Below are 119,311 nucleotides of genomic sequence, written 5' to 3' on the forward strand. Positions count from 1 at the left end.
AAATCCTAAACCCTAATCCTTAAACCTGAAGCCCTAACCTTTAAACTCGAAACTTGAAACCTAAACCAGCTAAACCTATCTTGGCCTACTCTCTTTGTGCTACATGGATTGACATGCTTAGAAAGTGGCAACGTGTTCAGGTTTCAAATATTTGAGATGCAGTGTCATCTTTTTTTATTCTTCTAATTAAGTAATATAAGTTTTCTCATTGTCTAAAAATACATTAAAAAGATGTAACGCTTTTGCTAATATTACCTGTTATTTAGCATTTTTCTTCATTATTTCTTTTCTTTTCTTTTCTTTTTAAGAGCCCTTGTATTTTTGTCCAAATATTCATATGTGAATTTTTTCGACCTCTCTAATTATATATATGATAATAATTTAATAGGTTGATGACCGGTGAAAAATGTTGAGCTTTTTATATAAAAGTAAAAGAATGTCCTGTTCAAGTACTTCAAAAAAACAAAATACATGAGACCCTCAATATTTTACATTGTTAATTGTAAATAATTTATTTATTTTTTAAAATATTTTTTATTTATAAATATATTAAAATAATATTTTATTTAAAAAAATTACATTAACATATTAAAACAATCTAAAAATATCAAAAATAATTAATTTAAAATAAAAATAAGAATTTTTTTAAAACACCTAATCCCAACCCATAATTACATCTATTTTCCCTCATTTCCCTTTTCCCGCTCGCCAAAATATATACTATATACCCATTTGTATTCCATTTGACCTTCCCTCCAGCTTTCCCTCCATCAAGCTCCACTACTTGGCATCCGCTTCTCAGACCATTTCTCCAAGCAGGCACCCTTTCCCTTTTTGAACTACTAGCCAAAAAAAAAAATCGCAATTTTCTGCATTCTAATTACTTCAGAAAAAGAAATAACAAGTTCAAAAAATATCTTTTTCACCATTTTTGAACTTCAATTCCAAGTTTCCACAATATCCAATACAAAATGCCTCGGTAAAAAAAATTAAAAAAAAAAACATAATTAGAGACAAAACCTTTTAGGTTGTCATTGGTTGTCCGAGTTTGTACTCATCATATATGCCTAACTCGATAAAACCATACACAAACTTGGAATAGTTTGTGGAATGGTGCTTTTTACTTGGGATTACATTTGATTAGAAGGCTTGTTCACATTTTCCTGTTCAACTCTCACACCTAGCCCCTACTTGGAGTACAACGGATCAGAATGCTTGTTCACATTTTCCTGTTCAACTCTCACACCTGGCTCATCAATTTGCAAAGGACCAGCATCCAAAGCCTGCAAGAGTTGATGCCAATCAGAAAACCTCGTATTGTCGAGGAATCCATAGAAGTCCAGTTAGAATCCATAAACAGCAACCCTTTGTGTGTCCCCATTGCATATTCCATTTTTCAATTTTTCTTGCAGGAGATGAATGTGAATGCATGAATATTAAGCTTACCTTTCCACTTGCATTTTCATCTATTGCTGTATCAAAGCCTCTAGCATGCTCAGAACTTCCTTTCTGACCCTCCTACGAAAGGCAAAATGAATAATACTGTCACAAATAAATTACAAAACCAGAAAAATTCTGTGATGAATATTTTGTAATTTTGCACTTGGTAGTATTATCTCCTCTACTTTTGGGTTGAAGCAAATTCTCCATCTTGTATTATAAAGGAAGTTAATAATAATTCAAGTTCCACACCCCCCCCCCCAAAAAAAAAAAAAAAAAAAGAGGTTCATTTCTACAGTTGGTTTCAGCAGTAGCATATCATTGACTATAGAAAGCAGATGACCCAACTTCTAGCTGCCAAATTCAACTAGGTTCATTTCTCAAGAGTTAACAGTTAAAATTCTTTTCCCCTTCTCAGAACATAGGGGAAAAAAACAGTTATCTTATTAAGGTTATAGATTAAGATGGTACATGATTAATCAGGAAAAGACCATTCATAGGCCAACACCATAAATTTAAAACACTGAAAAGACAAAGGTGAGTTGTAGTTCAACATACCAACTCCTTTGGCTCAGCTTCAACTATTTCTCTCTTCACTCTGCTTGGTAATGGCTTTCTGTATATAAAGATAAATTAGTAAACAGCAGAATACAATAATTAGGAAAAAATTCTTTCACCTCCTTTTTTGTTGTGGAAAAAAAATACCGTTCATCATCAACATCCATATCAGAATCTGGATCCCATCTCTCATCTGCATCATCCTGATCTTCTTCTGCCTGATAAATCTCAATAAATACAAGACATGTCATTTAGTATCAATTAGCAGACACAATTCTACTTGTCAACAGTAAAACAAGTTAATACTCGATGATTGTGAATTAGCAAGCAATACTACTTGTCAACTATAAAACAAGTTAATCCTCGACTATAGTTAATTAGCAAGAAAAAAAGTTAAAACGGTAAGCCCAGGTGGTTAAACTACAAGATCTTAGTTGTGACTTGGGAGAACAATTAGAGTCAACGTCACCCATTTCATCTTCATAAAAAATAAGCAAAGGATACCTCCAGAAGCTCAGTGTCAGGTGGTCTTTCCTGAAATTGGACACTCGGTGCATGCTGAAGCTTTGAAAGATTATCAAGGAGCTTAGACCGTATTTCCTCAAGTAACTGGTGGGAATTCTTATTTTCCATGTTGCTAGGGGCAACATGAAGAGTATAATCTGGACCAAAGTACTCATAATACTCATGCTGCGGCATCTTATCATCAACTTCAATTCCAAGTGCAACTCCAGTCTACCATATATTAGACACAACAACATCAGAGTACCTCAAATCAAATTCACAAGTAAATGATAAAGAGACATTTCAAATGCAAAAACTAAAGAATCATTTAGCAAAAGAAAATCATACCTCGTAGCACCAGCAGCGAGCAACATTTCGAATGGTGTAGCCACCACCACCCAATAGCAATAATGGCACATTGAAAGATCTCATAAATTTAACACACTCTGCATGGCCCTTGATAGAAAGATTGAAGCATCCTAATCTATCCCCAGATAACGAGTCAGCACCACATTGGAGAACCACAGCACCCGGTTTAAAAACTTCCATTACTTTTGCAATTAGTGGTTTAAACAAGAAATGATAGCTCTCATCGTCAATTCCATCATCCAATGGAACATTGAGAGAGTAGTATTTTCCTTTTGAAAATCCAATGTCACGTATATCTCCTGTGCCGGGAAAGTAATCCCCAAATTTATGGAATGAAACAGTCATGACTCTATCAGTGGTGTAAAATGCTTCTTCCACACCATCCCCATGGTGAATGTCAATATCCACATACAGAACACGCTGCAAAGGCATGGGAAAGAAAAAATCACAAGATGAGACTTAAAAGAAAAGGTAATAATATAATAGTTGATGTACAATTTTGGAGTAGTGATTAGAAGGCATCGAGTTAGACCAGGGTTTCCCAAAAAAGGTGCGCATATTTCAAGGTGACATTGAGAAACTATGTTAGCATCCATAGCCAGAGAGGGATAGTTAAAAACCTCATGCACTTTAAGAAGCTCCAATATTGCAAGCACGATGTCATTAACATAGCAAAAACCAGAAGCTTCACACTTCTTAGCATGATGGAGGCCACCAGCCCAATTGACAGCAATGTCACAGAGGTTGTGATTTAACTTGACGGCACCCCCAACAGAGCCACCAGCGTAAGTCTGGCAGAAGGAGTAGAGGCCATCAAAGACAGGACAATCTTCACCAACATTAAAGCGCTTCAGCTGCCTGAGCTGGTCCTGCTGGGTCTCAGGGGTGATGCTGCGGAGGAAAGAGACATAATCATCAGCATGGAAGCGGCAAAGATCGCGGTCACGAGCAGGAAAGGGCTTGAGGACCTGCATGTGCTGAAGCAAACCATAGTGGGCAAGCAAAGCATGGGTCATTCGAATGCGGTGGGGCTTCATGGGGTGACCTTGGCCATAATAGTAATTGCCGACTTCTGGATCGTAGAAATAGCAAACCTTTCTCTTAACCCCGTCAGGAGCAGCGGATTGGAGAGAGTTGCCACCAGTGTCCATTGTTAGTTATTAATTATTATGGATAGATGGATCTGTATACTTGTTGCTGCTGCATCTTAATCAAAAGAAACAACCTAAGAGATTTAGATAATACATAAAGTACGGTGCTTGAAATTGAAAAGCGAAGCCAAAAATCAAACCCTTAAAAAGAAAGGAATAATGATGTTCATGTTCGAGTATCAGTAACCAGCATAAGCATGGTAGCGAAACTAACTAGCGGAGCACATTGAAGACGAGATACCAAAGCAAATATAATAATAATAATAATAAATTTATGCATCGAACTTAAAGAAAATCAAAAAAATCAAAAAATAAAACTAAAAAAAAAAGAAAAAGAAGAAGAAGCGGTAGCCGTAGCATGGATTAATTAACAACCTAAATTGAAGAAGACATAATAATAATAATAATAATAATAAAAGTATGCAGCGAATTTAAAGAAAACCACAAAAAAAACCTAAAAAAAGGAAAAGCAGAAGCGGTAGCATAGATTAATTAACAAACTAAACTGAAGAAGACATAATAATAATAATATCAGAATGAAGGAAGAATCCCTTTCCGTACCTTGAATTGAATTTAATACCAGCTTAAAATAGGAAAGGGAAAACTTGAGGGTCTTTCTGCTGCAACGGAGAAGAACCACCTGCCCTTTAATTTTCAGAAGAACAAAAAAGCATGTAATGTAACGCTGCTTCTCATCTGCTCTTTGTGCTTCTAACTTTCAATCGAGCTGCCTTTAATTATGATTTCTTTCAAGTTTTCAAGAATCGATAACGTCCCTGCCGAGACGGGCCTTACAGCTTCACCTATGCTTCAATGGGCCTAACAGCTTTATTCTGCCATCAATATTGGGCCTGCCCACTTTTCCCAAGAGTTCAATTTGAGTCCTCTTTGAGCCTTGATGACTCATTTTGGTGATTTTTTCATGAGAACCTTTTTCTTTTTCTTTTGGCCGTGAGAACTTTATTAATTATAGTAATATAATAATCGAGTGCGCAATTGTATTGTTTACATTGATATGGCTGAATTAATTGGTCCTATTGTTGTAACATCAATAAGAAAAAAATTAAATATGTTCATTTTTTAATTGGATAATATAGGTATTTTTGGGTTAATTTATTAAGTGAAAAAATAAATAAACTTAGGGATATGTATTTTTAGTTCGATCCAATTTTAAGTTAAAATAAATAACCAAACCAAAATTATTTTTTTTCAAGTTTGTAAATCAAATCAAACTAAAAATCGGTTTGAATCGACTATGTTTGGTTCGATTCGATTCAATTTTTCTTCTTCCAAACCATTTAAACCAATTTATCTTATTTCTATTTTTATAATTTTGTGTCTTTTTTATGAGAAATCTTAGCTTTCTCAGTAAGTTAAACAAGATAATATCTAGAACTCAAACCTCAACGTTTTTTTTGTTAGATTCTTGTTCAAAAATTAATCCCTGTGCAAAAGATACACAAAACAAAAAAAAAATGATTTGATTAGGAAAAAAAATAAAAATAAAAAAATAAAAATTATTTAAATGTAAAACAAAAATAAGAGGAAATTAATTATAAATTTTTATATAGATCCACACCATCTATTAAATGTGTGGTGTTTTTATACTCGGTTTCTTCAATAAATAACTAAATTCAATATCTAATATTCTACTGGTTTAACATAACAATTTTCTTATAAGACTAATATTAAAAAAAATCAAAGAAAAACCTTTTACTAGTTTGATATAACAATCTTCATCAGTTATATGGATATAATAGATGACAAAACAATTACAATGTTAAATGCAAACGTAAAAGTAAAAGATATACTTGAACTAAAAGAATGAAATTCAAAAGTGAAGAAATACGTGATAGGAGGACAGATGAGTACGGAGCAACAATCGCCTAATAATTCCTAACAATTGCGGGATCTGGATTGTGGAGTACAGAAGACAAATAGAGAGAAGAGAAAGTGAGAGACGTAGAGAGCAAAGAGAGGAGCATTTAGATTTAGGGTTATAAAAAAATATCTTATTTATATTTTTTTAAAATTTGGTTGAACTAATTTGATTCAATTCAGTTCAATTAATTTCAGATTTTGAAAATTAAAATCAAATCAAACTAAATTTTTTTATAATGTTTTAATCTATTAATTTGATTTTTTTGTTTGGTTTTTTTGTTTAGGTTTTTTTTTGTCTTATCAATTATTTAATTTTTTTCTCACTCCTAATAAACTTTTAGAATTTGATATGTTTAATTGTGTCCTGAAATTGCTTTCATGTATACCGAACATGTAAAGGGCAATTGATTCACCATCCAGGTTTACATTTTGAAAAAATGATATCATTTTAAAAAATATATTTTAATTATTTTTTTAATACTATTATATTAAAATCATTTTAAAATATTTTAATGTTTTTAATATGAAAAATAATTTAAAAAATGGAAGCTACCAAATCGCCTTTACATCTCTCTCCTTTTTTTTTTTCTTTTTTTTTTGCATGCTATATTCTCCTTAAAACCTCAATTATAAAATTCCTTCTCTTCTACTTCACACCTCAGAATGCGAAGTTCTTATAGAAAAAAAGATGTTTTCACATCTTCTTACCAAGACACGAAATGGATGGTGAGAAAAAAAGTTTTGATGTGTCATAAAAAATCCAACTAGCTTGGGAATAGAATTTCAAGGTTAGACGATCGGTTAATCAATTAGTCTAAACAATCTTTCTAATAGCCTAACTCAACCTGCTAGATATTATCCATTTTGGACTTGATTGCCCTTACGATTTTGTTCTTAGTGACTACGTATGGCTCTAAAACACGTATGACAAGTTAACAATTAATGCTATTAATAAGACTAGCTACCAAATCCTCACTTGCTGATATGAAATATTACAATCCACCCTTTTTATGGAAACTGACGATCCCGTTGGCAGAATCGAACAACCAGTGAGACCGGTTCTAATACCATATGTGACAACTAGTGAGAAGAAAGGCAAGGTTGTCAAAAATGTTTTTTTGACATGACATGGAATATACAATATAAACTTGAATCGTAAAATTACAAGTAAAATATTTTAAATAAAATCATAAAATCATAACTAATTTTTTAACTAAATTACAAGATCCAGTCAAGTAGTAAATAATAATATAACACAATTAAAATAAAAATAAAATAAATAATACAAATATCCAAACATTTTAAAATACATAATTCAAATAAAAATTCATACATGTCCATAGAATTTTATTATAGGTATATAACTATAAAATAAAATATAAATATTATCATCAACATTAAATTAAATAATATAAAAATAAAATAAATATTACATATCAATTAATAGTAGTAAATAAATAATTAGCAACATATATAATCTGAAATTAAAGCAGACATTGTCAATAATAAATAGTCTTAAAGTGAAACAAGCTGGAAGCAACTAATTTGCGCTCTTTCTTCCCATACATCAAGGATTTTTGAGGTATAATCTGAGAATAACAATTTAGTATATGATTATCCCCATTCGCTATAGTTGTGGTCTTCGTAAATGGAGACCTTTTTTTAAAAAAAAAGAATTATGTTGTGTAATGCGGTGTGCAAGCCTAGTGTCTATAAATAGTAAATATTATGTATCAGGTGGGGAAGTGGCTAGTGGGGATTGTAAAGTGGGAAGTCACGGGAAAGGAAAGTATTGAGTTAGCACAGCAACTGAGCAACTTTCTTAAATTTCTTGTGGAATCATTATTTTGGTACATGTTTATTATATTTTACAAGTTTGCTCGATTTTATACAATTTTGATTGGGTTTGATTGATTTTACTGGTTTTCGAATTTTAACCCCAATTTTATATTTTTTTTTAATATTATTTATAATTTATTGTATTTTACAAGTTTGCCCAATTTTATACGAGTTTGATCGGGTTTGATTGATTTTACTGGTTTTCGAGTTTTAACCCTGATTTTATATTTTTTTTTAATATTATTTATACCACAAAAATAAACATGCACTTAGTTACCACAAAAAAAGGAGGGGAAACATTGCAGAATGAAGAGTCCTCCTAATAGAGTTATATTTATACATTGAAGAAGAAAAAAACAGACGAATACAAATTCAACGACGGTGAAATTTATCTTCAAACAATTAACTAATACTTTAAATGGCGTGGGGAAAGTACTGTAGCTTTCCCTATGCCAAATGTTTTTTTTTTTCGGGGATTTACATGTTTTTTTTTCAAGATTGTTTTTTATTTTTGTATTTTCTTCAAAATTATCTTTATTAATTTTTTTTAATATTGAACTGGTTGAAAATTTAGTTCTGTAGTTTTTTCTTTAAAACATTATGAATTATTACAATATTTCCCTATATGATTTTCTTCTTTTTTTTATGATTTTTTTTTTAAAATAGTCTTTATAGATTTTATTTTTTTCATATTGAGCTGATTGAGAATTTTGCTTCATAGTTTTTTTATTTAAAACATTATGGATTGTTATAATATTTTCCTACATGATTTTGTTTTGCTACATGTTTTTTTAAAATTATTTTTGTCAAATGTTTTTTAATATTAAGCTGATTGAGAATTTAACTTTAACTTTCCCCACATGTTTTTTTCTATTTTTTTCATTTTTTTGCTTTATTTTTCAAAATTGTCTTCTTCTTCTTCTTATTTTTTATTTTTTATTTTTTTTAGAATTGTTTTAGTTGATTTCAATTTTTTAATATGGAGGTGGTTGAAAATTTAGTTTTGCAGTTTTTTTTTCTTGAAAAAACTATGGATTGCTACAATATTTTTTCACATGGTTTTTTTTTTATGATTTTTTTCAGAATTGCCTTTATCAATTTTATTTTTTTCATATTAAGCTGATTAAAAATTTAGCTTCGTAGTTTTTTCTTTAAAATATTTTGGATTGCTACAATGTTCTCTTACATGATTTTTTAAAAATTATCTTTATCAATTTTATTATTTTTAATATTGAGATGGTTGAGAATTACAACAATAGATTTTCTCATGAAACACTATAGATTTCTACAGTGTTTCCTTACATGATTTTTTTCCTTTTGTTTTTGTTGATTTTATTTTTTTCATATTGAGCTGGTGGAGAATTTAACTTTGTTTTTTTTTTCTTTAAAACATTATGAATTGCTACAATGTTTCTCCACATGATTTTTTCTACAATGTTTCGTCACATGATTTTTTTGTTATGATTTTTTCTAAAATTTTCTTTATTCATTTTATTTTTTAAATATTAAGCTAATTGAAAATTTAACTTTGTAGTTTTTTCCTTGAAAATATTATGGATTATAATAGTTTTTCTCCATATAATTTTTTTAACAAACCCACAATAACGCACAAGTATACTACAAGTCTGTGGCATTGCACGGGCATAGAATCTAGTGACATCATAATTTGTGGCCTCATATAAAAGCATAATTGTATAATATGTTTGGAATTGCAATAGAAATTATTATTTAAAATATATATTAAAATAAAAATTTTTATTTTTATTTTTATTTTTAATAATTGTAATAAAAAAGTAAAAAAAAAACTGATTGTTGTATTTAGTACTTAATTAATAATTGAATTGTCTATACTAGATACTAATTTATTGACCCGTACTTCATTGCTAGTTGGATCATTTTTTAAGAAAATGTAAAAATGAACATTAAAAGTGTGAGGATTTTTTTGTAATGCTATTAAACCCAAACAAGAAGATAAATCTTGAAATTTCTTTACCTGTATCTTTGCCTAACACGAGTTTATAATAAAATTATAAGAGCTAGCTTGATATAAATTACTTTATTTAATAAATTCAAAGAAAATATGGATGACTGTTTTTTATTTAAAAAATTGATATTGAATGATGAAATTAAAAAAAATAATAAATTAAAAAATAAAAGAGAATGTCAGGCTACATAAACATTTTAAATCGGAAGCCTTGGTTATTAGAATGGAATTACCATATATAAAAAAATTGTGAAACTCAATCTCTAACAAATCTAACATCAAATGATAAATTATTATTATTATTACTATTATTATTTTTATTATTATTATCATTGTTGCTATTATTATTGTCATTACAACTATCATTATCAATAGTATTCTTAATAAGTGAAATCATTATCATTATCATAATCACTATCACTATTATTATCATCGTTATTGTTATTATTGTTAATACAATTGTTATTGTTCTTATCACAACTAACATTACCATTATTTTTATTTTTATGACTATTATAATTATTATTTTTTACCATTATAACAACTATTGTTATTATAACAAACTATTCTTACTATTATTATTATTATTATTATTATTATTATTAATACTATTAGTATCACCATTATTGTTGTTGTTGTTGTTAGTACTTTTACTATCACTATTACTACAATTATTATTATTATTATTATTAGTCTTTTACCATAATAACTATTATCGTTACTATTATGATTATTATCATTATTATTGCTATCACTATTACTATTAACAACATTAATATTGTTGTTGTTGTTGTTATCATTATTACTACTATTATTATTAATATTAATATCACAATTATTACTGTTATTGCTATCATCATTATAATTATTGATATCACAACCATCACAACAATCATAATAAACTATTATTATTGCTATTATTATTATTATTATTATTATTATTAATATCATCACTATTTTTTTTATTATTATCATTACTATTATCACTATTATTATTATTGTCTTGCTAATATTATCACTTGTTACTATTATTATTATCACTATTATTATACTATCACTATATTATTATTATTATTATTGCCATTAGCTATTATTATCATAAAAAACTACTAATATTAATACAATTATTATCACTAATTGTTAGTATTATTACTAGTTTCATTATTGATATTACTATTATTGCTATAAATACCATTATTATTTTAATTATTGTTAATGTTATTAAAACTACAATCATTACTACCACGACCACCACCACCACCATCATTATTGCTATCACAATATTTATTATTATATAAAAAAATTGTGAAACTCAATCTCTAACAAATCTAACATCAAATGATAAATTATTATTATTATTACTATTATTATTTTTATTATTATTATCATTGTTGCTATTATTATTGTTATTACAACTATCATTATCAATAGTATTCTTAATAAGTGAAATCATTATCATTATCATAATCACTATCACTATTATTATCATCGTTATTGTTATTATTGTTAATACAATTGTTATTGTTCTTATCACAACTAACATTACCATTATTTTTATTTTTATGACTATTATAATTATTATTTTTTACCATTATAACAACTATTGTTATTATAACAAACTATTCTTACTAATATTATTATTATTATTATTAACACTATTAGTATCACCATTATTATTATTGTTGTTGTTAGTACTTTTACTATCACTATTACTACAATTATTATTATTATTATTATTAGTCTTTTACCATAATAACTATTATCGTTACTATTATGATTATTATCATTATTATTGCTATCACTATTACTATTAACAACATTAATATTGTTGTTGTTGTTGTTATCATTATTACTACTATTATTATTAATATTAATATCACAATTATTACTGTTATTGCTATCATCATTATAATTATTGATATCACAACCATCACAACAATCATAATAAACTATTATTATTGCTATTATTATTATTATTATTATTATTATTAATATCATCACTATTTTTTTTATTATTATCATTACTATTATCACTATTATTATTATTGTCTTGCTAATATTATCACTTGTTACTATTATTACTATCACTATTATCATGTTATCACTATATTATTATTATTATTATTATTATTGCCATTAGCTATTATTATCATAAAAAACTACTAATATTAATACAATTATTATCAATAATTGTTAGTATTATTACTAGTTTCATTATTGATATTACTATTATTGCTATAAATACCATTATTATTTTAATTATTGTTAATGTTATTAAAACTACAATCATTACTACCACCACCACCACCATCATCATTATTGCTATCACAATATTTATTATTATTATTAATATAATTATCATAATTATCATCATAATTACCATTATTATTATCATAACAAACTATTATTATTACAACTATTATTAACATTTTTATGACTATTAGTAGTATTATTAGTAATATTTTTAGTATCATTGTTATTATTATTATTACTACAATTATTAATTGTTTTTGTTGTTGTTATTGAAATAAAAAAAATCATAAATTTGATTTGAAGGATAAAATTAAAAATCATAAAAACTTTAAAGGAAAAGGAAACAAATAAGAAATCAAAAGAAGAAGGACCACGTTGAAATTATTATTATTATTATTATTATTATTATTATTACTGAAAAAATCATAAACTTGATTTGAATGATAAAATTAAAAACTATAAAAACTTTGACAAAAGAGTCAAGGAAAAAGAATCAAAAGTAGAAGGATTGAATCGAAAATTAGAATTGAAGAATCAAATTGAAAACAAATAAACTTTAAAAAAAGAGAAAGGGCTAAACTAAATCAAAACTAAAAGGATGGATTCTAAAACACCAAAAACAAATTGATTAACAAAATAAAAAAATAAATTAAAATAACAAGGACCAAATCTGATAAAAAAATAATTAAAAAAAGATACAATTAAAACAAAAAAAAAAATTTAATAAATGAATTAAAACAAAACAAATAGATATATATAAAAAACTTAAGGACAAAATCAAAAGAAAATAACAAAAACAAATTGATTAACAAAATAAAAAAATAAATTAAAATAATGAGGACCGAATCTAATAAAAGAAATATAGAAAGATAAAAAAAAAAGATGTCAACGACTCATTAGAGGCCCAATGAGCATACTCATGTGTAATAACCATTTAGGTGGTGGCCAAGTGGTAAGAGCTTGGGATCAAGGGGTTTGCTCCTTCTGTGCCAAACATAATTTTCTAGGAGGAAATATAGAAAGATAAAAAAAAAATATGTCAACGACTTATTAGAGGCCTAACGAGCACACTCATTACACATGAAAGAAAAGGAGGTTAAAACGAATCAAGTGATGTAACATAATTAATTTGATGTTAATAAAAAAAAAAAAAGAAGGTTAAGACGAATCAAGTGATGTAACATAATTAATTTTTTGACTACCACATTTAGATATACACATATAAACCCAAGCATTGGGAACTTTTAACTGATTTTTTTATTCAAAATTACCGTCCTATCCTCAAAACTCAAATATAATTATAAAAAAAATCATTTTGCAATTACAAATGAATAAAGGACAATAAAATAATTACACTCTAACTACAAATATGAAATGCTAGAAAAAAAAAACCTAAACTATAGTTAATTAATCATTTACTTTTAAGAGCAACATAATTATTGAATTATATAAAAGATTAATGTAATATCAAGACCTCTTAACCATTCATAAATAATAAATAAACCAAGAAAAAAAAATCATTTTATCTCTAAAAAAACATTTAAATGAGAGATTTTTATAAAGCAAAATCGTCGATTCTTCATTACAAGTCACAAAAAACAAAGAGATATTTATCTTTGAATTTTAATAAGGGGTCAAGATCGTTGGGTACATTAAAATTCTTGGCGCAAAATGAAACGTTATCTGATTCCCACCCCCACCTCCTGATTTTTCTTCCAATTGAATTCAAAACAAGGAAGAAACTATTCCTTCATTTACTGCACGCACGCCGTATTATATACTACTTCAACGGTGACTGCAGGGATCGGCAAGGTCGGCAATAATAGCTAGCTGGCTAGCAGCTTAATTACCAAAATCAAAAACCTTGTAGATCGTTGTTTCCGTGAACTAATTTATGAGCGAGCTGCTATGGCTGATTCATTTCCAGCTAGAAGAGCTAGCTAGCTACTCTTGAAGTCTAATTCCTTACTACTGTTGCTGATCTGAACCGTACGTACGCGAGAAAGGTCTCAATTAATTCTTCCGCTCTAAGCTGCTGCTACTGCTACTGCATGCCTTTCTCTGTTTCTTTTCTCTGTTGTTTTAGGTCCAATATTTGATACTGTGCTCTCATCTCTGCCTCCTTAATCTCCTGCTCAACTGTTTCGGCATTAAATGTACCGATGGAGTTATGTACAATAATGTCATAAGAATATACATGCTTGAATCTCAAGGGACATAATACAACCGTTTCTTAGTCAAGTAGTTGATCAAATCTTTGCAGGCTCACAACTCAGCTTATTGTTTCGTTATTACGCACTGTGTCACACCTGTTCCGAATTCTCCAGCACTGTTTGCTTCATGTTTTCTCAGAATTGATTGCTTTTATATTAAGAATTTTCAGTCCCCGAATCAGAGACCGTTTCCTCTCGGTGAATTCTTAGTTTAAAGCACTAGCTAGTTAGTTTTCAATTTATTTTGATGGAGTATGCGCTCAGTTATTAACATAATCAAACATTTTTACCCGACTTGTCTTTATTTCTCCATAATGTTGGGATGTTGCCATATAGGTGATTTATCGAGATCAGAAGTCTAAATATGGAAAAACCAAAGACAAACTCTTCTATGGATGATCAACCGCGGAGATCAATGGAGGTTTACGATCCTCATAATATTAATAATGTTACAAGTGATGGCAGTGGATCAATAGAGGTCCATTCAGTGGAAGAGGGATCGGGATCATCTCAAACTCCAACTATCAAATCTACTTCCCGTAGCAGCAGAGAGCCTGTGAACAAGTGGATGGCATTTGAAAGAAAGTCCAAGATCACCTCTGATCATGATGACGATGCCATTTCAGATGAATTGAATGTGTGTGGGAGCTGTACTAGGGTTAAAGCCGGAAAAGATGATGATCACGGAACCTCATCTAATCATAATAATTCATCCTCTAACCGACAACCCTCCTCCTCCTCCTCTTCCAATAAGATAATTCTAACCGACAACCCTCCTCCTCCTCCTCCTCCTCTTCCAATAAGATACTAACCGAAGCTAGCATTGCAGCAAGGAGTGCAGAATGGGGATTGGTTGTGAGGTCAGATGTAGGAGAAGGTAGTTTTAAAGCTACAGGAATCAGATCAGAACAACTGGAAGATGATGGAGGAGATACAAGCAAAAAGAACTCGTTTTTGGTGGATTCAACGAGAACATCAGAGGAAGACGGAGCAGGAGGAGCCTTTCCAAGGGTATCCCAAGAGCTGAAGGATGCTCTGGCAACATTGCAGCAAACGTTTGTGGTCTCCGATGCCACCAAACCAGACTGCCCTATCATGTATGCAAGCGGTGGTTTTTTTACCATGACCGGCTATTCGTCAAAGGAAGTTATTGGAAGGAACTGGTGAGCTACCAAGTAGCAACCACTAATTAATTAATATATTACTATATAAAAAGATGTTAACCATTCCACTTTTTTGTTAAAATTCTGAATCTCGTTTTTTTTCCCTCGTAAGAAAATCAAGAAATTAGAGGAAAAATAGTAGTATGTAAAGTAAAATAAATATAAAACATAGCATGTCACAAATTGGAAGGAAAAAAAAAAAAACGAAACAATTGTCAGTGGAGTCGTAGCGGTAGCGGAGTATTGGGGAAAGCGGGAAAAGCGAAACACAAGGGAAGGACTCGGGCTGTAGCTAAGCTCGGTATTGTCGATTCAATAGAAGAAATGGTTACTTCAATTTGATTTCCCAAGAAATTAGTAATTAATTCAATATTTGTGTGGTGGTATTTGTTTGTTGGAAATGCAGCCGGTTTCTGCAGGGAGCAGATACGGACCGGAATGAAGTGGCGAAGATACGAGATGCCGTCAAGAATGGGACAAGTTACTGTGGGAGGCTTCTCAACTACAAGAAGAATGGCACTCCTTTCTGGAATCTTCTCACCGTCACCCCTATCAAGGATGGTCGTGGGAACGCTATCAAATTCATCGGGTACGCTCCATTTTAACTTCTTTACTAATTGGAATGGATTGGATTGATTGAATTTTCGTATAAATTAAATTAAATTAAATTAGCACGGGGTTTCGGTGATTGCAGAATGCAGGTGGAGGTCAGCAAATATACGGAAGGTGTTAACGACGAGGCTTTTCGCCCAAATGGATTGCCCAGGTCATTAATCCACTATGATGGTATCTACCATTGATTGATTTCCCCATATTTTCTGCCCTTTTCATTTCCTTTATTAATATTAATTTCTAGTCCCCTCAAATATTCGATTTCTTCTATTAATTATTATAGTTATAATTATAATGATTTGACTTGTCAGCTCGTCAGAAGGCTAACGCTTTGGATTGCATTACTGAAGTTGTCCAAACTCTCAAGCATCCCAAATCTCCCTCTCGCACTGCGAGTCATGACACTTGTGATCACCCCGATTATCTTCTCCCTATATCCATCGATTTTGACAGCTTCACCCTCCCTAGTAGACTCACTCCAAGCAATGTCTCTCAAACCCCCACTGCCAAAAACTTCAAAAAATCACCTCGCATTCCCTTGATGGGGTTAGTATGGCTGCTCCACTTCCGGCTATGTTCGACTCTCAAACCTTACATTTAAATCATACTCTAAAACATTAAATCGATGCATCACTTGTGCGATATTGTCCTTCTCATCAGGCTCAAATCAAAGTCTATAATTTCCGCGGTAAAGCATGAAGGACCACCAGCTATTGAGCCTGAGATTTTGGTGACTAAAGACATTGAACTCTCTGACAGCTGGGACCGTGCTGAATGGGAAAGGGACATCCGCCAAGGATTTGATTTAGCTACTAAATTGGAACGCATTGAAAATAATTTTGTGATCACAGATCCTAGGCTTCCTGATAACCCTATTGTAAGGCATCTACTCACTTTTACGACTTTCTTCTAACTGTTTGTCTCGTCATTGTCCAGTACCTCTTGAATGTAAGAGTTCGTTTTGAGCACATGAGTAAAGGAATAGGCTACCTAGTTAGCTATCTGAAGCCTCCTTGCTTCCATGCTAGAGGCCGGGGATCAAAAGCTTTTCTCACATCAACTCATTAACATATAAATGAGGGGAAGAGGAGGAGCTTGTAATGTGGAAATGGATTACTCTGGCTTTTATATGCTTTCCTTCATATTTGATTTCTACACTAAATGTCATGTGTCGAGGATAGAGCACAAAAGGTTTTATAGAACAGTTCTATTTCAAGAACTCAGATTCACATTAGTTATTTGACCCACGGTCAATGAAGGCATGGAAATTTGACTATAGAAACAGAAAGCACAATGTAGTATTTTCTTTACACCCCGTACCAAATGTACAAGTTACACTCTGAAACAGCTAGTGGGATTTAAGAAGTGTTTGTTTTCATGGTTAAACGTATTTGTAAAATTATTTTTTATTTGAAAAGATATTAAATTAATATTTTTTAAGTGTTTTTTTTAATTTTGATGCATTTATATCTAAAAAAAAATATATAAAAATATTATTTTAATTTAAATTTTGATGCATTTATATCTAAAAAAATATATATAAAAATATTATTTTAATATATTTTCAATTAAAAAGCACCACAAACCACATTATCAACTCATGCTTGTCCCGCTTTGGAAAATTGACCAGCTAACTAGTGGGATTGTGAAATCAATACAAGTTTATCAAATATTTATTTGCATTTGAATTATTATCAACTCTGGAGTCTATTCTTTTCTTCCACAAAGCAAAATATATTCTCTGTCCTTTCTCTATGTTAGCATTATACTTCTTGCAAGCAACTATTGAGTGTTGTGTGTATGCAGCCCGCTGGCATATTGTATTAATTCAGCTTTACTGTGCAGATATATGCTTCTGATGGCTTTCTTGAACTAACAGAATACACTCGAGAAGAAATTTTGGGAAGAAACTGTCGGTATGAAATTCAGTACATTTAATGTCTTCATTCAGTAGTGACTATTATCTTCACTTTTTTTGCGTGTACCTCCCATTTTATCAGCCTTCAAGTTGTACTCCATTTTTTACATATAGTACTTATGCCCTATCATTCTTAATTAATGTCAGTTCTTATCATGTCTTTCCCAAATAAACATAATGTCACTTTGTGTTCCACAATAGCCATATATCTACCTATTCTTCAGTTTATCTCATGTGTAAATATTTTTGAAATTCCAGGGGATATATGATACCATTATGAAACTATAAATTTTTAACTTCTGCTTACATTGTGGATATTGATGGTTCAAAGTATTAAATAGGCAGGGAGAAAGTTAAGATGAACCTGTAAAATTTTAATTACTTGCAATGTTTTCAAAACACCAGTATTGGTGGGACTTTATTTAGGGTGGCTAGTTTACTAGTTAAGTGGAATGTTAAGATCAGATCTATGCTGGTGCTCATGATTCTATTATCTCTGTACTTCATATATTTTTTTTTTGTGGAAACACTTTGTTGCTACAAATTGAACACTGATATGCTTAATTTCCTTTTCAATACGAATCACACAAACATAACAGCATCAGTTTAACCATCTTCTGCTCTTTGACTATGTACTTTATCAACAATTGAAACACCATTATACTTTGTTAATTATACAGATTTCTTGAAGGACCTGAAACAGATCAATCAACTGTCTCAAAGATAAGAGATGCCATCAGAGAACAAAGAGAAATCACTGTTCAATTGATCAACTACACCAAGAGTGGTAAGTATGTGATTTCAATTTGATGATATTGCAAGTGTACACCTTTTTTAGCTGAATGTTGTAACTGTCTCATTAATTCTTGAATGTTAGAAAGAGAATTCATAATTTGTTTGAAGAATCCTTGAATGCTTCAAAGAGAATTCACAATTTTTTTGAAAGTTTTCTATGATACAATGTTTTGGAGGAAATTTTATTGCTTCTTAATGCAGACATAATATTTAGTCAATTTTGTGCACCATCATGAATTTTTATGTTTCATTACATGCAGGAAAGAAATTCTGGAACTTACTTCACTTGCAGCCTGTGCGTGACCAAAAGGTAGCAATATGATTGTTATTGGAGACAATTCTTCGACTTTCTTGGTTGATCTTGGGCTGTAATTCTTGCTGGTCTAGTGATTGTGTGGCAGGATCTAAACTAAACTGGTTGATCATTTTGGTATCTTGGGCCTCGGCCCATTGTTGTCACCTTTTCCTTCTTCCTTCGGGTTGTAAGACTTACACCAACACTCGCATGCAATCATTTATCTTTTTCTGTGGTTGTCATGTCAATTCACAATCCTCACACTGCACACTGTGCTTGTGTTCTCACTATCTCCAGCCCTTTTTTGTATTATTCACGTGTGATCCCTGTACCATACCATGTACCTCAATCATTTTTTTCAAGTAATGCTAATTTTACCAATGAGAATCCATCTGAATGGATGCCCTTAATCTAGAACATTTGATAAGTAGGCGCCCACACTGTTACCACATAGTTTTCCCTTGGTGAATCAATATCTCTGTGTTTCCGTTTTCTCTCAGGCTCTCTAAACTGTTTGTTTTTCTTGACCGATAATCTTATGCTATGAATTTGTGGGGCTTTATTTAGATGTTCCGCATTTCTTTCTCATTCTTATTGTTGGGTTGGTTCCTCACCAAAATGTTTAACCACTTTTGGTATTGTACAGTATCTTTTATCTTGTTCTTTTTTCCTGCCTCCTTCATTTGAGACTCGATCCAACAATAATCACCTCCATTTTCAAGTCAGTTATATCGAATCTTCTGGTCTGACTCGTTGTCATGAGTCTCGTATTTTTATGTAGGGTGAACTTCAATACTTCATTGGTGTTCAACTGGATGGAAGTGATCATGTGGAACCCCTGCGAAACCGCCTCTCAGAGGCAACAGAACAGCAAAGTGCTAAGTTGGTATGCGGTTCTTTCCATTGTTTTTCCTTGGTCAGTAGACATCATAGTCCAGTGTCCACCATGTTAGGTAAGCTAAATAATTGAACCAGCTAACCGAAATCAGGATTCACAATTATTAATTCGGTTAAACTGACTGGACACTGATAAGAGTCCCCATATTTGTATTATTTACTGAAATGTAATTAGGACACTCAGAATAGGGTTAAACTATGCCTCTGCATTACTTCTAGAAATTCACTAGCTTCTCCCTTCTCTTCATAGTTAAGCCTATGCTGTTTCACTCGTCTCCTCCTGTATGCTCTAATGAAAGTTGAAACCACCCTCCTGACATCCTTTATCATGGTATAAACTAATATTTTGGTCTGCCAATGAATGCTCTATCTAGCGACAGTGGTAAGAAAGTCAGAAGGAGTTGCAGAACTAACTTGTATATTTGTGTGAGAATGAGAAATTGGGTTAGCTCTAGTAAATGTCAGAGAACATTTCTTAGTTAGAAATCTGCCATGTGCATTCACACCCACAAACTCTTAATTCTTTTACAAATGTTTCTTTATCAGGTTAAAGCTACTGCAGAAAATGTGGATGAAGCTGTTCGAGAACTTCCTGATGCCAACTTGGTAAGGTATTCTCTCCACTTCAGGTTAGGAATGATAACTAGCTGATGCCATTTACCTTCATCCAAATGATGATCTGCCTCTTCTTTTGGCCTTTATGTCTTTTAAATTCTCAATATCACATTGATGAATTGTGAGGAGGATGCTGGATATTGTAATAAATTGCTTGGTTACTGAAATTGAAGACTGACAGTATCTAGATCTTCCAAAACAAATAAAATGTACTGAATATCTAGATCTTCCAAAACAAATAAAATTGCTTCAGAATTTTACGTGTCAGGAATCACTTGACCCAAAAGATTACAGAAACCTTAATTTACGTCCAAATAACAGAAAATGCTTAAGTTAATGGGTTTACAAGAGCATATCTCAGTATGTATAATTTTAGAGTCTTAGTACACAAAATGGGTTGATTTTAGTACTGACTTCTGCAGTGCTATTAGAAAGTTGAGCTTACGTATAGGGTTTATATATAATGTAGACTGATGGAGTCCTTCAATAGTCAACTTATTCTCTTACTTCCATTTTCATGCTTCCCCGCAACTTTTTATGTCTTTTCAGAAAGTTGTTAACTGTTTGAGAAATTGTAGTCATGTCATTGTTCATGCATCTTATGAGTAATAATATTTTCCAGGGACCCGAAGATTTGTGGGCAATTCATTCCCAGACTGTCTTTCCACGACCTCACAAAAAGGATAGTCCTTCTTGGACTGCAATACAAAAGGTGCTTATTAATAAAGTTAACCTACCACTCTCACACTGCAATGATATTCAATTGTACATATTGCACAGTGTGCATCAATTTGTTGGGATAAATCTCCATGTAGAGTGGAACTCTGCAAGTCATTCACGGACAGACATGATCACAGTTGTGTTAATGCCCGGCATGACAAATACTGCATCTTTCCATGTATTTAGGACCCGTTTGGTACAGGGGACAAAAAATGGTTTTTGTCATGTCCCATGTCTAAATTTCTGCACCATGCACCACCTCATGGGGACAAGCTTGTGCTGTCTCATGGAACAAAACTTACTCAAGCATGTTTTTTATGCTATCCACACCTATTTCCCTTAAATTTGAAAGTATTCTTCGTTCTTTTGAACTTTGGATTTTTTAATATATTATTATGAAAATAAATTAAATTAAGAAAAAATATTTATTTTTTAAATAAAAGAAATTAATTATTTGGAACATGATTTAAAATAAAAAATTAATAATAAAAATGAATTTTTTATTTATGTAAAAGTAAGAACTAAATAAAATAATATAAAATGATCTATCTTTAATATAAATTAATTATATGACTTGAACATATTCAAAAAAGAATTAGATTATTATTTTTATATTTATATACATGAGAAATTATATTATCAGGGTATTATCATCCTTATATTATGCTATGACAGGTTTACTCGTCATACACAAAACGAAGTGGTTGTCCAATTCAATGTACACCAAACAAAAGATAGGACAGCTACTTGTTCTGTCCAGTTCAGTCTAGTCCCACCCCTCCTGTTTCGTCTAACTTACCAAACGCACCCAATTAGCGAGCCAGCTTTCTCTAAGGCAGAATAAAATGAGGAAGTGATAAGTTGCAAGATTTAGGCGCAATAAATGCTAAAAAAGTATTGCGTGCTGGTAGCTTGATACCATCTAATGTCTATTTAATTATGAGCTCACTTTCATTTGCATAAGTGTAAGAATGGATTAATAAATTACTCTCAGTAGACTTTATTAACAAAGCAATTGTGGTGGTAATAACGAGAAGGGATTCGGCTATACATGTAAAATAATCTATGCTATCCTTTTCATGCAACTTGCCTAGGCTCCATTTTCTTTTAGGAGACAGACAACTAGAAAAGAAGTCATTCTCATAAATCATGAGAGAAACCTATGTCTTCCTTTTCAAGCAAATTTGCCAGAAAAACAAATACTACCCCATCTTTCTGAAATCAGAAGCTTGATGTTTGTTTTGTTTTACAGCTCTCTTCTTATTAACTCTACTTGTTTTGCATGTTAAAATCAATCCATTTGGTATTCAGATCACTTCTCGTGGTGAAGAAATTGGGCTACATCATTTCAAGCCCATAAAACCCTTGGGCTGTGGTGATACTGGCAGGTATTATCATGTCTCTACTAGTTCTTTAATTGAAATGGGTGCGTTGTGCATGGATCTGTGTCATGATTTATGATGGTCATTAATCTATTTCCAACTTGATTTGTTTTTCTCTTTCCCCTTTTCCTCTATTGTCTGCACATGTAATGTTGGTTTTGCTTGGAATCATGATAAAGCTGTATTTGGTGAGATTAATTTTCTCTTCTCTTCTGTACAACTTCAAGGGAAGAAGGATGGTCAAAACTAATGAGCGAGGCAGCTTGCAGTTTGTACACTTGAAAATTGTTTTCATTTAGTTCGATAGGAGGCTTCCATGAGTGTTCTTATTTTTTATTTTTAGTTGCTGTTGATTTCCATCACATTTTACTGTGTTTTTGTAGATTGAAAATAAATAGTGGAAGAAAGCATCATGACAGCTTTTCTTTATTGTTGACCACTCTAATGGCTGCTCAGTTCCTTTTCTTGTGCGGCCTTTCTGTTGATCATATCAGGCTTGAACTGTGACTGGCTTATTTCTGCTCACATGTCAATAGAGTTTTCCAATGTTTATGTTAAACCATTTTTATGTCTTTCAGTGTGCATTTAGTGGAACTTCAAGGTGCAGGGGAGCTGTATGCCATGAAGGCAATAGAAAAATCTATGATGCTAAACCCTGACAAGGTGTGAAGAACCAAAATTTATTTCCGAGATACCTAGCAACTTCTATCATATTTATCACTGAATTCATATTCATTTGATATTTTTTGTGATCGTACATAACTTGTGCTGTTGTAGTATACGCTACCTGAAATTGACCTAAGCTTTTCTTTATATCTTCTTGGTTTTGTTTCTGAAATGTTCTTTATTTAAACATTTTCACCACATGAGATGTACTTTGAGAACATACAATTTCCTTTTCCGATCACTTTTATGTCCTTTAAAGTGTGAGGATACTCTGTATTATTCGAATTCCTGCACGCATCAAACATATAAATTTATCCATTGAAAATATATGAAAACACTTGGAGAGTGGTCAAAGCTGAATGATTACACATACATACTTCGGCTAAGAAATGAAACCTACATAATGTAGACTCTTGACACTTATTTTCTTATCCTGTGAGAATTGAAGATTTAGAACTACCAAGATGACACTATCTAATAAAAACTTCAAACTATTAACTTGGATTCACAGAAAGGAAGGCTATATGGACTCTTCGAAACCTATCTTGATTTAAGTTACACAATATCCCAGACTGTTATGGAAACTGCAACATCATAGATCTCCTGCTGAAAATAACTCATGTCTGATAACATAAATAATCAATACGATGACTTTATAGGTTCATCGAGCATGTATTGAGAGGGAAATCATTTCACACTTGGATCATCCTTTTCTTCCAACACTGTATACTTCTTTTCAGGTATTCTCTCTTTTTTTCCCTACGTTCATAAAATTTATCGTGCAAGTTCCCGAGTTCCTGTTTTCTTATTTATGAGTAACTGATGACTAGATGCTTATTTTCTTTACTACTGCAAACTAAGCAACTAGTCAACTATTGTTTGGCTGAAATTCTAGAATTTTTAAGGGTGCTTTATTTTTGGTTGCTTCCCCCCCATCATTTCATAATTTTTCCTTCTTTAAATGGTAAATTGTGATCGTCCTCCTAAGTTATTGTGAAATTACACAAACCACCCAAAAGTTTAATGATTTGACTGAAATCCTCCATATTTAAGAAAATATCACGAAATGCCCCTACCATTTTCGAAATCACCCATCAGTATGGCTACTTTGGGTACAAAAGTGGTTTCTGCTGTATCTTCAAACTTTTGGGCAGTCTCTGTAATTTGGGTACAGAAGGAGTTATTGTAATTTACCCTTCTTTTAATTAATTTTAAATACACAGGTCCGCTATTTTTCAGCCTTACATTGTTGTTTTTGTGCGTATTCATTTTTTTTTTTTAAAGATGATGAACCAGCTTAAAAGCATAAGATCTTAAAGTCAAGCTAAAAATTGAATTTGAATGGCCTCTTACCTATCTGGTTCATCATCTCATCAGCACCTTCACTGCTAGAAAACCCAATAATGAATCTGTGTACCCGCCCCGACTCAGACCAAGGCAGGCGGTATAGACTGTGAGGTGGAGGAGTAAAGAAGTAAGTAGGCAGCGACCTTTGAATCCGAACAAGATCCCATCATTTGTTGACAATAACATCACTAGGAAGAAATTGCATAAACTCATTTTCGAAAATGGCACCATATCCAACGCTACGCTCTATACTATCTAAAAGAATTCTCTCTTTCTGGCCGGTATAATGTGCTGATGATCGGGTAAATGTGCCCTCATCGTCTAGTGGTTCAGGACATCTCTCTTTCAAGGAGGCAGCGGGGATTCAAATTCCCCTGAGGGTAGGGTATTACATACGAAAGGAAGTTGATGGGGGATTCTTAAGAAGTCTGGGATTTTTTCTTCTTGGGTTGATGCCCGAGCAGTTAATTTCAATGGACTGTAAATTCGGTGGCAATATGCCTACGCTGGTTCAAATCCAGTTGATCCTAGTCAAATCACTACTGGAATGCTCTTGCTGAAAATTTCAATACTTGTTGTTTAGATTTACTGATCTATTGCATACTGTGAAATATGCTGATCTTTATTTATCTGGTCAGACTTCTACACATGTATTCCTGATAACAGACTTTTTTCCTGGTGGGGAGTTATTTGCATTGCTTGACAAGCAACCCATGAATTTATTCAAGGAGGAATCTGCAAGGTACTCCCAGTTCTTCGTTTAATGTCTTAAAATGCCAAAGCCATTTCTTCTCTTACCATTTCCAAATACAATTGTTTTATTCCCATTTTAGAAACTCATTACTGTTTCTCGTAGAGTTTCGTTACAGTGAAGGTTAATTATGATAAGAATTTGGATTTGGTTCATGCACCTAAAGGTGTGGGATTGTCTTTCGCTTTACCCAGAAGCTAATGTTTAGGCCTAGATTTTCCTTATCATTGAGCTCTCTTACCAAACAAATACTTTTATCACAGAATTTTGAAAGGACCTAACCACAAACCATATCGACTTTAACTGTCTATATCAATTGCTGCCTTCTGAATCACTACCTCTTATATGAACAAGCTTTCTATTACTATTACTATTACTATTCTCCAGGTTCTATGCTGCGGAGGTTGTGATCGGCTTGGAATATCTTCATTGTTTAGGTACTTCATGAACAGAAAGTGCATGCCTTGCTTTCTGTGCTTTGGTTTAAGGTTTTTAGTTTTCTTTTCAAGTCATAAATCGGAAGAACACCAAGAAGAATGCATGCAAGGGCTGAGCTGAAGTCCAAGAATATTGCTAGAAGTCTTAGGAACTTGCTATCATCCTAAATCCTGTTTGAATGGAGCTCAGCATTGTGTGTTACCATCAATGCTAGCAAAAAATGATAAGAACTCATGTCTAATTCTTTGTTTCTTCAAGTTGTCATGATTTAAAGTATGCCAAACTACAGAGGAATGAATGCAAGTGTATTCATTCCCCATGCTTCTGCACATTTTTTATAGATGCTATGATGTGCGATGCACATCCATTTGTGCACTCTTTTCCTTTCGCATTATTCCAAAAATTAATTCTCCTTTATGTTGATGTCATTTCTTGTGATAATGGATGCAAGTGCATTGGAGGGGATAGATTTCACAATAAAATATGCCATTGAGTTCATAGGGATATTTATTAAACTGAGAAAAACATTGTTTTCAGTTTCCAGACAACATATACTAATTGGTTTCTATCTGGCTTTCTTTAAATAATTGATTTGAGTGTCATGCTTATATGTCAATATAGTCTTTGTTTTGGGGAAAAGATCTTGGTTGAAACCCTAAATTTCAACGTTGGTCTATCAACCAGAAAAGCTTAATCACCTTGTAGATGTGCACATCAGAGTAGGTTCTCTAATAATAATATATATATTGCATCAATTGTAAGGAATTCGTCTTCTTTCTGGTTCTTATTTTAACTTCATTTTATGACATTGTACAGGAATGGTTTACCGTGACTTGAAGCCTGAAAATATTCTACTTCAGAAGGATGGACATATTGTTTTGAGTGACTTTGATTTGTCATTTTTGACATCCTGTAAACCACAAGTATGGCACTATCTTCCTGTTAAAAGACCATATTTTTCATTTCTTACATATTTGCTTTCACTTTGACTTCCTACCCATGGATCACTGTTATTCATTATACCAACTACATCCTATCTTCTTGATAAATGATTGAATAGTGGGCTGGCCATCTTCCCCTTCTTTTTACTTCTACAAAATTTTAATCAATGTTTCTTGAAGTTATTAAAGTCTTCAATTTTTATCACTTTGATTTCAAAATACAATTCTGTAACTCAACAATGCCTTGCATTGGGTGGAATAAAGGAAAACTGCAAACCATGGACTGTGCGGTATTGCTTGATTCTGTCCTTGCACTAACGAACCATGAACATGTTACTCTTTCACTCACCCTAAAAGCTGTTTGGATTTTTTTTTTTTTGGTGTGCTCCCTTTAACCATGCATGCCGTGATAACGCTGGAATCACAAGTTTACATATTTTCTAAAACTACTGTATTGTGGGAATCAGGGCTCATTTTACATGTTAATTTCAACTGTGCTCTGCAGATTATAGAGCATGCACCACCTAATAAGAGAAGAAGATCAAGGAGCCAACCACCACCAACGTTTGTTGCAGAACCAGTAACACAAACAAATTCTTTTGTTGGGACTGAAGAATATATTGCTCCTGTATGGTGAATTTAACTTGTGCTGAACTAATATACACTTGTTTACTTGAAATAATTTAATCCATGTAATACCTAGGAAGTTTATGTTCTACAAGAATTTAGAATGGTTTTGGAAGTTCTTGAGAGCAATTTTCTTGGATTGAGTCTGCTGTTGAGTTTTTAATTTATGGTGGGAATTAAAACAACTATTTGAAGGAGTCAAAGTGTTTCTTCATTTCATGACCTCATATTTTTAACAGATTAACTCCAATATGTTGGCCACTAAGATTTTAGATTACGTTGAACCTAAAGAATTTTTGTTCATAGAAAAGGGAACATGTCTCTTTCCCCTTCAAGAATGCAGTCGTTTTTGAAGACAGTTCTTATTAATATTATAAAGGCTATTCTTTTTCCTTGGAAAATTCGGATCTGCACTTGAATTTGTATCATATTCCAAGACCGGGTTTTTTTCTTGTGGTAAGAAATATGCACGCATGTATTCAAATCCTTCTCAGCGAACTTATTGAAACAAGCTTGTGAGTGCTTATTCAACCAATGTCAATCAATCAATCAAACAGCATGTTTATTACATAATTTGGAATTAATTATGTCTGCAATTTTGTATAGTATTTTATTCATACACGAGTTCTAATGAGTTTCTTGATTTAAGGAAATAATCACAGGCATGGGCCACGGCAGTGCAATTGACTGGTGGGCTCTTGGTAAGCATATTGTGCATACGTGATACATAAATGTTAATTGCATCCCATTTTTGTGGCTTCTGTTTTCTTTCCTCATTTTATTCTTTTCCATTTTATTGCAAATATAAGCCTCAAAAGCTGCCATTTTTGTGTAACATAAAATGTCCTTGATTGATGAAATCATAATGTTTTTTCTACAGAGATTTCATTTGTGCATGTTATTCAAGCTTCTTTAAGTATACCTGACAGTTTGATGACGCTGTCCTTTACTGTGATCGAAACTGTTTGCAGTTATGCACACCTGATAGGCAAATATGACATGCTACGGATTGCATGCCCATTTTAGATTTACTACTTGTTATGCAGAAGCAAAGTTGTTGGTGCTATCATCATCTTGATAGGATAGCTCAATGACTGCTCAGTAGCATTGGGCCCTACAGTCATTACCATGTGCTGTTACATATTTGGTGGTTGAAACAAATAGCTAGCAAGCTGCATGTTCAGTCATTGGATGGTTTACGCAGCTTGAGAAATTTTGCCTTAGTTTTTAGGCCTGAGAAGTAAAAGATATATTATTTGCATTTGAAGATAGTTGCCGCTCCTGCATAATTTGCTCCTTGATATCATGCATTATTTGATTTGTCTCCTTTTTTAATCATTTTTTTGTTTATTACTTTGGAACTCAGGTGTTTTGTTGTATGAAATGCTATATGGTCGTACACCTTTCAGGGGAAAGAACAAGAACAGGCAAAAGACATTTGCCAACATTTTGCACAAAGATCTCACCTTCCCAAGCAGCATCCCAGTAAGATCTTTAACTTGCAACAGGTTATCTTAATTGCGTAAAATACTTTTTTCCTTTTAGTTCTCGAGTTTGTCAATATTTTATCACCTCTTGTGATTAAAATGATGAATGGTGCTCTCCTTACATATTGCTAACATTGTTTGCCATCAGGAACTTCTGTTTCCTAGGAAGCAGGAATCATCAGAAACTTTGAAGCTTAAATCTGAAATGTTTTCATAGAAAATGTAAAGAATTAGTTTTTGGTTCTTGGGTTTTTTACTTTTTCTTTGTACTATTTCTCCTTTTTTCCTCCCTTTCTGTCTTAACCAAATTATTTTTTCCCTCTTAATTACTGCTTCTCCTGTCCAATAAAAGCAGTCCGCATTGGAGATTTGGTTTGTCCCTCAACCTGGAAAAGGAACAAATAACTTCTGTTCAAACTCCCTATGGCAATGATTTCTTTCTTTGGGTTACATCAATTAACTTAATTGGTTACTCTACGTATTTGTTTGTTAAAACACAATAAGGGGAGGTCTCGGAACATTTAATCATATAAATCTAAAAAAGAATACTAGGTTAGGGATGATTGGAGTAAATTTGAACTTAGATCTCTCTCCTTTATGACTAATATTGAAACATAAATGCGGGCAGATTTGTCTGTCATCATTAATGTTGAAACTTCTGGACAAATTATTTGCTTACTGACCTATCTTGATGTTCCAGGTTAGTCTTCCTGCCAGACAATTGATTAATGCATTGCTGAACAGAGACCCTGCCATCCGATTAGGATCAAAAACTGGTGCTAATGAAATCAAACAACATCCTTTTTTCCGTGGAATTAATTGGCCTCTCATACGCTGCATGGTAGTACTCCCATCAATGTCGGAGGAATAATTCTTTCCTAGTTTTCTCATGCCCAAACAATGTTTCCTTTTGGTTCTTGGAAATACCAATTTTGATTAAGCAAGGGCTACATCTCTGGAATGTTGTATGTGTGCAGAACCCACCACTGTTGGACGCGCCTCTGCAATTAATCAGTAAAGATCCAAAGGCCAAGGATGTTACATGGGAAGGTGATGGTGTGCCTGTACACTCTATGGGCCTAGAGATTTTTTAAAGGTTGAAACAAACTATTGTTATCAATTCAGAGCAGAAGTAATTCTCTCCACTGCCAATTCATTGAACCTTTTTTGTGCCATCAAATGGAGATATTTATCCTCACATTGAAATGCCTTTGTCCAGTTTATGCAGCTGTTGAAAATTGCTTTCTTATGCAGGTCTTGCATTGCAGATCTCTCAGAGTGGTGCTTTAATACATATACTGGGATTTTCTCTCATATTTGTTCATTTTGGTGAGACAATTGTGCAGGAGCACAACTTTGTAAATGAGATTTTGTGGAGGTGATCCTCTCTGTCCTTTGAAGATGGTAATGCCTCGGCTTAACAGCAAACGATTATGAAGCGAACATGACTAGATTATGGATAATATTATTGATTAGGTTGTATTGTGTAAAATTAGCCAGATGAAGTAGGATTTGGGTGGTCGACGTTGTGTAACGGTGGAGGACTGTTGTAGGCAACCAATTTCAATGAAATTAGATGTATCTGTGGTATTGATATTTTGTTTAGTAAAAGCTAGCAAGTACATAATGCTCTTTTTAGGTTTTATCTTTTCTCGTTTTGATTAGGTGATATGTCGTAACCCTCCATTAGTGCAGGGTTTCTTTTCTTATAAACCTTGTCAAAGTAGTTATAAAACTGTCTCAATGACATGAATGTCCTCCTGAGTCTTGTTCTTGCTTTGTTTAATGGCTTGTCTAATTGGTTTTGAGTTCTACAATGAGGTGGTCCTCCACGACTTTGCATGCACCCTCTGAAGAGGGCTCCCAGGGGGCATTCCAAATTGTCGAGTAAGCTGACGGACATGAGTCCAGGATAATGGTTTGCCGGAAGAAGCCCAAAAGAGAGGGGCCTTACCAACCCGGTTGGTACTAACTAGACAGGTGGCCTGCAGTTAGAAGCTGGTCTAAATTTTTTCAACGCAAAAGATAATATTCAAACTATTCAAACTATCATAATTGGTGACAAATTTAGTTAAATTTATTAAAATGTAAATTAGGATATAAAACTAAAATAACCTGAGAAAAAAAACAAAAAAAAATTGTAAAGTTTATGACTGTAACCTAATATCAAAGATGAAAAACATAAAAAAATATAATATTAAAGAATAAAATCCAAGTTCACTCAGCTTAATTTAACAAATCCACAACTCAAAAGAAAAACTTGAAAAAAAAAGTTCAATAAAAAAAAAATTTAGTAAGAAAATGCACGCTAACTCGGGTTAACTTGATCACCTTGCACTTGAGCTAATTCATCACGCGTTGATGTGTGCATAATTGGAGACAAATTTAGTTAAATTTATTAAAATGTAAATTAGGATATAAAACTAAAATAACCTGAGAAAAAAAACAAAAAAAAATTGTAAAGTTTATGACTGTAACCTAATATCAAAGATGAAAAACATAAAAAAATATAATATTAAAGAATAAAATCCAAGTTCACTCAGCTTAATTTAACAAATCCACAACTCAAAAGAAAAGAAGTACTTGAAAAAAAAAAGTTCAATAAAAAACAAACTTAGTAAGAAAATGCATGCTAATTCGAGTTAACTTGATCACCTCGCATTTGAGCTAATTCATCACGCGTTGATGTGTGCAATTGCTTTTAAATAATATTTAATAAAACACGTTTAAGGGTTAGTAATTCAACAACAAATGATAAAACTAAAAAAATTAATTAAAAAAACCGAGTTAACCCAAGTTAACTTAACGAACTTGTGATCCAAGATATGAGGTAAGAATAACTTAACAAAAAAGAAAGTAAAACAAATCATCAAGTTCAAGGTGCAATAATTCAATTTCAAATGAAAAAAAATTAAAAAAACTTTAAAACGACTAAACTTGAACTGGGTTCATCATTGAAATTGATGGACTAGGTCATGAGACTAAAATTATCTTATAAAAGAGAAACACAAAAAAATCACAAAGAAGAATTTCAAATAATCAAAAAATTAAAATAATTAAAATTAAAACAATGATAACTAAAACATGCACAAAAAATAATTGAAAAAAACTGATAAGGGATTAAATTGAAAAGCAAAATAAATGAAGAAAATGATTAAAAAAAAGGAGCAATAAAAATATAAGAACCAAAATTGGAAACCAAATAAAATAAAATAAAATTTTCAAGGACAAAATAAAAAATAATAATAATGCAAAAGATAAAAAAAAATAGTAATAAAAAAAATAAGGACTAGATTGGATAAAAAAATCAAATGAGATTATATGATAAGAGAAGTAATTAAAAAAAAATAACTTAAAGAAGCATCAATTTTTTTTTAAAAAAAGACCAAACCCAAAATAAATACAAACTTGAGGATATAATTTGAATTTTTAAAAGCTAAATACTAAGACTTAGAAGAAAGAGAAGCAAGGGAGAAGAAAAAAGACTAATTATCAATGAATTGCCGCTTGAATGACAAACATGCTATCCTAATAGAAATACTGCTACTTTCGGTGCCGGGTGAGTAGGCGATCAATATTTTTTTATCATTGTAATTGTGCTCATACTCTACTAGAATGATATAGGGCGATGATGTGCCTACATGTGTTTGGCACGTATAAACCTATTTTGTTTATTAATATTATAATAATACAAATTATTAAAAAGATTTCGATGACATATGAACATTCTATATATATATATATATATATATATATATGCAAATATGAAAGTACCTTGAGGCAGCCTTAAACTTTTCAAAGTTAAAAGATAAAAACGAAATTTATAATGACAAAAAAATTTCTATTTTAAATGTCAATATTTTTTAGATTTGAAAGATACAAATGTTATCTAATTATACAAATCAATTAGTGCCTCTACCCTCTGTGGCCTCTGCAAGATAAAGGAGTAAAAAAAAAAAAAAAAACAGAGAGGGCTAGAGGGAGAGAGATAATGGCTGGTAACATTTGTGCATGCCAGCAGGGCTCCATTGTGCACTCCATGCTCTACAAGATGTGAGTTCAGTTGCCCTTTGCCTAGCTTCTGCTCATGAGCTGAAACATTAATCTAAATTTCGTTTCTTAAGATTGCCTGTATATTAGGCTTGATTTCTAGTTTTTGTTTGTTTCGTTATGTTATCATACAAAAAAAGAAAAAAAATGTCAACATGCTACGTTTGATCCCCAGAGACAAATTTAAAAGATGACTATATCTGTCTGATTTTTTATGTCCTTGCCATTGACTTGACTTGGCCTTTTCTTTTATTTGTTTGTTTGTTATTTAGTCTGGTGTTGCGACCGCGCAGTTAATTAGAGCTGAGTGTTCTTGCTGGTATCTATATATTTTTCCGTTTCCATAAATGTACAACAGGCTGTGCAAGTGCAGGATCATGCTAATCAGACTGTACGTATATCTGAAAGTAAGACTTTACGCTTTGAAATCAAATCAAAATGATCAAATTAGACGTACAAGTCGAAGGACAATTACTGCATGGACCAAAAATTTGGGCAAGAAACTAATTAAACAGACAAATGAAATAAGTACTGATAGCTAAAAGTTAATGATCCATGGAGGTCCTGCAGAGTGGGCAGGTGAAGTGATCACGCTGTATCCATTTCTCAATGCAATCCATATGGAAGACGTGCATACACCTTGAGAGTTGGCTCACCTCATCTTCTTTCTCCAACTCCATCAGGCAAATGGAGCAGCATACATCCTTCTCCTGCAACTTTTCAAACCTGGAGGGCACTGGCAGAAGCTGCTGCGGAGGCCTACTACAGTCGCAACAGTACTCAATCTCTGCTGGCTCAAGCCTCCTGCTGCTGCTGCTGCTCATGAGGAGTACTATGATACTGAAAAGAGTCTGTTTGATTTGACGGAGTGGAATGAGAACGCATGTGTAAAATATAATAGTAGCCATACAAATGCCTGAAGACTGGCGAGAATACATCATTACCGGAATCATATTGCTGCCTGCACCTTCCTCAACTGCTACTCTCTTTTTTTCCCCTCTTATTGAATGGTTGTTTTGTGCATGTGTTGCTGCTTATTGATCAGAGTTTACATCTGCAGGGAAGGGAACCATTCTGTACATATATATAGGCAAGTGGTAAGAACAATACAAAAAAAAAAGAAAGGTGTTTGAATTGAAGATTTCTAAGAAGTCCACGCGTTATCATATACATAATTAATACATGTACATTAGATCGATTCATCAATTCATTCATAGATTAAGAAATTAATTACTAAGTTAGTGTGTTCCTTCCAGTTAATATCGCAATACGGCGGGGTTGGCGCCGACCCCACATTCTCTCTTAGCCACCCAGTCTTGTGTTATTCTAACACTACTGTGCGTGCTCCTTGTAATTTTTTAATATTATGTTAATGTGTTTGTATAGTAGGCATCGTGAATTTTTCTGATCTTCTATGTTTATCAATGGTAAATACGAGCATGGAGGGTTTGATTTCATTCATTTGAAACCATACAAAGCAACTTTATTGAACAGAGAGATGATGGAAAACAACTTGACTTTAATTATAAGTTGATCTTTAATTTTCATACATAAACAATATCTCCAATGAAGGTGTTTTTTGGGGGTCAACTACAACTTGGTCCAACCCAGCAAGGCTCCTACCCTCTCGTCAACCTTGTAATGATTAAATCCTGACATAGGAATGATATTTGAAGTGCTGTGCCAAGCTCAAATTGCTCCGTGCTACTTAATTTGTGTGCATCCATTATTCAGACTCACAAGATTAAGTCGATGTGATTCTTAAAAAAGAAAAACATGGCAAATGATATCCTTGGTTCTTAGACACATATTGTTCGAGAGCAAGTTCATTTTTTGCTTATACTTTCAGATAATGGTCATGTGTACTTGTGCCCCTAGACAGGGGCACCCCGGAGCACTGCATAAGGTGGGCTAGCAGGGGTGGATCGATAATGGAAAAGGCGGTGCCCAAAGCCAAGGGGTCCGGTTTGACTTGGAGGCAGATGGAGGGGAAAATTTAAAAAAAAAAAAAAACAATGCCGACCATATCTGAAAAGATCTTTCACAACATTAGAGTATAAGAACAAGAATTTTGTTTTGGGAAATGCATTCAGACTGCTCATTACAATAACATCCACCCTTTCCTTTCTCTTCCCTTCGATTAAACACTAACCGACCATGTGCCATGCAATGCTTGTGCAGCCCCAATCCCTTCTATTATTATTATTATTATCGTTGTTCATCACCCTCCATGCTCTCTCTCTCTCTCTCTCTGTCGATTAAACCTTTCTGGCTGGGCTGGGCTGGGCTGGCATTGCCAAAACGTACAGCAACTGCCACACGTAGCAGTGATTCCAGGATATCCATCACCTACCTGTTCACATGATCTTTACTGCCCGCCTAGCAACTCATTTTAACAAACCACAAGTCATGCTGGGGCGCCGCGGTTAAGCAAAGGATGCGTGGTCTAACCAGTCAAAACGGCAACACAAGGAGCAGTTTTAGCATCCATCTAGACAGCGACCCACACTACGCTGCTGGCGTATTCAAAATTTTTTAAGGTGAAAAAATAATTTTTAAACAACAATAACCTGAAATAAATCAGTTTAAATTTATCAAATCATGATATAACACCGAAACAACCAGCAAAAAAAATAAATTTTTTTTGTAAAGTTGAAAACTTAGTAACTTATTGTCAAAGATAAAAAAAAAATCTAAAAATATAATAATAAAAAAACAAATTTAAATCAATTCAATATAACTTGATAAACTTACCGTTCATAAAAATAAGGATAAACAAGAAATCAAAAGAATCACTTAACAAACATAACAAAATTCAACAAAAAAAAAAACTTTAAGCTAATCTAAGTTAATTTTACTAACATGTCATTGTAATAACCAAACAAAAAAAAAAACAAGGCTAAAGGACAAATTCTTCCATGCAAAATGACGAAATAAAAAAAAAAAAACCTATAAAAAATCAAGGAAAAACATCAAACCTCCAAAAAAAGCATTTGGTAAAAAATACCAAAGTTAAATTAAAAAAATTAGTAAGAAAATGGAAGATAACTCGGGTTAATTTTACCGTCCTGCACTTGGAATAACCCATTATGCATGGGTTTGTTTTTAAATAATACTTAATAAAATATGTTCAAGTGTTAATAATTCAATGACAAAGGATAAAATCAATTTTTTTTTAAAAAAAAAATCAAGTCAACTCAACCAACTTTCAAATTGAGATATGAGATAATAATAACCCAATGAAAAAAAAAAAAAAGCAAAACAAATTAAGATGCTCAAAGCTCAACAATTCAATATTTAATAATAAAAATAAAAAAATAATTAAAAAAAGACCTTTACAAAGATTGAACTTAAACCAGGTTCATCGTCAAAACTGTGAACCAAGTTATGAGATTAAAATTATCTTACAAAAAACAGATATAAAAAAACTATAAGGAAAATTTCAAACCATAAAAAAATAAAATTAAAAAATAAGGACTAAATAGCATACAAAAATAATTGAATGAAACTAATTAGGGAATACAATGAAAAACAAAATAAATGAAGAAAAGGATAAAAAAGTAATAAAAAATTAGAAATCAAATAAAATTAAATCAAGCTCCCAAGGACATAATAAAAATAATAGTTAAAAAGATAAAAAAAAATAACAATAAAAAGAATGAGTATCATATTGGATAAAAAAATTTAATTAAATTAAATGATTAGGGGTAAAATTAAAAACAAAACAAACTTAAAGAAGCATCAAATCTAACAAAAATAAAAATTAAAAAAATAAGAATCAAAATCTAAACAAATACAAACTAGAGAACACAATTAAATTTGTCAAAGCTCTACATATATATCGAGGTATGAAAGAAAGAAGAAGGGAAGGAGAAAAGAGACCAATTGTTATTAAATTGTTGTTTAGATGGCAACATATGTCACCCTAAAACATATTCCATATCAAGTGAGTAGGCAATCAACCTTTTTTTTTAATCACCGTACATGCCACCACGAGCCACCCGAATAGAGCTGGGGGAGATGATGTGCCTACGTGTGCGTGGCATGCATAGACCAACTTTATCGATTTATTAATATTATAATAATACAAATTACTAAAACGACCATGAGGGCATACAAATATTATTAAAAAAAGCCATGACGCAAATACATAAATATCTTTCCAAGCAACCTTTAATTAATCAAAGTCAAAAAGCAAAACCAAAAATTTACTGTAAATAAAATGTGCAAAGACATAACAACCCCTCACTCAAATGTTAATATTTCTAAGATCTAAAAGGCACAAATATTATTTCACTGTACAAATAAACATGTCAAGAAGCAAAAACTCTTGGATCAAAGGTTAATTTTTTTAGCCTTTGAGGGCAATATAATATTTTTACTATACATAAAAATATATAAAACAACAATCTTGCCCCTAATCAATTATCAAATAGTATTTGGATCCTATAGAAAATACAGTTTTACCCTCAATAACAAGGTAATTATTAAAGAAATAAAATGTAAAATAATAATTACACTAATTAAATCCACAATAAAACACATGCTATAACAACCTTTTAGTATTTTTTGTTAATTTGAGTTCAAAATCCATTGTCTTCCAAGATCATTATTTAACCAGAGTCTTGACCAAAGTTGTTAAAATTGCAAGTTAACTTGTAAAATCTTCTCTAACATACTAAATCGGATTAAAAACTCGAAATCAGTAAAATCAGACTTAAATCGTGTAAAATTAGTAAAATCAATAAACTCGATCTGATTTTTTAAGTTTACTAAATTTATTATATGAACCAAGTTAGGTTCAAATTTAACCTTAAAAAATCCCTTGACTAGTTTTGCGAGATCAAACATGTCTTTAAAATCATATATTAGATAAAGTTAAAATTTTACAAGGAAATATTAGATATATAAACATATATTGTAGTATATTTTTAGGTCAAATAGAGTTAAAAGAATATAATATTTCAGAGGGTCAAAGTTAGTAAACTAATATTGTTAAATATATCAAATAAGATTTTCGTATACTGTTTAGGACATATTTAGAGATACCGATGGAATTTTATTTTAATTAAAGTTGGGATAGAAACTAGACATCTAAAATTTTTCAATTGTATATTGTAGGTCAATAATTCATTTAAATGAGAGAGAACAACATGTTTGAAATCAAAATTCAAATCTGCCAAGAATATACAAAAATTGAAGATTCATGCTATATGAAGAAATTTTAACATTAAAATTTTTTTATTATTCTATTTAATTTTAAATAATTATTTTTAATTTGAATTTTTCCCAACATATTACTAATTTAAACTCATTAGGTTGCAACTTAAAGGGGGTTTATCAAGATTTATTATAATGGAAACAACTAGATTATCACTAGGTTTATGTGTGCTTCCTACCTTTCAATAATTCGTTTATATTGAGAAATTTTATTCTAAAATTTTTTATTTTTCAATGTCATTAATTTATTGATTCATACTATTTACCCTCTCATTTTATTTAGATTACTCATTAATTATAATATTGTTGACTTATTTTTATCAAATTTTAATAGAATTTAATTTCTTAACTAGAATTATTGATATATAACTAATTAAAAAAATTATTTATAATTTTACTATCCGAATTGGTTTGGGGGAAGGGATATGGGAAATTTCATGACTGGACTTTAGTCCATGGGAGGCATGGAGCACCTCAAATTGATTCACCAAATTATTTGTCTTTTTATTTAGTCCTTTTGTCTCGTGAGTTCAGCATTTTGAAATTCAATAAATTTGTTCTATTTCACCCATTTCAATTTAGTTCAGAATTGTTACAAAAAGGCAATATATGCCAAGGGCACAAAGAGCAGTTGGCAAAATGCACGAAATACATGTATATTGTTTGAAGATGGCAATTTACATGTGGCATTTCGCAAAGCAGAGATTTTTTTTTTTAAAAAAAATGTTGATGTTCTCACTGTAATGAAGAGCCAAAGCAAAGTCAGAAATCTCCTAACAATTCTTCAAGATGATCTATAGGTACAACTTCTGAAATCCTACCCAATGCCTCCTGAAGTGACTATATCATAATATTGTAAAGGAATCTTAGCCAAGCCAATGGAACCACAATAGCCTTTAACAAGACAACCGCTGATCAAATACATTCATTAACACATGAGTAGCAAATATCCAGTAACTGAAAAAAGCATAAAACATTTACAAGCATAAGAGATGAGATTCCATCTATGAAGATGAGAGTTGAGACAAAGTTTGCTGTTAAGCTTAAGAGGGAGCCAAAGAAACAGAGTGGAGGAAGAAGAAAAAAATTTTTAAAAAAAAACTTACGAAGCATCATCCCATCACTAGTTTAGGAAGACAAGTCAAAATGGTTTGTGTGAAGGTTTGTTGCCAAAAATTACTTCCCAAACAGAGGAAGAAAGCGGTTTGTTTTCGTCCAGAAAGTCTCTTACAGCTTTGTCATGAACATAGAATCCCTTTTGGCGCAATGTCCCAATAACAGTCCTGGCTTCTTCAACTCCCTTTTCGGTACACAAGCCATCAACCAATGCAACAAATGTGCTAACACTGGGGGAGTGGCCAGCATCCAACATCTCGAAACAGAAATCGATAGCACCATCAAAGAGATCACATTTAGAGAGTCCTTGAATCAAGACACTATAGCTGAAAGCATTAGGAGTGATGCCATTGGACTGCATTTTCCTGAAAACCCTCTTGGCATCATCGAACTTGAGTGCTTTGCAAAAGCCATGGACGACAGCAGTGTAAATGACAACTTCAGGAATGGTGCCTTTCTCACGCATGGTGCCAAAGAGTTTCATGGCTTCCTGGACAAGGCCATCCTTGCAGAGGCCATCAAGCATGGCGACAGCATTAAGGACGAGTCCAGTTTCCTTCATTTTGTTGAAGATATCTTGAGCATCATGTGGGGACTGGGAAGAGGAAGTGCTCCTTTCTTGTTCATTTGTAGTAACAGCAGCAGTATCAGTAGAGGGAGGAGGATTGATATCCTTCTTCTTGTTGTTGTTGTGGTGGTGGCCAGGACGGAGCTTGAATTTATCGAGAAAAGCATCATCAGAGATGCTATTAAAATCATCTGTTTGGAGCTGTGAGGTTGATGGAGGCGGATGAGATGGTTGGGGACGGCGGGGATTGTTAGTTAGGTTCTCCTCCTCCTCCTCCTCCACCACCACATTCCTCTATTGCTATAGTTATTATTGAAGTTAGGTCTCTCGCCTCTTAAAGGCCTGTTTGGTATGGGATCCGGTGGTTTCTGATTCTGATTCTGGATCTGCGTCTTCCTTTCTTCTTCATCATTGAAATTTAAACCAGCGGCAGCAGCAGCAACACCAGTAGAAGTAGTAGCTCGTCCTTTAACAGAGCTGCTGAAACGGCGCAGTATTTGAAAAAGCGAGGTAAGCGAGAGAGAATGGAGCTTCAAGATCCGAAATTGAGATGACGATGCCATTGCCACTGCCCGGAGTGACTGACTGATTAAATCAGCATTTGATTTTGAAGAAAGAAAGGGAAAAGGGGATTTTAGTTTTGGGGTTTTTGAAAAATGAAAACAGATGACACAAGCAAACGGATACTTTCAAAATGAATAGGATAGAGAAAGAAACGCCAAGGAGATGAGGCCAACATGGTCTTTTCGGTTAGAAACAGTAAGGGCAATTGTGGTAAATAACGTGAAAAAACCTGGAACAAAAACTCTAGCTTTTCAGCAGTGGACTACATGTCGGCTAGAATGGAATAGAATACAAATACAACAGAACAGTCGCAGAAGAAGAAGAAGAAGAAAAGGCAAGCGCGAAGGAGCAAACTGGGAGAGACGAGATGAATTGAATATAAATTACTCAAATAAAAATCAGTAGTGCTAAGCTTCTCTTCTCAAGGTCAGACCTTTCTCTCACTATCTTCTTCATCTTATATATATTGTTCATATGTAGTGCTGCGACGAGATTCGTTATTATTTATTTATTTCATCACCCTTGCTTGTAATTATTCATATACAAGTTGAAGTTATTTACGGTGATGATTTCTTCTCTATTACTTGATAGAAAGAGCTGTATGGCATTTATTTATTTATTCTTATGTGTTGCTCGCTATTCAAATATGAAGTTATTACGCTTACATTTACAACACCATCGCTTTCTTTTGTTTCAATTCATTTTCAATTGTAATGTAATGGAAAGTAGTTTGTAAAAAGCAAAAGATAGTCTTGCTATACAATCAATTCACCATTCTCATATGATTAAAGTCACCAACTAATTACTTAACTTGTTTGTTGCAATGCTTAAAACTTCTTATCCAAAATCTTTAGTCAATCTTCAACCTTCTTCATTTATATCCTTTGCTCATTTCACCAAATGTTATCTTCATTCCTTCATTTTCTATTTCATCTCCCCTTCCCTCTCTTTTTCGCCCTACTCGTACAACCATTACATTTGCTTCTTTTCTTCGCGGCCCATATGGAAATGGCAAGCACTCAAAATGGTAATAGCAGCATCCTGTGGTTCTTCAGGGATAGAGGTTTTGATGACAACGCCGTCCATGAAATGTTCCGAAAGTGCAAATGCCTACAAGGCACCTAGGGGGATAGGGCATCTGAAAACTGGGCTTACCTCAAAACCATTGGCATTCAAGAGAGAAAGCTCCCTTCAATTATTTCAAAGTGTCCCAAGTCCTCACTCTCGGTCTCAATAAGAAGCTCATCCCCATGGTTGAGTGCCTTGCTACCCTTGGTTCTAAACCCCGTGAAGTTGCTTCCGCCATAACCGAGTTCCCTCACATACTGTCTCATAGCGTTGAAGAGAAGCTCTGCCCCCTTTTGGCTTTTTTTCAGGCACTTGGGGTCCCGGAAAAGCAACTCGGCAAGATTTTATTGCTCAACCCAAGGCTCATCAGCTACAGCATTGATTCCAAGCTCACACAAATTGTTGACTTTCTTGCTGCTCTTGGCCTTACCAAAGATGGGATAATTGGTAAAGTTTTGGTGAAACACCCCTTTATAATGGGGTATAGCGTTGACAAGAGACTACGCCCCACTTCAGAGTTTCTCAAGTCAGTTGGACTGACAGAGCTGGATCTTCAAACGGTGGTCATGAACTTCCCCGAAGTTCTTTGTAGAGATGTCAACAAGATTCTGAAACCCAATTTTGCTTATCTAAGGAGATGTGGATTTAATGATAGACAAATTGCAGCTTTGGTGACTGGTTATCCCCCTATTTTGATCAAGATTATCAGGAATTCTCTGGAACCTCGGATCAAGTTCTTGGTGGAAGTAATGGGAAGACAAATTGATGAATTTGTTGATTACCCACACTTCTTACAGCATGGTTTGAAGAAAACTTTGGAGTCGAGGTGTAAAATTTTGAAACAGAGGAAACTAGATTGTAGCTTGAGTGAGATGCTTGGTTGTAACCAAAAGAAGTTCCTAATGAAGTATGCCTTGCTTGAAGGATCCGCCTGAGATATTTGTTCGTTCTTTCACTCTAGGCGATCTTTATCTTTATACTGAACTCAACTCGTGTGAGGAAGCTTTCAATGGGAACTCGAGTTTTGTGATTCCATTTGTCTTGAAATTTACTGAACTGGGGCATAAATTTATTAATGATCTGATCCAGCATTATCGATATTGATCAGTTCTGGCACACTGGCTAAAAGATGCTTGCAAAAAGATATGGATGTGATGTACCACAATTTTATTGTTTTCCTTACAATAGTGTTTGAATGGAGACAATTGAACTAACAAACAAGAAATCCTGGAAATCGTGCACTTAATTACAGTGTTTTGATCTCTAATTAGCTTCCGTACAAGTATACCTCTAGATCTAAAAGACTGCAGGGGTGGTTGTTAGAAAATGAAGATACAACAAGATGTATGATGTCTACAAATGCAGAGTAAGTTTGACAACATGAAAAAACAACGCCATAGAGGAAACTAGAAGGATGACATGCAGAAACTTTGTAGCTTTTCTAGTAACATGGCTCCAAAACTACAGAAGCTCAAGGATCTAAACCGGGAGTCTTGATGGAGTCCTCTGCAATTTTTTTACAATGTGTGTACTTGCATAATTTTGAGAAGATGATGTTACGCTGGAGAGTGAACCAGTTGTACTGTCAATGGAGCTTATGGAAGGCCACGTGAAGACAGACATAAATGGAGGTACGCGAGGCAGTGGCAAAGTCCGAAAAAAGAAACCCTAAATTCTTTAGGTTCAAGCAATAAAAATTATGATTGAACAAAATTCAATACATAAATAAGATCAAATCAAAATAATATCTAATAAGATTTTATTGATGAAAAAGAAGAAGAATAGAGAGGAAAAAAATCCTTTGCAACCGTTATTTTACTGGAATAAATAAGAAGAGCAGAAGGAATTATATGAAAAGAAAAGAAAAGAGGTCAATTAGAATGGTACTTACCCTTGGAGAAAACTAGGGTTTGGCCACGATTTGTTCCAGGCTTCAATCACCTTGGGGCACAAAATTGTAACTATGAGACGCTATTTTAACCTTAACTAGGGTTTTGTTTGGTTTAACTGGAGTAATATTTATATTTCATCAACTTTCCACCATTTCACATCATTGTACTGCCGGGTTGATTATTTATGTAAGCTTCATTTCAGCACACAATTTAATTCAATATGTAGATCACCCGTGGAAGCAAAAAAACCGAAGTTTGAGTCTTGTTTCAGGTACTCCAGGCCTCTATAGCCTCATTTAATAGAGACTCGTTCGGCGTAGGATTTCTTTCTTTCAACATGTACACCTCCATAATCCTGGAGTTGTTACTGATATTTAGGATGAAAATAATTATAAAGTTGATTTAGAGGTATAAAAATATTATTTTTTAAGTATTTATTTATTTTATTGAGTTTGTTTTTTTCAACTATATTTACTTTGAAAAAATTATTTTTTTTATAAAAATTCTTGAATCTATATTTTTTTACATAGTGCCTTTTATTTCCACAGTGGAAACAAACTCTATGCTTTTTATTAGTATTTTTTTTAATTTGATTATTTTTTTTTAATTTTAGATTATTTTGAGTTATTGTCAAACCAGTTTTAGTAACCAAATTCACTTTAGAATTTGTTGCTTGCAATTCATGTATACCAAATTGAACCTCAATTTACAAGAGTATTTGAAACTGTTTAAATGTATAATTGTTTGTAGATTGCAATATTTTCTTTCTATATTCATTCCAAGATGGTAGAAGTTTTGATAAAATAACCCCATTTGAAATGAATCAGGAACTTTGATATCCAAATCATTAAGTTTTGATATTAGCATTTAAATTTTATGGACTTGATTCATGATTGGCTTATTGTCAATAATCTCATACTTGAAAAATTTTAAAGTAAGAAAACGATCAATTTTATGGACTGGATTCATGATTGGCTTATTGTCAATAATCTCATACTTGAAAAATTTTAAAGTAAGAAAACGATCAGAACCTGATTTTTCCTGCTTGTAGTGTGTTTTCAAAGCAACTGAAATTTCTTTTGGAGACTTTAATTTGAAAAAGATGTCATAAAGTTAACTGGTTAGAGTATTCAGTTTATGCCCTCGACCAAGCACTTCATCTTCTTCACGTTTTACTTTTGCAGTCTTAATGGTGATAGATTCATCTTCTTGTGGTTCCGGTAATGCATATAGATTCGGATAAAAAATATAATAAATTTTTAATGAAATAAGTTGGAATATCATCTTGTCTAATCTTATGTAATTCATACTATTAAACCGATCTAGTTGAATTTTAACATCTTTATTAACTTTGACGTTATAATTCATATTTGTCACCATCAAAATAATCACCTTAAAATTGTTAGAAATGTTTAGAATAGAAACAAATATGGAGTTGGCTTAGAAGCGAGAAAACATTATTTTTAAGGTGCTTATTTATCTCACACAAAGACAACATCTCTAAGATATAATTAAGCTCTTTAAACCTCCAAAAGAATGAGAAGATAAAATAAAAAAAAAACTTATGTTTTTTATTGTATTTATTTTTTATATAGTAACATACTTTTAAAGACTTGAAACATAATAATTAAATAATATAATTATTCATCAAACAATATAATTGTTAATGAAATATTATAATTATTCATATCAAATAATATGACTATTTATGAAATAGTATAAATATTCATAAATTATTTATACTATTTATGAAATAGTATAAATATTCATATTAAGTTTCAAGTTTTAAATGTGATCTTTTGATATTATAAATATTCATATAATAATATTAGTTAGTAAAATAAAAGAATTTCTCCACTGTAGTTTAATTTAATTTACTATAAAATAAAATCTCACCTTTAGAAATATTTCTTTCCACGGAGAATAAATATCTTTTTTATTTATTTATTTACAAACTATTTCCCTTGTAATTAACTCCGGGTGAATCAAGAGAGAGTGTGATATTTTATTTGTTAAAAAGAGATATTTTTTTATCAAATTAATGCTGTTGATATTGAACCCGATATGATTGCCATTTGGATCATCGATGCCATCTTGCTTTTCCGCGTCAACTCTATAGCCACAAAGTGGTTTGCACTAGTGTTACCATCAATAGAGGCATTGGTCAGGCCAATCCATTGCTCATAACTTGCTTTGGGTGTGCTAACATTTGGAGCTATAAGAAAATCCAAGCCATGACCAGCCTCCCAATCTTTCTCTTTGTTAATGACAAAAGCGGGGGTTGAAGGAGGTTAATTAATCTGTCATCTCCATTATCACCTTTGCCATCATCCATCCAGGTACGTGACAGGTTTATGATACATGATGCGGCCAGATGCTTCTTTTTGTTTCTAAGTATGTATGAGCATCATGGGAGTTTCAGGAGCAAGTTAAAGTGCTTATGGATGAATTGCCACTGAGAGTCAGTAACTTCTCGTGATCTTCATCAACAAATCTCTCTAATGTCAATGATACGTCAGTGAAAGCTAGAGATGTGCAAGGTTGAACAGCACAATAACGAGGACGACAGTCATGATCTAATTTGGATTCTGGACATGCACCTATATGTTTCAGCTATACGTACGATTGAGTAGAAAGAAAGACGAGGAGATCATGCAAAATATGGGAGCAGGGGGTTCAAATGAGAGTTTTACGATCTTCTCTTTCTCTCTCACACACACACACAAAAGTTTTTTTTGATTATTCGGGCGCACCGCCAACTAGTTATAGTTACGAAATCACATTGATAGCCTCTACTCGTGCTCTAGCTCATTTGAGAGCTAGATTTGCCTCAATTATTTGTCTCTTGCTTCCGCTTTCCTCAAGTTAGTTTCTGCTATTTCAAGAGTTTGCTGACAAGCCAGATTTAGAAATGAATATAGAGAAAACACTAGGAAATTATGATGGAGAATTTTTTTGCTGTAACTTGTCGTTAAAACCTAGCCCATTACGTGTTTTTCATTTATCTATCTACCATTTAGGTATAGAGAACCACAATAATAACCTTTTAAAGGTATTCGGTACTTAGAAGAAAAGAAATTTTGTTTTTATTATTTGGACCAAGAGCACTGCACTTTTCAAGAGATTCACACACAAAATGAATGGATTTTCCATACCATAAATATCGTTCAAGTAATGATACACATAATAATACATGAAATTAAGGGTAACAAATCAAACACGGTTAAGTATTAATTATAATGCTGTTATAATAAGGAACAATGATTAATATCAAGTATAAACCACTTGCTAGTCATTAGCAATACTACTTTCGTGTGTGTGTGTGTAATTGGTTTACTTTTTTGGCTCAGTCATGGATATTAATTATTACTTGGTTATGAAACCCCCAACGACTGCAGCAATTATAGATGTAGGATCTCCCAGGATAGCTGAGACTATAAGGCGAATGGCACCACCAGCCATCTGACAGCACCTCCTAACCTTTCCACTTCTAATTCCCCCGTGATGGTTTGCCAACGTCCCCTTGAGGCTAGGAATCCTGCTCTGCATCTCCCTCACCTTGTTTTCATCCACTTTGAGATACATGGCTTCCCAGATTTCCACTAATAACTCCTTGACACATGATAAATGAAGATTATATGTTTTGCAGCGAGACCTGTAAGACCAACCTGGTCCTTTTCCCCCACATCGATGACATGCCCCAGAGAGCTTGCGACACAGGTAAAAATTGTGCTCACCATCGTCTAGAACTTGAGGGAGGTTTGCCCAACAAGGATGAAGATCAAATCCACATCGCTTGCAGTGGTAGACAAAGCCTAGAACCCCATTTCTACATGCATCGCATATCCTCTTCTCTTCACCTGGAGGGTGATGATGAAATTCGAAATTGCAGTTTCTGTAAAAGGGAATATTGAGAATAGGAGGTGGCACAGCACGTGCCTGGTGCAGGTCAACTGACCAGCGCAACATTTCTGGTGGCAACTGTACTTGAGACCTATGCCAGCTTCCTTACAACCATCACAAGCGAATGGGATCTCAGTGTATTCTAGTTTTATCTTGTGATGTGAGTGGATGGGATGAGTGATTTCTTTGTAACTGATCTTCATGGATTTCTTTATTTAATCTCATGCCCTCTTCTTCATGTTTTCCGTTAGGGAGTAACTTATGACAGTTTGTTTATATATAAAGCTAATTGATTAATTACAAGGGTACAGGCTTCCTTCCTGTTTTCAACTTTAAAAAAGATGATAAAATTGATATCTAGAAGGATTACAGGCTGATACTTTGCTTAAGTTTCCCAAGTAGAGAATAACTTGGGGTGTAGTTGATACAACAAATTAAGCTGTTGATGAGGAGAGTTCAAATTAAAGAAAGAAAGAGAGAGTTAGCCTTTGGCCGGAGGCTAATGCCAAATATTGGCAAGGAAGGATCTTAAAAAGGGTATGGTTATTTAATGCCCTTTCATATATTGTGGAAAGAAATGAACTTAACATTCTTGGCTGTGAAGTTGTTCAGGATCATTATGCACATTTGCCAATATTAATAAATTCATAATATTTAATTAACCACGTTTGAATCGATGAAGAATTAGTTCTTGGTGATAAATATGGATTTAAAAGATCTTAACAAATAAATCAATTTGATGAGAAATTCAGAAACGTGATGATCTAATTTAGAACCACTTTCAAATTAGTTGTTCCTATGCAAGAAATATTATTTTTAAAAATATGATATTTCTAATTTTATATATACGTGTGTGTGTGTTTTTTTTTAAAAAAGAATAAATAAAAACATAGAATAAAGTGTGTGTGTGTGTTTTTAAAAAAAGAATAAATAAAAACATAGAATAAAACTTAAAAAAAACTTCGAACCTTTTCTTATATATTTTTCTCAATACTTAAAATACAAGCCACATAATATATTTATAGGAGAAGAAAATAAAAACATTAAAGGATACTAAAAAACTCTAGTGTTATGGAAAACCAAGAGACTAAATATTGTGAAGTTTAAGAGATTTTAATGACCATTCAATATATATAATTATAGATTTTATAACACTTCTTTTTGAATGATTATGCACTAAAAATGTGCCTTATTAAAACATTGCAAGGAAAATCTAATGGAAAAAAAAAATCTAAGTAAAAAAAAGAGAGTATAATATTCTTGTGTGATTTCTAAATACTTCAGGCTTCAGGATTCAATAAAAGGTTTATATATATCTTTTTATTGAATCCTGAAGCCTGAAGTATTTAGAAATACATATCTTTTTCATTGTTTGCCGTACAGTACTTGAATGGAAAGAAAAAGAAAAGAAGGTTGTCGAAGGTTTGAGGAGACACCGTGGATTATATTCCAAGGAAAAAGTGTACATGCAAGGGGGTACCGAGGGCCCCAACCCCGGGCCTCAGCACTTTTAATGTCAATTCATGGGAGAAATTAAAAGCAGGAGGAGGAGGAGAGGACCACGTGGATCTTGAATGCCTCCTCAAGACAAAGATATCAAAAGGAGATTAAACAATCGTAAGTAGCAAGACAGACGAGATCCCTCGAGCATCTTCGCTTTCTAAGTCTACTTTCAGGGAGAGGAAGATTTACAAGAAGTGCGGATTAATTCATTTAGGATAAGTGGGACAAGTGCCATGCCAGCCCATGCCCAGCAGAGCCTGTACCCTCTTGAAGGCCCAAAGTGATATTTCGCTTTGCTCGGCTTCCTTCCACTTATATCTGGAGTGGACTCAACCTCTCAAACTACAACTTGGGCCGGCTCTAATATTTCTACAGCCCATACTCTCTCATGGATCACCGTTCTGAAGAAGCGAGGGCGACTCTGACGCGCTCTGCTTCTTGTACGCTTGTGTTTGAAAATTGCAATCCAAGTGAAAACCTATCACTTGCAGGCCGCATCACTCTTTGCAAATCCGTGCTCATGACTGTTCCACTTTATCCGATGCAATCCATTTTACTGCCAAAATCCATCTTCCATGAGATTGAGAAGATATGTCGTCGATTCATTTGGGCAGATTATGAAGGCAGTAAAAAGGTTCACTTGATTAAGTGGAAGAAAACATGTCAGCCGAGATTGGAGGGGGATTAGGAATGCGAGATATGCATTGCATGAATAAGGCTTCTGTCATGAAACTGGGGTGGAGCATTATGAATGACATGAATGGTCTTTGGATTTGTGTTCTTCGATGCATGTATGGCTGGTCACAGGATGTACATCTGATCCCAAGGCTAAGGGCAAAGACTCCCCTTCGTGGAAAGCAATCTACAAGGTCTGGTCGCAGGTGAGGGCAGGAACAATGTGGTCTGTAGGGCATAGAAGGAAAGTCCTGTTTTGGAATTGAGAGACGTGTGGCTTGATGGTTATGGGGCTCCAAGTCATCATACAACTCACGAACTGTCAGAAGCAGAGGGGAATGCGACCGTAGCGGACATGGTAAATGAGAGAAAACAATGGAAGTGGGAACTTTTTGCTCATCTTCTGCCGGTGCAAGTAGTTTTGGTTTTAGCAAGCCATTCACCTCCTAGTAATGAACTGGAGGGAGATGCATCGTATTGGAGACACTCTTCTCGTGGACAATTCACAACCAAATCTGTTTATTTGTTTCAGGTGAGGGATGCTAACTCCCTATGGAACCGATATGGAGGCTGATTCGGCGTTGGAAAGGGCCTGAGAGAATCAGAAACTTCTTGTGGCTGGTGGCTCATAACAAATTGCTGACTAATGATCAAAGAGTAGCTAGGCATCTGACTGATAATGCTTCCTGCCATCTTTGCCCTTCAGTCAGGGAGGACACCATGCATGTGTTGAGAGATTGCTTTGTAGCACGCAGCACATGGACTCCACTCCTAAAGCCACAGTACAGGAGGGGGGGGGGGGTTTAATTCAGAGATGGGAACATGGTTGCTGAAGTATCTGTGGAAAACTACAAATCAGAGAATTTTTGGTGAGAGCACTGAGTTTAATACTAGCCCGCTGCATGGTGTCTGGTATTGTATCTGCAACAAAAGATGAAGAGAAGGTGTTTTTGCAGAACAATAACGTGAGGTTAATTGGATGGAGGTACCCTCCCCTAGACTAGGTGAAAATAAATGTGCATGGATGGGTGCAGCAAAGGAAATCATGGTAATGCAGCAGCTGGTGGTCTGATCAGAGATAGCATGGGAACATGGATTAACCTTGGGATTTTCTCTTCAGTTCGAGCTAAGCTGGGGGCAGCAGTAACTGGATTACAACTTGCCTGGTCCTTGGGTCTGCGCAAGATAATTTTGGAGTCGGACTCATCTTTAGTACTCAACATGATTATGAAGCAGGACTCCACAGTAAAAGGATGCATTGACATGGGGCTGGGAAGTTACAGTTCCACATACTCTTGGAGAAGGGAATTTCGCAGCGGAATGGGTGGTGAATTTTGGTCCCGGAAGGAATCCGTTATATTGGGATGACTGGATAATTAATGACCCGCCTACGGTTTTCTTTCCAACCCTATACCATCATCTTATAAGAAGCTAGACGCTTCAGCTTATCTGAAAGACAGTTTATGAATCCACAGACAATTTACACGCCTGAAAATGAAGGAACGAGGAAAATCGAGGAATAAAGTGTCCTTGATGCTTCTTTTCTTTATCCATGCTTGCCTTACCGAAATATGGTCATTTTGTTGGTAAATGATCCACATGATAACTGCTGAACTTACCATTATCCAAGTTTCAAACTCGTCGTAAGGAGCATTGCCTTTAAGGCAGCATCACTTGTGTATCTAACTACATTATGGCTGTAATCAATGCTTAAGATTGATCTGTTAATTTTTCTGTGATTGTGCATGCATAAAGCAGTATTCCTAAAGAAGCCGGACAGACTGAACAGGCATGCAGTGTTGTAAATAAAGACACTAAAAACCAATGAACGATGCACTTCAGAGAGAGCAAAGATCGATCCTGCATGTATTTCTTGGTGCAGCAGAGAGATACTGGGAAAACAAATTCTCTAAATATATTACACAACTTTTGGCCATGCATCTGCCTAAAATTGAAGAAATTATTGCTTCCTCGTATAGATCTAAAGACAATAAGTGCACTGTACAAGAGAAGATAAATTGAAAGCTTTCACAATCTCTAAAGCACTGAAAAGGTCAAAATCAACCTCATCCACACAGCACCATTGAAGTACTTGGACTTTCAATTGATTGGGAGGAGAAAGGAAAAAAAGGATGAGATTACAAACGAAACTACATGGTAAAGTTCTATTGCACCTTCAGATGCTGTCTTTCATACTAATCTTTATGCTTTCTACTTGAATTGACAACTGTAGCTTATGATCCTCAGTATCTTTTAAAACTGAAAGGAGGTTAGCTCGGTATACCTCACACTTTCGATTTGCCTGCTCCAGATCATCTCTAAGTTCTTGGATTTTCTTGTCCATATCCTTCTGCAAAATAGCAACAATAAGAAGACAGTTGAAAACAGGCCTAAGATCATCATAACACAGATATCTTGTTGCACTGCCATATAAGAAATGCGAGCACTAACTGACATGCAGAGGATCTCAAAAAGAAAACCTACAATGCATCTGAAAAACAGTATAAGATTTCACTCTTACAAAAGAAACAAAGAAAACATTCCACACCCAAATTTGCATAGGATTTGTGCTGGTTAAGAAGCGTTCTTAGTGAAAAGCCAAACTTTCAGGTTGAGTTACAAATTATATGTGCCTTTCTCCTTGTATTTTCCAAAACGTCTACTGATAATTCCATAAAGGGAAGTACTTTTTTTTAGGATTCCATAATGAAGTCACCGCAATCAAGAGACTTAGATTTCCGTGATGTATGGATTTGACCTTTGTTTTTCTTTCAGAACATCTACTTAGGGCAATAACTCAATACGGGTCTTCAGGAGGTCATGAGATCTAAAATTCCAAAATTTAGGATGCAATCAGTTAATGATTCTAGTGAGATTTCCATGAATTAAATGACCACGACCATATCTATGTTTTAACATTACTACTAACATAGCAAAATAAAGAATATCAAGGGCTCTTAAGCAACTAACCCTACCAAGAACCACAGATAGGGAAAGAATGCCAGTAGGCCAACATATTTGCAAGGGTTTCCAAAGCTTGAGCGTACATGCATGGACAAAGGCCTGCGATTATCACTTTTTTAGTGATTGTCATGAGGAGGATGAGGTTCTGAAAGTGGTCATAAACTCAGATGCCATTGGATCGCTAAATAGAAGCTAGTCATGATAATTTTTACATCAAAATTTTGGGTCATCAAGATGGAGAGAAAAGTTCAACATTTATCAGAAAACCAATTTGACAGGGAGCTAAAAAAACAGAAAATGACAGTAGATTGTAGAAAAATCGTATATACATGTAGGTCTGTGAAGAAATAAAGCAGTAGACGGTAATAAATGAAATCAATTGACATCATGTGATTGCAAGAAAATGGATGAAACATGAAGTGTGGTAAATGGAAAATAATTCTAACCTCCATCAAAATTTGACCAGAGCTCCCCAGATGATTCCCACTGATATAATTAGCCCTAATCCCATTGCTTGCCATGTCCCCTCTATTCCGGCTATTCACAACACTAGTTCTCCCCTCGTTCTTTGTAGCCAGTGCAACTCTTGTTGTGGCCTCTTGCAGAGCAACCATTGCCACATTGTAAGTGTCTAGAGACTTGGATCCTTCATCTACAAATTTGAAAGCCTCATGGCGTAGGGTGTTATATCGAACAGTATGAGATTCGAGATAGCCATTATATACATCAGTGGGGTGTTCTTCCAATATGACATTGCTCTTGGCATTTCTTGTCCATCGTTTCAAAATGTAATGTGATGGGAGGGTAAGCACATTGGTGACTCTCAAGACTGCCAACACATGTCTGCATAGAAGGCCAGAGAACTCAAACATTTGGCAGCTACATCTCGCCTTCATCTCCAAAACATTGAATTTAACATAGTAAGCTTTATGATCTTCCCCAAACTTGGCAACTTGGTACATAATGCTCTCCCCATCATCTTCTGCTTTGGATGCCATGAAAGTAAGCGTCCCAACTAGCTCCTCTTGAAATCTTGCAAACAATTTTCTAGTGTAATGCCCGGATGCTTGTTTCTCCATTGGAGATGGGGTCTTCAAAACTGGGTTTGTGTTCATCGTATCATAATCTGCTTTTACTTCCTTTTCATTTCGACTCTCTATAGCTTTCTCATACAGCTTAAAGAAATGGCTCAGATTGGTTGAAGCATTCACGTAACCATCAAAGTATGAGTTTATGCTATCACTTCGCTGAGTTATAGACATCTCTGCAAAAAAAGCATCCCGCAGGTACACAGGGACCCACTGCCTGCGATCAGAGAATATCATTTGAAGCCACTCATGATACCGGAGTTCATATCTATCAACAAGCGACAACCAGCAGGATTCAAATTCCTCAATGGACTCGGTGAGGTTAACACATTTATGAAAATCTGCCTCAAAACTTGGATGTTTGAGTAACACATGCGACAACTTCTCCTGGGATTTCTTGAAGATATGCCATTTGCAAAAGCGATGTCGAGTCTCAGGGAAGACCTGCATGATGGCTGAACTTATTACTGCATCATGATCGGTGGTGATCGACACTGGATGATGGCCTGACATTGCCGTGAGCCACGTCTGAAACAGCCAAATAAATGACGCTTCGGTCTCATTCAATAAGAAAGCACAACCAAACAAAACAGGCTGTCCATGATGGTTAACACCAGTTAAGGGCGCAAAGGGCAAGCGATACCTGTTGGACCTGTAGGTGGTGTCAAACGTAACAGTGTCTCCAAAATAACTGTAGTTTGCCCTAGCTCTTGGATCAGACCAGAACACATTGCCCGTGAACTGGTCATCACCCCCCTGGAGAGCATAAAAGAAATTGGGGTTCTCATTGTGCATTTGCCTCAAATAATCCAAAAGGAGCTGGATGTCTCCTTCCATGCTCTTCTGACGATTGTTCCTAATGTAGTTCCTGCAATCAACCTCTGTAAATCCAACTTTGCTAATTCCCCCATACTCCTTAATCAAGGCAGACATAATCCTACGAGGGCCCATTCCCGCAGCCTGCAATGTATCGATCAAAGTCTTCGCAGGGCCAGATATTTGCCTGTGTGAACGGAGGCAATGCACCTGATCAAGAGGGACCAACTCATGATTATGTCCCCTAACAAAACCGGAGACAACCCATTTGCCAGAATCCTGCATTTTGACAGACAAAGAAGCTTTGCAACCAACTCGAGTAATAACACGGGGACGCTTGATCTCTCTATCCTTAGTACGCTTCTCATTCAAATTCCTAAAACCCTCTTTGGCACACACAAATTGTCTCTGAATAATAGCTCCATCACGCCTAGAACGGCGGGAAGAGCTGACACGCGTACTAAAGCCAACACGCCTAGCATAAGAATTGTAAAAGGCCTTGGCAGCCTCTTCAGACTCGAATTCCATGCTCTCATAAGGCTCAAGATCCAAAAGATCACCCTCAGGAAGATAAATTTGAGTAGGAGGAGTGGAGGTGGAGCTGGGAAGAGGAAGGGGAAGGGGAAGGGGAGGAGTGGAAGGCAAGTCGTCATCAATATCAATGTCCACAGCATCATCATCAGCACCACTTCCTAAACCTATATCGAATTCAAGCACCTCGTTTTCCATCTCCAATTCAATTCAATTATTTTTTTAATGTAATAAAAATTAAACTGACATGTACATATATCAGTCTGCTCCACTTAATAAAAAAATAAATGAAGTAGTGGCAGTAGAATATAAGGAAATCAGAAACAAGTGGTAAAAAAGGAAACAACTGACCCTCACATAGAAACTGCTATTGATACTGATACTGATACCGATACAGAAACAGAAACAGCTCCAACTTTATTTCTTTTCTTCTGTTTTAAATGGGAAATACAGGGAGGGACGGAGGGAGGGGGAGTTTTCTACGGTGTCGGAAACCCTAGAAGAAGGAAAGAGTTGTGAACCTTTTTTATTAAATTGTTATTGATAATTGGTAATTAGGAAATTGTCATTGTTGTCGTTTAGGGTAAGTATGATGATTAAAAAAAACCAGAGTAGCAGAAGAAGAAAAAGAAGAGAGAAATGGTGGTTTCTTGAGGGATTAATTAATTAATTAGGAGGGAGGGAGGGAGGGAGGGAGACGGAGGGGTATGCTATTCTACTGCGCTATCCATTTTTATAGCTTGAACCTTGAACAAGGGCTGTTCGATGATGATTGATGAGTTGAGATTTATTATTTATTTTTTATCAAATGCAAGGGTGATGATGGGCTTTTAATTACTCAGGACGGATGGAATGGGTCTAGGCCTAAACCCTGAACCCAAAAAACAATTATCAAATTAACGGAATGAAATACTCCATAAAATAGCATCACGGGGGCCAGTTTGCCAGACAGTGCCATCAGCCAACGATCTGCGCTGCCTTTTTTTTACCTTAACAAAACAAATTACATGTCAGTTGAGCTGTCACTCTCCTCCTCTTCTCTTCCATCCTCCCCTACCGCCACCACCTCTTTCACTCTCTAGAAACAAATGAAGAAACAACAAAGCCTGGATAGGAGGTGACTTGAGCTATCAGATCAGTAGAATTCGGATTTGGCTGTCACTTGAGCACACAGGGAAGAGATTTCCATGTCATCTTGCTCCCAAGATATGAAAGAAAGTTCTTAGGATCATGTCAAAACTCTGATTTTGTAGTGTAATTTGTTAAGTCACATTCACAGTTGAGCTTAGAGATCTAAATGGACAAGTTTATTTACGCTTGTTTTTTTCTGCAATTAAGTAGCATAAATCATCACAATTGCATCATGCAAACGACGCTTGGGGACAGAGTTATGGAGGATTAGAAAACTACACTTTTTTTTTCTACTGAATTCTTTCGAAAATATCTCTGGGATTATCATCAATATTTGACCTTAATTTTACGGATTTTTCAGCATCCATCCATTCCTTCGTTACAGGTTACCTATTGTTGACCTTCCTACTTTACATGTCTTTTAGGAAATTACATGAAGAAAATACAAAAGGTGCAAAATCTCGTTCTATCTCAGACCTTTTAGTTTCTTGAACCGACTTGGATCTTGCAGGTGGTACAGTTCAGTAATCTAAGATTCTTGCATCTGGTGTTCACTCAACCTGAGGCGCTCAAGGGAACTCAAACCCTCCCCCAACTCCGTCAGCTGTTGCATTTGGCTTTTGTGGGCTGATGGCAATCCATAGCAAAGAGATTGTTATGGCAATGAGACCAGACCAAACGAACACAATGGTTGGGGTCTTCCCTCTCCTCCCCATCAAGCCCTTGGCAAAAGGATACAAATGAGCCAACACCCAGAAACTAAAGAAAGCTCCACCAACAAACTTACTCCACTGCGGAACTGTGCTATAAATCGTCCTTATAAAAGCAAAGGCCATGGCAATTATGTTTGTCATGGCAATAACAATGGGCATAATCATCAAAGAGGTCCACTTTACAAGATACAAGTCTGCATAGATATCGTCAACTTCATCTCCTGCAGACTTGGAAGTCAATGTGAAAGATATCTCAATTCCTGCAATCACCTTGAGAAGGCCTTGCATGACTGCAGCAAAGTGGGCACTGGTTCCAGAAATAAGCCAGAACTGTTCGTTCCTCCACCACTCTTCCAACTCTATACCTGACCATTTCACCTCTAGAATAGCCAGAACGATGAGGGAAATAGTTATGAGTAGCAAGTAGATTAAAAATGCAACGTCCAGAGTTTGGACAATGAAGTATCCGGAAAAAAGTGAGAGTGCAGGGAGAAAGCAATAGACGATCAAGAAAATCGAGGTGAATGGGTAGATGCCAACATTAAGATACGCAAAGCGCTGGAGGAGTTTGAGACGCCCACTGGCCAAAAAGGCATTGTTTCTGGAGAAGAAAATCTCAACAGAGCCAGTTGCCCAACGAAGCACCTGGTGAAGACGGTCAGTAAGGTTAATTGGAGCTGAGCCACGAAATGCATCGCGCTTGCTTATGCAATAGACAGAGCGCCAGCCACGGTTGTGCATTCTATAGCCTGTCACAACATCTTCCGTGACTGAACCATAAATCCAACCCACTCTGTCCCGCCATTCAGTCTTGTCCTCATACCTAATATACACCAGCAAATAACAATAAGATAGAAAGTGAATATCTTGTAATCTATATACATCTCTTGTTGTTGAGAACCAAACAAACAGTCACAGGCATAGATAAAGTTGTAATCGATAGCTAGAGTTGATTGATCATTGATGAAATGAAAATTTTGTGATACCAGCAAGAAATGACAGACACAGCTTCAGCAACTGTAGTGGCATCAAGTGGTTCACGAGGGACCCTCAAAGCACCAGGAGGACGGCCATACTTAACAGCAGGATGATCAGCTAGCGGCCGGCCTTGGAACTCGGCAACAGGAATAGATTCAGCCAGCAATGTAGAATTCCCAAACCGCTTGGGCAGCAGATTGAAATCAAGATCAGGATCAAATTCGGAAGTTGCTAAGGGAAGCGTCTCCGAATCTTTCTTTTGCTCCGTCTTGTTTGTATTGGGTGGATCAAATCCGTATAAAGCAAATCTTCTAAACATGCAACCCGTTCCAACATAAACCGGGCCCTGTAATGCATAGACTCATGTAAGATCAATCCATCGCTGTTAATGTGTGTTTTCTTGTGATTAAAAATGGAAATAATTATATATATTAGTCTTAATTATTTCTTTAATTCTCAAGTACCTGAACACCATCAAGGGCACGCATGTTTCCATCAAAAAACACAGTATTGCGATTAGCATATCTATCATTAGGATCAATGCCTTCAAATCTCTGAGGGAACTGTATATAGCAGATATTTTCACCTCCTCTGTCCATCATGAAGCACATTCCTTCCCTGATAGCTTTGCAGTTGTAGATGTAGTGATCGCAATCTAAGTTGAGAATGAATGGACCATTGGATAGAACGGCAGATGCTCTTACTAGAGCATTCATGGCACCAGCTTTTTTGTTATGGTCATAACCTGGCCTCTTTTCTCGTGAGACGTACACAAACATAGGTAGACGTATATCCACATCTGTGAAGTCTATCATCTTATCATCCGTTCCTCCCATCTGTGGGTCAGGGCTAGAAGGCTTCAACATCACCTGCATCCACATGGTAACAAATTAACATTATATACATATATAATATTGTCAAATTATTTAGAAGAAAGTTTATGATCGAGGAAATACAAAATGATCACGAAGCAGTTTAGTACCTGAAGAATTCCAGCATGGTCACCTTTGGAATGTTCGGCAGCTGGGGACGCCCAAGTTCCAGGCCAATAGGTGCCATCAGCCATCCATGTAGCTTTCGGGACCTTTATTGGCTCCAAAGGATCACCTCCACCCTCCCTTTTGTGCTTCAACATCTTCATTTCCTCCCTTGCATTGAAAGCATCCGATCTCCTCCTTATAGAATCTGGAAGCCCATTGATCCTCACCTTGAATTCATCGTACTCCCTTTTCATCTTCCTTCTATCTTTGACAAAATCAGGCCTGCTCTTGTTCTTAGTTGGATCAACTTTTAGGTTGAAGTAGGTTTCAGGATTCCTTGGCTCAATATTATGTTTTCGACAGAATGGAACCCACAAATCAGCAAAGCTTGCTGCCTCGGCCATAGCCTCAAAAGTGAGGAGCGCACCTCCATCATCTGAGATATAGCATGCCACCTTCTCTACAGGATAATCCACAGAGAGAATGGAAAGGATAGTGTTGGCTGTGACAAGTGGTGGCTCTTTATCAGGATCAGCAGTGGACACAAAGAGGTCAACACCAGGGAGATCAGATCGGCCACTGGGATTGGAAGGCGATGGCATGTCAAACTTGTCTCGGAGGACCTCAAGATCAGTGGACCGGTTCATAGGATGAAGTTTGGGAATTATATCCAGGATCCACGAGAAAGCAAACCACACTTCACAGACCACTGACATACCCCACAACCATCTTGCATCATCATTTGGATTCACTATTCGCCAATGCAAGAAGAAAGCCAGCACCACCATTCGAATTAAAATCAGCAACCTGCAAATGTATATATATACACACACACACACACAGATAAGGAGATGTTGTACTAGCCTACCATTTTATCATTTTCATTTGTATTTTTATAATTCAGAAATGTTATGGAAAATGCCAAGATTTATGGATTATTTCCCGTGTGTTTAGTCTAAATACTCCATATCCTAATATATAGTTCTCCAGCTGCCACCACGGATGACGGCTTTATTTGGGCCTCGGAAAGCTGGATGGTACCCTTTGGAAGCAATTTAGTAAGAAATCACAGAACAGCACTTGCCCCGTTCCTATAATAACTCCTTTTTATAGCAGTTCATATTAGTTTCCTCCAAATTAACTGGGACATTATAGTCTTCAATTAACGTTGCAATTATTAATTATAAGAGCAGTTTATAGTGAATTTATCCAAAATCAAGACACAGATAGATGTAAGTTACCTGTAAGGGCTGATAACGGCTTGGGAGATTGGCTGTTCGCGACTGAGGGGTTTCCAAGGCTTATCCATATTTTCTAGGACGCCGCCCGGAAACTCTTCATCGCCATCATCACCATACATGTCGTCTTGGGGCCAAAAGGCATTCCCATAGCCGTAAGTACCTTGTGTCTCAAACAACCACCTGTTGTGATCGAAATCTCCATTTTGGTTTCTCTTCATCATTGTCATGTTATTGTGATCACCACCTTTACTTGGAGGTGGCAATGGCAGCGCTCCACTGGAAAAATTTGGTATTTCATCATCGTAATCACCCTCCTTGTACTGTTCCTTGCAACCTGGACACAAACCGGTTTCTTTTTGGGCGTCCATGTAGCAATCCCCGCAAATTTTGAGCCTGCAAATCAAAATTAATTAATTAAATATGTTTCTGTAATTATGTCAAAACATGCATGCATGCTTGATGATTAATTATACCTGCATTCACAAGGTATGACATCATTTCCTCTCTCATCCTTCATGATCTTGCCATCACAAGCAGGCATTGCACACGAAGAGCCCTTGGATCCAGCCATCTGAGGATGAGACACCTCCGATTCTATCACCTTGTCCATGAGATGGGCACGCGTAACGCTATTGAACCCCCCTGTAAAAAGAGAATTGGAAACGTTTTGCTCTTCGGTCTTGACTGCCACGGACGTGTCCATTGGCTGATTGTCGGGTGTGAGAGGAATCTGCACAGTATAGTTCATGTAATCCCCACCGGATAATTCTCCAGAAATATCAATGTCATCTCTTGATAGACTAACATAGCGACCGCTTGAAGTTCGTCTAGCGAATTTGACAGTTTGGCTGCTGGAACCACGATTTCCCTGCTGGGAGCTGCTGTTGTTAGTGCTTACTGGGCTACGTATGGCCTTCTTAGATGGTTGGGAAGATAGAGATGCCATTAAAACCAATTAAACAATATTAGGCTGCTGCTGCTGCTTGCTTGTTTAATGTTTCTTGACTAATAACCTAATCGATGACACAATAAAAACGCACCATAAACATTTGCGCCTCATCACCATCATGAATTTCTTGTATGAATGCATGTAATCATAGAAAAACTCACCAGAGAAATGAAAAGCCAAAGAGAAGAAGAAATTAAACTCTTGGATTGGAGAGAATATATTGGTTTGAAAGAGGATATATACATATTTATATACCTTTATAATTGCGTGCTAACAACTTATACGTACCTACTTAATTAGTGTGCGATGAGTTGAAGGGAATTAAGACAGAAAAGAAAGATATGAGATGAGAGTAGAGGAATAGAAGGTGGAATTATTAGGTTAAACAAGGATTAATGCATGGTTAAAGGTGGGTGGGAGGCACGTCGGAGTGATGAACATGCATGATAAAAAAATAATCGGAAGCTAGAGGAGGTGGAGGTGGGATTTATTGTCAGCGACAAAGTCTAAATATTATACTAAAATTCTATGGATGAAGGAATAGGACGGGATAGCAAGCAAGTAGTAGTGCAGGCACGCTTCAGCACGCCCCCCTCCCCTCTCTCTTCCACGTTCATTTATATAATTACTACTACATATGTATTTATTTTATCGTAAATTAGGGTTTTGTTTACAAGGTCATATGTATATCATTAATTATGACAAGCCATTTGGTTTGTTGAAGGATTTATTAATTATATGTCTTAGTGATTTATTTTTAATCCAACATCTGCAAAACAAATTATCTTTTATAAACACATTTTATATTTAATTTATTATTAAATGTCTTATCAGACGACCTAAATATTAAATTCATGATCAATATATAAACAATATATCCTTTTAGGTTTTCATATTTATAAGAATATAAATTTACATACAAATTTTTTCACCTATATATACAGTACAAAGTTCTACATAATATGATAACATATCTAGACATAAAGAAAAAATATTAGCCACAACAAAAAGAATGAGAAATAATGAGAAGCTATAAGCCTTAAAAAAAAATAATGAGAGGATGAATTCATCAACTCAGTAACTTGATAATGTTCAATATATACACACGAGATAAGACAATAATGAGAAACTCACACATACACACACACACATATAAATATGACTTAAGGTTCTTACATTAAAGTTTCTCAAATATATCATAACAAAAATATCATAAGATAAAGCTCGTTAAACAATCAAAATGCAATTAACATAACACTCTCGTACAGTAAAATGATAAATCATTAGAGATTGGTGACTCCTCCAACCAACTAAGATTCAGATATAATATGCACAAAAACTAACATTACATTATTAGTATGGGTATTCTGACTAGCATACCATGAATTTATATCATAATCAAACTGAAAAATTCATATATTAAGATTTAATTCATGACATCAATTAAATAAGAAGGTGTCAATTCAGAAGTATATAAGGGTTTATATTAAAGATTTAGTTTCAATAAATGACCATGCTTAATCATAAATAATAAATAAATAAGAATATAAAAATTACCAAGAAATATTATTAATTCTATGTTAATAATTCAAGTATTTATATTAATTCTTTAGCAAATAAAAAAGTATTCACTCATCTGACTCAAAAGTACAAATAATACGGAAGTAAATATCGAAGACAATCCTACTAATGTCTCACAGGTAGAATATCAAAATTATCTAAATACAAAATAAGATATACTAAAAATCAATAAAAAATAATGTATAATCTATTTAATACACTTAACTTAAAGTCTAACTCATAAATTTATATGTTTATGAACCAAACCAATCATTTTTCTTTAAAAACTCAAAAATCAAATGATTTTCTCGAAATCTAATTTAGAATAAAAAAAATCATAATAATGATAATAATTCACCAAATAAACCTTAATTATTCATCAAACCAATCTGGTAAAAAAAATCCAGGTAGGGACCATTCTATAATTTTCTTATATTTTTGGGAGGTAAATTTTAATTTTATCAAATTCAAAGATCAAATTACAAGTGTTATAAATTTATAACTATACCAAAATTTTGCCAATTGTTCACCCTCAAATATGTCTATGATCTTGAATTATGCTCCAATGATTAATTTGCTACTTATTCAAAGCTCAAAGACTAAACTGTAAATTTTTAAAATTGAAGGACCAAACTAAAATTCATCATTTTCAACCTCAAAACCATACTATCTAGATTTCCAACAAGAATGTTTCATGGTTTCTCAATACTCTTACACCCAACACATCAATTAAACCAGTTAATCTTAAAATTATTATTCATAACAAAATCATTTAAAATTCAACCAATTAAACCATTACCCATAACAATTAATCCATAACATTTTAATCAACTCATCAATTAAACCCAAAACATAATCTTTGAAACCCTAATCTTCATCAAATTCAAAATCTTAACTAATAACAACTCTTATGCATATTAAAGCATAAAAAATACCTTAACAACTTATTTCTTTTAATTTTATTATTTTTTCTATTCCTTCTTTTCCTTTATTTTCTCTCCTCCCGGCTCTCTCTCTCTCTCTCTCTCTCTCTAATTTCATATCTCTCTTTTAATTTTTTTTCTATTTATATTTATCAACTCATATGCAATTACCTCAATTCCCATTATTTTTTTTATACTTAATAACTATCCCTTTAAAGGTATTATTACCTATTCCTATCAATTCTTTCTCTTTTATATTAAAATATTATAATTTCCTTGTCTTATAAAAGTTCTAAACCCTAAACCTGACAGAAAGCTAAACATTTATTAAGACTATAAAAAAGATGAGAATACTCATCGCGCATCTTATCCTCGATCGAGCTCCCATGTCACTTCCTCACGTGAATGACATTTTCACTTCATCTTCACTGAAGCTACATCCTTCGATTTAAGCTTCCTCACTTGTTGGTCCATCATAGTTTCTAGTCGTACCTCATAAGGTTATATCATCTTTAAACTCAATTAGTTAAACATTTAACATATGAGATGGATCTAACATGTATTTCTGTAGCATGAAAATATAGAATATCGGATATGTAGCAGACAAGTTCAGTGGTAGTGCTAACCTATAGGCAACTGTTACAACCCTCTCTAAAATATCATACGCTCCAATAAATTAAGGACTTAACTTATCTTTCTTCCCAAACCTGAACACTTTCTTAGTCAGTGATACCTTTAAAAATACGTACCCACAGAAAACTTTAAGTCATGCCTCTTCTTCTTTGCGTAGTTTTTTGTACTATAAGCTATTTGAAGTTTCTTCTTGATCACTTTTATATTCTCTGAAGTAATAAGAATTAACATTGGTCTCAAAAGCCTTTTCTCACCAACATTAAACCAACAGATCAGCAATATAGACTTTCAACCATACAAAGCCTTACAAGGCATCATTTATATCCTAACCTAAGAGCTATTGTTGTAAGCAAATCTCACTAATGGTAGGAACTTACTTCAAGATTTGAATAGTCCTCTCGAACTGACCATCTGTCTAACAGTGAAAAGTTGTACTCAACTGTACTTTAGTGCAGATAGTTTCTTTATACTTCATCCAAAATCGTAATGTAAACTACAAGCCTCTATCCGAAACTATTGATATTAACACTTCATGCAATCAGATAATCTCGCTAATAAACATTTTCGCTAATTTTGCATATTCATAAGTAATCTTAACCGGTAAAAAATAGATTAATTTTATCAACCTGTCAACAATCACTCATACCAAATTAACCTTCTGACTTCTAAACAATCCTATTACGAAACCATAATGATTCTTTCTTACTTTCATTTTGAAATCAACAATAGTTATAGCCACAAAACCATAATGATTCTTTCTTACTTTCATTCTGAAATCAGCAATAGTTATAGCCGAGTAAATTATGGTAGTACTAGAACAATTGGGTTATTTAGGACCCACAAAAATTGAATATACCAGTACTGCATCCTATTTTCACTGAGTATTTATTATTTTCCCACTTTCTTCAATCTTAATTTTACCATCAAGACATCAAGCAAAGTAATGGATCGATTACATATCAAGAACAGAATAATTATGTAGCTGTGTTTGAGTGGATGCAAGTACTTAGGGTTTGTTTTATTTGACCATTAACGTTAAGAGAAGATCAGAATCCGACGTGACACATGAGATCAAAGACTAGAAATCCATGAAGAAGGAGCAGAAGACGACCGATAGAATATATCATCACTCCACTCAGTCCACGCACAGGCACAATAATAATAATAATAATAATAGCAGTAGAGATGATGCCTTGCACCATGAAATGAAATCAAAGATGATGGGTTACCACTATCTATACGCAGATATCCCAGGATGTAAAGTAATTGCCTTTTAGAGCTCCTCCATTCATTGATTACTTAGCGCGTCGTTCGTTTGCGTTCTTCTTCGGGTGGACAGATACAAGCTGAGGCCCACAAAACGGAGCATGAATTGAGACATTAAAGCCCGTCAACAAAGGCCTTGCAAATGCAGACAAGGCCCAATTTATTCGGCTCAAACATAGATTCAAACAAGCTACGTGGAGGCCCTCCACAAGCCCAGCAAGATATTTTAGATTCAGGGTTTAGAGTGTGTGTATATATATATATATATATAGCGGGGAGATCATGATAATCAGGGATCCACTGATGGATTATTCCACACGGAGTGCCTTTAACTGTCTCTCCTTCTTTCTGTTTTTAACCGGGAAGAATGGCGAGCGGTCCAGGTCAAATGATCCCTCGCTTTTGTTCAAGTCAACTTCGCAGCCCGCTGCCAAGATTGAAAAATTCCAGCCTTTTTTTTAAATGTTTTTTTATTTAAAGATATACTAAAATAATATATTTTTTATTTTTAAAAAATTATTTTTAATATTTGATTTAAAAATCTAAAAGAATATTAATTGTTTCTTTTCCTAATTCAATGGTTGTAATTAATTATACTCTGTCAAGTTTCAAGTTTTTTTAAAGAATATTTTTGAGAAGAAAAACGAACAGCAGTATTTATGTGCTCTGCATTGTTTCTGTACCCATTTTTGCAACCCCTTTTCTTTCCTTTATATTATTTCAACTGGGATGGATGGACGCACTTATTTGTTTCTTTTCCTAATTCAATGGTTGTAATTAATTATACTCTGTCTTTCACCAAACTATTTTGTAGCGTTGTAGTAAATTGACTCCACTCATGGTGACTCTGACCTCAGCCCATATGAAGAACAGGGGGGTGCACCTCCACTTGCCAAACTTCACGTCATAGGAAACCAACTGTATCCTACTATCCTGTTATTATATATATATGTAAATGTCAAAAAGTTATCAAAGCCATCCACAATTTTCCATAGTGTTAGTTAATTTTGAACCGTGTGTGAGGGCTCCATTCATTTAAATTAATTCATTTCATAGGATTAAATGCAAATTTAATAATTGATAAAGGTATTACTTAACTTTTAAAAAATTTTAAAATGATAATTTTTAAAAAAATATTGAGACAATAAATTGATGTCGAGCCCCTCACAACTCGGCTCAGGATTATAATAGGTTTAATAATTTTTTTTATTTAATTATTGGATTCTAATAGGTTTCATAATTTTTTTTATTTAATTATATGATAGAAACAAATAATTATAAAATTAAATACCAACTTAAAATATAGACACTTATTTCAGACAATTATCCCTAGAAAACAAACAAAAATCAATAATACAGTCTATTTCCCAACCAATTTAATATTAAATAATAAAATTAAAAAAAAAACATATCATATCCATGGATAAACTCGTCAAACCTATGAATTGAATAAGTTAGGCTAGCATGCCTAAGATGTGAATTGAGTTATAGAATTCATTGGGATTATAATTTTTTTTTCAAAACTATATTTTATTTAATTATATGATAACAAAAATAAATAATCATAAAATCAAACATCAACCTAAAATCAAGATTTTTTTAAGATCACAGTAACCTTATAAAAAATAAAACAAAACCAATTATAAAAGAGAATTCTTAATTCATCCAGTATCTTAGAACGAAAAAAAAAATTTAAAAAAGTTAAACTTGCTAGACCAACAAACCAAGTCAATCACTTAAAAAGGTGAATAGGTTCAAGGACTTTATAAAATCTAATAACTTTTTTCTGAAACTATTTTTTTTTAGCTATAAGAGAGAAAAATAAATGATAAAAAAGTTAAATCCAATTAAAATAAATAAACACCTCCACCAAGCTTGTAAATCATGACAATCCTGATTACCCTAGCAAACTATATTAACCTTATAGAAAGATTAAAAAAAAAAACAAATTATGAAGTCAAATTATGTACGATTCCAATATTAAAAGATGAAATCAACAAAAAAAAATTTAAAAACAATTGTATCAAAAATTCAAAAACACTGATTACCCTAGCAAACTATATTAACTTTATAGAAAGATAAGATAAAAAAAAAAAAACAAATTATAAAGTCAAATTATGTACGATTCTAATATTAAAAGATGAAATCAACAAAAAAAAATTGTATCAAAAATTCAAAAACAAAAAAGCAAAAAAGAAAGAAAACAAAACATTGTTGATTACTATTGTCATTCATAATACAATGTATATGGGTGAACAGTGGTTTACTCACAACTTTTAATTTTTGTTATTTTATAAAATTTAATAACATGATTTTTTTCTAACACTATTTTTTTAATTATATGAAAAAAATAAATAATAAAAATTCAAGTTCAATTAAAAAATAACTCATCAAACTCGTAAATTAGAATGACTTGGATTATCTTGACAAACCCGTAATCCATGTTAACTTTATATAAAGATAAAATTAAAAAATAAAAAAAGCAAATTAAAAAAACTAAATTTTCAAAAATCTCAATTTTAAAAGATGAAATTGATAAAAATATATTTAAAAAAATCATAACAAAAATTCAAAAAGAAAAACATTGTGGATTACAAATTTTTGTTGGGTGAATAGTGGTTTTCCCCACTTCCTTTAATTTTTGTTACTTCATAAAATCTAATAACATGATTTTTCTTTAAAACTATTTTTTTAACAACATGAGAACAAAAATAGACTATAAAAAAGCTAACTTCAATTTTTTTTTAAAAAAACCCACCAAATCCATAAATTGAAACCATCTAGGTTACTTCGACAAACTTGTAAACCACCCTAAACTTTATTGAAAGATGAAATTTAAAAAAAATACAAAGCTCAACCATCTTAATATAAAAAAATAAAAATAATAAAAATAATTTAAAAACATCATAACTAAAGGAAAGGAAAGGAAAAGGAAAAAAATGGTTTAAGAAAAATAACAATATGAAAAAATACTATAGCAATCCATAATATTAAGAAAAAAAAACAATATGAAAAAAATACTATAGTAATCTATAATATTTTATGAGAAAAAATAGAGTATTTTTCTTATATGTTTTAGCTTTTCTTATTATATATATATAGAAGTCATCATTGAAATTGAATAAAAAAAATTTAGACAGAGTAAAGTAAATAAACACTAAAGAACATAATAGAAGAAAAAATTAATTAGACAAAAGGATATAAAATAAAAAATAAATATGAAAATTAAAATAAAAAAAAAACTAAAAGGAACTAAATTTTTTAGATTAGAAGGTTAAATTAAAATGAAAAATAAATCAAATAAAAAAATTAAAGATAAAATTAAAAAAAATAACACTCTATGAACTTATATTATTAAAAATTAATAAAACTTTTATAAAAAAAGTTAAAGAAAAATCACTTGGTTGTGGGTGGCGGATGCAAACCTAAAAGAAGGTTGTTGTTATGTGTTCTGTGATGTGGATATCAAATCACAGAGAATATGTAGTGCATGGACAAAAGAAACAGGAGGTGAGATTCAAGTGTTTAACGGGCTGTAGAATCTTTCATGAACAAGAAGACAATCGCTTTAAATGTTTGGATAATTTTACACAATTTTCAGAATATACTCCTTAAAAAGAAAAAAAGAAAACAACAGAAAGAAAGAACGAAAGAGAATACACATAACATTTTCTATGCTGCTATCCATTTATTCTGTTTCCTTTCCTGTCCTCTCTCTCTCTCTCTGTCTTCTGAGGTGCCTAGTCGACAGTTCATCATATGACTCGTCTTATGGATCTCTGCACCGTCCCAGGGCATTCTTGCCTCAATCGAGCCCTCAAATGTACATTTTACGAAGAAACCTTGGAAACATCTTTCTTTGACCGGTTAAACTTCATGTGGCTACTGACAAGTTGTCCAGCTGCAATAGCGGACATGAGGGAGAGCTCTGCAGCGAGAACAGAACCAGCTACAATGGAGGCCAGAAGCCTTGCGTTTGCTCCCGGTGTCTCTTTGCTAGCACCCTTCACCCCGAGCAGGTTCAAGCATGCTGACTGGGATGCGAGCTGGGTACCTCCTCCAACTGTACCAACCTGAAATGATACGTTATGTAAGCAAATTAGATACCAACCACAACAACCGACAACCATCTAACAATGTCAATTGCCATGTCTGATTTAAAGAGCACAAGCGAGTAAGATAGGAATTATCAATGTGAATTACCTCAATGGAAGGCATTGTCACTGAGACATGAAGATCCTCTCCGCCATTAAGAGGTTCCATCATGGTAATGCAGTGAGAACTCTCTACGTTCTGCGCAGGATCTTGGCCAGTGGCAATATAAATAGCAGAGACAATGTTACTAGCTTGAGCGTTGAAGCCGCCGAGAGCTCCAGCCATGGCAGAACCAGTAAGGTTCTTGAGCATGTTAAGCTCTACCAAGGCCCCCACGTTAGTCTTCAACACCTTCCTCACTACATCACCCTTGATGATTGCCTCGCACACTACTGACTTGCCTCTTCCTTCAATCCAGTTGACAGCGGAAGGCTTCTTATCAGAACAGTAGTTTCCTGATAAAGAGCATATATATATATATATAGACATCAGTTTCAATACAAATAACAACTGAACAAAACATGAACATAGAATCAAGCAAAGAAGCTAGCTTACCAGAGATGCCAAGAACGTCCATATCAGGGAAATCTTTCTGGAGAAAGTCCAAAACATTCTGAACACCTTTAGAAACCATGTTCATGCCCATAGCATCACCAGTGCTGCAGGAGAATCTAATGTAGAGATTCTTGCCAGCAAGAGCACACTTAATGTTCTGAAGTCTACCAAATCTGCTAGATTTGTTAAAAGCCGTGGACACATCCTCAAAATTGGCAGGATCCTCCAAGTAGAACTTCAATTGAGCAGCTCTTTTAGCAGTTCCAAACCTCACAACAGGTGCTCTAGTCATGGCATCTCTCAACAACACGCTTGTAGCACCACCAGATAAATGAATCGCTTTACAACCCCTATTCGTACTAGCCACCAAGCAGCCTTCAGTTGTGGCCATTGGAACGGAGTACTCCTTGTCATCAAGCAACAAAGGCCCAGCAATTCCTACAGGAATCTGCACATACCCTACTGGCATCTCACAGCACTGCCCCAAAATAGACTCGTAATCAAAACCCTCCAAGGGCAATCCAGATAAAGACTTGCAAGTAATCCTCTGCAAAGCCTCACGCCTTATTGCAGCAGCACGCTTGCAATCACCCAATTTAGACTCGAGTGAATATGACGGGGTTTTTCCAGCCACCACAGAGTTGATAATCTCCTCATCTTCTTCTTTTAAAGTGGTTGGAAATGGGATTTCATCGACAACTTTAGGCTTGAGGGGAGGGGAAGGAACCACGGCGAGTTTTTGTGGTGGTGCAGTGCAATCAAGAGCCTGTCCGCAGGGAACTTTGCGGGCATCTTCTTTGAGAAGATCTTCTTCATCTTCGTCGTCGTCTTCGGCAGCCCAGACATCAGGAGAAGGACGGAGGATAAGGGACTGAACGAAGTCGATGCCGAAGAAACCAAGCATATAAATGAGCCTTCAGTTGTGGCCATTGGAACGGAGTACTCCTTGTCATCAAGCAACAAAGGCCCAGCAATTCCTACAGGAATCTGCACATACCCTACTGGCATCTCACAGCACTGCCCCAAAATAGACTCGTAATCAAAACCCTCCAAGGGCAATCCAGATAAAGACTTGCAAGTAATCCTCTGCAAAGCCTCACGCCTTATTGCAGCAGCACGCTTGCAATCACCCAATTTAGACTCGAGTGAATATGACGGGGTTTTTCCAGCCACCACAGAGTTGATAATCTCCTCATCTTCTTCTTTTAAAGTGGTTGGAAATGGGATTTCATCGACAACTTTAGGCTTGAGGGGAGGGGAAGGAACCACGGCGAGTTTTTGTGGTGGTGCAGTGCAATCAAGAGCCTGTCCGCAGGGAACTTTGCGGGCATCTTCTTTGAGAAGATCTTCTTCATCTTCGTCGTCGTCTTCGGCAGCCCAGACATCAGGAGAAGGACGGAGGATAAGGGACTGAACGAAGTCGATGCCGAAGAAACCAAGCATATAAATGAAAGAAGCAACAAAGGCAAAAATAGCAACGATGTCGGAGAGAGTAAGAAGATGAAGAGGAGTAGAATTGCGAATCTTCTCACGCCAACGAGTAAGCAAGAAATAAACAACGGAGAAGAAAACGGTGAAGAAGAGAGCGTTGGTTATATATAAAGGAAGGGGTAATGCATCGGATGCTTTTGGGCCAGTCAATGCACTACTTTCGTCGTGATCAGTTAATTTACGAAAGGGTTTGGTGGTGGTGGTCGATCGCCGACGAGTCCCCTCCATTTCGGCAGCGGGGGTGAATAGAGGGGAAGAACCGAGCGGCTGATCGAGAAATGAGAAAGGCAGAGAATAGAGGGGGTTTGTTAGTGTTGGGTCTGGATGGATGGTGAAGCGATGGAAAGCGGGCATATATATACAACTACTGGTGGTGACTTTTGGATTAATATCTATCCTAACGCATCACGCTGATATAAAAAAAAAAGAGAGAGAGAGAGAGAACATGCAGTAAAGTAATTAAGAAGGGAATTTGCATGCGGCAAAGGAGGGCATGACAAGGTCTCAATATTCCATTGCACGAGTCAAAGCTAGCTAGGTAGTAATATCCTAGCTAGCGAAGTGGGTGCTCGTTTCTTGTATGTTTCGCAGCTGCTTCTTGATTTTATGGGACAGTACCGTTTGTGGGCTGCCGTTGCCTTGCCACTCTCTTGGACCAAACCACTCCCTTCTTGTCTTTATTCATCCATCTTCTCTCTATTCATAAATATCGGAGGGGCACTCCACGATATTCTTCAACGCTCGTGTTTGTTTGTTTAACCATGGATGGATAGAGGGAGGTTGGCTGGCGGTACAAATATTAAAGATGCCAAGTTTTGTTTGCTTCCTGGAATCTATATATAATATATTCATTCAACACACGAAACAGATAAAAGCCGGGTCTAAGTACGTGCGTCCATGCAACGGAATTTCAGAGATCAAATTAGCCCTAGCTAGTTTAATTTGCTGCTGGCTGTTACTTGTGACGTCCTGATATATTACAGCTTGCATTTTATCCAACAAAACAGGACCGATGGGGAGAGATATTTGAGCATTCTCGCAAAGGATTGGTAATTTTCCATGGAAAAAACATTGAGTAATCATTAAAACGTGTTCCCCTCCGAATGAATGCCTGTTAGTGACCCATATCTTTTCTCTGTAGACTATTCTTCAAGGCCACACCATGCATGCTAGGAAAGGGTGAGCATGTTATGGTGCTCGTGATGGAGTGGTACTGATCCCAAACGGATTCAGACTCTAGTAATTACTGCCTTCTTATTCGTGAGGTAAGTAGTAGGAGAAAGTTCAACGGGGGAAAAACAATTATTTAGTGCCTTTAGACTTGGTAATAATTAGCTAAATCTAGATTAATTTAATATCTTTTTAAAATTAAATAATGTTTTTACTGTTATTTAGATTGTATTTCAATTAATTAAATCAACTAGTTCATGTTGAGATATGATTTAATTTAAAATTCATTTTGAACTACAAATCTATTTAGAAAATTCATTATTCACGAAATGGGTAAAAATAGAAAGATTAGGAGATGATAATAGATTATATATATATAGACGCACATACCAATTCAGATCATCTAATTCAAGTATTCAATGGTCCATCCCAAAGTACAGGGTGTGTGTGTGTGTGTGTGTAGACACAGAGACATACCAATTCATATAACCTGATTCAATTATTCAATGGTGCATCTCCAAGTACAGGGTAAAGGTGGCTTTTAAGATGGTGAAAAAAAGACGTCGTCAAATCTCTTCTCATCACATTATGCATGTAACTTTTGCTGCTATGATCGTGAGCTCTATCCAGGTTATGATCAGTACTTGCGAGGGTCAATTCGTCTGAGCTCTTACTGGATGCCATAATATTGAGCACTCAATTCTTCATCGATCGGGTACGTGGATCTATATGCTCTGGGGTGTAATTAACAGAGTCTGTTCATCAAGCACAGAGGGAAAACAGGATTGGTTGTTCCTAAAAAGTAACAATCAAATGATATTAACCCCAAGACGGCAAATGAGAACAACTCGCAGATTGCAGATTCGATGAGGAATAAAACCCTAAAGATTTTGACATGACGTCTGCCACCACCCTACAAATTGCACAACCCCATGTCATGTATTTCGCAAATTAATTAGAGAGGTTGGATCCATGCATGTATCCAAGTTGATTATATTATTACAAAATGCGACCATGACCACTACATTCTATTGATTAAGCTCTTTCCATTTGACGGTAAGCAGTGGTGCTTGATGGAAAATGATCTCTCCTACGTACTGTGATTTCACTCTTGCTCCTTCTTTCCATCACTGGCTGGCTCCTCATGATCGACGACCTTAATCCTCCCACAAATTAAGTCCATGATATAGATCATGCATGCATGCCCTTCTCTCTTGTAAAGTCGAAGGAATTAAAACATAAAATGCATGCAATCCGCGCGGCATCCCCAATATCTTAATCCCTATGTTATGCATACATCTCTTTCGATTTAATTAGGCATTTTCAAATCCATTGATTGATTAAGATTTATTCTGTAGTATTTCCTCGGATGCCACATCCTAGCTAGGTGCTTGATATTCTGCTCTTACAATAATTAAGCATATGGGAGGCGCCATGTTAATTGATTGTTCTGTACTAATTCTTCTCATCATCCGTTTTCTTGCCGTGAGACTTGGACATGGAAGGCGGTTGGTGCATGCGTTGCGCGCAGCGCTATCCCATGGACTCGGTACGTATTTGTATTTTTCATGGTCTTGGATACCGGAAGGATGCGATCCTTTTCAGAATAAATAAATAAATCCAAAGGAAAAGATGGAGGAATTGTTCCGTTGTTTATAAAAAAAAACACAAGGGTGGACAAATGCGTATGGTGCAGTGGAGGATGAAGACCGGCATTTCAGTGGCGATGAGATAACTACGAATAATCGTGTTAAATAATGGCGGCCATTGATTTGTTCGATAGTATAGTTACATCCATGCATCCTGCACCGATAAAATAATATCAATTTGACATGCCAGGAACAAAACATGTCAAAACCATGAATGAATAGATTAATAAGAGTAAAAACAGGACCTAAACTATTTGGTACTGTTGATCAGAAAAGAGCAGTTGGTTCTTTAATTTGCAGCTCTAGTCCGGTGTGTGAGATTGCGAATGAAGATGGTAGAACTCCTCCGTGTTTGAACCTGACCTAGCTAGCTAGCTAGCTGCATACATGATCCACGGTTAAAATGTCCAAGTATATTTTTTTTTATTTTAGATAATTTTAAAAATTTTAAAATTAATAATTTTCAATAATCTTAAAATTTATAACATAAGTAACAAGCTTAGAAGTAATCAATTAAATCATACTCCATGTATATATTACCACGTCTACACGCGTTGTTCTCTTACTGTAGTATACAATAAGAAAGTAAGGAGGTCAACAATGACTTAAATATATATTATATGCATGGAGACCAATGACCATCGATTAAAGTTCCAGCTAGCTTTTCTAGTCAATTTGTTTGAATACCAAAAGCCATTCCCACTACCTCAACGCAAGCAGGCGGGCAGTCACTCGTTAACTGACTTGACCTTCCCCGCTTCCTTCGTCGACCACTTCCATCGTCCCCACACCACGTGTTTCGGAATAGTGTGTTAATTTCTAAGGTTCTTCATTTATTTATCTTGCTTCAAGATACATTAAAACATTATTTATTTATTTATTTATTAATCACTCCTCACATCATCATTACATGAAAAACAAAAACATTGCCCCCAAATAAAACAAAAGAATCTTGATCGATCAAGATTGCAATCCCACTAGATTAGAGGGCCCTCAGCGATCACATCTTTCATTCCCTAATTCTATTTATTTATTTATTTATTTTGGAACTCGGACGTCGATTCTGGACAGTAATAACAATAATTTAATCCGCTCGCCGAATTTGTCAAACCACCCTTGCACTTGTTGTGTCCAGGGACACTAAGGATGGTGGGGCTGGGAGGATAGAGGAACAAGATCTCATGAGCAACTTGTTAAGCCGATCGTGTTGACAATGCCCGTTCTCTGTCCTTCAGTTATTTTTAAAATAATTCTTTCAGAAAAATACGACAGCTCATCAAATCCTCCATCCAACACTGAAAAAAAATATAATTTAATGTTTATCCGCTAAAACCAGAACAAAAAAATCATATATAAAAAAAAAAAAAGAATATCATTATTGATGTGCTATATATAAAAAAAAAAGAATATCATTATTGATGTGCTAGAGAGATCAAAACTGTGATTGGATGACGACGGCGTACATTAGCGTGCAAGCACCATAATGATTCGTCATCACATTATAATGGGGCCTATACATGATAGGAAAATATTGCTTAGAATACGCTGAACTTCTCCCGAGTTATGCTCACACCGTACAAGATCCACCAACAAAGGAAAGAATTGTCGGGCATGGCCCCTAAAGGAATCCCTTTCTAAACCATTCAGTACCCGCAAAGCTGACAAAAGCAAACTCGTCCTTGCTGCCACCTCTTCCTTCTTGGCCGAACCTAAATGAAGATTCCAGTGCATCACCGTCTTGTTTTGCTGCACAGCCTCCGACCCAGTACAGTTCAGATAAATCTGCAATATCTCTTCACACACCGCTGCGAGTTGCTCTTCGATGCTCAACGCCTCGGACATGGATGGATTATCCTTGAGCAAATCTTGGAGGAAATCAAGGTAATTCTCGTAGGACTCATTCTCAAAATGCACCATTGGAGGATCAGAGATCCCTGCTATAGAGCATCCTTTCTGCAGTTTCTTCAACAGGTTTGTCTCGGAATTCAGTTGGTGGGCATGTGATGCTATTGATGTAAATATATCAACAAGGATTCTGACATTGGCTGCTGACAAGAATTGCCGGTTTGCTTTGTATAAATCACTTGCAACCTGATATGATAAAAAATAAAAATAAAATTAAAATTAATATAGCCGATGGTCTATTGTGATCTTTGTGCATGAAAAACAGTCCACGGTTCAGGCTACCAGTCGACCACAGCAGTGACTGCGAAGGGCTGTTTGCAAAATAATGGCAAGTAAAATGCCACCAAAGCAAAAAAAAAAATATATATTAAATGTCAGGCAATACTGAGTTTTAGAAAGAAGACAGGATACAGTAGGGAATCTTGTGAAGAAATTGTAAAATTCACAAGATATATTAACAGTTATAGCTAGGGGTGTTCAAAAAAACTAACCAAGAAAACTAGGAAAAATAACCAAAGAAACCAAATCAAAATAAAAAACCAAAGAAACCGATTTAAAACAGAAAAAATCACTCAATCCAATTCGGTTTTGGTTTCACAAAGCTGAAACCAATTGAACGGGTTCAACTGAATTTGACCCAAGTAAAAATAAAAGGGGTATAACTTAACTAAACCCTAAGACACGTTTTTTTCCTTCGAATTTTTGTTTCAGCTGCCACCCCCTCCCCCCCCCCCCCCCCCCCCCCCCTCTCTCCCGTGATTTACCTAATTATTTCATGTATGCTTGACACTTTGCAAGATGAACCCTGGCTTCAAATCTCCCATCCAAAGGCCTTTCATTCTGCTCCCTGCTGGGCAGACAGGCCAGGTTGAAGCAACAAGCTTCTGATAGAAGCTAGGCTAAAGCCCTTCTCACTTTGTTCTACCAAATGAGAAAAGAGCCTGTCACTTATGATCGATGGAACGAGATACAGATCGCTGAGAGGTCAGGGGTTAATTAAAGGCTCGACCAATGGGGGAAGAGAAGATGACCGGAAGTCCACGAGGGGTGAGTCAACTTGGTTTGGTTTGAACCGGTTTTCAGTTCAGTATGGGGTGTAATTTTTCAAAAATAACAAGTACCGGTTCAGTTGGTTTTTTGGGCTAAAACCGGACCGTGAACATCCCTAGTTATAGCCCTGGAAGAACAAAGCACGCAGTTTATACCAAAACAACTAAAATAATAACATTAACAGAAAAAAGAGAAACAAAAAAGTAAACAAAAGGGAAATTTCCACCGGAGCCAGTAAAATTCATGAAGATTAAAGTTGCATGCTGATCATTGGCATCTTTCAGAAAATTGGGTAACTACATCTCTCTTTCCACACGCGCGCACACACACATAAATATGCATCGTGCATTTTTAACCTTTTGACGTGAGATATATATTTTTTGTAATGCATACATGGATGCATGGACATCAAATGTAGAGTGCAAAAGCATAATTTGTACACAAGCAAGTTTTTTGTCTGTGTGTGTAAGAAAGCGAGAGTGAGAGAGAGAGAGAACCTGCACAATAAGTAGCTGCACAGCAATATGACTCTTCACTCTTGAGATCACATATGCTGCAGTTTGCAGATTGTCATCCGGAAGATCATCATTTGTGAAGCCATGATCAGAAGACACATCCACATCCGCATAAAGGTTAGGGCTTTCAGGCATCTCAATGTCATCCATGATTCTTAAGACTTTCATGAAACCTGGTAACAATGATGCAGCAGCCTCTTTCAGCGCCAGAAAAATCTCTCTCCATTCATCTTCTGAAATCCTGCTGCCCAGTTCACCCGCTAAACGCAACAGTGCAGCAACCCCAGTGCTAGCAGGACCCTTAACAGGACTCCTAACAAATCCCGTCAATATAGATACTATGCTTTGTAGTTGACACCTAATCACATTGAAAAAGCTGACAAATAGGTCTACCAGACACTGGACAGCAACAGCAGAAGTTTCAGAATCCCATGTACTTCTTTCTGTATGAGGCGATGCTGAAGTTGATGAATCCTGATCTTTAACATCTTTCTTGTCACTGACACCACTGAATATGGGGAAAATAACAGAATTGAAAACAGTGATCCAAAATGAGCGTGAAAAAAGATGGCCGTGGTCATTGAGAATGTTAAATAAGACTTCTAGAGCACTCTTTCGAATAGCTGATCTGGGATCAGATGCTAATTTTGATAACCCTGCAACCGTAATGATGAGACGTTTAGAACTTACAACAGAAGACAAACAGCAGAATCGTGTATCTATTCATGCACAAACAAGATAGCTGCCCTCCCATCTTCTGCTTGATGGTTATAAATAAGATCAGCTTATTCCCATTTCCCTACATATAATGAGGAGCAATTGAAAGGGTATGTTGCATAATTCATTTTCATATGATCTGTATCTAGGGTGCTTAAAAACTTATCAATACATGCACAAATTGCCCCGTGGGGTTGAAAGAACACAACACAATAGCAGGAAAAAAAAAAAACAATTCCAGGATGTACATTCAACAACAGTAACTTCTAAATTCATGGATGCTTTTTTAGTTGTGGTGGTGGGGGTGGGATAACTTCAAAGCATAATCAGGTGCAGGTGTTCTGTGCACATGGCTGGCTATATAATATAATTATATGCAAGGGAGCCAAAAATGAATGTTGAGCTCAGCCATTCACATTTTCATGACATTATTGGCATGCAGAAATGTCAAGTAGCATATGGCAAGTCTTTCCTTGAAAGAAGATTACCTGTTAGCAAAGGAATCCAAAAGGACACGTGATCATCTTTGTTGCTATGATTTTCTACACCCAAAGCAACCTCATCTACTATTGGGATGGATAGATCATCAACCCTGCTCTTTACATTGCAAATAAGTCCTCCATCTGCAAGTTTCAGAGCACAGAATCGGAGAAATGCAATTGCATCGAGGCTCACATCACTATTAAACCTGCTATTTGTGAAGGTGGTGAGGCATCTAACACAGTCAGTGAAAGTTGTCCTCTCTGTCTCAGTTATATAAGGAAAATATTCCCGGACTATTTTTTCCATTGTCTCGAAAGCCAACAGGACAACATTCTTCCGCTCGTCAGACGCAGCAACAGTAAAAACCTGAGAAAAGAATATCATGGCATCAATGGAACAATTAGAAAAAAGAATTGCCCTCCGATCAAGCATTTTAAAAGTTAAAAGAATTAGACAATTTAGAAAATAAAAACAAATGCTACCATACCATAAAAACACTTTTCCACCCAGATTTCACGTTGCTGACACGACTAAGGACCATCTGCGAAATACACCTAACTATTAATTCCCTGATCTCTGTAGAGCTGCTTTTCTGCATCACAATCACAAATGGCCTCAAAAATTCATTCTGGAAGTTGTAATTTGCCAACTCCTCGCGCTCTAAGAATTTCATAGCAAGTTGTCTCAGAGAATCCATCACAAAAATAGCAACAGAGAGATTTTCTGACAAGCCAACTGATACAAAAAAATCAGAAAGAACATTCCATATGCGGGACCAAACTAATCTGATGCGGTTCATGTTATAATGCCTGCAAAAGGAAAAAAAACATAATGTCTTTCATACAGATCCTCATGGAACTTCACGTGGCAATAAAATACTCAAAAGGAAAGGGAGAAAGTTCTTACGCAATTTCTACGATTTTTGTGAGGCTAAACACACGAGGATCTGTTGGAGACTGCAACTCAGATATTGAAACTTTGCAAAGAGCTTTCACAAAAGCTACTATTGCTTCACTGTTCAACCTTTGGCTATTAGCAAACACATGGTTCAATTCAAAATTCCCGATCTGGTCGAGCAAATTCAAATTTGAAATGAGGTTAATAATTTGCCCTGGAGTTACAAGTCCTGGAGAATTGACTCCGACAGTGGTGCTATCATATGAACCCCCTCTAACAACAGCCATTACGGCTGGGTTCTGGAGAGTTCCCTTTTTCTTTAGAGAAGGATAACCCATTGACTTCAGTGCTTTTTCATCTGTTTCACCATTAGATGGAGTCAAATAAGAGGCATCAGGTGGTGCACCTTCTCCAAGCAGTTGCAGATGCTCAACACGGGAGAGGCAAGTTAAGATATGCTCCCAAGCATCCTGAAGATTGTTGCCATCTTCAATGGCAACTGATATTATTGCCTGCATGAAATAAAAGACGATGCATAAAAAAGTAGAAAATGTAAATGACTTCGTACAGAAATTGACATCAAATACATGAAGCCTGATGAATATACAGCGCAGCTTTTTGACTTGTACTGAAGTAACTAGATCAATCCAATCCTTTTAAGGCATCACTCTTTCTGTATGACCAGTTATATGCAGTTATGAAAAAAATTTCTTCAGGGTTGTGAGTGTGTGTGGTGGTGGTTCTGGTTCGGGAATCCAGCTCTTGATAATGATCTGGAGATCACATTAAAAATGCTCACCTTCACAGCATCTACATTTTTTAGTTTCATATCTGCAGCACAGTGGAGGTATGTAAACTTGGCCACAGATGTAACAAAAGCATCTCTCTGGGTCTGCATGCCCATGACTGCAGTAACATGCACAGCACATTGAAACCCCTGTAAGCACTGAGAAGTAGCAAGCCTATCATCACTCTGATCAAGAGTCACGCTAAATGCAGCAAGCATGGGACCCCAGCAGACCTCAACCATAAACCTCAGAATTGCTGCATCTGTTACAACATGATAAATAGACCTGCAACATGAGAATCAAACTATTATTTTTTATACAAGGACTGCAATGTAACTAACATGTCTTTTATAATTTGTGACAGCTCAGGTAAGATTGACACAGAGCCCAAATTTGAAAAAAGAATGCAGCCAGATGAAGAGAACTGTCCCTTCAGAGTAAGGTATATGATAATCATTCTCTGTTTATTACCATATCATAGATACTAGTTTACATAAGAAATTTACCATGCCCTCTGTTGGCTAATTCCATCACAGTTAACTAATTTACCCAAGATTTAGCAAGCGCAAGCACGAGAGAAGGAGAAGGTCAAAATTATCCAAATCAGGCAAAGATTAAACCATCCTCCAGTACCACAAACCCCTCCCCATAATTCGAGCCTGGTTAATGGATCCCCTGCATTACTACTAGCCGCCCTTACCCTTCAAACCGTTTGTCTCCCATTGAGAGTAAAAACACTTTGGCTTTCTTGAAAACCCCACTATCTTGTTTATTTCTCTAAGATTTTAGATAGCCAAGTGGCCCATCGGGGACTAGAAAATAACAAGAGATGTTTTAATGAAACAAAGGTCACCAAGAGTCAGGGACTAAGGTATAGGTTTTCAAACATTAAGTATTAGCCTATAATCACATTCAAAAACCCCAGGAATAAATAATAATTTACTCTAGAAACAATCAACCATGAAATATGTTGTAACATAGCTTACCCTGATTTTCCTGACTTTGCTTTAAATTGCTCTTGGATACGCCTGATAAGAAGCCCATTTGCACCCAATGCCTTTTCCTCAGTCTGCTTCCCAGTAACTAGATTGAGTATACCATCTAAACCTAATAGCTTATTTAAGCTGTTTGCCTGCTTGCTTTGAGGAACTGAAGAATCAGCACTCATCTTAATTTCATTTTTCACAATTTGATCATAGAGAGTGCCCAGATACTCTTCAGGCAAATCCTTGCCATCATCAATTCCTCTGTTGTTCCGAATAAAATCAGCCTTGCTCATCTGGATGGCCCCAGTTTCAGAACAGAAGTAAGAAGATCGTCAAAATCAAATCTACATTCATTTATGCATAATTGACAATACGATGCCCTGCTGTAGACAATTTTTTTAATATGTGCTTTATATTTTACTAGAATTTGTTATTATGTGCTTTATATTTCTCCATTTGCATTTTTAATAATTTTCAAAGTCACAAAAAAATGACAAGGAAATTAATTGTGAAGATGATTTACCATTACAAAAAAGGTAATGTTACTACGCACATCCTGAATTATTTATCATCAAGTCTAATCTACTGATTCAACAAACCAAAACATTGAAAATTGTCTGAAAATCATCCTGGAGTGTGGAATAACTATCAGGACCGAAGCCAAAGCACAACTTTTATCAACTTATCATAAAAAGGAGGTTGAAAAGCAAAATTCACTAGTCATGACAGTGGCCAGAGATAAAAGGGAAGGGGTTTTGCAAGCAAACCTTATCCTTCACCATGCTGTTATGTGCATCAGTGTTGAGCATTATCACAGAGTATGCAAGAACATAAGCAGTATCTGCACTGGTAAATGAATTTGGATTGCATTTACAATAGCGCTCAGCAAACTTTTCCATGATACGATCAATCTTCTGTGCTTCTCCGGGTAACCTGAAGCCCCGTAAGAAAAACCTTATTGCTTCACCAAAATCCATTTCTTTAAAGTTGAATGAGTCTACATAAGCATGCATAACTCTCAAACAAAACTCATCCCTCTCGCCCAAATAGTCACCAATCACAGTTTCATTCAAGCCAGTAGTGTTTTTCAGGAAGGTGGCAACTTCTTCAGGAGAACCGCTAACTTTTTTGGCATTTATCAAAAACTCGATGCCCTTGGAAGGTTTCCTATTGAATATGGAGATACCTTTCTGCATTTAACACAGTAAATTTGTCACCAAAGGGTTAAGCAGGCCCATTTCTTATAAAGTGTGACAAGGCAGGAAAAAAAATGGTGGCACAAGAAGTGTACCTACATGATACTAATAAAAGAGCAACCAGTTAAATATCAGTACCCTATACCACATATGGCCATCCCTTGCAAAAGGATAAAAAAATGCCAACCTGGAGTTCAATTTTATATGCCCGTCGTTGTTCAAGGGTAGCAGCATCAGACATTTCAGAGTTCACTTCCGAATGCAAATCATAATCAGAGGCACCTGCATCTTCTCCACTCAGAGTTGAATGATTCTCGGTTGAAGTAGAACTTTCGGAGCTCTTAGGCAGATAAGAATCTCCAGTTCTCAACTTTTGATCCATCCAAGCACCCATTGACCTGATGATGCTAACCAAGCATTTCACAGATTCATGCCTAAAAGTAATATCCTGAACCGAAGACAAAGTTGTTGTTGAACCAGGAGGGGGTCCTAGAGCAGTTTTCAGAAGGCCATTGACAATCCTGCAAATATCTGATGGAATTATAAGTGTTTTAATACATTTTTTAAAAATACATGACATAAAGAAATGACAATAGAGATAATAGCCAAAATAAAAGACATGGTATGTCTACAAACAAGAGAGAGAATCCACCAAATGAGGCTTTCCAATATCAATTAAAGAGATCTCATAAAATTCTAGGCCCATCATAGCATAAGATGACTGATTCATATACGAACTACACTATCCTTGTCTTCTGAAAATTTACAAGCATTTAACCATTCAAGTTTCATAACTACTTGAACAGATGCATATAAATTGCAACTAAGACATGAGCAATAACAGATGCATATGTAATACCTTTCGTATATGTTTGGAGCATCCACATCGCAGTCATAGTTTATGAAAATATCAACAATGATCTGGGAATCCTGGCTGATTTTGTCCAAAAAATTAAGGACAGTCATTTTCTGTAAGAAGCTAGGCTGGTTAACATTCTCAAGTACTCGAAGGACAAGCATGGGAAAGAATATCCCAATTTCTTCCTTCAATCCAGATCTGAATTTAACTAACAACATCATAAAAATGGAGCACTGAAGCTGGAAAATAGCCATAACTGACAATGCAGTGTTCTTTATTAGTGACAAGCATAGGAATTGCTTAATAGTGTTGAGAAACCTGTACCAAATAGAAGAAAATGTTATACTCTTCACCAAAGAAAAAAGAACATGAAAATGGTGCCAAAAAATTGTTCATTTACAGCTCATGATGGAAAAATCGGAGCAATATATTCAAAATATTCATAGAAAAACCATATAGAATTTCTAAGACAGGAATTAAAAATTAAAATAAAATGAACCAAATTAGAAAACAGCAAGGGCTTTCTACATTGAAATAAAATTTCATAGCTATCAGTAGATAATAATGATATATGCGTAATGGCTGGAGTTCAAAAAACTGTGAAAGGATGTATTCGTGACTTGCCTCTCATTATTTCGCCAAATTGGACCTCCATTGTCCATGATCACCTTAAGCAACTCAAGAGATAAAATCTTCCCTCTCAAAAGAATTTGATCATCTGGGGTCTCCTGAGATGAGAACTTCATTGACAATTTGCAAATATTCCTAAAGAGAAGAAACCCATCTTCCCTAATCTTACTCCCCCCAACTTCACCACCGCCACTAACACCCACACCAACATCCGTATCAGCTTCACCGTTTGCTTCCTTATTGCTTAATTCACTTTTATGATCCCCTTCAGCTATTTTATCATCATCATCGCCAGCACCGGCACTAACATTTCGGAGTTCATCAGACGGTTGATTGTGCAGCAACAACTTATCATCAGGAACCCCTTCACTCGCTGCCATGACCTCATTAACAAAATTCTGACAGAAATGAATGGAGCTCCCTTCATTCAAATTCTTATCAGTAAACTGTAACAATTCACCAACAGAAACCGTTTTAACATTAACATCCATAGAATCCTCCTCCATTCTAGTAAAAACAACAAGCATAATCTGTGCAAGCACCGATTTGGCACAGATCTGATTGGTCCCATTCAACCCACCAAGATAAACATTATAACAAGTTCTAACAATATGCACTAAGCATTCACCGCGAATCAAAACACAAGGAGATCGAACAGCAGATAGCAAAACTCTGAGCACGGAAAGCTCAATAGCTTCGTCGCCAATACCACAAACCTTACAAACACTCTCAATTATCTTCAAAATGATGAGACTCGAGGGGGTATGATCGATCTCACCTCGAATAAGGCCAGAGGAAAACAATTTGAAAAGGCATTCGAGTGCGGGATCGACAACCTTGGGGTAAGCAGAGTCTAAGGCTAGAAGAATGGGATTGAGAACGAGATTGGCATCGGAAGGGGAGAGGGAGAAGAGAGGAGAGTGTGAACTAGAAATAGAAATAGAAATAGAATCGGCGGGGAGTGATTCGAGCTTGTCGAGGACAGATTTGCAGGAGGAAACGAGGTGGGAGTGCTTCCTCCAGGCGGCGTTTTTAACGATCTTGTCGAGACAAGGGCCCAAGGCACGACCGCAGCTAGAAGGACCGCCAAGGTTTTGTGAAGCTGACATTTTCGTGATAAAAAGTGATGACGATGTGCTTTATTCATTCATTCATTCATTTGAGAGATGCAGATCTACAAGTAATACTAATACCACTACATGTTTTCGTTGTACGGAGAGAGATACTTGAATTGAAATGAATTTGGGTGAAGAAGAGAAGACGGTGGGATGGAGGAGGAGGAGGAAGAGCTGATTGATTAATTACGTATTTGATGAAGGGCCGAGCCGAGAAATGGGGAAATTAATATCTGTCTATAAATTCAAATCGTATTCATAAAAACACGTGCCCACTAAGTTAAATATTTGTTGTTGTGGGTTTATCACGTGCCCAAGAAGTCAAATATAGTAAGCATTCGTCGCCGTTGTTTATTAGAATAAGGGAACCACCTAAGTAGCCAATCATTTTTCCTTCCATCATTTTGTCATCAAGTAGCCTCTCTCCAATGCATGCTGACGACAAGTGCACGGTGCTTGTCGTGACTGGTGCAGGGACACCCGGAACTACTGCCCTCCTACCTTCGTATCAAAATTACACGTTCATGCACCCTGCTTGCTTCTTCGTGACATTGAGCTCGATAGCTGCATGTCCATCCTCCTCTGTTCATCAGCATTCCTTTACCGCCAACTGGGATTCCACAGACCTGGATTCGGACACCTTGACTGAGGATTACTATTACTCCTAGCAGTCATGTGAGGTGCTGCTGCTGCTATTGCTGGCAGATTGTGCATTGGCAAGCACATCTTTTCGTAATCATGGCAAAAGAATTGGGATCTCTAATGAATGAACGCTCGTGAGAATTATTATTGGGTCATTAAAAAATGGATGTTCGTTTCTCAATTAAACACACAGATTTCTTCTCGTCGCATTCATTTTCAATACACATCGTTCACTCAAACATGGTAAGGTTTTTAAGCATCTACAGAATCGAGTTCAAAATTCGCAGATCAAAACTGGGGACTCTCAATTTGCTGCTATAGCTGCGGGTTCCAAAGGAGGTTGATCCTTGTTCAGTGCTTCCCAGTCTATTTCCCTCAGTACTCCAAACCTCTCCTTCAATGTCACAAACTCAGCTTGGGAAGAAACCATATCCCCAGTTCCAGCTTGATGGAGCAGGATTATGCTAGAGCCCATGTCAGGACCGTGGAGTTTCCCGGTTAGCAACACTCGGAGAGGCATGAAGAGAGATTTCCCCTAACATAAAAATGGGAAACAAATAGTGTTTATAGAGTTCAGAGACATAATTACATAAAATAACATGTAAGATGAAAGCTGAATATTCAATTAGAGCACACCTTCAGCTTCATTGTTTTTCCAAAATTCTTTACCCACTTCTGCCAACCAGAATGGCCTTCTTCCAGGGCATTAAGGAGTTCACCACTGTCATATGCAGCTAACAACCCGGATGAGACCTCACAAAGCTTATTTTGTATCATAACTTTACCTTCAGGACTGCAGACGCAAATAAAGTTAGTTAACTATTACTACACTGATACCATATAAGAAATCAATGCCAGCTAATAATCCTATGATGAACTTGATGAAATCATCAACCAAAAAACTTATCAACCAACTCGTGTTCCACAGTTGGATGCAACTCAAAAGCTACCATGACGGATTTTAGGACATTCATCCTTACCTCGAGTGAGCCCAGCCCAGACATGAGTGCAACCAATTTTTTTTAAAGCTTTTGTTGAAACATACAAATAATCCTGTCCCGATTTACTTATGAGATACCATCAATCTACTATCTACTGGTCACCACATGTGTTCATGAACACCTTTCATGAACTTACAAAGCAACAAAGAGTTACTTAGCCCAGTTGCCCAAATATAATACAATCTCAAAAACCTTTTTAAGACCTACAGTTGACAATATCTCCAGTCTCTGTCCTTCAGGAGAATGATGATGCATAAAAGTAAGTTGATAAGACCAGCAAACCACGCTCCCAATTACAAAAAAAAAAAATCAGACCAGAAAGTTATGACTATTGGCAAATAGAATGATAAATATGTAATGTTTAAGAGTGGGAAGTTTGAGAATCACCTTGATAAAGTAGCATGTAAGGGATATGATAGCAAATTTGAGAGCACTTTGTCTGAATCAGTTACCAACTCAATCCCATCCTTGAGAAGCAGAACTGCCTCCTGCATGCACAAAATTATGCCATTACTATCATACACTTTCCTATACATGACTAAGATGCAGAGCCATCATAAGGGGAAGTTCACGTGAGGAGTGGGAAACTTGAGCATGGCGAAACAGCTCTACAGATTTAGAAAAATAGTATCCCGTTCATATCTCATTTTATAACATATAATTTGTGACAGCATCTTTCTTTTGTATGGCAATTCAGCTACTACATTTTGCTTCAATTCCATGCTGTGACTGCAACAATTGATCAATGACAGATACTTCCAGGCAACACTGATGTTGAAGAGAAGTGCCACTTAAACCAATCTTCATAAGACCAGCATTCAGCTAACACAGGCTATAAATGTTTATGGGAATTTAAATATAGCAGTAGAACGCATGTCTTACTTCTATAAATGGTCCTTCTGACTCTACGAGAATGCCACTGCTTTTCCAGCGTTCACCAACAAGTTTGCTCAGTTTATCTGATGGAAGTGCTCTTAAATGCTGGCCATTCATCCACCTTTAGTTTATAGAGATATACAGGGTTAGCTTGCTTGCTTAACAAGAGAAGTACATGCTCTAGATTTATAGCAAAGTGACATGCTTACCTCAACTTGGTAGAATCAAAAACAGCGCCGCTTTTGTTAACACGACCAATTGAGAATTTTTCAACTGTTAATTGAAGTTCAAGTGAGATACAGTTATGAAATACACCAAAAAAAGCTACATGCAAGACAGTTTCATAGAATGTTACGTGATGAAATCACTAACCAAGTTGCTCGAGGGTAAAAAATTCATTCTCTGTTCCATCACCCCAACCTAAAAGTGCCAAGTAATTCACCATTGCCTCGGGCAGATAACCCATCTCCCTGTACTGTTAAAGGTAATTGTTTCAGATAAACAAAAAAACAAAAAAAAAAAAACAATTAGCCCATGAGAACAAAGAATTAATGTCCACATATTATACCTAAGCAATAACCAAAGAAACTAAGATAAGCAGCGGTGACCAATAGATACCTGACCCACTGAAGTTGCACCATGTCGTTTTGATAATTTACTTCTGTCAGGTGCAAGAATTAAAGAAACATGTGCAAAGTGAGGCATGGAGAATCCAAGGGCCTGTGACAAAATTCAATAGATAGGCCCCATATTATTCAAAGAAGATGGGTTGCCTTAAGGCAATGAAAGAATCATTTCTGTACATTCAAGATGGTACACAATGATACCTTGTATATTAGTGCTTGCCTGAGAGTATTTGGTAAATGCTCTTCAGCTCTGAAATTCAAGAGTTAACAGTAAGATGACACATATGCCAGACAGAACCCACAAACAAAACATTGGGGCCTGGAATGCAGTAAGCTAGACAAATATAAGCACATACATTATCTTGAAAAAATTTGATCAGCTAAAAGATAAGCACATATATTATCTTGAAAAAATTTGATCAGCTAAAATAATCACCTAATAACATGTGAGATAGCCATGGTAGCATCATCAACAGTGACACAAAAGTTGTACACAGGTTGTCCATTGCTCCTCATGATCACAAAATCTCCAAGTGTGTCATAATTCCAGCTAACCTTCAAGACACTATCAAATAAAGTTAGAAGCCCATAAAACTAAGAATTTCATTAGAAAAAGGAATTGGCAATCTTGAATGATGCTAGGCATGCCCAATTTGTCAATCCAGCAATAAAAACTCGAGTGGTAACCTCAACCTTCCACCCCTTTCTCTTTATTGCTAAGTCATGTAGACACAGAAATGCAATTATAATCATTCTCAAGTACATATATAAATTAGATGGCAATGGTAAGACCATCAAAATAGAAGATTGATTAAACTTACCTCGCCCCGAATAAGATCATTAATTGTCAAACGCCCTTCCTTAGGCACACGAAATCTATACGTGTATGGAGTTCCCTTTCCCAGCTCTTCCTGTACTTCATCATCCATTGCATTAGCCCACTTTCCTGTGTATACTGGAGGCAGTTGCTTCAATTTTGCAATCTCCTTCATTTGCTCAAGTTCCTGGCGAGAAATTATAGCACAAATCTATTAGTTGAGCACATATTGTGTCAAGTCATCAAAAGATAATAGCTTTTTGTCTTTGTCCTTACTATTTTTTAATCAACATCCCAAGCACAGATCAGATGAGACTTAATTGCATCAGATCTCTAACTTTTTTTATTAATGTTTATTACACGAGATCTTTCCATTCCATGCTCCATTTTATGAGCAAATAGTAATACTCGAGACTAGATAAGCATTGACAAGGAGAAAAGCACTACAAAATACAGATTCTCACAGATAAGGAACAATAGCTACCTCATTAGAGCAGAAGCAGCGATAAACATGACCAGATTCTACAAGTTTCTCAGCATGCTGCTTATAGAGAGAATTCCTCTCTGATTGCCGATATGGACCATAGTCTCCACCAACCCCAGGACCTATGAAACAATTACAGGATAAGAGTTCTGAGAATTTAATCAGATGTTCCACAATTGACAGGTGCCATAGAATGAAAACGAAAAACACAAGTGGCAACGTAAGACTACCAATTAAAACATGGATGCTCAGGCAAATGAGATTCATTTGAAAAGAAAAAAAAAACCACAGTTACAGGTATAATTGCATCAATTACCTTCATCCCAGTCAAGACCAAGCCAAGAAAGATCCCGAAGCACTGCCTCCTCGGATTCTTTAGTCGACCTCTCCAAGTCAGTATCCTCAATCCTCAACACAAATTTCCCACCTTTAGACCTAAAACCACAAAAAAAGTGATTACCCATTTCATCCACTCAACTTGCAAACAAACAAATAATTAAATTAAATAAAAAAGAAGAAAAGAGAAGGAAGCCAGATCACCTGGCGAAGAGATAATTAAAGAGAGCAGTTCTAGCACCACCAACATGGAGGTTTCCAGTAGGCGAGGGAGCAAAACGGACTCTAACCTGTTCTTTTTCAGTACTAGCAATGGCAGAGGCTGAAAATCGTCTTCTAGTTGGAAAAAGGAAAGAGACTTTGTGGTTGTAAAGGGAGGATGGAGAACGTAGAATGGGAAACGAAATTTCAGGGATAACCTTGATTCTCATCCATGGCGTCCCTGCTACTATACTATTCGCCATTAATTTTTAGTCCTGGTGATGATGATGGATTGATGATCCACGGAGCACGAGATAACAGAGAGGACATCTCCTTCCGGCCGCTTGTGTACCACTTTTACCCTCAGCTATTTCTTTTTTCTTGTTATTATTAATTTGTTTTTAGAATGACGAAATTTTTATTATTATTAATATATGTTATTAACATACGCTAAACCAACTGTTACTTAAAAATTGTTAGGAGATAAAGTTTTTTTACCCTCAGCTATTTCTTTTTCTTTTTTTTAATATAAGAAAGAAAAATTAAATTGATGAAATTTTTATATATTACATAAAAATTAAATAGTGATAATTTTTTATTTAAAGTTGGGCTGGGTTAATTTTTTTTCTCTTAACGTTAATCATGTTACTATTTGGACCTAAGGCATTAAATTAACCTCAGATGCTATTAAAAATCTGTTTGTTAACAAGATTATGTTTGTGTTTTGTTAAAAACATAAATACAACCTATTTAATTAAAAAGAAAATATATTTTATTGTGTATAGATCCCATGTAAATTTATGTTTAAGACATAAAAAAAATAACAAAATATTACTTTTTGCACACTATCCATACTAATTAATTAACATGAATAGATTAACTCAATGTGGCATATACTACTCACAAAGTGTAGCATAAACTGTTCCCATGGTGTAGAGTAGATATACTATTTTGATTTAATTGATTTTAATTTAAAGTTTAAAATATATTGAATCAAGTCCGGCCTAATAAAATAAAAAATAAAAATTATATATTTTGTTCTTTATTATATTTTACCTGATGTTGTAGTGTACTTAAAAAACTAGAAAAATTGTAATACTTATCGGATATATTTTATACGTGATGGAATTATAGATAGTTAAATCTACAATATTTAAATTAAAAACTACTAATATTAATATATATTTTTTTAAATTATTTCATAACCTCAATTGCAATAACAGTTTTAACTAAACACCTATTTTATTAAATCAATTTTAATTAAAAATACTTCTTATAAAATAATTTTTTTCAAATCATAATCACAACAACTACCGCAATATTAAATTCATACTAAGTTTGGCTACAAAGCTAACGACATTTTATATTTAAAAAATAGTAAAAGTAATGCTTTCTAATATTATAATATTATTTACGATGCAAATATTCTATATTTATAATATGATTTAGGATGTAATGAGTTATATCTATAATAAATATATAATATTTTTTCTATATCTTTTAAATTATATTATAGTATAATATTTAATATACCAAAAATTCATATTATGAAATAAATTTATAATTATAAAAAACTCTAAAAGTCTTTGTGAATCGCCGTAGAGAATGGTATCATAGCCTCTCACATTTTATAATGGACTTATTTTATTTTATTTTCATTTTAATTCTCTTTTTTTTTTCTTATGGGTTCACTATCTTGTGGCTAAATTATAAGACAGTTACTTTAAATTTATTGAGAAAAAACAAGATTAAAAAAAATCAAAGTGAAAATGACATGGAAATATAAGTGATGGTTTTAAAATTGGATAAAAAAAGCACCTTCATACTTTTCATATTATAAATTTCCAGCCATTTTATTTGTGAAAATCTAGTTTTTGTCCACTAACTTCTCTTTTTACTTCATAGTTGAAGAGAGAACGAGAAAGTAGTTGAATTTCAATGGAAAAAAAAAATCTTAATTAATATTGATTTCAACTACAAAATGCTAATTTTTATATTAATGGATTTTATTTAATGATAATTTTTTTATTCTATGTGTTCTCCGCCTCACACCTCACATGATATAACATTTATGAACTTGATTTTTTTTTTTTTTGTTCTAGGTTGATTTTGGTGGATTTATAAATTGTTTAGATTTATATAAAAATTTATCAAGATATTTATGGTATTTTTACAAGTATCTGGTGTAAGAATGAATTGAAATGTTCTAGGTCAAAAAAACCACCAATTTTGATTTTTCAACCACTACCATAAACAAAATATAGGGAAAAGGCTAGCAATGCGTCACCTGATATTATTTTTCTTTTAAATTCTTTACGGAGCAGGCAAGTAAAAATAAACAAAAGCCCTCTCAAATGGACTTGTCCCCATGGATCAGCGCGTTTATATTTCTAAATTGGTCAAACATGCTGGCCTGATTTGCCAGCCCATCAAAATGTGATCTTTTTAATATGTATTTTTTAAAAATAATTTATGATCTTTTTTATTTTTATTTTTTATACATATTTTTTAATATGTATTTTTTAAAAATAATTTTTTTTATTTTTTATTTAAATTAATTATTATCCTCACTCTATTTTTTTTATTTATAGATTGTTCATCTATCATATTTCTAATAGTGATTATTTTTTAATTATTATATATTATTTTCTTGAATAGATTGTCAAATTCATTTTTTTATGTTTTATATAAATAAAATTTAATTGTCAAATTCATTTTTTTATGTTTTGTATAAATAAAATTTATTTAAAAAAAATATTTATTTTTGGATAATATTTTTAGTATATGTAATCTTGCATAATATTTTTTTTATTTTATTTAATCAATTTAACATGTGTTTATTTTTATTATTATATAATTAAATAAAAATTAATTTTAATAAATAATATCATTAACTATAACAAGGTAAATTACCTATATTGTGAGATCAAATATCTTGATTTTAAATCCATTTCTTGATTTATTTAGTTGTTAATTTTTTCATCAATTGACATGGATATTTATTGATTTATTTAATTAAACATATGCATAAAATTTTCTATTTATGCTTATGATTTTTTATATTAAAAAATACATTGAAAAAACATTTGTATTGTTTTATTAAAAAATATAAAACCCTATATCAGATGTAACTAGTATAACTTGAGTTGTCTTAAACATTTATTTTATTCCATGTTGTTTTGGATTTTTCGAATAAAATTCAATATTTCTTATCTTTAAAGATTAATTTTAAAATATTTTAGGCACCCCCTCACCAATCTCAAAAAAAGAAGAGAAAAGAGAGAAGTGAAACCGAAACGACGACGTTCAATCTAGAAATAATAGCAGCGTTCGTACACATTTCCAATGGATTAGCCATTAATTACTCTCATCATCGTCATCTTCATCTTCGTGTAGGAAGAGGGAGAGGATTAACTCGAAAGACGGCGATGGCGACGACTACACAAACTATTAGTAGTTTCCATTTCCTTAAAAACCCATGGACACCAACAACAACACAAACAATTCTTCGTCCAATGAATAGGACAATAAGAGCTGCTGCTAGTGTTAGAAGCCTAAATCGAAAGCCGCTCCAGAAAGGTAGAAACCTCAGCATCGAAGCCATCCAAACAATACAAGCCTTAAAACTAGCTTACAACAACGACAAGTCGCTGCTTGACCAAGTCTTCCGTTCTAAATTCAGCCGATTGTTGAAGTTCGACATGACTGCAGTTCTTCGCGAACTCCTCCGCCAGAGCCACTGCCTCTTGGCTCTCAAGGTCAAATATCATAATTATTAGTTTTTTTTACAATATAATTATATCCTGATTTTTTTTTATTTCAGGTTTTTGAGGATATTCGAGTGGAGCACTGGTACAAGCCAAAGGTGTTGTTGTATAATGAGATGATTCAAGTAATGGCTAGCAATGGATTCATTGAAGAGGTTCAACTTCTTTTTAGGTACCTGGAGAGTGAAATTGCAGGTGATTTACAGTTTAAAACAGATGAATTTAATCAACTGTTGGCAACTCTGATCAGTTTTAAGCTGGGTGGTCTTGTTATGGAGTGCTATGAATGGATGAAGTCTGTTGTAGTAGGGTGTGAACCTGATAGGTCCACGTTTAAATTACTTGTGAATGGTTTAGAGTCGATTGGCGAATTCGAGCTTTCGGTTGTTGTAAGGCAGGATGCTTACAAGTTTTACGGTGAATCCCTCGATTTTGAGGCGGAGGAGCAAGGGATGGCAAGTTGAGATAGATCAAACATTCAGGTTTTGAACTGGCTGATTCATCAGCAGTACAGTACCCTAGAATGGAATGCGTGTTCAACTTCATTTTGCTAACACCAGTTTTGCCATGCCAACTGCCAAGATGGTATATTGTTTCTTCATTCAATACATCTTAATGATCCATCCCTTCTCTCATCACCAATAGCTCGTGTTTTTCTTTTGCTGCTTTGTTTAATTTTGTCGGTCCTGTTGTAGTTGTATTATATATGCAGTTGAAAGTTAGAAACTAGAACAAGCCATCTCCTTTACTCTCCTTTTACTTTAGTATGAAAGTTGATGCGGTTGATTTTCATTCTTTTGTAATCTATTTAGTCTCCTTTTCTATGATTACCCTTGCAAAAACAAACCATTTAACCAACTGGAAATTTGAATAGCAGGATTCAGCGGACACACATATATTTATATTTTCTCCTAAATGGATTGAAAGTGGAAATGTATTCTTGCTCAGAAGGGTTCAGCAACTTGTTCTAGCCATGTCATATTTGCAACAGCATAAATTCACCTTCTTTGGTTATGCTTTACTTAGCTCAGTTTTCAATATTGAGCCTCTGTAGTTTTGGACATGAAACAAATGTTTCTCTCTGATTTCCCCTGCATTACATACTAGCAGTCGCATTTGATGAGAAAGCTTCCATCATTGTTGAATTTCACAGCTGTGCTTAATTGATAATCATTCTTGTAGAATCGAAGTAGCAAATCTCAAAGCACAGCTTAGTTCATAAAGCAAGGATTGCCTGGTAGAGAAGTCATGGTAAGAGATACATATCTTAACCTTTTCTTTTGACTTTTGAAGTGAACATAAACCTTGACGTTTCAGTAATTACACATTTCACGAGTTGTTAACTTTCTACTCAATAAAAGCAGGTAAAGAGACATAACTGGGACCTTGTATTCCTATTTTTCCCAACTTTCCTCTACGACTTTCTTACCTCCGTTTGACCAATTACCTACTTCTTCGCATAGCTGGAGAAAGCAAATGGAAGCGTGAACCTATGCCCGACTCTAAAAGCCTATCATACTAGAATTGCTTGCCTTCAAATATCTGGCCATATTGCCAGTTTGCTGGTGCAACATTGTAAGAAGCGAGTGTTTTTCTGCTGCTGGTAGTCACCTCGAAAGATAGAGGCTGTCCAATAAGGTTGATATTGGATTGCCAGTTTTGTCTCCAGTTTCTTGCCATAGGTATCCATGCTGTTCTTGATCCCTTCACTTTCACAGCAATCACCTCACCATCCAATCCCACATTGCTGATGAGTACTTGATAAAAGTGAAAATTTCCACTCATTGTGAATCTCAGCCCACCCCTTCTATCACACTTCACCCTACAAAAATTGGCATAAAAAATGTTCGCCCAGCCAAGGAGTTAGGAAATAGAGAGGCCTATACTCATTTGACTCATGTGACCAAGTAATTGTAAATTGATTGGTGATACCTTCTGTGTTGAACTGGCACAACATCAGCCTTTTTCTCTGCGATTTCAGCAAATGCCGCTTCTGACATCTCAAAGTGTTCTTTGGGGAAATTACACCAGCCACCATAATCCGATGAAAGCCCGTAATTTGGAGGGCAGAAATCTGTTGCGGTGAGAATGACGGAGGGGCTACCCTGCAGGCACCATAAGATGTGGTCTACACATCTGACCTCGAAGCAAGACCCACAGGTACTCCCTCTGTTGAACAGCATGCTACTTACTCCAGCACTGTATTTTCCATAGGTGGCCCTGTGAAGGTCCCCATACCCACAAGCACCTTCTGCAACATTAAACAATGGTAGTTTACTCTATGCAATCAAAACTGAATCTTTCGTGAAATATGAAGCACCATTATGAGTTGAAACAGAAAGTTTCAGATTTAGTCGGAACAGTTGCCAGAAAATTACCTACAATGATGGATCCACTTGTCTCCTTGACGTATGTTGCAGTAGCAGACTTCCATTCCTCATCATCAGCTGTGATCTTCCATGTTTGGTGTATAATCAAGTAGAGAATAATGGCTTTTAGAGCACCCATTGATATGAAAACGACTATGAGAAGTCTGGTTTGTACTTGAAGAGGTTCTTTTCTTTTATTTTGTTCCCTCCCTTTTCTTCTACCCTGTGAAATTATGGCCTGGAGTGTAGAGAAAGGCCACCTTTACTCTGGGAAATGACCTGGATCTCCTTGCTGAAATGAAGCTAGTTTTGGTGGTTAGATGGGCACCCCATAGTAGATACTCTGAAACTTTGACATAAAAGCCAGCCATGGATACCTTAGTTCAAGATGTGGGGGCATGCAGCAAGCCCGAGACGAAGCGTAGCTTTATTCTAGTAGGGACAAAAGTGATGCCTTCTTTTCTTCGAGTGTTTTTCGAGCTGGGAATGGGAACTCAAAAAAGGGTTTTAGGGATTGCATCTGGAGGCTGAAGGGTTAAATGCTTTGTGGATGTGGCAGACACGGAGAGCGGAAAGCCTTGGAATAAGAAAGAAGAATCCAAAGAGTTCTTTAAGTAGGGTCTGGACCTCCTGCTATTTTCTGGCACACATCTGGTGTGGTGTTATTTACTTAATTTGGCTCGTCTTTTGAGAAGAAACCAAAGGGCAAGGGAAGCGTGATTGATTGACTAACAATGAACTATTTGGAGATTATTGGCTTTACGAGCGAAAGCTGGAGAACCACGAAGTACGAGCACGCAGGTGCCTGTACGACCGACCGGTGCCTCGCTATAGGACTGGTCCTCCTTTCTTTCTCGAGGGAGGGACCAAGGACATCGTTAATGGGCCAGAATTTAGATTTTATAAGTTAGGGCATCGCAGGCATCGATACGAGCCCCCACAAGAAGGATCCAGCATTCAAGTGTGACTTCGATGGCAGAGGCCCTGAACGGACAACAAACCCACAGATGGAGGCTGGACCGAAGACGAAGTTGGAAAGGCTCATGTTACATTCAAATGATAAGGGACGGGAACGTAAAAAACAGATCGGTGGAAGGAAGGATGTGAGAGATCATCATCATCATCATCTTCTTTCATGGACTTATGTAATGTACCGATCTGTCCTGAGCCAAGGAAAGGATAGAACTTTTACAATGGAAAGAAGATCATCTAGTTTGTTGTGAACGGAAGAACAAGACAAGTAAGTTTAGGGGTTGAGTCCCTTCAAAGAATGCTACCGGAAACAACCAGATATTGGAATCATGCTACTATGATGTCCTCCAGGGGGACAATGCAAGTGATAGGAGCATTCTTGCCCTTGACACGAATAAGCACAGAATCATCTTCATTGCCCGACTTGTCGGAATGATAAAGATGGTATGTTGTTTGATCAAGAGTCCCCTCTCTGTAAACAAACACACTCTCATCGTCCTCCATTCGACGCCACTTTCTACTTCTGTCCACATTCCGATGAAGCGGCAACCCCCTGTACAAACAAAAATATGGACTCCTGTTATTATAGCGACACTGGTTAATGTCATGCTATTATCAACACCAGCACCAATCATTTGAAACTTATATTGAAGTGTGTAGTTTTTTTTTTTAAAAATATTTTTTATTTAGAAGTTAAAAATATATAAAAATAATATTTTTTATGTTTTAAAAATTATTTTTAAATCAGTGTATTAAAATGATATAAAAACAAAAAAAATATTAATTTAAAATAAAAAAATGATATAAAAACAAAAAAATATTAATTTAAAAAAAAATAGAATTTAAATTATTTAAAAACACTTTTAAAATAAAAAAATTTAAAAATATATTTTACTTCAGAAAATACTAAATTATGTGTTGACGGAGAGAAAATATTTTCAAAAAAACATAATCCAACACGCACACGCGCACCGTTACATCACATGGCATTGAATGGTTCACTGGAAATTACAAAGCTACCAAACAGTTGGGGCGTGATTTCCATTTGTTTCGCATGACAAGTAAGGTCTCTGAGAAATCCAAAGGGCAACAACAACAACAACGCGCCTCCGTATAATTTGCACCGAATCTCAATGCCGAACGTAATTATTGACCAGAAAAAAGAAAAAAAATAAAATACATGGAAAGAAAGCGCGCGGTTCTGTGCATCCATAAATCAAATAATAGAATAAAAAAGGTGGAGAAAGAAATATTGAGAATGACCTATCACATTAAATCAAGAATAGATATAAAAAAAAAGAAAAAAGAATAGATATAAATTGATATTTTTACCTAATGTGGAAGAGGTCGGAGATATCAGACATCTCGAGGTAGAAGTTAACGGCGTCGATGAAAGCCTGGTAAGTGTATAGGTGGAGGCCATCTATCCTAGGGTAAGGCAGCTTGGGCCGCAGCGGAGCTACAGACTGCGCCTTCGCGTCGTCGTAGTGGTGCTTGTAATTAGGCGGCTTAGCCATGTAAGCGTACACCTTCCACGAGGAAGACGCGGAGGGGGAGGAAGGGGGGAGGCCCACGAAGCCCATGTTGATCATGATGGGCTCAAGCTCTTGGTGAGTCATAACGGGATTGAACGTTCGCGTGTGCCATAGAGCTAGCTTTCTCATGCACTCCTCCATCGGGGAGAGGGGGGGCACTGCTGCTTTGCTTTTTATTGCTCTGTTTTTTGTTTGAATATAGATAGAGAGATTCGCTTGCGATTTTGGGGAGGGAGCAGATTAGTGTTTAGAGGGAGTCTCCTCTGGTGGTTAAGAAGTGAAAGGCTTGAAAGCAGGGATTTTTCAGTTGTTGAGGTCTTGTATGGTGGTATTTGAAAGGGAGGCTCTCTTCCTCTGGCTCTGTGTTTGAGTTTTAATATGATTACTCTAACCTAGTTTGTAATACACTACAATTACTGGGAAAGGAAAGGGAGACGAAGGATGTGAGCCACCGGCGTGTTAATTGGTGTCAGGAAAGGAGAGGGGAGGAGGAAACGGTGTGGGTGAAAGACAAATTGGGTTTGGGCATGCAATCTGGACCCTTTCTTTTCCTTCCTCTTACGACCTTAATTTACCATTTTCGAGGAATTTGGTGTGCTGAAGGGGCGGCATCTCACATGACAGCCGACTCCTTGAATTCTTTTTTCTTTTTTTATCAAATCTCAAATCTGTATTCATTATATTTGCTTTAATTTCTCGAGTGTTTTAGTCAATCCGTTCAGTTATGTTGTGTGTGTGGGTGTGTGTGTGATACTATTGTTTCATGCGCTAAAAATAGTAAACTTGCCTCGCCTCTTCTTGTTTGGGTAATAGCCCTTGCTTTTAATTCGAAATAATTATGATGAGATGTTTGTACCAGAATGAAAAACCATAATTTTCTTTCTTCTTTTTTACTTGATTGTGTTTTCCATGATTTTAATTCTTTACAATGTCTCAATACCATTTGAAGTCCTAAATCCCAAACCAAACCAAACCAAAATGAAAAACTATAATTTTCTTCTTTTTGGTTTTTACTTGATTGTGTTTTCTGTGATTTTAATTCTACCAAAACTATTCAAAACTTTGTTTATTTTTGTGTTTTAAAAATTTTAAATATTTTTATATTTTTTTACTTTTGTTTAATATTTTTAAATTATTTTAATATCTTAATATTAAAAATAATTTTTTAAAATTAAACAAATATTATCTTAATATATTTTAAAACAAAAAATACTTAAAAAAAATTACAACAACACTCCTGTTAATTTCTTAATCGTCGTCTTCTTATTATTATTACGGCTCCTATGTTATATAATTACACTCGAGACTTGCTTAAGGAACTGCTGCCCGGTAAGAAAAGGTCAGCCCAACGACCGTAGAGATTATCTTGCGATTGCGACATGCACATACCTCGTGTCGTCTTCCGGGCATTCCTTCCCAAGTTCCCATAATATTATAATATGGAGCCGAACAGTCATGGTCTTGGACTGCCTCTGCCCGTGAGTGGTTGGAGTAAATTTCTTGACTGCTTAGTTTATCAGCAAAGTGTGACAGAGGTTAAAATGGAGACACCCTTCAAAAACCATCGTCTCCTCCTCCCTCTCCTCCTCTTCTCCGTGCTTCTACTAATCCTTATAAATCATCCATCGGAAGCGGAAGCCGAAGATGCAGCAATCATATCAAGATTCCAACAATACCTTCAGATCAACACTGCACAACCCACCCCTCAATACCAACAGTCGGCTGAATTTCTCGTCTCCCAAGCCAAATTCATCGGCCTCGAATCCCAATCTATCGAATTTGTCCAAAACAAGCCACTCATCCTCCTCAAGTGGCCTGGATCTGACCCGACTCTCCCTTCGATCCTTCTCAACTCACACACAGATGTCGTCCCAGTAGAAAACCACAAGTGGGCTCATCATCCTTTTGGCGCCCATGTTGATTCTGATGGTAATATCTTTGCTAGAGGGTCTCAGGACATGAAGTGCGTTGGCATGCAGTACTTGGAAGCTATTCGTCGCTTGAAGTCGTCTGGGTTTGTCCCACTTCGTTCTGTTTACTTATCCTTTGTCCCTGATGAAGAAATCGGTGGCCATGATGGCGCTGCGAAGTTTGCTGACTCTGAGATCTTTAAAAGTATGAATGTTGGCATAGTACTTGATGAAGGTAAAATATGCCACTACTGCTAGTCCTTCTTTTTGTAAATAATTTTCTTTTCTTTTCTTTTTTTATTATTAGTTGCAAGTATTTTGATTTGGAAATTACAGGGTTGGCATCACCGAGCGAGCATTACAGGACGTTTTATGCGGAGAGGTGTCCTTGGTGGATGGTGATTAAGGCTACTGGGGCACCAGGACATGGAGCTAAATTGTATGATAATAGTGCTATGGAGAATCTTTTGAAAAGTATTGAGAGTGTGAGGAGGTTTAGAGCTTCTCAGTTTGATTTGGTGAAGGCTGGCTTGAAAGCTGAAGGAGAGGTCATATCTGTCAACATGGTCTTTCTTAAGGCTGGCACTCCTTCTCCTACTGTAAGTTGGTATAAATTTTAACTTGTCGAGTTGAGACAGTCCTTGTCTAGTATCGGTAGGCTGTAGGTGTTGCAAGAATGCTCCAACACATAAACATGGGGCCCAAAGCAGGGATTTGTTCTTGCACTTCACATGAATGTCTCAGGCCAAAAGTAACAAGCTTTGTCAAATAAACATCTTGTTTCAAAACCAATAAAATCTCTGTTTCAAACAATTTGTTGATTGGGTGATTTTTTGAAAATGCAGTATCTTTATGTCTTATCAAAGATGAGAGCATTGCGAGTTTACAAACTTACGTGTTGTTGATTACATAGACCGATCTGCTTCCTTTTCTTCCAGGGATTTGTCATGAATTTGCAGCCATCTGAAGCAGAAGCAGGTTTTGATATTCGAGTCCCACCAACTGCAGATCCAGAATCTTTGGAGAGACGAATTGCAGAAGAGTGGGCTCCTGTTTCACGTAATATGACATTCCAGGTACTGATGCGTTGTTGGGAGTCTTGAGACTCGTATGTTTTTTTCCTAGCTGTATCTGAATAAAACGTGAAAATCACAGTTGCCTTGCTTTTATCTGGTAACCAATGATATTCTTGGATTAAAAGAGGGAAAGGTGATTATTATGCTGGTGTCCTTTGTTAGTTTTTTTTTCCCTTCACGCTATAATCAGTACTTGTCATTCAAAATAGAAGTTTTCTCATTTGCTATGAAGCCTAAAGTCTAAAGAATTATTCCAAATAAATAATTTAAGTTGTTATATTATTTTTTAATATATTTTTTTAAATGGAAGTCATTTAAACTTAAAATTACCGTAAACTTGTATTATTTTATGCTCAAATAAAATAAAAATGATAAGATTTCAACTTATGATAAACAAAAAGCAATTGCAAAATCCCCTTCAATTACTAGGGAAAAGAAAAGATTTTTAACTTGAAAAAAAAAAAAATTAATAAGAGAAAGAAACAACAAACCCAAACACTAATATCAATTACAGGACACCACCAACACCAACACCCTTAAACATAAAAACTAGAATTGTTTAGTTGGTGTTAAAAAACTATCTTAATTTAATAGTTTAAATTATTAGGTGAAATTGTAAGATATAATTTATATTGTTATCTGATATAAAAGGGTATCTTTTGCCATGATGGTTTGCATTTATAAAATCTCCACACTTGGGCATTAATAAACTTGGAAGGAATGGGAAGGAAAAAGATTGTTGCATCTTGATCATGTAGCTTAGGAAATGTGATTTGACTTTATAACTCTTTCATATGCCCTATTCAGGGCCCTGTCTTGGTAAAGCTAGCACCGACCGATGGCCTTATCTTGCTAGGATGTCAAGTAGTAAGATCCTTGAAAGGACATCACATGAATCCTGCTGTAAATATTTTGACCTACGCTGTGAATGAGGCAGGAGATACATATTCTGATAAGAGAATTTTGGTATTATAGGCTTAAAAGAGACCTTTTTTTAACTAATACAAGTTTAAATTATACTTGTGGCATTTGATATCACGGTGATCTTTTTAAAAGAAAAAATAAAATAAATATATAGTGTTATATTTTTTGAGGAAAAAAATTTTATTTATGAAGTTGCTATTTAATATTAAAGTCACTAGAAATTCTAACTGATTTTTAGAGATTCTATGACAAGAGACTGATTATGCTAGATAGAAGATACTATCATCGCTAAAACATCATATCTTAGTTAAACTGCATTACTAGTTTTATTTTAAATCGTTATAGACTGTTGTACTATATTATTAATGATTTGTTTATAATAGGTATTGAAAGGGTCAACTGGAAATATTTTGATGGTCTTTTTAAATGGAAGACCAGGAGAAAAAGAGCTAAAAAACAGCAAAAACACATTTATTCTCTAATCTTTTTACAAGTTGACAAATCATACTTCTAATCAAAATTAATCCTTGATCTCTTAATCTGTAATTTTAATCTCCTTAAAAATTAGATTAAAGTAAATAGGGTTAAAATTAAGTTACAAGAATATGTACATACTTGTGATACAGGTACAGCAAATCAAAGAAACATATGATCTGGAGGAATGTTTGTGATTTGATTACTCGTTGGAAAAAAAACTGCTCTTTTTGATCATGGCATGCTAACACACAATTAATAACAACTTTTTTAAGTGCCCCCCTTTTCATTTTCAATTCCAGTTCTAATTGTGGTTGTTGCTTTGGCAGTTTAAGCAGCAAGTTTCAATACATGATAAGTCTGGGAGGCCAGTAGTTACGAAGACTGACAGTTCTAATCCATGGTGGAGCCTGCTTGAGGAAGCTGTCAGAAAAGCTAATGGAAAACTTGGTAAGCCAGAGATCTTTCCTGCGTCAACTGACGCACGCTACTTTCGGCAACTAGGCCTGCCAGCAATTGGCTTCTCTCCGATGGCGAACACACCTATACTACTGCATGACCACAATGAGGTAAATGTTTAACTCAATGCTTCCCTTTTCAGGCTAATAATCAAAGGCTGTTTTTCTCGGGCATGTTGTCAATCTTTGTGTGTAGTGCTTCCATTTAAATTTCTGCATTTTTTTCATACACATTGACAATATTTGCATGGCAGTCTGTGTGTGAGCGAGAGTGCATGCACCTGTGTTCTTGACAGAATCATTGCACTTAATTGGAATTCATATGATCCATACTAAACCATCATCATGTCTACATTGTTGCAGTTTCTGAACCAAGACGAATACCTGAAGGGCATCCGTATTTATGAGGAAATAATTAAAGCTTATGCATCTTACATCGAGCACACAAGCAATGGAAGCACAAGGGATGAGCTGTGAGGGAGCTAGTGAGCATCATCTTGTGTTGAGTGTTGAGATACATGCAACGGAGGCTTCATGTAGAGTTGTAAGCGAGCAGCATCACTCGTCACTATACATGTTCTATGAGTTTCTTGTAGTGAAGCCCAGTGAGATTTGGCATTAGCAAAATTCTCAGTGATGTATCAATAAATGGGCGGAAGTGAACTTAATTTGGTCTTTGTAAAATACCTACTCAATTCCTCTTCACTTTGAACCTGCCTAAAACGGTCACTTGTTCATGATCTTGCAAAATTTTTATATCTGATTAGTGATGGATCAATGGTGCGCATACAAGTATCTTATAAATTTTCAAGGAACGAAAAATTGAAGTCTGAATGTTCTATATTCTAGATCTCTCTCTCTCTCTCTCTTTATATATATATAAAGATAGAGCATTTATAACTATTGCCGTGATTGTTCTCTTGGTTGTGTAAATTCTTAATCATATATATTTTTTTTTTAAAAAAAAACCGTGTGTGCATTCGAAAGGATTAAGAATTGAAACTTTCGAATGAAAAGGCTGCGTTTTTTTTTCTTAATTTTATTCTCATTCTATTTTAATTTTAATTTTAATTTTAATTTTATTTAAGTTTAATTTACTAGTTGTTTTTTAGATTAATACTTTACATAATTTAATTTTAATTTTAAAATTGAACTAAATAAGAAATTAGGTTTATAATTTTAAAATTAACATATTGAACTAGGTTTGCTAATAATGGCTAAATAATTCTCTTTTATTAGAAATTTTTTGTTATATTTTTAAAAAGTTGATCTCACCCCATGACTATATATATATAAACTAGTATGGATTTATTTGCAAAATATATGTGCATCTGCTATATTATGGAGCTATAGTTTAAATGAACCGTGTTGTGATTTTTCAGTTTAATTATTGATCAAAATATTATTTCTTAGAGCAATATAGCTAATGAAGTAGAATTACTTATTTTTTCTCTCAATTATTAAAACCTTATAAAAGAAATTAAATAGAAATATTTACAATCAAATTCGAATTTTTATTTTTGTAGTGGTATTTAGGTAACTCTCTAGTTTAAATAGAAGAGAAGAAGACCGAAGGAGACAAAAGAGTGAAAAAGTGAAATAGATGAAACGGTATCGTTTGCAATGGTGGGGGAAGGGAAGAAAATAAGAGGCCTGAAATTGAAACGGGATTTGGTCCGTCCGTCTGGACTCGGGACCCGGGACTCTGGAGGGGTAGTTAAATAATATTTTATTTTTCTGCTCCTCCAATACCCTTTCTTTTCTCCTTTTTCTTTTTCTTCATCGCTGCTTCTGCTTTCTTCCTTTCTTCCTTCCTTCCTTCCTTTTTTCTAATTATTCGTTAGTTACCAAAAAAAAACCAAGAATCCACATATATATATATATATATATATATATATATATATAGAGAGAGAGAGAGAGAGAGAGAGGGAGAGGGGAGGGGGGTGTTCCAATTAGAAGAGGAGGAGGAGGAGGAGGAGGATGTCAATGAGAATAAAGGCGGTGGTGGACAAGTTCGTGCAGGAGCTGAAAGAAGCGTTGGATGCAGATATACAGGACAGAAATATGAAAGAAAGAGAGATGCAGAGTTACATCCAAGAACGTGAACGCGAAGTCGCCGAGCGTGAAGCTGCTTGGAAGGCTGAGCTCTCTCGCCGCGAGGTTTTCTTCTTCTTCTTCTCTGTAATTTTTTTTAATTGATTGATTGATTCCTAATAATGTTATTATGCAACCAAAGTAATACTCACTGTCATAAATAACAACAACAACAACAACAAAGGGGATCAATTGAATTTGCCATTCCCAAACTTACTAGTTAAATTAGTAGCATGATATTGATTGAACAGATCCTACCCTGTAATAAGTAGTAACTATAATTTCTGTCTGTCTCTCTGCTCCTCTTCTGTTGCTAAATTCTGTTTCTGTATTTCTTTGTCTGTCCATCTCGTCCCAGGCAGAGATTGCTCGCCAGGAAGCAAGGCTGAAGATGGAGAAAGAAAATCTCGAGAAAGAGAAAAGTGTTCTCATGGGAACCGCCTCTAACCAGGATAATCAAGATGGAGCTCTGGAAATCACTGTTAGTGGCGAGAAGTATCGATGCCTCAGATTCTCGAAGGCAAAGAAATGAGGGGCTTTATATAAGAAAATATGTGAACAAGGGCCTCGCCTTCATCAATTCCTCCTCATATTGCTAGCTTAGCTACCTTATGAGAAAAAAGAAAGAAAGCAGAGGACCCATCATAGATCGTGACTCTAATATGCAGTATTCTTTCCTTGCTCGCTGGCTATCTGAGGAATGAATTTGGTTCTTTTCAAATCCATTAATTATGTATATCTGTACTACTTGTAGTGACAATGCTTCATCTAGGCATGTGATTTAATTCAATATTCAAAGGTAGTATGTGATTGATTGGAATCCGGAAGTAAAGAGTTGCTACAGGTTTCTCTGCTGAACTAAAATTGCTGGACCATCTCTTAATTAATCTATTAGCACCAGGTTTCTAAAATGAATGTCTGCTGCAGATGGAACTATCCATGGATGTATGACTCTTAACATGCTGTTCTTGTTATAAACTATCAATCACCATTAGCAGCATCACCGAGTTCGGCTGTTGGTCTACTTCTGTTGGAAATGTTGTCACCATCATGTTGTTTTTCTGAATACATGGAATACCTACAGATAGCTAATGATAAATTGTGCCTTAATTACTTGGTAATTGCAGTGATCATATTATAACCAATGAAGGTGCTTTCATGATGTAAGTAAAAGGAACAGAAGGAGACGGATCACCATGGCTATAATAATGGATGTGTTCTTGTCTTAGTGGCATGCTGATTGAGGAGGAGTTGTGTTCGTTCCAAATTCAAACCCATTGATTAATCATGTTCGTATGTATATTCAATTCCCCACTCGAGTTGGTAGCAATTGTTGATGATCCAGGGTGCAGATTTACGTCAAGACCAATAATTAAGGTGATTATCTTTTAGAAAGTGGACTGGAATCTGAGGAAGCTGGCCGAGTCACGAGAAATCATGGAAGCAATTAGCACGTATAATCACCAACGTGATTTTTCAGCTTGCATGATCAAAACGTGATTTTGAGGTCAGGGTAGATTTGATTTTGTTTTGTATTTTTTCTTTTATAAAGAAAATCAAAATCAAAATGAATAGAGCGAGAGGTCTGGGAAGGCTGTGGCAGTGAGACGGTTAATAGCAGTGATGTAGTGGGGAGGGAAGTTAATGGCAGTTTTTGTATTGGGTCTTAACCCTAAAGCAAAAGCCCGCCCTTTCTTGCGATTTCAAACCCTGCTTTAATTCTTCTGCTGAAAAAACGACCCTTCCTTTAATCAATCAAAAAGAAACCAACCTCCTTAATTAGTCATAATCTCACAAGAAGGATAACCAATGTACAGCAATAACATGGCGAGCCTTGGAAGTGGTATCTGGATGCTGTTGCTGTTGTTGTCCTTCTTTTGTTTCAATGCTGTTGTTTTCACAGGTGCAGATGGACAAGGCCTTGAAGTTGAAGCAAGAAGACCAATCTCGCACCACAAGGGAAACAACTCTCTCCTCTTTGACGTCAAGAGATTCGGTGCTCGAGCTGATGGCAGAACTGATGACAGCAAGGTTTGTTTTCTTTATATGATCTCAAGTTACAAAACTTTAAACAAAGAAACTTTTGCTAGTTTGGAATTCCTCACCTGCCTCAATTTTCATTCCTGACTTGGCAGACTTGGCTTTTTAACAACTCAACTTTACCTGCTTAAGCTTGTGAGAGTAGCGCAGGATAAAGAATTAGCTTTTTATCTCCTTTTAGAATGAATTATACAAATTAATTTTGTGATTCCAGGCCTTCATAGCAGCATGGAAGGAGGCGTGTGGAGCAACAGGAAAGGTTAAACTTTTGATACCAAAAGGAATGTACTTGATTGGCCCTGTTAAATTTGCAGGCCCTTGCAAAAATGTATCGTCTCTTACTGTCTACATGAAGGCAAGATCTCATCTTTCTGGACAACCTATTCTCATTCTTTCTGTTCCCAATCATCTTTAAACTCTTGAATCATGGTTGATGGTTCTAACTTAGAAATGAACTTTCAGGGTTATTTAAAGGCTACAGCAAAGTTGTCTAGGTATGGATCTGGAACTGGTTGGGTTGAATTTGGATGGCTGGAGAGGCTAACTTTGACTGGAGGTGGAACCTTTGATGGCCAAGGTGCCAAAGCCTGGCCTTATAACTGCACCAATGACTCAAAGTGTAAACTTCTTCCAACTGTATGTTCTAACCTTTATCACACTTCCTGATTCTATCTCTAGGCTGTGAGAATCGAGTTAAGGCATAAAATGCATATTAGCTTGGTGAAATAAATCTAATAGGAATATATGTACGTATTTTCCTTGTGTTTTCAGAACGTAAAATTTGTGGCAATGAACCAGACTGTAGTCCAAGGCATAACTTCACTGAATAGCAAGTTCTTTCATATAGCTCTTGTTGAATGCAAGAATTTCAAAGGTACTAAGATCAAGATTTCTGCACCAGCAGACAGCCCCAACACTGACGGTATCCATGTGGAGCGAAGCTCTAGCGTCTATATCTCTCAATCACTTATTGGTACTGGTGATGACTGCATTTCTATTGGACAAGGAAATTCTCAGGTTACCATCACAAGAATCAAATGTGGACCTGGTCATGGAATCAGGTGCTCTTGAATTTTCTTCGAGTTCAAGTGGTATATATACCTCCTATTTAATTTCTTAGAGGTGATTAATATATAGGGTAAATGTTCCTTGATCTAATAGTGTTGGAAGCTTGGGAAGATATGAGGACGAAGGGGATGTGAGTGGACTGGTTGTTAGAGATTGTGCAATGTCAGGAACGACGAATGGCATCAGGATAAAAACATGGGCTAACTCCCCAGGTAGCAGCGCAGCAACCAATATGACATTTGAGAACATTGTGATGAACAATGTGACCAATCCAATAATAATCGATCAGTCATATTGCCCATTCAGTTCTTGCATCTCCACAGTAAGTCAATGGTTTCCATTATTTGAGGCTAGCTTTGAAAGTGTTGGTACGTAGGATTAGAGGCATAAGTGGAAGGCAGCAATGTTTAAATAATGAAATATGTTGGTCTTGTGCAGGAACCATCTAAGGTGAAGCTAAGTGATATATATTTCAAGCAGATAAGAGGGACCTCATCATCTGCGGTGGCAGTAGCGCTAGAATGTAGCAAGGGGATACCGTGCCAGAACATATACCTTGAGAATGTTCACTTAGAATTGTCATCAGGGGAGAAACAAGCCACTTCATCATGTAAAAATGTTAGAGGAGCTAGGTACATTGGCGAACAAATCCCACCACCATGTGCCTAGTAGTGTTAAAGGAGAAGGACCTTATTTATTATTATTTTTTTAAAAGAGTCCTGCTGCCTGCCTATTCAATTGAACGGACGATTTTTGAGATCATGCCATGCACGCGTTTTACAAAAATGAAAATGATGAAGGGGTGCAAACTTCCACTCTCAATCATCGGCCTCTCCAGCGTGAAAAGGCATAAGTAATCGTGATGGGCGTGGTTGGGGATGGCAACAGGTTGGGTTTCTTTCTGGACAGATATAGATGGAGTGGTGATTTTCCTCTTTCTGGGCATGCTCTTAGTTAATCATATTAGAGAGAGGGGGGAAAGGATTCATTGGTTTTATGCTCACTCGCTGGGCGAGGCTTGATGCGCAAGGAATGAAGAGTCCAATCAAGGGGGTTATCATTGGCCAGAATATAGTCCAGATTAATTGAAATATCACACAGCGTCTTGGAGATTGAAGGTTGGCCTTCGACAAGTCTAATGAGAGCAACGCTTGCAAACAGCCCATCTTAATTACAAGCCTTGTGAATATATGGTCTTATCAAGGAGGTGAGAATATATGCTGATGGAAGGAAGCTGTACTGGAAAACGGGATATACACGTATGTGGGTCTATAACGAGACAACAATTAATGGTGTTTGGACTGTGGGTTTGGAAGGATACCTCTTAGGTTTTTCAATGATCGTAGTCGCTGTGAGCATCCATGTGTTTTTGTCCAGGGAGATGGTAGCTAGATCACCGGACCTCCGTCCACCCTCTGCAATATTTGGCAGTGATCAGCCTAGCTACCACCAGAAAAATATGCAAGGATGGATCAACGACGATAAACACGTAAAATTAATACATGCGACGAGCAAATCCCACTCGCTCACTTGGACACCAATAGAATAACTTGCAAAAACCATCCATTTTCGCATGACCATGGTGTTCGATGCATGCGCTTGTTTATCGACCATAATCTCCAGGTCAAAATAATAAATAAATATTAAGAATTGCAAGTAAATGGATAAAAACAAGAACCAGGTGGATCCGATCCTGAGGGTTTATAAGATTTAAAACAAATATTACTACAGTTTTAGGCATTTTGTTTTCAAAATAAATTAATTATTATAAATCCGATAAGACCACTAGTGAAATTATTGATAACTTTTAATCTCTAGCAGTAATTTTCTTAATTACAAAGAGTGCCCTGTACTTCTTCTTTTTCTCTTTTTCTAATTTTCTTAAAGTTATAATTAAGGTATCGACAATATTCGAATCATCGTTATAAGCCCTGGCAGCGTTGGGGTAAAGAGTTTAGTTTAACCATTCTCGAGCACAAAGAGGAAAGCTCTCTATCAAGTGGCCAAAGGGGATTTCTTTCTCTCTTTCGCCCACACCTATCTATCATCCAATTACATATTTGCACGCATATCAACTGTAGCATCAGGTTGAGTAGAGGGGAAAAATCGATGGAGAGCGAATCGGAGTTGGTACCCTTCCCGTTGCTATTGACGCCGATCGAATCCAATTACAGAGCTTGCACCATTCCTTACCGCTTCCCCTCAGACAATCCTAAGAAACCAACTCCTACCGAGCTCCAATGGATTGACCTCTTTCTCAATTCCATTCCCTCCTTCAAGTAATTCTTTTCTATTCAATCTCTCTCTCTCTCTCTCTCTCTCTATATATATATATATATATATATATATTATTACTTTTATTCTTTGTTTTTCACTCAATATTTTGTTTTTTGGGTGAAGGAAGCGTGCTGAAATTGATCCTACTGTTCCTGATGCCCCTGTCAGAGCTGAAAAATTTGCTCAGAGGTACCCTTTTTTGGCACTATTTCTTCTAGTTATTTATGTATCTATTCCACTTTATTTATTTATTGTTTAATGATGTGAGCTTTTTTTTTTAAAATAGATATGGTGATGTACTGGAGGACTTTAAGAAAGATCCGGAAAGCCATGGTGGCCCTCCTGATTGCATTGTAACTTCCCTGCACTTCCTCCACATCCACATCGCATCCCCCCCTCCTTTTTTTAAGTTATCAATTGTTTTCTCTCTGTCCCTGGTAGCTTCTTTGCAGACTGCGGGAGATAATCCTTAGAGAGTTGGGATTTATAGACATATTCAAGAAAGTCAAGGTCAGTCACTCTCAAATCATGTCTTTTTACCTTCAATAAAGCTGAATTATAAATGAAGTATCTCCTTGCAATCGATCTTTTTGCTATTAACGTTCACCGTGTGTTAATTATAGCGCCTGTCAATGGTGAAAGATTGAGATTTTTTTCTTTTCCATGTTTGTGTGTGTGTGTGTTGGGGACCTTTTTTTCCTTGCAATATTATCGTCTTTTGCCTATACACTTTAAAAGCGCACCCCTTTTTGGTGATGCAATAGGATGAAGAGAATGCAAAGGCTATATCACTCTTTAAGGATGTGGTTCAGCTTAATGATGCTATTGAAGATGAGCCCAAGCGTCTAGAAAATCTTGTCAGAGGAATTTTTGCTGGGAATATCTTCGACCTCGGTTCTGCAGAGGTTAGTTAATGTTTATTCAAGATAATCTTTTAACAAGTTATGAACTTGTTTGTGAATGGAATTTGAATCCAAACTACATGGATTCTAGGGTTATTTATTTTGATCACTCGCTTTCTCTCTATTTGAGGTCCTGCTCTTCTCCCTTCATTCCCTGAACTTTACCATCAGCATTCCTTTTCTATGACCCCTTCATTTTAGATCACCCTCTGGATTACTGTTGCATTAATGTTTTCTGCTCGTAACTCAACCATATTTCATTTTTTTGTTTTATCATTGATGCCATTGCTTTTTGGGAATTTCTTCAAATTATCACCCTCTCTAGCTTTTAGCAAAAGCAGTTGTTTTGTTTCTATAACTGTGTGGTTGCTGCTTAAATTTATTTCTTCTCTTGAGGATATAGATTCTGTTTTGGTTGTGCAATTTGAATACTTCTTGATTGATGTCTATCCTTTTTTTTTCCCCACTTCATGCAGCTTGCAGAGGTTTTCTCAAAGGATGGAATGTCCTTTTTAGCTAGTTGTCAAAATCTGGTCCCTCGACCCTGGGTCATTGATGACTTGGACGCCTTTAAAGTGAAATGGAGCAAGAAATCATGGAAAAAGGTGAATTACAAGAATGAATTCTTTTACATGAGGTTTAATTCCTGTTAATGAATTACAAGTACATCTGTAAAAGATGTTGATGATTCCATTTGTACTAGGAAAAAAGAAAAAAAAAATCTTACCAGCTTCCTCGTTGTTCATGACAGGTTGTCATCTTTGTTGATAATTCTGGTGCAGATATAATTTTGGGTATTTTGCCCTTTGCAAGAGAGCTACTGCGGCATGGAACTCAGGTTTTCATTTACATTTGAATTACAATCTGTGACACATTTATTTTTTATATCACAAGCCTAAAAGTTTGCTTCAAATATGAAGTCAGGTTGTTCACTTTCACTTTGTAAAGAATCAATTGAAGGCGTCAATTTAGCTTGATAACTAGTTTGTCAGTACACTGTCGGTATTCAATATGTAAGAAACACTGACCAATAGTATTTTGATTTTGATACTGATCCTGTGGTTTTGAGCACTCTTCTTTTCATATTTCTATACTGGTCATCAAAGTTGAGGTGCTTTTCATTTAATTAAGTTGTGCACAAATTTCATGATGGGTCCGGGAAATACCTTTTTTTTTTTTCAGTTTTAAAGCATTTATACAAGATGCTATAATAACTACTGTTTAAATGCTTTCTTCCTGAGCATATTTGGGCTCTCTCTATCCCAGGTTGTGTTGGCTGCCAATGACATGCCTTCTATCAATGACGTCACTTACACTGAACTGATAGAGATTATAGCAAAGGTGATAGAAAGAACTTGTAGAACTATGATACTGCTTGATTCTTGCTGTCTCTAAATTAAGATCTGTTTTTCCAGTTGAAGGATGAAAATGGACAGCTTATGGGTGTCAACACGTCAAATCTTTTGATAGCCAATTCTGGAAATGATTTGCCGGTCAGAATTAAAGTGTTAGAGTATTTACTTGTATTTCATGTTGAATGGTTGTCTGTCTTTTTCTGAAGGGCACTCTTGGCTGTATAGTAATAGCCCTTTTACTTTTCCATTCCTTGCAGGTTATTGATCTTACAAGAGTATCCCAAGTGCTAGCCTATCTAGCAAGTGATGCAGACCTAGTAGTATTGGAAGGAATGGTAAGTTCTTTCTAAAATAAAGTTTGTGTTTAAAGAAACAATTGCAAATGGCCAACTGGATATAGATGTATGATTAGGTATAGTGACTTTATTTTTATGCATATCTGGCTTTCATTGATTGTTCTAGGTCAAAAAGAAAAAAAAAATATTGTGCTAAAAATGGATAAAGATGGAGTTTGATTGTTGTTTCTAGTCTAGGAATGACAAAGGCTGGACATGTTTCGAGTGTTGTTGGATCTTTTGACTGACCAAGAACAATGGAAAGAAAAGATAGCCGCATTAAGGAGCTGGGCTAGCATATTCTAATTCATTGTTATAAGTGAATTCAATAGTTTGAAGAAATGCATGTCTCTCCAATGTGTGCACCTGTAACCTTTACTGCTTTTGGCAGGGCCGTGGGATAGAGACAAATCTTTATGCTCAGTTTAAATGCGACTCTCTTAAGATTGGGATGGTAATGATGTGAATTGTATTTGTTTATTTTTTAGGATTTCAATTCATGTCCGTTGTTTTATATAGTCTTGCCAAACTTGTAACCAATTTTTGTTTTCTTTTTAAACAGGTGAAACATCCAGAGGTTGCTCAGTTCCTCGGGGGACGGCTTTACGATTGTGTTTTCAAGTACAATGAAGTTGTGGGTTAAAATTTTGATTCTTGTCTGTACTACTAACCCAATTTATTCCGAGGCAACCGTTCAATATACATTTATTTTAGGCCTCATCGCCTGGAACATGTAGATGAACCATAGAATTCAGTTTTTTAAATCAATAAAGAAGCACAAAACTGATTACATGCATTTTTTTTTATCATTTTGCTATAAATGGATGTGAGGTGTGGTATCTTTTGTATGAGAGTTTCTGTTGCACAGTCATGGTAGTCTTGGTTTCTTCTGTGTTTACCAACTCTGTGACATGTGCAAGACGCTGATTATTATAAGGAATTGTTTCTATATGAACTTTCATCTCATTTTATGGATGGACAAGGGTAACGTAAACCAATTTCACCAATCAATCAACTGCCAGAAAGAACAGAAAAACACGAAAGCATATTGATGTCACTTCTCTTTAGTGGGATATGAAGCCATTTTGTTGATCCCACATAGCCCTTCAGGTTTGCCTGTGTTTCTCTCCACCCTTATGAAGCCATGACCCAGACTTGCTCCACAAGATCCGCTGAACACCCCCTGCAAAAACCAAAAGCCACACATAATGAGCCCCCGTCTAATGCTTCTCCAAGTTGGGAAGTGATAGAGAGCAGGTATGTTATAGATGCAAGAGCATATTCAACATTCTTACCCCACTATGGAATTGGAAGTCTCTACCAGAAGCCTCAAAAGCAACACTGAGAGGCTGGTGAGCTGGTGCCTTTAAGAGGCTTTGCTCGTCATCTTGTGGCAAACCATGGTAACCAGTGATAGTTACCACCTCCATTTCTTCCTGAAGATAACAGACAAATAGGTATTAAACAAGTTCTATCCGTTGTATTCAACAATTGAATGCATTATTAGTTACTCATCAGCATCTACTTTCTTTACGTCACAAGTGCCTTCCTCCATGAGATATGGGTAGTCTTCCTCTTTGCGGAGGCCACCATTGCTGACTATGAACTCCAAAGCATAATCCATGAGGCCTCCATTGGAGCCATTATTAAAACTTGTGTCGCACTCGACCAGCTGCTGCTCAGACAAAGAAGTTAGATTTCCTGTGACAATCTGGTTTATGCTTTCAAGAGCTGCAACTGTTGAGAATGCCCAGAAACTGTCACAGGAACCTGGGTTCTTCACAGGAGTAACGGGTCCATACTCTCTCCAGTCAACAGATTTGGGCAAGTCCACAACATCTCTGTAACTGAAGTCTTAAGAGCTTTTCTTCCTAGGAAACTCAGGATACAATCCAAAGTACTTGATCTTGAACTCCCATGGCTCAGGTCTGCAAGCTCCTTCAGCCCCAGCCAGTTGCTAGTGATCTCCTTGTTTCTTTGGTCAAGGTGCTTCAAGTTGTCTTTGAACACCTCAAACCCATGCAGCTTCTCATCGAGACTATTGTAAGCCTTTCCATGTCTAGATAGAAACCCATAATTCAAATAGCTCAACAAGTTTATAAACAGAAGTCAAGTGTTCTGGTGAGTAACCCACAGTTGAAAAATCACGGGCTAGAACCGAACATCCAAAAAGCGACGCCAACAAGGTGAGGTGAGAAGATAAATCTTTGAAACTGAGAGATCCATTGAGATAGAGAAATATGGTAGTAAAATGAGAGACGAGAACTGAGAAGAAGAGATGGGTGAAGATTAGGGAGGGGGTGGGGGTGTTATATATAGCTTTGGTTTTCAAGTGCTACTTCCTTGTGAAGTATTTGCAATAATTTTCAAATCAGTCTCTCAGCATTCTCAATTTTTTTTTCAGTATCAAATGAGAATATTGTAATGTCTGTGTCCAATTTTTTGCTTCTTCTGAAAATGTTGAAAGATCAGGGACGGCTTTCCGATTTTGTTTTCAAGCACAATGAAGCTGTGGGTTAAAGATGCTGATTCTTGCTTGCACTAATTTCTTCGGAGCCAATTATTAATAACTCCTCCTCCGGTCTTCTACGGCTTTAGATGTACTCCACCACACGGTCCCCGCGAACATCGAAAGCCCACCTCAAAGACGGCTTCTTACAGACGTGAAAGAATTCTCAATATTCTTACCCCCCCTAATAGAACTTTAAATCCCTAGCAGAAGACTCAATAGATGATGATGCACTGAGAGGCTGGTGAGCTAGTGCCTCCATCTTCAAGAGGTTTTGTTCTTCTTTTTTCTGCACATGACGGTACTAACCACTAATAGCTAGTTACTACCTCCATTTCTTCCTCAAGACAACGAACAAAGAAGTTTTAGACATAATCGATCCATCATTCCATTGTATACATACAGCAATGGAAATGCAATTCATGTTAAGTAAAAGATTTTCATCGCAAGTGCCTTCTTCCATGCGATATGGGTAGGTAGTCTTCATCCCTGTGGAGTCCGTTGTAGAGCATGAACTCAAAGGCATGATCAAATATGTTGCCTCCTCCGTTGCAGCCATTACTGATATTCATGGCGCGATCGATCAGCTGTTGCTTTAAATTCCCTGTGACAATCTGATTTATGCCTTTAACAGCTGCAACTGCTGAGAATGCCAGGCAACTAGTCTGACTGGAGTACTGAAGATATTATCAAATTTATTATAAATAACATTGATATTAAAGAAAAACATAATCAAGGATATTTAATATTAAATTACTGATACTAAAAATAATAATAATTTTTAATAATATCTGCACAAATAATTACTAATACTAAAAATAATTATGATCATATTTGCAATAAATATTCTAGAAATTAAATGTATATCTTATCATTCATTGTATTTTTTATGATAAGATTTTCAAATCAGGGATCGTAATATATATAAGAACATGATGTAATAGTATTGTTTTAATATATATTTGTAATTCTTTTATCTTATATGGTATCAGAGTCATTGACTCACGTCATACAAATGACTTCTTTTTCACTAAACATCTCAGATGCTGCTACTAATAGTAATCCTCCACTTGTTTTTTCTCCAGCCATAAATGTTACAAAACTCTCAAAAGATAACTATCATCTGGAAAGCTCAATTAATCCCTTTCTTTCGTGGGCAACGTCTCTTTTGATGCCTTGATGGAACCATTCTCATCCCACCCAAAGAAGTTTTCATGGCTGAAACCTCCTTTATCACCTTCAACCCTCTTTATGAATGCTGGCAACGACAAGATGCCATTATAGTTGCTATTCTATTCTCAACAATTTCAGAAAACATCCTTATTCAAATGGTTTCTTATACCAACTTTACTGCCATTTAGTGTGCTCTACCCAAATTCTTTTCCTCTCAATCACGTGCTCGAGTTATTCAACTCCACACTAAACTTGTTAACACTCGCAAATGTGCACAATCAGCACATGATTTTTTTTATGTAGATCAAGCGCATGAAAGATGAGCTTGTTGTTGCTGGCCATGCTCTTCAATGTGATGAAATCATCTCCTATCTACTATCAGGTCTTAACCACGATTATGACTCCTTTGTTACTACTATTATAGCCCGCATAGATCCTGTTACTTTAGAGGAAGTATATGCTCTCTTACTCACCACAAAGTCACGTCTGCTGCACCATAATACACCAATTATCTAGCCCATTGTTCACGATGCTACTCTTCAACCCCCTTCTTCTTCCTACAAAGGACAAAATCCATACAGAGGCTGGAATTACAAAGAAGTCTCCTTCTATAATAGCTCCAATGGCAGGAAAATATTTCATAGAAATACTATGATATGTCAGGTCTATGATAAACCTGGTCATTCTGCAAAAAAAAGCTATCATCGGTTTGACATTACCTATCATGATAATGTTGCCAAATCCAATAATTTGCATAGTCTGATAGTTATAACAAGTGCTGCTTCTGCAACTGATTGGCATCCTGATACAAGTGCTACACATCATCTCACCAATAACATGGACAACTTGAATCTACGGAGTGAAAACTATACTAGTTCAAATCAAGTCTTTGTTGGCAATGGTGCAAGTTTGCAAATTTCTCAAATTGGTTCTTCTATTTTAACTTCCTAAAAAACATTGCTCAAACAATTACTTCTTGTCCCTAAAATTTAAAAAAAATAATCTAATTTCTATTCAATAGTTTTGTAGTGATAATCTTGTGTTTTTCTGAATTTCATGATTGTTTTTTTCTCATTAAGGACTACTCGGGGAAAATCCTTCATTATGGCACCTTTAAAGTTGGTCTGTATTCATTCTCCAGCTTGTCAGACACATTCCCTCATGCACTCACCAAAATATGATTTTCTTACCAAATATGGCACAACAAGCTTGGTCATGCATCCTTTCCAGTTCTTTAAAAATCTATTTCTACATTTACATTACCTGTTGTAAATAAAAGACTTCCAGTTTGTTGAGATTGTCAACTAGCTAGAAGCAGTCAATTGTTTTTCAAAACCAGCAATTATAAATCTATTAATCCTTAGACATAATGCATACTAATGTTTGGGGATCAACACTCATCTTGTCACATAGTGGTGCTCGATATTATTTATATTTTTTAGATGATTGCACTAAATTCATATGATTGTTTCCTTTTAAACTCAATGATTATACTAAATTCATATAGTTGTTTCCTTTTAAACTCAAATATGATAATGAGAAAGTCTTGTTGATCTTCAAAACTTCTGTTGAACGACAATTTAATTATACCATAAAAATATTCAATTTGATTAGGGAGGAAAATATCACCGCATGTCTACACTTCTGACTCAAATTGGCATTTATCATTGTAGAGCATGTCTATACACTCATCAACAAATGGGTGAAGTTGAACATTGTTATAAACAAATTGTTGAAGTTGGTCTTTCATTACTTTTGCATTCTAAACTTCCACAATAATTTTGGGAAGATGTTTTTCTCACAACCACTTA

General features: G+C 35.3%; 15 protein-coding genes and 3 pseudogenes across 26 annotated transcripts; 7 read left to right on the forward strand and 11 right to left on the reverse strand.

The window, feature by feature from the left end:
* Positions 1-898: 898 nt before the first annotated feature.
* LOC105108284 (histone deacetylase 19-like) lies at positions 899-4,769 on the reverse strand. Of its 3 annotated transcripts, none has more exons than XM_011002537.1 (8): positions 4,584-4,769; positions 3,492-4,096; positions 2,851-3,291; positions 2,503-2,733; positions 2,146-2,225; positions 1,999-2,056; positions 1,447-1,518; positions 899-1,283 (listed from the first exon to the last, which is right to left on the reverse strand). In XM_011002537.1, exons 2-8 carry the CDS (start codon positions 4,020-4,022, stop codon positions 1,188-1,190), a joined length of 1,509 nt encoding a protein of 502 aa, XP_011000839.1. In that variant the 5' UTR covers positions 4,023-4,096; positions 4,584-4,769; the 3' UTR covers positions 899-1,187. The 3 variants fall into 3 exon arrangements, with proteins under 3 accessions (XP_011000839.1, XP_011000840.1, XP_011000838.1); XM_011002538.1 differs by having other exon boundaries at positions 2,146-2,216; positions 3,492-4,077; positions 4,584-4,768; XM_011002536.1 differs by having other exon boundaries at positions 3,492-4,077; positions 4,584-4,768.
* An 8,887-nt stretch (positions 4,770-13,656) lies between these two features.
* LOC105108285 (phototropin-2-like) lies at positions 13,657-30,595 on the forward strand. 3 transcript variants are annotated; one of them, XM_011002539.1, is made up of 25 exons: positions 13,658-13,985; positions 14,529-14,906; positions 14,951-15,355; positions 15,762-15,944; positions 16,050-16,141; positions 16,279-16,513; positions 16,628-16,844; positions 17,813-17,883; positions 18,566-18,672; positions 18,941-18,990; positions 19,757-19,861; positions 20,419-20,478; positions 21,110-21,199; positions 22,519-22,595; positions 23,168-23,252; positions 23,915-23,995; positions 25,241-25,344; positions 25,741-25,790; positions 26,608-26,714; positions 27,238-27,360; positions 28,009-28,060; positions 28,726-28,844; positions 29,547-29,687; positions 29,824-29,978; positions 30,101-30,595. In XM_011002539.1, the coding sequence occupies exons 2-24, from the start codon at positions 14,557-14,559 to the stop codon at positions 29,938-29,940; spliced, it is 3,021 nt and encodes a 1,006-aa protein (XP_011000841.1). In that variant the 5' UTR covers positions 13,658-13,985; positions 14,529-14,556; the 3' UTR covers positions 29,941-29,978; positions 30,101-30,595. The 3 variants fall into 3 exon arrangements, with proteins under 3 accessions (XP_011000843.1, XP_011000842.1, XP_011000841.1); XM_011002541.1 differs by having other exon boundaries at positions 13,657-13,985; positions 14,529-14,946; positions 14,997-15,355; positions 29,824-30,595; XM_011002540.1 differs by having other exon boundaries at positions 13,657-13,985; positions 14,529-14,920; positions 14,971-15,355; positions 29,824-30,595.
* Positions 30,596-39,228: 8,633 nt separating this feature from the next.
* On the reverse strand, positions 39,229-40,363 carry LOC105108350 (pentatricopeptide repeat-containing protein At4g38150-like). Its single transcript, XM_011002636.1, has 2 exons — positions 40,229-40,363; positions 39,229-40,094 (listed from the first exon to the last, which is right to left on the reverse strand). The coding sequence occupies exons 1-2, from the start codon at positions 40,361-40,363 to the stop codon at positions 39,258-39,260; spliced, it is 972 nt and encodes a 323-aa protein (XP_011000938.1). The 3' UTR covers positions 39,229-39,257.
* Positions 40,364-40,639: 276 nt separating this feature from the next.
* On the forward strand, positions 40,640-42,526 carry LOC105108286 (uncharacterized; annotated as a pseudogene).
* A 4,158-nt stretch (positions 42,527-46,684) lies between these two features.
* Positions 46,685-47,561, reverse strand: LOC105108287 (uncharacterized; annotated as a pseudogene).
* Positions 47,562-51,250: 3,689 nt separating this feature from the next.
* On the reverse strand, positions 51,251-55,467 carry FRS5 (FAR1-related sequence 5). The gene is made up of 2 exons (XM_011002543.1): positions 52,816-55,467; positions 51,251-51,755 (listed from the first exon to the last, which is right to left on the reverse strand). The coding sequence occupies exons 1-2, from the start codon at positions 55,000-55,002 to the stop codon at positions 51,582-51,584; spliced, it is 2,361 nt and encodes a 786-aa protein (XP_011000845.1). The 5' UTR covers positions 55,003-55,467; the 3' UTR covers positions 51,251-51,581.
* Positions 55,468-56,226: 759 nt separating this feature from the next.
* On the reverse strand, positions 56,227-60,972 carry LOC105108289 (cellulose synthase-like protein D4). The gene is made up of 6 exons (XM_011002544.1): positions 60,321-60,972; positions 59,848-60,240; positions 58,609-59,413; positions 58,091-58,495; positions 57,635-57,972; positions 56,227-57,471 (listed from the first exon to the last, which is right to left on the reverse strand). Exons 1-6 carry the CDS (start codon positions 60,791-60,793, stop codon positions 56,505-56,507), a joined length of 3,381 nt encoding a protein of 1,126 aa, XP_011000846.1. The 5' UTR covers positions 60,794-60,972; the 3' UTR covers positions 56,227-56,504.
* A 7,725-nt stretch (positions 60,973-68,697) lies between these two features.
* Positions 68,698-71,732, reverse strand: HMG2 (3-hydroxy-3-methylglutaryl-CoA reductase 2). Of its 3 annotated transcripts, none has more exons than XM_011002547.1 (4): positions 71,196-71,732; positions 69,829-70,614; positions 69,382-69,728; positions 68,698-69,251 (listed from the first exon to the last, which is right to left on the reverse strand). In XM_011002547.1, exons 1-4 carry the CDS (start codon positions 71,671-71,673, stop codon positions 69,009-69,011), a joined length of 1,854 nt encoding a protein of 617 aa, XP_011000849.1. In that variant the 5' UTR covers positions 71,674-71,732; the 3' UTR covers positions 68,698-69,008. The 3 variants fall into 3 exon arrangements, with proteins under 3 accessions (XP_011000849.1, XP_011000847.1, XP_011000848.1); XM_011002545.1 differs by having other exon boundaries at positions 69,829-70,725; positions 71,265-71,724; XM_011002546.1 differs by having other exon boundaries at positions 69,829-70,203; positions 70,743-71,723.
* A 3,588-nt stretch (positions 71,733-75,320) lies between these two features.
* On the reverse strand, positions 75,321-85,527 carry LOC105108291 (brefeldin A-inhibited guanine nucleotide-exchange protein 1-like). 2 transcript variants are annotated; one of them, XM_011002549.1, is made up of 12 exons: positions 84,159-85,527; positions 83,535-83,852; positions 82,863-83,196; positions 82,247-82,669; positions 81,480-81,772; positions 80,505-80,778; positions 79,715-80,217; positions 79,296-79,617; positions 78,814-79,174; positions 77,591-78,264; positions 75,602-76,229; positions 75,321-75,433 (listed from the first exon to the last, which is right to left on the reverse strand). In XM_011002549.1, exons 1-11 carry the CDS (start codon positions 85,271-85,273, stop codon positions 75,633-75,635), a joined length of 5,214 nt encoding a protein of 1,737 aa, XP_011000851.1. In that variant the 5' UTR covers positions 85,274-85,527; the 3' UTR covers positions 75,321-75,433; positions 75,602-75,632. The 2 variants fall into 2 exon arrangements, with proteins under 2 accessions (XP_011000851.1, XP_011000850.1); XM_011002548.1 differs by lacking the exon at positions 75,321-75,433 and having other exon boundaries at positions 75,533-76,229.
* Positions 85,528-86,037: 510 nt separating this feature from the next.
* ERS (glutamate tRNA synthetase) lies at positions 86,038-90,636 on the reverse strand. 3 transcript variants are annotated; one of them, XR_839023.1, is made up of 14 exons: positions 90,266-90,636; positions 90,042-90,160; positions 89,726-89,847; positions 89,246-89,428; positions 88,861-88,979; positions 88,626-88,674; positions 88,417-88,518; positions 88,171-88,273; positions 88,008-88,071; positions 87,805-87,919; positions 87,310-87,410; positions 87,130-87,155; positions 86,558-86,714; positions 86,038-86,456 (listed from the first exon to the last, which is right to left on the reverse strand). XR_839023.1 is itself a non-coding variant. In XM_011002550.1 (14 exons), exons 1-14 carry the CDS (start codon positions 90,523-90,525, stop codon positions 86,226-86,228), a joined length of 1,746 nt encoding a protein of 581 aa, XP_011000852.1. In that variant the 5' UTR covers positions 90,526-90,635; the 3' UTR covers positions 86,038-86,225. The 3 variants fall into 3 exon arrangements, 2 of the variants coding, with proteins under 2 accessions (XP_011000852.1, XP_011000853.1); XM_011002550.1 differs by having other exon boundaries at positions 87,130-87,150; positions 90,266-90,635; XM_011002551.1 differs by lacking the exon at positions 87,130-87,155 and having other exon boundaries at positions 90,266-90,635.
* Positions 90,637-93,581: 2,945 nt separating this feature from the next.
* Positions 93,582-95,295, forward strand: LOC105108296 (pentatricopeptide repeat-containing protein At3g46870-like). 2 transcript variants are annotated; one of them, XR_839024.1, is made up of 3 exons: positions 93,582-94,020; positions 94,086-94,614; positions 95,212-95,295. XR_839024.1 is itself a non-coding variant. In XM_011002556.1 (2 exons), exons 1-2 carry the CDS (start codon positions 93,691-93,693, stop codon positions 94,491-94,493), a joined length of 738 nt encoding a protein of 245 aa, XP_011000858.1. In that variant the 5' UTR covers positions 93,582-93,690; the 3' UTR covers positions 94,494-94,819. The 2 variants fall into 2 exon arrangements, 1 of the variants encoding a protein (XP_011000858.1); XM_011002556.1 differs by lacking the exon at positions 95,212-95,295 and having other exon boundaries at positions 94,086-94,819.
* LOC105108295 (expansin-A20-like) lies at positions 95,245-97,662 on the reverse strand. Of its 2 annotated transcripts, XM_011002555.1 has the most exons (4): positions 96,776-97,662; positions 96,408-96,690; positions 95,962-96,280; positions 95,245-95,851 (listed from the first exon to the last, which is right to left on the reverse strand). In XM_011002555.1, the coding sequence occupies exons 2-4, from the start codon at positions 96,535-96,537 to the stop codon at positions 95,548-95,550; spliced, it is 753 nt and encodes a 250-aa protein (XP_011000857.1). In that variant the 5' UTR covers positions 96,538-96,690; positions 96,776-97,662; the 3' UTR covers positions 95,245-95,547. The 2 variants fall into 2 exon arrangements, with proteins under 2 accessions (XP_011000857.1, XP_011000856.1); XM_011002554.1 differs by having other exon boundaries at positions 96,408-97,662.
* Positions 97,663-97,675: 13 nt separating this feature from the next.
* LOC105108294 (tubulin-tyrosine ligase) lies at positions 97,676-99,715 on the reverse strand. The gene is made up of 2 exons (XM_011002553.1): positions 98,703-99,715; positions 97,676-97,923 (listed from the first exon to the last, which is right to left on the reverse strand). Exons 1-2 carry the CDS (start codon positions 99,044-99,046, stop codon positions 97,698-97,700), a joined length of 570 nt encoding a protein of 189 aa, XP_011000855.1. The 5' UTR covers positions 99,047-99,715; the 3' UTR covers positions 97,676-97,697.
* Positions 99,716-100,238: 523 nt separating this feature from the next.
* LOC105108297 (aminoacylase-1-like) lies at positions 100,239-104,525 on the forward strand. The gene is made up of 5 exons (XM_011002557.1): positions 100,239-101,050; positions 101,152-101,414; positions 101,754-101,891; positions 103,619-103,858; positions 104,111-104,525. The coding sequence occupies exons 1-5, from the start codon at positions 100,345-100,347 to the stop codon at positions 104,222-104,224; spliced, it is 1,461 nt and encodes a 486-aa protein (XP_011000859.1). The 5' UTR covers positions 100,239-100,344; the 3' UTR covers positions 104,225-104,525.
* Positions 104,526-105,649: 1,124 nt separating this feature from the next.
* Positions 105,650-106,658, forward strand: LOC105108299 (beta-mannosyltransferase-like protein). Its single transcript, XM_011002559.1, has 2 exons — positions 105,650-105,907; positions 106,200-106,658. The coding sequence occupies exons 1-2, from the start codon at positions 105,728-105,730 to the stop codon at positions 106,371-106,373; spliced, it is 354 nt and encodes a 117-aa protein (XP_011000861.1). The 5' UTR covers positions 105,650-105,727; the 3' UTR covers positions 106,374-106,658.
* Positions 106,659-106,745: 87 nt separating this feature from the next.
* Positions 106,746-109,719, forward strand: LOC105108298 (exopolygalacturonase-like). Its single transcript, XM_011002558.1, has 6 exons — positions 106,746-107,872; positions 108,096-108,236; positions 108,344-108,517; positions 108,653-108,942; positions 109,043-109,271; positions 109,388-109,719. Exons 1-6 carry the CDS (start codon positions 107,651-107,653, stop codon positions 109,616-109,618), a joined length of 1,287 nt encoding a protein of 428 aa, XP_011000860.1. The 5' UTR covers positions 106,746-107,650; the 3' UTR covers positions 109,619-109,719.
* Positions 109,720-110,873: 1,154 nt separating this feature from the next.
* Positions 110,874-114,614, forward strand: LOC105108301 (uncharacterized protein At2g17340-like). Its single transcript, XM_011002560.1, has 12 exons — positions 110,874-111,228; positions 111,350-111,415; positions 111,513-111,579; positions 111,668-111,736; positions 111,991-112,131; positions 112,605-112,733; positions 112,880-112,966; positions 113,395-113,469; positions 113,544-113,621; positions 113,741-113,818; positions 114,210-114,272; positions 114,381-114,614. Exons 1-12 carry the CDS (start codon positions 111,059-111,061, stop codon positions 114,459-114,461), a joined length of 1,104 nt encoding a protein of 367 aa, XP_011000862.1. The 5' UTR covers positions 110,874-111,058; the 3' UTR covers positions 114,462-114,614.
* Positions 114,615-114,695: 81 nt separating this feature from the next.
* Positions 114,696-116,886, reverse strand: LOC105108351 (xylem cysteine proteinase 1-like; annotated as a pseudogene).
* Positions 116,887-119,311: the final 2,425 nt, after the last annotated feature.

Source organism: Populus euphratica, unplaced genomic scaffold (genome assembly GCF_000495115.2).
Source record: "Populus euphratica unplaced genomic scaffold, PopEup_1.0 scaffold190.1, whole genome shotgun sequence".
Lineage (NCBI taxonomy): Eukaryota > Viridiplantae > Streptophyta > Magnoliopsida > Malpighiales > Salicaceae > Populus > Populus euphratica.

What these genes read in the sequence shown, in the direction of transcription:
- LOC105108284 (XM_011002537.1), bottom strand. Translation starts at nt 4,022, where the DNA reads ATGGACACTGGTGGCAACTCTCTCCAATCCGCTGCTCCTGACGGGGTT. An exon ending in AGCTTCTTAAAGTGCATGAG is followed by an intron (nt 3,292 to 3,491) that starts GTTTTTAACTAT and finishes ATGCCTTTGCAG; the next exon opens with CGTGTTCTGTATGTGGATAT. An exon ending in CTCGCTGCTGGTGCTACGAG is followed by an intron (nt 2,734 to 2,850) that starts GTATGATTTTCT and finishes AATATATGGTAG; the next exon opens with ACTGGAGTTGCACTTGGAAT.
- LOC105108285 (XM_011002539.1), top strand. Translation starts at nt 14,557, where the DNA reads ATGGAAAAACCAAAGACAAACTCTTCTATGGATGATCAACCGCGGAGA. An exon ending in GAAGTTATTGGAAGGAACTG is followed by an intron (nt 15,356 to 15,761) that starts GTGAGCTACCAA and finishes TTGGAAATGCAG; the next exon opens with CCGGTTTCTGCAGGGAGCAG. An exon ending in AGCCTGTGCGTGACCAAAAG is followed by an intron (nt 18,991 to 19,756) that starts GTAGCAATATGA and finishes ATTTTTATGTAG; the next exon opens with GGTGAACTTCAATACTTCAT.
- LOC105108350 (XM_011002636.1), bottom strand. Translation starts at nt 40,363, where the DNA reads ATGGCATCGTCATCTCAATTTCGGATCTTGAAGCTCCATTCTCTCTCG. An exon ending in CTGGTGTTGCTGCTGCTGCC is followed by an intron (nt 40,095 to 40,228) that starts GCTGGTTTAAAT and finishes CTATAGCAATAG; the next exon opens with AGGAATGTGGTGGTGGAGGA.
- FRS5 (XM_011002543.1), bottom strand. Translation starts at nt 55,002, where the DNA reads ATGGAAAACGAGGTGCTTGAATTCGATATAGGTTTAGGAAGTGGTGCT. An exon ending in CTGGTCAAATTTTGATGGAG is followed by an intron (nt 51,756 to 52,815) that starts GTTAGAATTATT and finishes GCTATTTTGCAG; the next exon opens with AAGGATATGGACAAGAAAAT.
- LOC105108289 (XM_011002544.1), bottom strand. Translation starts at nt 60,793, where the DNA reads ATGGCATCTCTATCTTCCCAACCATCTAAGAAGGCCATACGTAGCCCA. An exon ending in GTCATACCTTGTGAATGCAG is followed by an intron (nt 60,241 to 60,320) that starts GTATAATTAATC and finishes TTTGATTTGCAG; the next exon opens with GCTCAAAATTTGCGGGGATT. An exon ending in ACCATGCTGGAATTCTTCAG is followed by an intron (nt 58,496 to 58,608) that starts GTACTAAACTGC and finishes ATGTGGATGCAG; the next exon opens with GTGATGTTGAAGCCTTCTAG.
- HMG2 (XM_011002545.1), bottom strand. Translation starts at nt 71,673, where the DNA reads ATGCCCGCTTTCCATCGCTTCACCATCCATCCAGACCCAACACTAACA. An exon ending in TTCTTTCATTTATATGCTTG is followed by an intron (nt 70,726 to 71,264) that starts GTTTCTTCGGCA and finishes TTTATATGCTTG; the next exon opens with GTTTCTTCGGCATCGACTTC. An exon ending in GGACGTTCTTGGCATCTCTG is followed by an intron (nt 69,729 to 69,828) that starts GTAAGCTAGCTT and finishes GCTCTTTATCAG; the next exon opens with GAAACTACTGTTCTGATAAG.
- LOC105108291 (XM_011002549.1), bottom strand. Translation starts at nt 85,273, where the DNA reads ATGTCAGCTTCACAAAACCTTGGCGGTCCTTCTAGCTGCGGTCGTGCC. An exon ending in GCTCCAAACATATACGAAAG is followed by an intron (nt 83,197 to 83,534) that starts GTATTACATATG and finishes AGATATTTGCAG; the next exon opens with GATTGTCAATGGCCTTCTGA. An exon ending in TGCAGCTACTTATTGTGCAG is followed by an intron (nt 76,230 to 77,590) that starts GTTCTCTCTCTC and finishes TTATCATATCAG; the next exon opens with GTTGCAAGTGATTTATACAA.
- ERS (XM_011002550.1), bottom strand. Translation starts at nt 90,525, where the DNA reads ATGGCGAATAGTATAGTAGCAGGGACGCCATGGATGAGAATCAAGGTT. An exon ending in ATGATCTTATTCGGGGCGAG is followed by an intron (nt 88,980 to 89,245) that starts GTAAGTTTAATC and finishes AGTGTCTTGAAG; the next exon opens with GTTAGCTGGAATTATGACAC. An exon ending in CAGAAGGACCATTTATAGAA is followed by an intron (nt 87,411 to 87,804) that starts GTAAGACATGCG and finishes TTGTGCATGCAG; the next exon opens with GAGGCAGTTCTGCTTCTCAA.
- LOC105108296 (XM_011002556.1), top strand. Translation starts at nt 93,691, where the DNA reads ATGGCGACGACTACACAAACTATTAGTAGTTTCCATTTCCTTAAAAAC. An exon ending in ACTGCCTCTTGGCTCTCAAG is followed by an intron (nt 94,021 to 94,085) that starts GTCAAATATCAT and finishes TTTTTATTTCAG; the next exon opens with GTTTTTGAGGATATTCGAGT.
- LOC105108295 (XM_011002555.1), bottom strand. Translation starts at nt 96,537, where the DNA reads ATGGGTGCTCTAAAAGCCATTATTCTCTACTTGATTATACACCAAACA. An exon ending in AAGTGGATCCATCATTGTAG is followed by an intron (nt 96,281 to 96,407) that starts GTAATTTTCTGG and finishes TTAATGTTGCAG; the next exon opens with AAGGTGCTTGTGGGTATGGG. An exon ending in GTGCCAGTTCAACACAGAAG is followed by an intron (nt 95,852 to 95,961) that starts GTATCACCAATC and finishes CAATTTTTGTAG; the next exon opens with GGTGAAGTGTGATAGAAGGG.
- LOC105108294 (XM_011002553.1), bottom strand. Translation starts at nt 99,046, where the DNA reads ATGGAGGAGTGCATGAGAAAGCTAGCTCTATGGCACACGCGAACGTTC. An exon ending in TCCGACCTCTTCCACATTAG is followed by an intron (nt 97,924 to 98,702) that starts GTAAAAATATCA and finishes TTGTTTGTACAG; the next exon opens with GGGGTTGCCGCTTCATCGGA.
- LOC105108297 (XM_011002557.1), top strand. Translation starts at nt 100,345, where the DNA reads ATGGAGCCGAACAGTCATGGTCTTGGACTGCCTCTGCCCGTGAGTGGT. An exon ending in CTGGCACTCCTTCTCCTACT is followed by an intron (nt 101,415 to 101,753) that starts GTAAGTTGGTAT and finishes CTTTTCTTCCAG; the next exon opens with GGATTTGTCATGAATTTGCA. An exon ending in TACTGCATGACCACAATGAG is followed by an intron (nt 103,859 to 104,110) that starts GTAAATGTTTAA and finishes ACATTGTTGCAG; the next exon opens with TTTCTGAACCAAGACGAATA.
- LOC105108299 (XM_011002559.1), top strand. Translation starts at nt 105,728, where the DNA reads ATGTCAATGAGAATAAAGGCGGTGGTGGACAAGTTCGTGCAGGAGCTG. An exon ending in CTGAGCTCTCTCGCCGCGAG is followed by an intron (nt 105,908 to 106,199) that starts GTTTTCTTCTTC and finishes ATCTCGTCCCAG; the next exon opens with GCAGAGATTGCTCGCCAGGA.
- LOC105108298 (XM_011002558.1), top strand. Translation starts at nt 107,651, where the DNA reads ATGTACAGCAATAACATGGCGAGCCTTGGAAGTGGTATCTGGATGCTG. An exon ending in CTCTTACTGTCTACATGAAG is followed by an intron (nt 108,237 to 108,343) that starts GCAAGATCTCAT and finishes ATGAACTTTCAG; the next exon opens with GGTTATTTAAAGGCTACAGC. An exon ending in AGTGTAAACTTCTTCCAACT is followed by an intron (nt 108,518 to 108,652) that starts GTATGTTCTAAC and finishes TTGTGTTTTCAG; the next exon opens with AACGTAAAATTTGTGGCAAT.
- LOC105108301 (XM_011002560.1), top strand. Translation starts at nt 111,059, where the DNA reads ATGGAGAGCGAATCGGAGTTGGTACCCTTCCCGTTGCTATTGACGCCG. An exon ending in GCTGAAAAATTTGCTCAGAG is followed by an intron (nt 111,416 to 111,512) that starts GTACCCTTTTTT and finishes TTTTTAAAATAG; the next exon opens with ATATGGTGATGTACTGGAGG. An exon ending in TGATAGAGATTATAGCAAAG is followed by an intron (nt 113,470 to 113,543) that starts GTGATAGAAAGA and finishes CTGTTTTTCCAG; the next exon opens with TTGAAGGATGAAAATGGACA.